This window comes from Rhinatrema bivittatum, chromosome 2, assembly GCF_901001135.1.
Source record: "Rhinatrema bivittatum chromosome 2, aRhiBiv1.1, whole genome shotgun sequence".
Taxonomy (NCBI): Eukaryota; Metazoa; Chordata; class Amphibia; order Gymnophiona; family Rhinatrematidae; genus Rhinatrema; species Rhinatrema bivittatum.
The window spans coordinates 547,117,026-547,261,204 of NC_042616.1; positions in this window are offsets into that span (position 1 = coordinate 547,117,026).

The following is a 144,179-nucleotide window of genomic DNA, read 5'->3' on the forward strand; positions in this document are numbered from 1 at the left end:
CACCATCCTCCCCCCCCCCTCACCCACACACCATTCACTAGCTGGGACATGGGGGAAGTCAGGAGTGAGGGTCAGGCAGCTCCCCCCTGTCTGTGAAGCCAGCCTCTCACTAGTAATGCAGGGAGGGAGTTGTCTCAGACTGGTATCAGGGATAGGGCACTGAGTGCAGGAAGTTCACAACACCCCTGGTATCAGGAATAGGGCACAGGTTCTAGTCATATTGACTGATCTCATTACTTTTTTTGTCAACTACCAACAGTTTTCATTTCCCATCCCCCCAACCATCACCTCAGTTGTAACCTTGGTAACATCAATAGATAAGAGGGCAGCCAGCCAATAGGAATACATATTCATTCCTAACTGACCTTTACTGACCTGGATAGTGTCAATAATTTGTATCATTTTCTGTTAGTGTTTCCTGAGTTTCCATTTCCATTTCCCATCCCCCCAACCATCACCTCAGTGGGAACCTGGTTAACATCAATAGATAAGAGGGCAGCCAGCCAATAGGAACACATATTCATTCCTAACTGACCTTTACTGACCTGGAAAGTGTCAATTTGTATCATTTTCAGTTAGTGCGCACTAACTCCCGTTAGTGCGCACTAACACGATTTAACGATTTTTAACGATAAATCGTTAGAATTTCTATTGTATCGTGTTCTATAACGATTTAAGACGATATTAAAATTATCGGACGATAATTTTAATCGTTAAAAAACGATTCACATCCCTAGAATTTAGAGATTTTTTTTTAATAGCCTTTTCCTGATTTGTAAGAGTAAATTATTTTCACTTTTAAATACACAGACAGCTCTTCTTTAGAGGAGTCCATACTAAATCACAAGTGAGAGGTTGGAATCAAGTGAGAGGTTGGAATCAATCATAGAATTGTCTTCACATGACTAATTGAAGGCCTAATGATTCAATCAATTTTTTGGCCTTAATATCTGTTTTAAAAAAATTAGTAATGAATCAGCTGGAAGGGTGACCAAATTTCTAAACATGCAGTACTTGGCTTTTATTATTTCAATCTGTTTAAATCAGCAAAGAAATAGTCATCTTGCATTAAAATTACAGAAAGATATCATATTCAACTTGGTACCATATAGAGATTATGTCAGTTTCTGTTCATTTAGAGAGTCATTGAAACATACAATTTGAGCAGGAGTGCCTCAACATTTGCATACAACTAGATGCTACTATATTTATTCTGTAACATAATAGGCTGAAATGTAATTAACATCTCAAACTCTATCTGGTATTCAAAACAATTCAGATAACTGTGTCATTTATTCACAAAAAATGACACACATGAAAAATGCAGTTACCCTTGAGAAGATGATGTTCATTACTATGGTTTTGTCTGTCAGTATTTTACTGTTATAACTGTAATAAACCATCATCTTTAATTTTAACATTTAAGGTTTTCTGTCTGAGGGTTCTTCTTTTGTGCTAACTTCAATTTATTTCCAGGCAATTTACAATTATACATCTGTGCATGTAGTCCTTCTTGGTGGAGGCAGGTAAGGTGACATTTTCCCTTTAGTCAAAAGCCATCTTATTGAGAAGTCTTAACTTCTTCTCCTATTCATCTGTAAAAATAAACCCAGCAATTTATTTACAAGACAGTATTATACATAGATCACGCAACAGAATAGGACTCCCAGCTTTGTAAAACACTGGGAGTGAGTGAGAGGGAATCAGTTGATCAGTTGAAAAATGTTTTTAAATTTTGGGAGGCAGGGGATTGGATCTTGGAGGAGGGGGGAATTTTTTGGGATGTTGGCTGACGGCAGGGAGGACATTGTTTTTGGGATGTTGGCTGTCATAAAGGAAAAGGAATTCTGTTTTTTTTTTTCCCTTAAAGTTAGCCAGCTAACAATGATTTTCACTGAGAGCTAGCTAAATTTAGATATCTAGTCTAAGAGTTTAAATACTAGCCAAATAGATTTAGACTGGGGTATAGCATTGCAGTGTAGATGGAAATATCTCTGGATAGACTGAATGGGTGAGCTAAATGCACCCCGTTTCATGTAAACCAGCAAGATATGTCCTCATGATTGCCGGTATATAAAAACCTTAAATAAAATAAATAAAATAAAATCTATTAATTCATAAATAAAGAGTATCTAAAAATTTTAAGAAATTCCAAAATAATAAACAGCTGAACTGGGTTCCAAAACACGGGGAGGAAAACTTAAAAAGAAATGTACACAAGCCCATATTCATGAATATATAGGCTCAGGTGTATATATGCTCGTATTTTATAATCTGCATGCACACATATGTGCAGAGTATAAATAACACATACCTTGTTGAGATAACATGAGTGAATGCACTCTATGGGGCAGATTTTCAAAGGGTTACGCGCGTAACCCCCGAAAAGCTGCCCCAAGCTGACCCTGCGTTCTGAGCCTATCTTGCATAGGCTCGGCGGAGTGCACAAGCCCCGGGACGCGCGTATGTCTCGGGGCTTCGAAAAAGGGGTGAGAAGGGGGTGGGTCCTAGGGCATGGCGGGGGTCCGGGGGCGGAACCGAGGCCTCCTTTGTTGCAGCCGTGCAGGGGAATGGCGCGCCAGCAGCCGGCCAGCGCATGCAAGTTACGCCTGCCCGGAGGCAGGCGTAACTTCTGCAGCAAAGGTCAGGATGGGGGTTTAGGTAGGGCTGGGGGGTGGGTTAGGTTGGGGAAAGGAGGGGAAGGTGGGGGGTGGCGGAAGGAAAGTTTCCTCCGAGGCCGCTCCGATTTTGGAGCAGCCTCGGAGGGAACTGGGAAAGCCATCGGGGCTCCCTTAGGGCTCGGCGCGCGCAAGGTGCACAAGCGTCCACCCCCTTGCGCGCATCAACCCCGGATTTTATAACATATGCGCGGCAGCATGCGCATGTTATAAAATCGGGCATAGATTTGTTCACGTCGGGTTCCACGAATAAATCTAAGCCCACGCGTATCTTTTAAGATCTGGCTCTATATATGCAAATATTCATGTGCATTTTTGTGTGCAAGTAACTACCTTATATGCAAACATAGGGCCTCATTTTCCAAGCACTTTACCGCGTGCGATAAATTCACGTTAACACAAATTAAGCATTTGGTATTCAGGGGGCGGAGCATATGTAAAGCGGGAACCTGTGTGGCGACACAGCCGCAGTGTTAGCGCGGCTGCTAACTACAACTCCAACCTCGCGTTATAGGCCTGAAAAGGATATATATATGAGAGAGAGAGAGAGAGAGAGAGAGAGAGAGAGAGAGAGAGAGAGAGAGAGAGAGAGAGAGAGAGAGAGAGAGAGAGAGAGAGAGAGAGAGAGAGAGAGAGAGAGAGAGCGCCTTACTATAGTGCCTATGCCCTACATAGGTATTTTAACCCCTATGGGAGGGCCACCTACTAACTCAGGGTGGGGATTAGGTATGAGCGTCGGGGGTTGGGGGCCACTTTCACATTCCACATGAGACCTACGGACTGAACAGTGGTCTCTAGTGCAGATTTGCTGGCCGTCGGAGTGAGGACGCTCACTCCAAGCGGAGATTTGGCCAACATTCTCTCCACCTAGCATGTTGTTGCCCAGGTAGAGTGTCCATCAAGCTAGGTAGAGAGAACGTTGCCCAAACCACTTCTTGGAGTGAGCGTCCTCACTCCGACAGCCAGCAAATCTGCACTAGAGACCACTGTTCTGTCCGTAGGTCTCATGTGGAATGCGAAAGTGGCCCCCAACCCCCGACGCTCATACCTAATCCCCACCCTGAGTTAGTAGGTGGCCCTCCCATAGGGGTTAAAATACCTATGTAGGGCATAGGCACTATAGTAAGGCGCTCTCTTTCTCTCTCTCTCTCTCTCTCTCTCTCTCTCTCTCAGCAGGCTGTCTGGGACTATCGAAATATCGTGCACCATGATAACAGAAACCGGCAATTATCGTGCACCGCGATAAAAGACTGAAAGAATCATTGTGCAGTGGGAAAACATCGCGTGCGGTGCTAATGTTTTCGCGAATGGCGAAAACATCGCCGCACACGATGTTTCCCCACTGCACGAAAGAAGCCTCATTTGCATTGGTAACGCCCCCTAATGCGTTACCAATGCGATATTGGAAAATAAGGCCCCTAGCCACACATACTGCACGTATCACACAAAGGAGGTAATTTTTAAAACTTTTACATGTATAAATGTAACTTACTATCATAGTAGTTTTCAAAAACCATTTACATGTATATAGTGTACTTACATGTGTGTGACATATGGAAAATTAAATGGCATGAATTTTAGCAATTTTCAAAAGCCCACTTATGCATTTAAAGTGCATTTACATGCTTTAAGTCCTTTGAAAATTATCCCTATTTTTTTGGAAACTTCCAGTTCCTTTGGGATAGGCTTATATCAAGATGGCCCCTCCCTGGCAAGAGAGTCAAACTTCACAACTAGATACATGGTACACCTGGCATCTCTGATGGTGAGATATGAGATGTTGCTATTCCCTATCACTGGGGGTCCACTGGAAATGTCAGCGCATGAGGCAATCCTGGGAGTGGGGGGGGGGGGCCTCCAGGCTGAATATAATTGTGATTCTTCCTACCCCTGTGGGGTAAGTACTTTCTGGGAAATAAGAAGGTAAGTGATGTGGGGGTGTTGGAATGGGTGTAGGTGGGCATGTTGAGGGAAATTGGGGGATTGAGACATGGCTTTGATGAGTGGCATGGGAGTGAGCCCTTAATGCTGTGTTGTGGTTTATACTGTCTCAGAGGATAATATATTGGGAGAATGCTGATAGCTGGCAAATGTAACCTGAAATGGGGCAGATTGGAGCTTCATCTATACTAGCTGTTTCCCCTGTAGATTGAGCTCTTGCATTCTGGTGGCCAGCAGGACTTAGATGAACAAGGATCAGATACATGGTGGAGTCAGGTCAGGCAGCAGATGGAAGATACCGGGAACAGGCCAATGGTTAGGGCAGGCAGCAAGCAAGCATAGTACGGTCCACAGTAATGGTCAGGTCTAGGTGGCAGCTGTTGTCAGGTCCTAAGCAATGGTCCCAGGAAACAAAACGGAAACTGATCCAAATTGGCACAGTAGCAACCAGGAAGCACAGATCGGTTGAAACAAGATTTGTTTATTAGTTAGTGGTCTAATAGCCCAACTCTGGCTGAGTTTCGCTCATTTGGATGAGCTGCCTCAGGGGCTACAATAATTTAAAATAAAAAACAAATACATAAACATGAATACATACATAAAAAGTGACTGACATATAAATCCATAAATTAAAATCATATTAACTTAAACTAGCGGATTAAAATAAAAGAATAATCGTCAATTTTGACTAAATAGGGATAGCATTTTAAAATAGATTAATTTTATTTGTTTGGCAACATATCCTGCATCAGATTAAAATCTGAAGATTTCTTACATACATTAGTTGCAGCATATTTTTGCAAAGCAAAGCAAAATGGCGCCGGCCGTATGGCCATATTGCCGTATTGCAAAATGGCGCCGGCTGTATGGACGTATGGCCGGCGCCATTTTTCATTACGGCAACACGATTCGAGTGCAGGAGGTCATTCCCGTACCCCTGCTGGACTTTTGGCAAGTCTTGTGGGGGTCAGGAGGCCCCCCCAAGCTGGCCAAAAGTCCCTGGGGGTCCAGCGGGGGTCCAGGAACGATCTCCTACGCTCGTGACGTCGGGGGACAGGAACCAAAATGGCGCCGGCGCTACCTTTGCCCTGTCATATGACAGGGTAAAGGTAGCGCCGGCACCATTTCTATCAACGCACCCGTGGCCCGAGAGTGGAAGATCACACCGGGACCCCCCCACTGGACCCCAGGTAATTTAAGACATTTTACGGGGGTTCGGGAGGGTGGGGGATTTATTTTAAAGGGTCGGGGTGGGTTTTAGGGTTGTTTAAGTGTGCCAGTTTTCCTGCCCTCCCCCTCCCCCTTCCCCCGATTTACGATTTTTGACGATAAATTGGGGAATTCCTATTATATATCGCCTCTAAAGATTTTTGACGATTTAAAATATATCGGACGATATTTTAAATCGTCAAAAAATGATTCACATCCCTAGCAAATACACGTTATATAATGGCTGAGTGTCTGAATGTGGGCCAACAAATGTATGCACATGTCCACCCGAATGACTGTTTAAAAGTTACCATTATAATCTGTGTTTTAAAAACTTGTAACATACTCGCTCATATAAGCCTTTGCATGTAAAATAACATGCTAGAAAAAGGGATGTGCTAGTGGTGTGGTGAGGCATTGCTAGCATGTATGCATCTAACAAGCTATTTTAAAATCTCCTGATTTTGGTACACGCTGGGCTTTTAAAATTCACCTTTATGTGGAGATGTAACTCCTATGCATGTATATGCAATTTTTTGCATGTGTAAGCTTTTAAAAATTCATCTAATAAGGTATGCTGGCTGATATCTATAAAGTAAAGTGCGGGCAGAAAAAATGACCTTGGATTCACCAATTACACATACAGTACGTAGCAAGAATTTTTCAGTGGAAGAATTTACTTCTAGAATTGTAGGTATTTATTGGAGGCTGGAATAAAGTATGAAAGCATTTCTTTACAGAAAGAGTGTTGGTACATAAAAATGCTTCTTAAAGGAGATGGCAGAGGCACAAACATAATTGGGAATTCATGAATAAATCTGAAAAAAAATATATATATATAAATGAATTTCCTAAAGAGATTCATTTGTAGAACTATCAAAAAGTTAAGACGATAAGCTTCAGTGAACTGTCTATACAGTATGGTTGTATTGATTAATTATTAATGCTGGGGAAAGTTTAGTTTTAAAAACTAATTGCATTCCAAATCATTGTGGGGCACATTATTAAATATTCATTATTAGACTTGGGCTAATTAAAAATAAGATGTTAACAAGCAAACGTGTACTTCACAGCTGAATCAAATTCATAATATAGACAATAAAATGTAAGTTTACAAGGTGTACAGTATTGTTAAAACTTCCATTCACACATTGGAAATTATGCTCAAATTCACAAAATGTTCCACATTTAAAATTAAAGACTTGGAGGAATCATATGCTTTAACCAACTAACATCTGCCTTTAAAAACTTTCACCGGCTGGGTAGCTATTTTTAGCAGGCTAAAATCATAAGGTTGAAGTAATGGAAAGCTCAGAGATATTCCAGAAGTGGACTTACAACATATTTGGTTACTGCAGATTTTTAGTGCTAGCCAGTCATCTTTAGGCAGACAATCCTAACCATACAAATAGCCATACAATTTTTGACTGGTTAGATTTAGGTGAATTATTAGCCAAAATTTGTTGTGATCAAACATGTACTTAAGTTCACTGGCTATTTTTTTAGCTCACAATCTTAGGTTCTTCTAGATCTAATGAAAATCTACCCTACAACAATACTTTACCTCATTGTGCCAGTATAGTACATTGGGGATTGTCAGGGAAAGCAGAACACTCTTACAAAATTGGTTTGCACCACCAGTACCTACATACAAAAACCAAAGAACAAAACGTCTAAGCTGAAAGCAGGTTATTTCTCTTAGCTTGTTTTAGTTTTCAGAAAAGAAGTATCACTTTTGCAGTCATTTCAGTCCTTATATAATACACTCCAGCTAATAACGCACCCACGGTGCCATACAACCAGTAGAAATAACGTTATTAATGTGATTGAAAAAAGTGAACGCCTAACTCCCCTCCTCTCCAATCAAAATGAAAAGTGGAAAAAGATAAAAACACTCACATATTATGAAGCTGCATACAATTTTCACCTATCCCCAACATACATTGCTTTCAGTAGACCGGATCATTTCATGAATGCCAAAAATGCATATAGATACCAGTCTTCAAACTCAACTACAAGCTGCTCTACATGTGCTTGTGCTTGTTTCCATAATGAAGGTCAGTATCATAGTCATCGAGCTATACATCAATGAGAGATTTATCCTGACAAGGAAAAAGAGCTTTGCATCTTCTCTTCTTGCATTTATTTATTTAAAAGTTCTTATATTCCACTAATATTGAAAATATATCATTCTAAGCAGATTACAAAAAAAACAGGAAAACATAATATTAAAACTAACACACAGCAATGTAATAATGCAATCAATAAAACCTACAGGACCTGATTTTGAAAAGCAATTACACATTTAAAGTTGGGTTTTACACATGTAAATGCACTTCCTGTGTAAGTGGTCTTTGAAAATTGCTGTAATATATGCCATTGAATTGTCTAAAAGATATCCATGTGTAAATGCACTTTAAAGATGTATAAATGGCTTTTTAAAATTGCTACAATTGTAGGTACATTTACATGTGTAACCTATTTTAAATTGACCTCCTTAAAATATAAATGCTCATATTAAAACCCACCTCCAAATATTAGGCAAATACATCTTGAAAATAAAAAGCCTTAAGTTGCTTCTTGAATACTTTATAATGAATCCACAGAATGTTAGGTAAAGAATTTCTATAATGGAGAAAGCCCAGCTATGAATGATATGTAGATGGATATTCTTGACAGTGGGCACATTTAAAAGATGTCTTTGAGCTGATTTCAATGCACATCTGGGCACATACTGCTCTGGGAAATCAACCAAATAGCTAGGCCACCATAATTCAGTCTTTTAACTACCAATGTTATAATTTTGAATTTTAATCTATACTCTACAGGTAACTAATGGGATTAAGTAACCCATTTGATATGTTAGATTTTACATGATGTGGTAGGATTTAGCAATTTACATAACTCAGATTTAAAGTGAATTGAACTATATGATAAATTGTATGTCAAGTAGAAATGTATTTCACTGTGAAGGAGCTACATTAAAATACTTTTTCTACTATCCTTAGATATTTTTAATGTTTCATAAATAATAGATAAGTGTAATAAATTTTGATTGGTAGATACATGCATTTATGAGTCATAATGAGGTGACAACAGTTCAAATTTTTAAAGAGCAAATATAAAGTAAATTTAAGTCTAGCTTCTGATAATTACAATCCTGTTTCATACTGAATATAATTATAGAACAATTAAATAATATAATAAAGCTAATTAACAGTTTCAAGTGATAGTTAAAAATGACAGCATATTCCAGAAAATAATATTATCCAAATTTGTATCTGGTTCCATGGTACATAAACAATAAGTGAAATTAAATTCAGTGCATGAAAAAGTAATGGATATTGTATTTCTTTCTTTGCAGTGAAACCAATATCCATCATAACATCACAATAATTAATAGTTCTCTCACTGCAGGAGTAGAAGTAAAGGGGCGGATTTTCAGAGCCCTGCTCGCCTAAATCCGGGCGGATTTAGGCGAGCAGGGCCCTGCGCGCCGGTGCACCTATGTTCAATAGGCCTACCGGCGCGCGCAGACCCCGGGACTCGCGTAAGTCCCGGGGTTTGGCGAGGGGGCGTGTCGGGGGCATGTCGGGGGGGCGGGCCCGGTCAGCGTGGCGTTTTGGGGGTGTGTCGGCAGCGTTTTGGGGGCGGGCCCGGGGGCGTGGTTACGGCTCGGGGCGGTCCGGGGGCATGGCCGCGCCCTCCGTACCCGCCCCCAGGTTGCGTCCCGGCGCGCTAGCGGCCCGCTGGCACGCGGGGATTTACGTCTCCCTCCAGGAGGCGTAAATCCCCCGACAAAGGTAAGGGGGGGTTTAGACAGGGCCGGGCGGGTGGCTTAGGTAGGGGAAGGGAGGGGGAGGGGGGGGGGAGGGCAAAAGAAAGTTCCCTCCGAGGCCGCTCCGATTTCGGAGCGGCCTCGGAGGGAACGGGGGTAGGCTGTGCGGCTCGGCGCGCGCCGGCTATACAGAATCAATAGCCTTGCGCGCGCCGATCCAGGATTTTAGCGGATACGTGCGGTTACGCGCGTATCTACTAAAATCCCGTGTACTTTTGCTGGCGCCTGATGCGCCAGCAAAAGTACGCCAATTCGCGTAGATTTTCAAACCGCGCGAATTGGCGTACTTTTGCTGGCGAGTAGGGGTGAATAAGGGGGAAATGTTGCCAGGGGGGATGTGAAGGGGGCTTACGCGCACCGGGCCTATTTTTAAAAGGCCCGGCGACGCGCATAAAGCCCCGGGATGCGTGTAAGTCCCGGGGCATGAAAAAAGGGGCAGGGCATGGGTGGGGCGAGGGCGGGGAGGGGCGGACGTGGAGCCTCCGGGCTCAGCGGCCATTTGGCACTGTGCCCGGGATCGCAGGCCGGCCGTTGGCCGTCACGCACAACCTACACCTGCCTGGAGGCAGGCATAACTTATACAATGAAGGTTAGGGGGGGTTAGGTAGGGCTGGGGGAGGGTTAGGTAGCGGAAGGGAGGGGAAGGTGGGGGAGGGCAGAAGGAAAGTTCCCTCCAAGGCTGCTCTGATTTTGGAGCGTCCTCGGAAGGAACGGAGAAAGCCATCAGGGCGCCCCTAAGGCTCGGCGCATGCAAGGTGCACTGGTGTGCACCCCGGATTTTATAACATGGGCACGGCTGCAAACTGGGGAGAGTTCAGAGTGCAGAACTAGGAGGGGTCTCGATGATCTAGGGAAGGACTGAGTGAAGTGGTAGAGATTTCAGCAAACTGCTGTTTTCAGTTACACACTTATTTTTAAAAATATTCTGACTTCCAGGTATAAACAGGGCTTTACCCGAGCAAGTTGCAATCTTTTTCATGCATAAAATTTACACACATAAGCGTAGATTTTGAAAGGGCCGCACATGTGCCCAACACTGCACATATCTCCCCACGCACAAAAATACATGCTATTTCATAACCTACATGCGAGGGTTAAAAGATACTCTTCATGCACATGTGTCTGCAACTATACTAACATATCTTACATGTGCTGCTTTTATACAGCCCCCTGTTAGGTGCAGGAGTCTGGTGACCATTGGGGTGGGGGGGGGGGGGGGGGGGAGAAAGAGAGATAGAGATAGAGAGACAGAGACTCTTTATAAGAGTCAATTTGATAATCTATATATGGATGATTGTAAGGGGTCATTTTGATTTGGGGTGAGTTTTTGGGAGGTGGGTTGGCATTGGGGGGGGGGGGGGGGGGGGGGGGGGGTTACAGACACAATGAGAGGTATCCATTGTAAAATTGACATCATTAAATAATTTTTGATCTTATAAGTGTTGAAAGGGAGTTGATTTGTACAATACAGCTAGCAGAGATTGCAGTGTACAAATCAACTCCTCTCTCCCTCCCTCCCCTCTCCCCCCTGCACCAGCATTTCGCTGTACATCCGTGCCCTTGACTCCCTACACTGTAAATAATTTTCATATGCTAAGTTCTTAAGTGCACATGCCTCTTTAACATTGTTTATAAGTTCATTTGCATATCTAATCCTAACTTGAATGCAAAAGTTGTAACTCTGCTCGTTGATTCTCTTCTATTGTACTTTTGTATATTATCCAGTTAACCCTGTCCTCGTTCATTGTAATTCCTTTCTCAGTTACTTGTAAACCGACGTGATGTGTCCTACGAACGCCGGTATAAAAAAAAGAGTTAAATAAATAAATAAATACATAAATAAATACATAAATCCCTCTTGAACCCTATTATCATATTTGAATCACACTGAGACACATCACCCTCTATATGATCAAAGCAGCTTCCATAGATAAAGATAACATAGTACATATTAATTTAGCTGATTCAGCCTAGAAATACATATAAGTATTAAAAATACTAAAACTGGAAAATTCTACCAAACTTGAAACATACAAAGTAATAAAAATAGCATCACTTCAGATGATATCATTAACTTGAACACCTAAGTACTGGCAAAGAATGAAAGAACCTAGATTCTGCACTCCCACAGAACGAAGAGAAAAGCAAAAATCAGGTATAAATTGTAAGCATTTCAGTCCATATAGTATGTAATAACTTCTGTGGCCAAGGATAGGATGATTTCTAAAATCAATGACATCAGATGTATGCAGCTTTCTCCTGCTGGGTGAATTCTAGACATCAAAGCACAGCCTCTTAAATCAGCATTAGATGTATATGTTATTAAAGCCTAGTAAGAACAAAACAAATTAAAATTAATCAATGAGACAAATCTGTCATGGGCTTAGCGCTCTACATCTATCCCTACATCTGCATAATAATCTCTTTATTATTAGGTAATATGCTATAGTCTCAGGAACACAGACAACTTAAATGCTCAGACATCACTCAGAAACATGCATTTCACTAAACTGACACACAAATTCATTCATTGCATTCTTCAGGTGTCATGACCCACACATAACTCAATAAAGACAAACAACAATTAACTTATTTGAGCTCAAAATGTATTTGGATCAATCCATAATAAAACAAAAATCAGGATTAAAATTAAAATAGATCTATTTAAAAATGGGAAAAAAAAATCAAACTGAGGAAAAATATAATCTTCAAGCTTTACAGCTCCAATGGCAAAGAGGTTTTCTTTTTTCAATCTGGAAAGATATAAAATCTGACATACAATAAAGTAAGATAATAGTTAAAATGCAATTGCAGCATGGTTGAATTAACATTCTGATATATCTTATTTCAGCAAATAGCAGTCAAACGAAGTTCTTGTTTTCTTTTGTCATGCAACTAGGAAGCACTACATAAGGTGTGGCGAGTGAGCTGTTCTCCATCTGGGATTTAAAACTGTTTGTGTTCCTTTTCTTAAGGGGATAATGGTAGTGCTTTTTTTTTTTTTATACTATGAACTCCTAACTCACTTTCTAACAGAGAAACTTGAAACAGACAACTTTGTACTTAATTAGAATTCATTTTATTTCCATCCTATACTCACATGCTCCATAGAGTTCATACTACCAAATCCTGTAAATACCCTAAATAAAAATATGGATCATTTCCAAAAGCACAGACATATCAACTAGGAGTCTGGAAGTCTGCAAAATAAAAAGAGGGCACATACTAATATGCATTAACCAAAATCTAAAACTATATATATATATATATATATATATATATATATATATTTATGAGGAAGTTGTTCTTGCTGGCACATAAATAGATAATAGGCATTGCTGCTTGACTCTCTGCTGTTCACCGTCTCACAATCTTTCTCCTTTAAATAGCGTCTAAACATTCCACAATACAAACGTTCAATACCTGAACTCCCATCAAAATAAACAACCTAATTCATTCCCTTTCTTCTAGCTCCTCACCCATCTCCAAACATACCAAAACCATGAAAACGATTTACTGTATCCACCCCCAGTGCAAGTCTCCTTTGAACTGCAACTGACTCACATTCTTTTTCTACTTCGAACAAAACATTGTAAATGTCCCACCACACGTCTGGGTATTTTTCTTCTCCATATTGGTTTGCTGTTCAGGCATACTCCTCAAGCCATATAAACACAGACTTGCAACAAAATGGCACCACCTAGCCCTGAATCCGGTACCATTTTGACATCACTATGGCACCAATATCAAGGCTGACCGAAGTCATTTTTAAAGAGATGCTAGTGAAGCAGGAGCTAAAATGCATCCCTCCTACCCCTTTCATGATCAAGGACCCCCAATGATATATAGTGTCAGGTATGTACCTATTTTTTTTTATTTCCTATGCCAAAGACTGTATGCTGCCACTTTTGTCAACTTGCGCTTTTTTACTGTTTTTAGTAAAGACTAATATTGGAACACCATACCTGTGCCAAGAGTTTTCAGGTTCCAACAAAATACCTTGGGCCCTGGAGTTTAATCTTCCACCTTTCAGATAATCCATGCCAGGGCTCAAGAACTGAATCAGAACTAAGACCTGCTACTAGGAAGGGGAGGAAGTTACATGCGACCAACCAATTCTGCCACCTAAGGCATTCAGGAATCGATTTGCAAAGGAGCGCCCACCTGTCCATGTGCATGCAGTTCCCGGTGCACGCACATGGACGCGGCTATTTTATAACACGTACACATCAGTGCATGTGTACTATAAAGTACGATATCTGCGCGCACATGCATGGTGGATTTTAACACCCGCATGCTCATGTGTGGGCGGAAGGCCTCCTCTGTGAGCAAGGTGGAAAAATTAAAATCCCACGCATGTTCGATGTAGTCAGGCCTCCCCCAGTTCCCTTCCAATCCCCTCCAATTAAGTGGGAAGGAACTTTCCTATGCCTAACCCTATCCTTCCTACCTCTTCCCCTCTCCTCCCCAACCCCTACCCCCTACCTAACTCTTAAATTTTTATGTTAGTTTTTACCTTGCTGCTCCTTTGGAGCAGCAGTAGATTCTGCATGCCTGCGGCTGGCCGGTGCGCAGTTCCCTGGGATAGCATCGAATGGCACTGTCCCAGCCCACCTTCTACCCCGCCCAGACCCCGGCTCCTGCCCGCCCCTTCTGAGAGGCCCGGCACTTGTGTGCATAACGTAACTGCTGGTATTTGCATGTGGGGGCCTTTGAAAATTTACTTATAAGTAAAGTACAAGGCAGCAGAAGCTGAGGCATCAATACCCCATGACACTGAGAGAGGAGCAGGACAGTGACAGCAGAAACAGCAATGCCCTATGGCAGTGAGAGAGGCAACTATACTCCAATGAAGCAAAAACCGAGGGAAGAACAGCCCACTGAGATAGGGGCAGAGAAGAAGCTTTTTTTTTTTTTTTTTGGGGGGGGGGGGGGGGTGGTGCAGCAGGGCAGGCAACATCCCTGGGTACAGAGACAGAGCAAGGCAGGAGGAGCAGTAATACTGAAATCCCAAAGCTCATAGTGAATGGGACAAGAAATCAGAAACATCTGTATAGATGTGGTAGACTACTCTTTGGCCATCAGACTAGCCAGGCCTTCCAGACCCTCCTCAGTTGCCAGTTGCTGCCATCAGCTGTGGTTTGTCTGGGCAATGAGTAGAAATAGTGGCAAAGCATCCCAAGATGCTTTTCCTGACAGCGGGACCAGCCATCTGGAATGCCATTCCTCTGGATCTCAGAATGGAACCCTGCCATTTGACATTCAGGAAAAATCTCAAGACCTGGCTGTTTCAACAAGCATTCCCTTAACTCAGCCACCCCCCTTCTAACCTCCCCCTCCCTCCTCCCTTCCCCCTTTCCCATCCCTGCCCTAGGGATGTGAATCGTTTTAGGACGATTAAAATTATCGTCCGATAATTTTAATATCGTCTTAAACCGTTATGGAACACAATACAATACAGATTCTAACGATTTATCGTTATAAATCGTTAGAATCGTGAGCCGGCACACTAAAACCCCCTAAAACCCACCCCCGACCCTTTAAATTAAATCCCCCACCCTCCCGAACCCCCCCCAAATAACTTAAATAACCTGCGGGTCCAGCGGCGGTCCGGAACGGCAGCGGTCCGGAACGGGCTCCTGCTCTGAATCTTGTCGTCTTCAGCCGGCGCCATTTTCCAAAATGGCGCCGAAAAATGGCGGCGGCCATAGACGAAAAAGATTGGACGGCAGGAGGTCCTTCCGGACCCCCGCTGGACTTTTGGCAAGTCTCGTGGGGGTCAGGAGGCCCCCCACAAGCTGGCCAAAAGTTCCTGGAGGTCCAGCGGGGGTCAGGGAGCGATTTCCCGCCGCAAATCGTTTTCGTACGGAAAATGGCGCCGGCAGGAGATCGACTGCAGGAGGTCGTTCAGCGAGGGTTCCGGCGCCTCGCTGAACGACCTCCTGCAGTCGATCTCCTGCCGGCGCCATTTTCCGTACGGAAAATGGCACCGGCCATACGCGTATGGCCGGCGCCATTTTCCGTACGAAAACGATTCGCGGCGGGAAATCGCTCCCTGACCCCCGCTGGACCTCCAGGAACTTTTGGCCAGCTTGTGGGGGGCCTCCTGACCCCCACGAGACTTGCCAAAAGTCCAGCGGGGGTCCGGAAGGACCTCCTGCCGTCCAATCTTTTTCGTCTATGGCCGCCGCCATTTTTCGGCGCCATTTTGGAAAATGGCGCCGGCTGAAGACGACAAGATTCAGAGCAGGAGCCCGTTCCGGACCGCTGCCGTTCCGGACCGCCGCTGGACCCGCAGGTTATTTAAATTATTTGGGGGGGGGTTCGGAGGGTGGGGGATTTAATTTTAAAGGGTCGGGGGTGGGTTTTAGGGGGTTTAATGTGCCGGTTTTTCGATTTTTCGATTTTTAACGATTTTTAACGATTTTTCACGATATTTTACCCCCCCAAACGGCAACAATACGATTCCCTCCCCCTCCCAGCCGAAATCGATCGTTAAGACGATCGAGGACACGATTCACATCCCTACCCTGCCCCTCCCTCCCTTTCCTACCCCCATCCCCTCCCTTTCCTACCCCCATCCCCTGCCATCAGGCTGTCTCATTTCAGCTATTCTATAGATAAACGCCAATAAGACAAGACAGAACTCGCCATACATGGCTCAAGGCGTCTTCTATACACCTTGGTTAAATTTTTGACAATTTCTCTTTCTCTTCCTCTAGCCGTAGCTTCTAGCTACGTCAGCTTCCAAGTTCACATGACCCTGTTTATTGTAACTTTGGTTTTTCTTTTATTGTTTACATTAATGTTCTTACCCCGTGTTCTTTGTAAACCGATTTGATATGATCGAGATCATGAAAGTCGGTATAGAAAAGAGTTAAATAAATAAATTAAATAAAGATACAAAGCGAAGAGCAGGGCAGGAAAATTTTTTAAAATTTTAATTTAGTCTTTTTTATTGGAAGAGGGGCAACAACATTCCCAGTGGACCTAAGAGGAGGCAGAGGGGGCCCTCTGAACATTCCAGAGCAATGAGAGAATGATAAACTGGGCAGAAGATGCAGAGGCAGCAACACCTCAAGGCACTGAGAGAGGAGCAGGACAGAATTATTTTATTTTACTTTTATTTTGGGGGCTAAAAACACCACAGTGGAATCAAGACAAGAGATGGAGAAGAGGCACCAATACCCCTGACACTGAGAGAAGGACAGGCCAGGCAGCAAGAACAGGAGCTACAATACTGCAAGGAGCCAAGGAGAGAAAGCTGGCCAACAGGAACACTGCTTTGTTTTGATTATTGGTGCAAACGTTGTGGGTAAAAACTATTTGTAGTGATTGCAACAGTGCTGGCAGTTAGGTATGAGCTATCTTTTATTTTTTGTTTTGATTACTGTGCGCTCACTTTTTAATCAATTTACAATGCACTAAATTGCAATGACATAAACAAAGCAAAATAATACCACATAAAAAAATGAATCAAAATGATATCAGGCTGCACACCCCCAGAATTGAAATATTGCCCCCATACTGTTTGTTTCTCAAGTAAAAAAAAAAAAAAAAAAAAAGAATAGGCAAGCTACAATATGCTGGTTGCAGAATGCTTCCTAGTGCTTACTCTCGGTTACTTTCTCCTTCTCCATAGCTGGCTCAGTCATAAAAAACAAACAAGCATGCATGCATTGTTTCTACCATAGTTTTCAAAAACAAAATGGCAATAAACATCATAAGTAAAATTTTATTAGCAGTTTTGTTTTATTTTGCTCAGCAGAAATGAAATAAAATAAAACAGCTTATGTCACTGAAGTTTTGGGGTTATTTATAAATGAGAGAACATCCCTTCCCTACTTTCCTCTGCTCCTTCATCCTGTGTCACTGAGTTCCTCTTGTATTTCCTTCCTGTTCTCCCTCAATTTATTTTCTCTATAGCTTAAGATCACCACCAGTGCAGTTGTCTCCTTCCTGCTGTAGGCTGGCTCTCTGGAAGTGGTCCCGTTAGAAAGACCCAGCAGCTGTGTACCAAAGCAGAAGTAGCCACCAGCTCAGGGACAGAATGGACCATATTGGCAGCAGGGGGCGATCATGCTCTAGAGCACCAGGGTAGGGGTGAAAGCAGATTGCCATGATTATTATATGACAGGGGAGCAATTTCTGTGACAGTTGCCACCAATTATGGCAAACGGAGGAGGGGGGGGCTCGTGTGCATGATAATGTGCATTTATTAGTAAGGGAGAGTACCAATACACACCCCTATCCCTCCCTACCTCAGGTCCAAAAAAGGACATTTCCACAGGACCCTTCTTCTTTTTAGGACAATAGGCTGGAAGTGGGAACTCTCTCTTCCAACTTATTTCTATTATAAAGAAGGTGAAGATAAAAGTTCCATGATCCCTGGATATTTTTCTTTATTTTCATGGATGGGGAAAGAATGAAGGAAGGAGCCTGGGTTGTAGGGCTATATATTTTTAACAATTTTTCAAGACATGGAGGGAGGGACAAAAGCCATTATGTTTACAATTTAAAGACATGGAAGGAGAGAGGGACAAAGGTAAACTGTACTGCCTGGAGGAACAATTGAAAGACCATGGGAGGGAGAAATGGGGGCTGCTGAGGAAACCATTATTTTTACAATTTAAAAAAAAAATATAGGTGGAGGGAGGGAAAGAATAAGGGTATCATGTTTTTTTTTAATTCTTTATTTATGCAATTTTAATATGATTTACAGAATAAATTACAATTTTTTACATCATTGGAAGAAATTGAAAACAGGATTCAAATAAGGAAATTAAGTATTTTACAATCACATTTTCCCTTTCATCATATTCCCCCCATTTATCATATTTAAACTATTAAGCGGTAATATGTGAGATCCAGGATATACAGGAACATTTACTTCAAAGTATATTTATAAACCAAAATATTGGGAGGATGCCGCTTCTTCACGTCATGCACGAGACTTAGGTTACACTCCCCACATTCTTATGGCTATCTATAAATGATCGTAAATGATCCGGTTCATAGACGATATAACGATTATTATTCAGACTTAACACACATTTGCAAGGATATCTAATAGTTACTTTAGCATCTATCAATCTTGCCTCCTGGCACATTTCAAGCATCTTTTTTCTCTGGATGTGCGTTCTTTTTGTAATGTCCGGAAAAATTCAAACCTTTTGCCCGTAGAATAGTTTCTCCCTATTTCGCAAGAATGATTTTAAAATCATATCTCTGTCCATCAAGAAAACAAAAGAGACAGAAACTGTTCCATACAACTCAACTTGCTCCTCCGCAGACAATTCAAGGAATGCTGTTAAATTACCACCAGGATTCACAGGTGGATTATCCAAATTTGTTTTTTTTATAAAGTAAATGTTTGCCAATGTTGGAAACAACTCAGGAGAAACTTGAAGGATTTCTACCAAATATTTCTTAAATTGGTCTCTCAATGGGATCATTCTCACTTGTGGAAAATTCAAAACCCTTAGGTTCAACTTCCTTTGCATATTTTCAAGGTTTTCAAGTTTCCTGGAGTTCTCCAAATCTGATTTCACCAGGTTTAATTGTACCTATTGTATCCCTTCAAATTTAGTTTCCAATTCTTGAAATGTAACTTCAAGCCTTGCTACCACTGGCTCAATCTTTTCAATGCTTTCCTGATTTTTCATCAAGGTCTGTGTTAACGATGAAATTACTTTTTCTAGCATTACCAGTGTGCTCCAAACTGTTTCTAATGTTATTACTGGTGGTTTAACCAATTTTGGAATGTGGCTTGTGCCTACCTTAATTTCTCGACAAACCTCTGAAATTTTCTCAATTTCGTTGGTTGAGTCCCCATCCCCCGTTGGATTGAAACCGGCAGCACTCTGTTCTCCATTTGCCTGTCTCTCGCTTCTGCTCAATGGGCTCTGCATTTCCTTCAGTGCTGCAGTGCTAGCCTCAATTGCACTCGCGGCAAACAATCCTCTCCCCGCCTCAGTAGCAGCGCCCTTCTCCAGCGACAGCTGATGGGTGGACCAGCCTGGGTCCTGGATATTGCCACAGGTCGGAGGAGAGGGCGTTTCGGGCGCTCCAGGACTCAACAACACTTGCATGTCCTGGGGTGAGTCTGCGTGCTCCCCGATCAGCACCCCCGCGGACCCGCCTGGAGTTGAAGCAGCTGCCAGAGCAAAGAAGCCCACAATTGTTGGTTGGGAGGGTGTCATCACTGCAGGCACCGAGGAATCCTGCCGGATCCTGCCCTTCCTCTTGGTGTGTGGCATGAATAATTTGTAGTAAGTATGCTAACTTGCAGCGCCTCTCTGTTGCGACCGCTCCCTAAGTCGCCATCTTGGATCTTCTGTAGGGTATCATGTTTTTTAATGTAAGACCCAGAGCTCAAAGAAGAAGACCAGAGTGGCTATCCATTGAAATGCAATGATTATTTAGAAAACCCCAGAAGTAGGCTTCTGGCTAAAACCAATGTCAGGATGAATATAAAGGTAAGTTTCATTTAAATGAAAGAAGTGTTTCTACATCTTTTCCGTATAAGATAAATAATTTGACTATGGTATATGGAAGCTGATTCATTGTGACTTTTAATAATCCCAAAGGATTGGTGAAGACCTGTGGCTCTACCATTTGAAGAAATTGTTGCTTATAACAGTAAGAAAAGGAAACTTTACAAAAAAAGAAATCTATCTAGAAACAGAATACATATATTCTGGGAAATGGTTATATGTCAGTCTAAGGCTTAGATTCATCAATAACGCACTGGTTATCAAACAAGGGGTGTTTATGGAAATTGTAACTTACCACAGGTATTACCCCATGGTGTGATAAACTTAGTGGAGAGTAGGGGTGTGCATCCATTTTCCACGTATTTGTAATCTGCAACTTATTTTGTCCTATCTGTTAAATACGTGGGGAGGCGAAACGCATCGCGCTTCCCCACGTATTTAACAGATTTCTGTTTTATTCGGCCTCCTAAATAAAAATTAAAAACCCCCACCCTCCTGACCCCCCCAAGACTTACCAAAACTCTCTGGTGGTCCAGCGGGGAGTCCAGAAGCCATTCCTGCATTCTCACACCCTCGTTTGCCGGTTTCATCATGGCGCCGATAGCCTGTGTCACAGGGGCTACTGGTGCCATTGGTCAGCCCCTGTGACATGGTCACCGGTGCCATCTTGTGCTCCTACCATGTGACAGGGGCTGACCAATGGCACCGGTAGCCCCTGTGACATAGTATGGGCAAAGGCTATCAGTGCCATTTTGAGTCCTGGCATCGGACGGCTGGCGTGCAGGAGGTCGCTCCGGGACCCCCGTTGGACCCACAGGGACTTTTGGCCAGCTTGGGGGGGCCTCCTGACCCCCACAAGACTTGCCAAAAGTCCAGCAGTGGTCCGGGAGCGAACTCCTGCACGCCGGCCATCCGATGCCAATACTCAAAATGGCGCCGATTGCCTTTGCCCTCACTATGTCACACATAATGAGGGCAAATGTGATTGGCGCCATTTTGAGATGCAAAGGCGATAGTGAGGGCAAAGGTGATCGGCGCCATTTTGAGTCTCAGGGCAAAGGCGATCGGCGCCATTTTGAGTATTGGCATCGGACGGCTGGCGTGCAGGAGGTTGCTCCCGGACCCCCGCTGGACTTTTGGCAAGTCTTGAGGGGGTCAGGAGGCCCCCCCCAAGCTGGCCAAAAGTCCCTGTGGGTCCAACGGGGGTCCCGGAACGACCTCCTGCATGCCAGCCGTCCGATGCCAGGACTCAAAATGGCGCCGATAGCCTTTGCCCATACTATGTCACAGGGGCTACTGGTGCCATTGGTCAGCCCCTGTCACATGGTAGGAGCACAAGATGGTGCCGGTGACCATGTGACAGGGGCTGACCAATGGCACCGGTAGCCCCCGTGACACAGGCTATCGGCGCCATGATGAAACCGGCAAACGAGGATGTGAGAATGCAGGGATGGCTTCTAGACTCCCAGCTGGACCACCAGGAGTTTTGGTAAGTCTTGGGGGGGGTCAGGAGGGTGGGGGGTTGTAGTTAATTTTAATTGGGACACGAATTTAACTCGCCGTATTAACGCATCGGGGCGCCATACTGCCGAATGTAACGCATTTGTGCCCCGACAAATCCAAATCACGAATGCAATGAAAACCTTTTGGCTGCACATCGCTATTGGAGAGAGGGAGAGGGAGAGAGAGAGAGAGAGAGAGAGAGAGAGAGAGAGAGAGAGAGAGAGAGAGACTATATACTAGGCCCTCATAGTAGTTAAATATTTATATCTCTAAAGGAGGGCCACCTGATAGTTCGAGGTGAGGGTGTTAGTGGTGGTTTAGGGTTACATAAGAACATAAGAAATTGCCATGCTGGGTCAGATCAAGTGTCCATCAAGCCCAGCATCCTGTTTACAACAGAGGCCAAACCAGGCCACAAGAACCTGGCAATTACCCAAACACCAAGAAGATACCATGCCACTGATGCTAGTAATAACAGTGGCTATTCCCTAAGTAAACTTAATTAATAGCAGTTAATGGACTTCTCCTCCAAGAACTTATCCAAACCTTTTTTAAACTCAGCTACACTAACTGCACTAACCACATCCTCTGGCAACAAATTCCAGAGCTTAACTGTGCGTTGAGTGATAAAGAATTTTCTCCTATTAGTCTTAAATGCGCTACTTGCTAACTTCATGGAATTCCCCCTAGTCCTTCTATTATCCGAAAGGGTAAATAACCGATTCACATCTACTCGTTCAAGACCTCTCATGGTCTTAAAGACCTCTATCATATCCCCCCTCAGCTGTCTCTTCTCCAAGCTGAACAGCTCTAACCTCTTCAGCCTTTCCCCATAAGTGAACTGTTCCATCCCCTTTATCATTTTGGTTACCCTTCTCTATACTTAAATGGCCTTGCATGCAAAATTGGCATTGGACATCTCAACCTGAGCACAATCCCGCATTCAAGGTTGTTTGGCTGTTACAACTGGGCACAGGTCTCATGTTGTGAACACCACTATGAGGAGTGTCTCGGGGTGGACAGAGATAGTAATGTCTAGTACTGGCTGGTGCAGGCAGGAATGAGAAAACCCTATGGTAATTCTGAAGGTGGAATAGACAGATGGAGTATAACACAGGCTGGCAATATCTGATACTAGATGCATGGAAGTATGGGTGAGCTTTAGTACTGGATCAACATGAAGGTATGTATGAGAGTGACTGCAAGTAAAAGTGAACAGGAACTGGAACTGGGTGCTGGTAAGGCTGAATACTGAAAGCATGCAGGTAAGGGTGAAACTGACTGGAGGTATATGTGATTAGACTGAGGGAACCTAAGGAGACAAGACAGACAGACAACCCAGCACAACTCTACACTGGACATGAAACACATAAGCCTGAAGACAACAAGGCAAGAAGGGGACCCGAAGGTCTAACACAAGGCCAGACAAGGCAGAGACCCTAAGGCCACACATACACACAGCGAGGAATGGCAGAAGGCCCCGAAGGCCACACACACACACCGCAAAGCAGAAGGCCCGTAGGCCACATGCACACAGTAATACTGAGGGCCCGAAGGCTACACACACACGGCAGGACTGAGGGCCCGAAGGCCACACACACACACAGGGCAGAACTGAGGGCCCGAAGGTCACACACACACAGCAGAACTGAGGGCCCGAAGGCCACACACACATACACAGCTGGACTGAGGGCCCGAAGGCCACACACACACAGCGGGCCTCAGGGCCCGAAAGCCACACCCAGCCGGCAGGGCAGAGGGCCCGAAGGCCACACACACACAGTGCAAGGCAGAAGACTCGTAGGCCACACACAGAAAGCAAAGGGCCTGTAGGCCACAGACAGCAGGCAGAAGGCCCGTAGGCCACACACAGCAGGCGGAGGGCCCATAGGCCACACACAGCAGGCAGAAGACCCGTAAGCCACACACAGAGTAAGCAAGGCAAGGCAATGCAGAGTAGAAGGCCCGAAGGCCAAACACAGAGCAAGCAAGGAAAGGCAAGGCAAGGCAACGCAGGGTAGAAGGCCCGAAGACCATACACAGAGTAGGCAAGGCATCGCAGGGTAGAAGACTCGAAGGCCACACGCAACAAAGCAAGGAAGGCTAGAGCAGGGAGCCCAGGTGAGCTCGATGCTGAAGCACCGATGGAACTGCTAGACAGGGTTATAAAGGAAAGTCTGGGGTATAGAGTAGACAGGAAGGAAGGAGTGGGCCAGCCAGAAGAACATGCTCGTGGGGGACCTCTGGTGGTGAGGCGGCTGTATAGCAGCCATAGCCGTAACATTGGCAAGGCATGACAAGTGAAGACAAAGGAAATTTTCTCTAGAGCAGACACCTTCAGCCAAAGTGCATGGACTTTGTCAATGTGTGTTCTGACTAGGACACAAAAGAGTGTAAACTGTTTAGCCATTGGTGCCCAAGCAAGAGAGCTTACCCATTCCATGTGTATGGCATACCTTGCTCAAATGGTCTTCATGTAAGAATATACCCAAGTAAAATGCAGTCTTGCAAGCAAGGTCATTGTTTCACAGTATCTGTTCATACTGTTTAGCTATGGATGCCCATTCCAGAGGTTGTGCTTCAATTTTACTTGCCATGCATTTCCACAATGGGGCAGGAGCCTACAGCTGAACAATATGTACCAATAATGCAGCACAATGACTTTTCATATAAGATTGTCACTGTGCATCAGGGAGAGGTATGGAATGTGTGTGCGCACACTCTCTCTCTCTCTCCATCTCTCCCTCTTACCTGTCCACTTTCTGGTCTCTGCCTCCAGTTTCTCATGTAGAGTGAGAAGTACGAACAGCACAGTACACCTTGGTGAAGATTTGACATCATTTGGAGTGAAAAAAGTCTTTCTCTCTCTTTCCCCCCCCCCCCCAGCCAGAAATGGACAAAATGCAATTCCAAAAATGTATTGCAAATTGTGTTATGGCCATATTGCACAGCCTAATACCAGGGAAAAACGTGTAGTTATTTCTTGTGTTAAAACCATGCAATAGCATGCGTTATGCTATTGCACGGCGTGATATGGCCCCTAATTTTACTAATTCCTGCCCAATACTCCTCCCAATCCTGCCCACCCCAAAAATTTGCATTCGCCCTGTATGCTACAGCATTTTTCGCATGCGAAAACGCCATAACATGCTTTCATGCATGACCCCCTAAATGAGCAAAGCAGTACACACAGCCTTTACCATGCAATAATACTGCAAAACAAGAGGTAAAAAACTCAGCATCTTTAAAGACTCTTACAAATGGTATGAGACAATTAAAGTGCTTATAAAGAAATCAGCTGTCTTTTGCTGGCAATGAGCTATAGACATTTTCATATTAAAGCACACAACATCAAATCATTTACCACTCAAAATACATTTTTTCTCAAATTTCTTGAATGTTGAAAGAAAAAATGTTCATTTGCAGATATAAACTAAACACTAGTGCTGATACTTTTCAAAATAAAAAGGAAAACATCAGTTCTGCATGTTTTGCCAAAAGTGTAAACTTGACCCAACTTTGTGATGTTTTGACACATTCTGCCTGCTCAGGGAACATAATAGAGTGACTATCTAGAAAAAATAAAGATAAAAATAAACATCATATACCAACCAATCAATGCATATCATACATGCTACAAACAAACCTTACACAATTCAGAATGGGCATGATGTCTTACAATCTTCCAAAAAATCATAGCAGATCAAGTAAACTATTATATATTCCCTAGAAATTGATCAACAAAGCTCTCAACCAGTCTTATTGAACAGAAAATTCCACAAAGTGGTAAACTAATCCATTCTCAATTTGCCAAAAATGTACCAGATTTAAATAAAATTAACTAAAATCCAACCAATCTATTTCATTTTTAATTCCGGCTGGATGTTTCTGGGCTAAAATATAAATCCGTTTTTGTTCATGACGTCACCACCAATACTTTAATCGAGTTTCTCTAATACAGAAAATGTAAAGTCTTCAAAATAGTGTCTTGCTGTCAGTGTTCAACTAAAGATGCCTCTGACCTATGTTATCTAATACAACTCTAATGTTTGATATTTTTCAATGTTAAGACATATTTAGTTTTTACCCATATATTTTAGAGAACAAAGACACCATATTACATTCTCATTATTCTGGTGACAAATGTGGTATAAGTCTTAATGGCCAGATTTTAATAGATACGCACGGGCGTAGATTTGTGCGTGCAACCTGGCATGCACAAATCTACGCCCAATTTTATAACATGTGTGCGCAGCCGCGCGCATGTTATAAAATCTGGGGTTGGCGTGCTCAAGGGGGTGCACACTTGTGCACCTTGCGCGCCGAGCCCTAGGGGAGCCCCAATGGCTTTCCCCATTCCCTCCGAGGCTGCTCCGAAATCAGAGCAGCCTCGGAGGAAACTTTCCTTCCACCCCCCACCTTCCCCTCCCTTCCCCTACCTAACCCACCCCCAGCCCTATCTAAACCCCCATTGACCTTTGTTTAGTAAGTTGCACCTGCCGCGATCCCCCGGCATGGCCACTGTGCCGGAGGCCTCAGTCCCACCCCCACCCACTCCCCACCCCTTTTTTCAAGCCCCGGGCCATACGCTCGTCCTGGGGCTTGCGCGCGTCGCCGGGCCCATGCAAAATAGGCTCGGTGCGCGAAGGAGCGGGTATTTGCAGTTACGCGCGTAATACTTTTAAAATCCGCCCCTAAGTACATAACTTTGTCAAACAGAAAAAGCTAGCTGCCAACAATGAATGCCTGTGGACACAGAGAGCAATGGCTAACAAAAAGTGATCATTCCGAAATTACTATTAATGTCAACATCTGACTGTGAAACAAACATAGAATGAATGACTTCATTAGGAATGTTATAATCCTTTTTTAAAACCAAAAGGTTTGAGACCTAAATATTAAATGCAGCTGCAATTATTGTTCAATGTTTCCAAATAATACATTGCATCAAATAAGAATGCAGAGAATACGACCAAATTCACAGTGGATATGTTTCAACTTGATGAGCTGTAATTACAAAAGCAAACCTCGATTCACTCATCTTCTAGCAGTAAGTTGAATTTGGTGAGAAAGAACATTTAAATCTTGAGAAAAAAAATTATTGGAGGGAGATACTATTATTGGCTGTTCATATTCTGTACTACTTTTAAGGATAGCAATCTATTGCCAGTATCAGATTTGGGTGTATACTAGGAAAATAAACTGATTTATTATGTGGGCTATAAAAGGCTAATATTTGTTAGGCAGTGTTAGAATTGTTTGTGTACTGGGAAATTAGACTGTGATGAATTCAGTTACATAGTAAAAGACAGTATTTGCCAGTGTTCCAATTGTGAGTTTGCAAAGGTCACTGACATGATTTGAGAAGATGAGAGTAAAGGTTCCTGAGCAATCAGTAGGGGAGAGAAGAAGCAACATTTTCATTTTGTTTTTCATTTAGTTTTTGGGGGTTTGATGTTCTATGGATTTCATTTTGTCAAAAGTGTATTTCATTTATTTCATTAAAACATAAAATAAACATTTAATCAAAGAAATAAACCCTCAAAACAAACAAAAAACCCCCAAACATGACCTCCTGAGGCCTCCAAAGCACCCCACCCATCTCTCCCATCCAAAAAAATTCCAGATAAAATGCCAAGGTCTAGGCGTAGGCTGAAGCCTGGGCCTTGCATATGGCATAGGCCAATATTACAGAGACCTACCATGGCTTAAGCCTATGTAAGGCCCAGGCTTCAGCCTGAGCTTAAGTCTAATCAGGCAGAAGCCTAGGACGTGCTCATGACTAGGCCATGGTAGGTCTCCATGACCTTGGCCTATACCCTATGCAAGGCCCAGACTTTAAGGCTGGATCCCAATGCCTGGGTCTGGGCCTCAGCCAGGGCCATGATCCAGGCCTGATGCTGTGATCTGATCTGGATACCAGGTCTTGATGCTGGGACCTCAGCCTAGACCAGGGCCTGAGCTAGGCCCAATACTGTGACCTGGTCAAGAGAACAGGTCTTGACACTGGGGCCTTGGCCCAGACCCAGGCTTGATGCTGGGGCTTGACCGGGAAGCCAGGTTCCGAAGTATGTGCCTTGGCATAAGCTGGGGCCCAGGCCCAAGCTCAACACTGCAACCTGACCGAGATGCCAGGTCCCAATACTGGGACCTCGACCCAGACCCAGGCATAATGCCACAACCCAACCTAGAGGCTGGGTCCCGACACTGGGGTCTCATCCTAGTCAGAGTTATGAGCTCCAGGCCTGATACAAGACCTAATCTGGAGACTGGGTCCCAATGCCGAGGCCTTGGCCCTAGCCTGGAACCAGGCCCAATGCTGGGACCTGCACCAAAGATGGGTCTTGACACCTGGCCCTCTGGCTAGGCTGGGATCAGACATAGGCCCCACACCATAACTCAATCTTGAATCCTGGTATCAATGCCCGCACCTAGACTTGGATTAAGGCACAAGGCCATGACCTGACATGGAGGCCAAGCCCCAAAGCTAGGGCCTCAGCCCAGATACATGCCCGGTTCTGGGGTCTTGGCCTGGAGGCTGAGTCTTGAACCTGGGCCTTGGCCCAAGGTCAGGACTAGGCCTCGGAGCTCAGGTTGAGGGCTCCTCTTCCTCTTCATTCTTCGGTGCTTGAAAACAAAATGTCGCCATGTGTTGGAGTTGTGCTGGAGTTAATTAACTCCTGATAAATCACCCAATAGATGGCTCCATTTTGAAGTACATTGCATTGCCATATATCAAACTGATGCCGTCTGCTGGGGTAAATGTGCTAGAGTTAATTAACTCTAGTGTGACCCCAGAGGATGGCATCAATTGGTTTTCAAGCTCTGAAAAAAGAAGAGGAGCTTCCAGGCCTGGGCTCTGAGGCCTAGGCCTGACCTTAGGCCAAGGCCTAGAAGTTGATACCTGCTGAGGCTATAGCATCAGAGCTGGATCTGGGACAATACCTCGGCCTCAGACGAGGCCCAGACATTGGTATCCAGCCTTCGGGTAAGGTCCCTGCATTGGGCCAGGGCCCAGGTCTATGTCCAGGTGTCAGACCTTCACCTAGACTACAATGCTAGCTCGTCAGAGCAGGTAAACATTTTATATTTTCAGGGTCTCATGTGAGCCCTGGCATTAGACCTAGGCCTTGGCTAAGAACCTGGCAATGGCTCATGCATCAGGCGTTTTGCTCTGGCCTAAGCCAAGGCCCTTGATTTGGGTCTGGCCTATTCCATAGGTGAGGCCCAAGCTTTTGACCTGGGTTTAGACTCGATGGATCAATTTTGTTTTGAAAATGAAATGTGAGAACCAACAAAATTTTGTCAGATTTTTCAGTCTTTTTGATTTGATAACAAAATGAAACCAAATAGGAAATTTCATCTAATTACCTATTTCAGTTCTCCCAAATGCCCTTTCCTAGCAATTTGTCACTAGTTTGATTCATACTCTGCTACCTACTCCAGTCACAGTTTTTTATATAAAGGTTATTTACTCTACTAGGAGAAAAACCTTCAAAATAAGAGACAGTGATTTAGAATAACATTCAATTAATCCTGCTTTTAGTGACTGATTAATATTAGTCCTGATATAGGTCTTTCACTAATATCAGTGGCCTAGTAATCAAATTTAAAAAAACAAACAAACATAGATTTAAAGGCAAAATAAATATAATTAAATTATCCAAGTCAAATGTAACAACCCTTAAACTGTGACAGACTCTCTCCTTAATCAGATTTTAAAACTTTAATAAGTACAACTCAACAAATTAAGATGCAGAGAGAAGACCAGCAGCAAGATTGGGGCTAATCAGTCTTTTGCAACAAGTGCCACATTTATGATTATATGGTATTGGTGAGAAGTTATATATATACACCCAGTACAAAGAGCTCCTCGCTCTTAGAAAATGAATCCAATCTCTGAAGGCCATAATGGCATATCTGGATGAACTGAGGCAGACAGAAGAGACTTGCAGGGACATAGTTGTATAATCCCATATCCAGTTTAGCAGTCCTTTTGCTGCTTTGGAGAATTAAAATCACCTGACAAGAGACCATCACCTTGGTGTGACAGAAAGTGATCCTGTAGCTAGGACCTGCTCTCCAGGTGATGCTATACACTTTTGCATCAACGTTTTGTCTTCAAGAGGAAAGGTTTAGGACAGCTGGTATAGTGAATGATTTGATCATTAGGAGATTAAGTATCTGGGTAGCTGGTAGGTACGAGGATCACTTGGTAAGTTGCCTGGCTGGTGCAAGAGTAGCAGACCCCCATATGTCACCTAGATAAGATTTTAGAGAGTGCTGGAGAGAAGCTTGGTGCCATGGTACATATATATATATCAATGATGTAGGCATGTACATATTTAGAATTTTAGGTAGGAAACTGAAATCTAGAACTTCAAAGGTTGCATTCTCAGAAATGTTCTCGAGTCTCAATCAGTGGATGAGACCATAGTAGGGGGAAGGGAGTTTTAAATTTATTAGGAATTGAAGAACTTTCAGGGGAAAGGAGAGACTATTCTGATGGTATGGGCTCCACTTTAACCAGAGAGGAATCAGGCTGCTGGTGCTAACCTTTAGAAAGGAGACAAAAGCAGTTTTTAAACTAGAAAATATGGTGGAAGCTGATGGTTCAGAGAGAGGTATCTTCAAAGGATATTGACAATCTATTTAAGTTGAAAGTTCTGATTGCAAAAGCTGAAATACTCCAGAAGTGTTTAAATACAGATTATGCAGATAACAATGACTCCAAACTGCCTTTATTATCTGGTAACAAGCAGATTGTGAGCAACATTGAAAAAAAAACAACAAATAAACTTACTTTAAAAGGTCTATATGCAAATGCCAGAAGTCTAAAAATAAGAGTGGAGAATTAGAAGCCCACTCCCGCTTCTTGTGACCTTAGGAAGTCACTTTATCCTCCGTTGCCTCAGATGAAAACTTAGGGCCTGATCGACTAAGGGGTAAATTTTAAGACCAGCAAGCGCACATGGATGCGGCAATTTTATAAGATTTGCGCGATATAAAATTAGCTATATGCACATACATGTGTGCACAATTTTATACTGACATGTGTATGTGTGCGCAAATGCCAACTTGTGCAAGTAAGTGGGGGTGTTTTTAGTAGCTACACTCACCGACTCAATAATCCTTTTCCCATTTCGCTCTCATTTCACCCCAGTAAAAGAGAGGACTTCCTAATCCACCTAACTTGCCTCCCTTTTACCCTATTACCACCGACCCTTAAAACTCCACTGACCAGACTATTTATTTTTATTGCATGACTTACATGCCATACATTGAAGAAGAAACGTTACGTGGTAGGGGTGTGGGATAGGAGTTCTGCTTTCCAGGCTCGCTGGAAAACCACGTCATGGAAAGAAAAAAACTCCATTGCCATCTCTAAATGGTTTTTCCTTAACACCTACTCTTAGTATAACGGAAACGTTTTGCTCCGACCGCAGCAAGCAAACAGATCTCCTGTCTGTAGCTAACAGGAAGTCTGCAAGGAACAAATCTAGGGCACAGCTTTACAGCACTAGCTTAGTCTATGACCTACTTGCATTTCTGTGGGTTTTCACACCTAGGTAGCTCAGTACCATTGCCTCATGACCAGCTAATGACCTCCCCCCTCCCTGCCTGAAGATTGACCGTTTGCACCTCTCTGCACCCACGTAGTAAAAGGTCAGCATAAACATTTATGTGGAAATATTGTAGCAGTAAATATGTGACGTATGTATCCGATGCAATGCTATGTAATGATTTTACAATAAAAGGGGGCTGCCCAAAATGCTGGGAGCACGCTTCACCCTGAAGACCGTCTGAGGTGTTTTCATTGCGACATGTGGTGAGCCCGACGTGGTCTAAGTCTTGTTCCAAGGAGGGACCCGAGACGTGACAACTCCCTGCTCATCCGGCTGGACAGAAAGCCTAGGTGCGCACCGTAAATCAGCAGACCTACTCCTGTAGGTGTAAGTATTTTTACATTTTTCTCAGTGGGTCTGTTTTCAAACATTCGTGAGTATGGGAGGGAAAAGTTCAGTTCAGCATCAAAGTCATGCGGAAGAACTAACAAAACTAATAAGGAATTATTATTTTGTCACCAAGGGAGAAGTAGTACAAGTTAAATTGAAAGACGTAGGACAATTGCTAGGAGAAATAGTTTCCCGTTGTCCTTGGTATCCAGAGGCTGGAACTCTGGATATTCAGGACTGGATTAACATAGGGAATAGTCTTCATATGTCTCCGAGAGCTCCCATAAGGCAGTTGTTACTGTGGCAAAAATGTACAGAGGCTCTGGAACACATAGGGACCAAAAAAAATCTCAAAACACCATCTTCAGTTCATGAGTCCTTAAAAACAGAAGATGAAAAAATAGACAGGCTACCTATCACTACCCCTGATCCGTATACTCTTCCCCCACCATACTTGCAAACTACTTCGGAAGCAGCAACTTCCCTGTATCCTCAGCTTCCCATGCCAGAACCCGTGACACAGACCAGTCAGACTTCCCAAATTTATTCAGAAAAACAGTCCTCAAACACAAATGAGGCACAATTTGACCCTTGTGGTGCGGTCCGTATGGGTTTTCAAGAGGAACAAAAAAAAGGTAACCTTACAGGAGAAGAACTTTTAGAAGGACTTCAAGCCTTTCCCATCACAGAAAGGATCAATGATATGGGCGGGAGAGAAATGAATTGGTCTGCCCTTCCTTATAGTGTTCTCAGAGAACTCCGCACAAGTATCAAGGAGACAGGGTTTCATTCATCTTATACCCGAGGGCTACTTGAAGCAATGTCTAACGGCTATAAATTAGTTCCCCAAGATTGGAAAGACTTGTCCCGTATGCTCCTCACCCCAGCTCAGTATGTGGTATGGGAATCTGAATATCAAAGAGAAGCACTGATAGCAGGAACCGCTTCAGGTGGTGCCTACTTACCAGAACAGTTATTTGGATCAGGTCAATTTGCCACCATAGAACAACAGGCACTTGGCATACCAGCGGTCGCCTATTCAGCAATTGTCCACTGCGTAAATAAAGCCTTTAAAAGGGTTCCCGAATCTGGAAAGGTCACAAAGTCATTTATAATGACTCGACAAACAGCGACAGAGCCCTACACACAATTTATTGATCGCTTACAGGAAGCCATTCGGCGACAGGTAGATAATTCAGAAGCGAGCGTAGAACTCCTATTAAAGCTAGCTTTTGAAAACGCAAATGCTGACTGTCGTAAGGTTTTGCAGTCCATAGTTGCCAGACCTGATTACAACCTAGCAGACATGCTTAAAGCTTGTGCAGATGTGGGCACCCACGCTTTTCAAATGGATGCCCTCGCTGTTGCCCTGCAGAAAGGTCAATTTCACACTCCGAAAGGCACATGTTTTAACTGTAAAAAATCCGGCCATTTTAAACAACAGTGTCGTGCCCCAGGTGGCGGGGCGTATAAGGGAACTGATTCTGCAGGGGTCTCTAGGTCACGACCAAAAACTGTGTGCCCAAAATGTAAGAAAGGGTTCCACTGGGCAAATCAATGCAGAAGTACTAATCAGGGAAACTAGATTCCGGGCCAGCGACAAGCCCCAGTCCAATTGTCGCAGTCCCTAAGATCCAAGCGCAATCAAGTGCTACAGATGTCATTGGCAGTTCTGGCATAAATCTTATTAATCAAGACACAAAATTTGTAGCATTCCCAGGGCAGGTCATTCTGATGCCCTCTCAGCTCACAGGCCCTCTGCCCGAACAAACTGTCGGGCTGATTCTACCCCGATCCACTGCAGGCAAGGCAGGGATCTATGTCATTCCAGGAGTTGTAGATTCTGATTATGAAGGTACTATTATGATCCAATTTGAAACTAAATCCTCCCTTACACTGCACAAAGGGGACTCCTGGGCACAGCTAGTCATGGTGCCCTGTGTCTTGCCCGTAGGAGGACAGCAGACTGTCAGAGGCTCCAGCGGTTTCGGATCCATCCGAGCCCCAACACTGCATCCTAGCATTTTAGCAGTGACTCAGGCAATCAGACAAGAGAAACCAAAGAGAACCTACTTACTAAACGGTAAGCCCTTTGAAGGCATTTTAGATTCAGGAGCTGATATCTCAGTTATTACCAGAGATAATTGGCCCACTGACTGGCCGACAGTAGACTCCCCCTCGGTGTGGGGGGTGGGAGGGAGACAGGTAGCCCGCCGTAGTGCTTGCTGGCTGACTGTAACAAGTTCCTCCGGTTCAGGCACTGCACATTTAAACCCAGTAATCCTTCCCATTCACATCAATTTATGGGGACGTGATTTACTGAGTCAGTTTCAAGCCCGAATTGTACTAGAAGATTAAGTATGTCTCATAGTAAACCCACTGCTCTTCCATTAAATTGGAAATCCACCACACCCATCTGGGTAGAGCAGTGGCCCCTGACTAATGATAAGCTTCAGGCCCTCCATGAATTGGTCCATGATCAATTAGATGCTGGTCACATTGAACCCACAGTCAGTCCGTTTAATACACCTGTTTTTGTGATAAAAAAGAAATCAGGGAAATGGAGACTTCTCCACGATCTCCGAGCCATTAATGCTATTCTGCAACCTATGGGTCCGCTTCAATGTGGCACTCCAAATCCGAACATGATTCCTAGGGATTATCAAATTTTAATAGTAGATTTGAAAGATTGCTTTTTCACCATACCATTATGTGAAAAAGACAAACAATTCTTTGCCTTTACGGTCCCTGTTTTAAACAACCAGAGACCAACTAAGCGCTATCAATGGACTGTTTTACCACAAGGAATGTTGAATAGTCCCACATTATGCCAAAACTTCGTAGACAAAGCATTGCAAGGGTTTCGACAGCGCTATCCACGAGCATTAGTGTATCATTATATGGATGATATTTTAGTGGCTGCCCCACGAATTCCAGATGACTGGCTATTCCATTTATCCTCTGAACTAGCCAAACATGGATTGAAAATTGCCCCCGAAAAGATTCAGAAACAGGAACCATTTCTGTATTTAGGTCACAAAGTGTTACAGACTTACTCTAGTCCTCAAATCCCACAGCTAAAAGTGAATGACGCATTTACATATGTACAATTACAACAATTACTGGGTTCAATCAATTGGCTACGTCCTTATGTGGGTTTGCCCACATATATGTTAAGTCCCTTATTTGATGCGTTAAGAAACAGAACGAGTCCAGCAGAATTAATTACCTTAACACCGCAACAGAAAAAGATTTTTCAACAGGTCAATGAAGCATTAAAATTAATATGGGTAGACAGATGTACTGAAAATGTTCCTTTCACTCTAATTCTGATCCCAACCGAAAAACAGCCCACAGCAATTTTAACACAGATAGTCGAAAAGCAGACAGGAAATAAAACATTAATCATTGAATGGCTCTATTTACCACACAGCCCTTCACATACCATTAGTACATTATCAAATATGCATGCAGAATTAATCTTTAAAGGACGAGAGCGTAGCAGAGTCTTACTGGGACTTGATGTGACCAATATAATTGTCCCTTTACCTTTAAGAGATTGGGAACGGATGTTAAGCCAATCTGCAGCACTACAAGGTGCGCTCACGGACTATGTGGGAAAGGTTTCCTACCACATTCCAGCAGACCCCCGTATCCTTGCATTCAATCAGGTTCCACTCACCGTTTATCCAGGCCTATCACCCGCCCCTTTACCACAGGCGCAGACTGTTTTTACTGACGGTGGCTCAAAATGGGGGGCAGTTGCCTGGCAAGTGCAGGGACGTTGGGTAACTAAAATTACGCCACCTCAACAGTCAGCGCAAAGGGCAGAACTAGCTGCTGTCATTCTCGCGTTGCAATGCTTTATGAATGCTGATTTAAACATTATTTCCGATAGCCAGTATGTTTGTAATGTTGCTTCTTCTCTTCCTGGAGCATATGTCACTCCTTCATTAGATGAGAACCTGCTATCCCTCTTTCTGACACTGCAGTCAACCCTCCAACACCGCACACACCAACTTCACATCGCTCATATTAGGAGCCATCAGCCTTTCCCTGGCTGGATTTCTGAAGGCAATGCCATTGCAGATGCAGCCACAAAACAGGCTGTGCTTACTGTGACACCATGGAATAGCCATAGTATGTTCCATCAAAATGCAAAGTCTATTGCAAAACAATTTAATATTCCATTAGAACAAGCCCGAGCAATAGTACAGCAATGCCCCCAATGTTCACAGATTACCTCTGCCCCTTCCATGGGCGTGAACCCACGGGGATTACATGCCAACGAAATCTGGCAGATGGATGTCACCCAATACCCCTCATTTGCCCCCTGGAAATTTCTACATGTAACCATTGATACTTTTTCCCATTTTCTCTGGGCGACGCCCCAGAAAGGGGAAACTACTAGACATGTCATTAATCACTGTATAAAAACTTTCTCTATAATGGGAATACCCTCTGTTCTAAAAACTGATAATGGCCCTGCTTATAGTAGTCATTCCTTTGCTGAATTTTGCCAACAATGGAACATTAAACACATATTTGGGATACCATATAATTCCACAGGACAAGCAATTGTGGAAAGAGCCAACCTCACCCTAAAAACAGCTCTGAATAGACACAAGCAAACAGCAGGGAACGCCATTGGTCTCCCCCCTAAACAAGACTGGTTAAACAAGGTCTTGTTCACGTTAAATCATTTAAATATATCAAGTTCAAATCAAACCACAGCTGTGGATAATCATTATGGGGCAAGGACCAGTCACCCCCAACCGTCAGTTTTGTATAGAGTACTGCCTAACCCTGTCTGGCATGGTCCTGCTCCTCTACTCACATGGGGACGCGGGCATGCTGCTGTTCTTTCTCCCACAGGTCCTATTTGGATTCCGGCTCGTTGCGTGAAACCTTGGAAACATGGCATGGCACCGGGGTCTACAGGATCCGATCCCCAACTTCTCCCTGAGCCTCCACAACCCTCAACAGGACCGACATCGGACACCCCACAAACAGCAACACCGGCTGACCTGGGGACAGATCAAGGCACTATCTGTTCAATCTGCACAGCTCCTGGAACGGCAAGGCTCTGAGAAAACTCCAGAGCACTTCTTACTGGCTGCCTTCTCTTGTCTAAATGCCAACTCCATAACAATTGTTTTCTGTACCCTCATATTTTGCTTTATCTCCCCAGCCATGGCCGTCGCTGAACAAGGACCTTGGCAAGATAACCTGTACATCCTTAATGCACAAAACTTCTCACTCCTGTTGAATCAAACAGACTGTTGGATCTGCACACACATGCCAACTCATACCAGTGGAGGACTAATGATGCACGCCGTACCATTTAATCTTACTGGATGGATGAATTTCCCATGGCCAGGAGGTTACCCCCTCAATTCTCCAGTTGGTAACACCATCATACCCATCGGCAGCCGAATTCAAGAGACTGCCGCTCTTTGTTGGGAGTATGATCCTGGAAATGGGGAAGGACTACAGGTGGGGAAATATCCATATTGTAACCGAACCATTGTATTAAAAGAGATCATGTTCAGATCGTATTCTAATGTAACAACACACCCAGACTTCTCACAAAATATCACAGAATATTTGCATAGTTTTACCCATTATATGTGTAATTGGCTAATCTCAGGATGTTCCGTAGGAAACGCAGAAAGATGTGAAAGAGGAGAAACATTCTCGGATGAGCAGTTTGGCTTGTGTGAATATGTATCTGCTATGGTTCAACAAGTCAAACAGCCCCGTGAATGGTTCACTAACCAGATAGGGAACATTTGGATGTTATGCGGGCGTAGGGCATATATGCACATTCTCCCGAATTGGAGAGGCAGATGCACTCTAGGCTACATCCTCCCCTCATACTATGCAGTCAAACATTTACCCAAAGCAAGGCTCCGTAACAAAAGGGAGACGATCAAGAGTCCCATAGAAAAATATGCAGAAACTCAGGTAGCTAGAAGCCTGTTTCCTCCAATGGGAACAGCTATGAATTATAGAGACTTGCACATCTTAGCTAATTGGACAACTGCTCTATTTAATCAAACAGTTCAAGCATTACAACTACTCACAACAGAAGTTTCTCAAATTAGAGAGATAGCATTACAGAACCGCTATGCCTTGGACACGATACTAGCCTCGAAAGGAGGTGTCTGTGCCTTAATCGGATCTCATTGCTGTGTATACATATCAGATTACAAAGCAAATCTCACACATACCATAGAGCAGATGGAGACCATGATTGCTGAGGCTCCGCTCTCAAAGGAGCCAACACTGATATCCTCCTGGGACTGGCTATGGTCCTGGTTTCCTAATATCGGTGGTATCACACGACTCATTCCTGTTGTATTCTTGATAATAGGTTTCCTTCTTTGTTTGGCTTGCTGCCTTCAGTGCATACCCCATCTCGTATCCATTCTAAAACCCCAATCTCGGCCTGGATACAGAGACGTTCTGTATGCTGCCTAAAAATAAAAAAGGAAAGACGAGATGTGGGATAGGAGTTCTGCTTTCCAGGCTCGCTGGAAAACCACGTCATGGAAAGAAAAAAACTCCATTGCCATCTCTAAATGGTTTTTCCTTAACACCTACTCTTAGTATAACGGAAACGTTTTGCTCCGACCGCAGCAAGCAAACAGATCTCCTGTCTGTAGCTAACAGGAAGTCTGCAAGGAACAAATCTAGGGCACAGCTTTACAGCACTAGCTTAGTCTATGACCTACTTGCATTTCTGTGGGTTTTCACACCTAGGTAGCTCAGTACCATTGCCTCATGACCAGCTAATGACCTCCCCCCTCCCTGCCTGAAGATTGACCGTTTGCACCTCTCTGCACCCACGTAGTAAAAGGTCAGCATAAACATTTATGTGGAAATATTGTAGCAGTAAATATGTGACGTATGTATCCGATGCAATGCTATGTAATGATTTTACAATAAAAGGGGGCTGCCCAAAATGCTGGGAGCACGCTTCACCCTGAAGACCGTCTGAGGTGTTTTCATTGCGACATAGGGGACCCTGGCACACTTGTGTACATAGCTACTTATGCGCTGACTTCACTTTACAGGCTCAGCCCACCAATGACCCACTCATGCCCTGCCCATTTTTTGCTCTTTATTATTTGTACGCACAGTGGGAGATACCCGCATACCGCGTGGGTTTTAAAATCTGTGTGGCGCGCCACCCCAAGTCATGCACATATCTCCCAGCTTTGACATGTATAGGAGCTTTAAAATCTACCACAAAGAATTTTTCCCCATTCTGTGTCGATGGGAAAAAAGCTTAGTAAAATCATGCCCTTAGATTGTAAGCCCTATGGGCCTGATTTTAAAAAGCAATTACTCACTTAAAACTGGATTTTACTCGAGTAAATGCACTTTACTCGTGTAAGTGGGTTTTGAAAATTGCTACAATAGCAGTTACATTTACACGTGTAAATCCTTATGAAAATTACCCCCTATGAGAATAGGGAAATACCTACAGTACTTGAATGTAATCCACTGTGCAGTGCCAAAAAGCAGAAATAAATAACAATAAATAATAGATTGTATGGTACTGAAAGGAAGATATAGTCCTAACAGGCATCTCAGAGACTTGATTGAAGGAGGATGACTAATGGGACTCTGTGATGCCAGATTATATCTACATGACAGAGCAGATAAAATTGGTGGAAGGTGGATGGCTTTGTTATTTGATGATTTAATTGGTTTTATGTATGTTCTTTTATTATGTACCCTGCTTCAAACATGCTAGGAGTGTGGCTTAGAAATTATTTTAAACAAATGAATACATAAATATTTGTTGTGGTTGAGGACCCAGCCAGGCTGGGGAATCCCCACAGGAATAGTCCAAAACTATAGGGCAAGACAGAATTGAACTAGAGAACATTTGGCCTATACTAGCCACCTTCCCCTAGGTTGAACTCTTGGGTTCTGTCAGCTGACAGGACTTAGACAGGGGCTAGTATTGAGGGTAGTGCTGGACTGGAACCCAGACTGGGCTGGAACTGGCACCAGCTAAGCTGATCAGGAATGAGGTGCAGGCTGCAGGATTGGAAGCTGAGGCCAGGCAGGGCTGGAGTCTGAGGCTGGGCAGCACTGAAAGCTGAGGTCAGACTGGAGATGCAGGCTGCAGGGCTGGAAGCTGCAATAAGACTAAGTTTAGGACAATGCCTAGGTACAGGAACAGGACAGGACCAGAAAGGACAAGACACAGACAAGACAAATACTAGACTATACAACTAACAGTGAAGGCCCAGAAGCCATATACAGAAGACCCAAGGTCACTTAGGCAAAAGGCCTGAGAAGGCCGCCGCAGAGCTAGGCTGAAGTCAAGAGGCCACAGGACAGAGCTAGAGCAGAAGGCTTGGAAAAGCCACAGCGCAAACTTCAGCAGAAGGCTTAGGAAAGCCGCAAAGCAAAACTAGAGCAGTAGACTTAGGAAAGCCACAGAACCAAACTAGAACAGAAGTCTTAGGAAAGCCACAGAGCAAGGCAAAAGCAGAAGGCCTAGGGAGGCCACTGAGCATACACAAACATGGGGCCAAGCAGGGAACTGAGTAGACTCAATGACATGGTCTTAAGCATATCCAGAGACAGGGTTAAATAGGCTGGGCCCTGCTGAGTCATGAGGTCATACAAACTATAACTGGAAAGAGGGTAGGAACAGCTCCCCGAAGACCTCCAGTGGTTAGGAGGCTGCATAACAGGCAGAATTATAACAATATATTAAAGATGACATAGAGTCAAACAGGATATAAATGTTGTAGGAAACAAGTCGCACTCTGGAATCCATACAGAGATAAATTCCAAGGGCAAAAGGGAAGAGTTAAAGTAGTGAGGATAGATTACTGTCTGCTTGGTCATAAAGAGGAAACAGAATATAAAATATACTAACAGAGATTAGTATATTTGGCTAGTAAAATGGGCAAAACAAAAATAATGGTAAACTTCAATTATCCAAATATTGAATGAGTAAATGACAAAGCTATCAGGCATAATTCTTTTTACTATTTTTGACTTATTGCTCATTTTATGTTGCTTTATTTTATCTTTATTTGTTATGTTTTAATGTTTACCATATTATGTATTTATTTATTTATTTATTTATTTATGTATAGATTCTTATATACCGCGGTACGTATAGTTCTACATCACCTCGGTTCACAGTGAACAATAACTTAGCAACAGGTTATTGTTTTATATCCTGTAAACCGTTTTATATCCTGTAAACCATTTTATATCCGTTTTATATTGTTTTATATCCTGTAAACCGTTTTGATTGACCTGTCTTGTAAAAGCGGTATACAAACATTTTTAAATAAATAAATAAATAAATAAATAAATAATTTGGGACAGGCAACGGAGGTACTTCTCCTAGATACCATCAATGACTGTGTCATGCAGCAGATGGTCATGGAACCAATTAGAAGGGGAACTACATTAGATTTAGTTCTCAGTGGAACAAAGACCTAGTTCAAGAGGTAAAGTTGGTGGATTTGCTTGGAAACATTGATCATAATAAAAGTGAATTTGACACAATCACTGGGCGTTAAATACTATAGAAAAATACATTTTTTCATTTCGTCATAGTCAATCTTTTTATAGTTAAAGGTTACTGCAATATTAAAAAAAAAACCAGTCAGATGGGCTGTTAGATGACCGAGAATAAAAGGGGTGCTCAAGAAGGAAAAGGAAATAGTAGAAAAAACAAATGAATTAATGGCCTCTGTCTTTACTGAAGAGGATGTTGGAGTCATATTCACACCAGGAACATTTTTTTGATTGTGATGACTCTTAGTGAATAAATGAAATCACTGTGAAACTGGTGGATGTAATAAATCAGATTGGCAGACTAAAGAATAATAAATCACTGGGACCGGATGTGATTGACCCTAGATTTCTGAAGGAACTCAAATATGAAACTACAGACTTGTTTCTGGTGATTTTCAACCTATCATTTAAAACAGCAATGGTACCAGACGACTGGAGGTTGGCCAATGCAATACCAGTTTTTAAACAGGGCTCAAATGGGCATCCAGAAATCTATACACCAGTCAGCCTACTCAGTACTGAGGAAAATGGCAGAAGCTATTCTTAAACTCAGATTGTGAGCCCTCTGGGAACAGGAAAATACCTATATTACCTGAAATGCTTGAAAAACAGAATATAAATCAAATAAATAATAAATCAAATAAAAATTATGGACCATACATATAGATGTGGTTTAATGAGGGAGAGACAACATGATTTTACGTTGGGCAGTCTTGCCTTACCAATGTATTAGAATTTTTTGAAGATGCAAGTAAACTTGCAGATAAAGGTGAGCTGGTCAATATAGCATATTTAGATTTTCAGAAGGAATTTGTCAAAGTCCCTCATGAGAGACTCCTCAGGAAATTGGAAGGTCATGGGATTACAGGCAATGTTTTATTGTGGATTGATAACTGGATAAAAGACAGGAAACAGCGGGTGGAACTAAATGCTTCGTTTTCCAAATGGAGGAAGTTCATTAGTGGAGAGCCACTGGGTTCTGGACTGAAACCTGTACTATTTAGCATAAACATAAATAATCAGGAGAAGGGAAAAATGGGTGATGTAACCAGATTTCAATATGACACAAAATTGTTTTCAGTCATTAAAACAGTAGAGGACTGTGAGGATCTGCAGAAGGTCTTTGTGAGACTAGGAGACTGAGCATCTAAATGGTAGATGCAATTTAATGTGGACAGTTGCAACGTAATGCACAAAGGGAAAAATAATCCCAACTACAAGTACACAATGCTAATTTCCATTTTAGGATCCCCAGCAAGGAAAAGAACTTCAGAGTCCTTTTTAACAATACTTTGAAAGCTTTGGCTCAGTTTTAAGCAGAAATTTAAAAGGCAAATAGAATGTTAGGAGTTATTTAGAAAGGAACTGTTAGTGTTTGTGGTAGTTGTGGGTGAATCCTTGGGCCGGTAGAAGATGACCACGCCCCCTGGGGAAGATCCCGAGAGGGACCACCGGTCAGGCTCAGAGTATGGAGACAGACACACACTAGTTCTTTTATTAAACAGTATATTGAACCACCAGAGGTGGCAGTAGTGAGCTGAAGTGCCCGGCTGGACTGTAGTCCCTCAGACACTGGAACAACAATCCTGGATAACTGAGCTGTAGAGAAACTGAATATAGTGAGTAGGCAGGGTATGCAGAGTTCAGGAACAGAACCTTGATGGCAACACTCACACAATAGTCTCTTAGAAGCAGCCCAGGAGCTGGAATGAAGTAGGCCCTCGAGGAACGAGTACCTAGTTCCAGGGAACGCTCTGAGAGAGTGATGGTAACTCACTGATGTTGTAGGGAGCGATGACTTCCTGGCAGAAGTGGTATTCAGTAGTAAGTCCGGGAACGAGGGCCCTCGAGGAGCAAGTACAGGTTCCAGACTGCGACCTGAAAAGCAAAAGAGAAAGCAAGGCCCCCGAGGAGCGGGTACCCCTGGTAATTCTGAGGAGGCAGAATAGCAAGGTATGCAGAGAGCGAATCCCATCTGCCGATACCTGGAGGAAAGCCCAGTAAACCTTTGCTAACTCGATTCGTTAGCGATTTCAGAGACCTTAAATACCCGGTGAGGTTCGCGCCACTGCTGGTACTTGAGTCAGGGCCATGCCGCGTGCTGGGAAACATGGCGGAGCGCAGCATCCAGCCAGTCCGGAGATGCCGTAGGGGAACAGCAAGATGATGCCACGGCGGCCAAACTTCCAACAGGCAAAGAGGGAGTCACCAAAGCGGTAAGGTGGGTGAGGTGGAGACGTCGGGCAGCGACGGTCACAACAGGAACAGAGAAGAAAATTGAGAATATCATAATGTTTTTGTATAGATCCATGGTATAACCACATCTTGATGACTATGCGCAGCTCTGGTTGGCCCACCTAAAAAAAAGACATAGTGGACATAGAAAAGGTACAGAGAAGGGTGACAAAAAATGAAAAAGGGGATGTAAGAGATCCTTTATGGAGAAAGGCAATACTGATTAAGGCTCTTTAACTTGGAAAAGAGATGACTGAGAAGAGATACGATTGAGATTTATAAAATCATGAGTGGGGAGGTACAAGTACATAAGGTTCAGTTATTTACCATTTTAAATAACACTAGGATTAGGGCCTCCAGATTGGGTTACTATGGCAGGCTTGGGTACAGGCTGAGGCCCCAGTATTGGTTTTCAGCCTTTGGAGCAGGTTGCGGCATCGGTCCTGGGTCTGGGCTTTGGCTTAGGCCGAGGACCAGGGATTAGGACCTGGCTTCCAGGTTGGGTTGCAGTGGTGGGCCTTGCTCCAGGCTCCAACCTAGGCCAATGCCCAGCTATAGGGACTGACCTCCAGGTTGGGTAGCAGCATCAGGCCTGGGTTCAGGCTTCAGCCTAGGCTGAGGCATTGGAACTCAGCCACTGGGTTGGGTTGCAGCATCGGACCTGTCTCCAAGCCTGTCTTGGCCTCTGTGTCAGGTTGCAGGTCAGGACCCGACCTCTGTCATCAGGCTTAGGATCAGCTTCAGCCTAGTCTGAGGTCCAGGCATCTGGAACCAAGGCCTGGCCTTGCCATCGGATACCCAACGAATCAAGTAAGAACTTATTTTTCATTTTGGGTCTTGGCCAAGGCCCCAGTATTGGGTCAGGCCTAGGCCTGGACCCCGGCATCATGCTCGGAGCTAGAACATGGCTTCTACCTTGTGCTGCTGCCTGTGCCATAGGTGAGGCCCCAGCTTCAGGCCTAGGCCTAGGTTAATGCGCCAGAATCATGCTAGGGCATAAGCCATGGCCCCTGATTTGGGCCTCAAACTATGCAATAAATAAGTTCTGTTTCATTCAGGGGGTCCCTATTTTTTTCGGGGTCCCCCAAATGAAACAAATTGCCCTTATTTGATACAGTTTTGAAATTCATTTAAAACAAATACATACCCTTATAAACTAATAACAAAACTATTCATTGAAAGTCCCTATCAAGGGAGATAGAAAAGAGGGAAAACAGTAAGAAAACAAAAGAAAAATAAGATAATAAAATAAATTAAGATTTACCTTAAGCCTTACTCCTCCTACACCCATCTAATTTGTCTTCCTAGCCTTATACAATGTAACTGTTCAAGATGCATAGGATTAGAAAAAATAAATTTAACCCGCTTAAAACCATCATACATTTACAAGGAAATTTCCAATAGAATTTTGCATCCAAATCAAGAATAACTGTTTGAACTGCAGAAATAGCTTTCTGCGAGCTTGAGAGGACTTGGATGCATCGGGGAAGATTTGAAATTTTTGGCCACAAAATAATTCATGTTTATGCTTAAAGTACTATCTCAAAACCACATCTTTATCAACTGCCTGTAGAAAAGAAAAAATTAAGGATGTTCTAGTAGAAATTATATCATTAGAGGAATAAAAGATGTCAGATACATCAGAACTTTCAAAGGAGACTAGAACGTCTCAGCTTCCATCCTTATCATTCACAACTTGTTTAGCCTCAGGAACATTTATTTATTTTATTGATATATACCAACATTTGATCTGAAATATCACATTGGTTTACATTCAGGTACTGTAGGGATTTCCCTATCCCTAGAGGGCTTATAATCTAAGTTTGTACCTGAGGCAATGGAGGGTAAAGTGACTTGCTCAAGGTAATTGAATCTCTTTTTCTCTTGTTATCTGTAAAGTCTCATACATATTTCTTTAAGAGTTCAAATGGGGCCAGGAGCCTAGTTTTAGGAAATTCTTACTTCAAACAGCATTCTCAAGTGATTCTATCATATCATGGAGAAACAAATTGTCTTTCACATTATACACTTGAGCAGTTTTTTAATACTGGTGCTTGATCTCTCAATGAATAAATATCTGGTTCCATAGCCTCTACATGTTGCTCTATCTCAGACAGTTTGGTTGAGACACAAACAGAAAATTCACATAGCTGGGTAATGGTCCACTAGACCTATTAGTAAAAATTTGTAACTTATCATTAAAATCATCCATTGTACTTGAAGACTGGAGGATAGCAAATGTAACCCCAATATTTAATAAGGGCTCCAGGGGCGATCCGGGAAACTACAGACCAGTTAGCCTGACTTCAGTGCCAGGAAAAATAGTGGAAAGTGTTCTAAACATCAAAATCACAGAACATATAGAAAGACATGGTTTAATGGAACAAAGTCAGCATGGCTTTACCCAGGGCAAGTCTTGCCTCACAAATCTGCTTTCCTTTTTTGAAGGAGTTAATAAACATGTGGATAAAGGTGAACCGGTAGATGTAGTATACTTGGATTTTCAGAAGGCGTTTGACAAAGTTCCTCATGAGAGGCTTCTAGGAAAAGTAAAAAATCATGGGATAGGTGGCAATGTCCTTTCATGGATTGCAAACTGGCTAAACGACAGGAAACAGAGAGTAGGATTAAATGGACAATTTTCTCAGTGGAAGGGAGTGGACAGTGGAGTGCCTCAGGGATCTGTATTGGGACCCTTACTTTTCAATATATTTATAAATGATCTGGAAAGAAATACGACGAGTGAGATAATCAAATTTTCAGATGACGCAAAATTGTTCAGACTAGTTAAATCACAAGCAGATTGTGATAAATTGCAGGAAGACCTTGTGAGACTGGAAAATTGGGCATCCAAATGGCAGATGAAATTTAATGTGGATAAGTGCAAGGTGATGCATATAGGGAAAAATAACCTATGCTATAATTACACAATGTTGGGTTCCATATTAGGTGCTACAACCCAAGAAAGAGATCTAGGTGTCATAGTGGATAACACATTGAAATCGTCGGTTCAGTGTGCTGCGGCAGTCAAAAAAGCAAACAGAATGTTGGGAATTATTAGAAAGGGAATGGTGAATAAAACGGAAAATGTCATAATGCCTCTGTATCGCTCCATGGTGAGACCGCATCTTGAATACTGTGTACAATTCTGGTTGCCGCATCTCAAAAAAGATATAATTGCGATGGAGCAGGTACAGAGAAGGGCTACCAAAATGATAAGGGGAATGGAACAACTCCCCTATGAGGAAAGACTAAAGAGGTTAGGACTTTTCAGCTTGGAGAAGAGACGACTGAGGGGGGATATGATAGAGATGTTTAAAATCATGAGACGTCTAGAACGGGTAGATGTGAATTGGTTATTTACTCTTTCGGATAGTAGAAAGACTAGGGGACACTCCATGAAGTTAGCATGGGGCACATTTAAAACTAATCAGAGAAAGTTCTTTTTTACTCAACGCACAATTAAACTCTGGAATTTGTTGCCAGAGAATGTGGTTAGTGCAGTTAGTATAGCTGTGTTTAAAAAAGGATTGGATAAGTTCTTGGAGGAGAAGTCCATTACCTGCTATTAAGTTCACCTAGAGAATAGTCACTGCCATTAGCAATGGTAATATGGAATAGACTTAGTCTTTGGGTACTTGCCAGGTTCTACAAGAACCTGGCAAGTACCTTCCAACAGTGGATTGGCCACTGTTGGAAGCAGGATGCTGGGCTTGATGGACCCTTGGTCTGACCCAGTATGGCATTTTCTTATGTTCTTATGATAAACAGTCTCGTCTACAATAATCCATCTCAGTGACTTGCGCCAATCGGCCATCTTGTTCTCAGTTGTCTTGTTCTTTTCCTATTTTTTGCAAATTAGATATCATATTGTAATCTTTCTTGATCACAGATTTATCCATACACAATTACACTGATGATTGATGTGGTTTAGTTAAATTTCAGCTATATTAAATTCTGAAACTTATAAATTTGAAGGAGTGGCACCAGAGCACCAGTGTATGTGACCCACTAGCTCACCACACCATGTGATTTCATAATCACTGCTCTTAATGATAAATTTAATACTCTTCAAAATGTAACTGAAGAAGTAAAACTGAGAAGGGCAAATCAAGTTATCACGGAAGAATTTTTGAAATGTATAAAGATCCTGGAGAAAAGAAATGAAACCTTGGTAGATTTGATTGATGAGCAGGAGAAAAATGTAAGAGCAACAACAGACTCTTAATAGGTATACTGCAGACAGTAAGGGAGAACTGGATAGTTAGGGAATTTGCAATTATAAATGGGGAAGAGAAGATTCCTTTTGAGTAAGTGGACTAGGAACATTGAGAAAGACCATGCCCAATAATGATAAGAGCTATCTGTGGTGTCATTAAAGCCTGAATCATGTCTCTGTATGGGTCAGTTAAGTCCCTCAAGTTTAGAGGGGAAAAATCTTGACATTTGAAAATGTTTGTGCAGAAAATAAGGAAGAAAGAAGTGGCACCATTCTGCATCTAACTTTGCTATAAAGACATAAAGGGGCAGATTTTCAAAGGGTTACGCACATATTTTTCGCGCGTAACCCAGAAAACCCGCTCCTGCGCATGCCGAGGCTATTTGGCATAGGCCCAGCGATGCGCGCAAGCCCCAGGCCTCTTGTATGTCCTGGGGCTTGAAAAAATGGGCAGGGAGTGGGCGAGCCGGGGGTGGGGCAGGGCGGGGACGGGACCAAGGCCTCCAGCACAGCAGTCGTGCCTGGGGCTCGCGCGCCGGCACTTGGCCAGCGCGCACAACCTACGCCTGCCCAGAGGCAGGCACAACTTCGCCAACAAAGGTGGGGGGGGTTAGATAGGGCTGGGGGGTGGGTTAGGTGGGGGAAGGGAGGGGAAGGTGGGGGAGCGGAGGGAACAGGGAAAGCCATCGGGGCTCCCCTAGGGCTCAGCGCATGCAAGGTGCACAAGTGTGCACCCCCTTGCGTGCACCGACCCCAGATTTTATAACATGCACACGGCTACACGCGTATGTTATAAAATCAGGCGTAGATTTCTGCGTGCCGGGTGCGTGCAGAAATCTACACCAGCGCGTAGTTTTAAAAATCTTGCCCAAAGTTATTTATTACTGTCATATCCAGCAAAACTGGAAGTACATCACAACAATCACATATTTTAAATTTACTGGGGGAGGCAAAGAATAGTGGACACCCTTGACTAAGGTCTCTTATAAGAGTAGCAGCAAGGAAAGAGTTTTGTTCTGTTTATTTTTTTTTTTTTCTATTTAAGACTTTTTATTGGAATCCTCTGAAATTTCTGAAGAAGTTCAATGCATTAAGATGAATCTTTTGCTGACTTTTTTTTTGAAACAGTAAATGAGTGGCCATGTAATAGCACATCAGGTTGGAAATGCCACATATTTTTAATATTTTTCTTTTTTTTTTCACTTCATTGTTTTCTTTGATAATGAGAAATTGGGCAGAGCGCATTGAGCAGAAGGAACAGCCAGAATATGCAGGACTGAAAGGAGAAGGACTTAATGTCTTGACAGTGCTTGTCTTATTTTTTTTTTTTTGTGTGAGTGGGTAACAAGTGTAACTAAAGGACTGAGTGGGAGTATGCTGAGTGCTGTTCGAGGCTGTGAATTAGTTCTGCTGAAGGTGAAATGGAAGAATTATATGTTGGAGATTTAGAAGGTTTTGCATAGAAGTGAAAGTAAAAGTTAAAAAATGCTTGGGAGGAGATGGATGTTATACCATGATAATATTAACTGTGAAAGGACCAGGGACATTCCATGAAACTAATTGGTAGCACCTTTAAAACCAAATTTAGGACTTTTTTTTTTCAGCCAATGTGGAATGCAGCAGAGGAATTTGTTACCAGAGGATATGCTTAACAGCAATAGTATAGCCAGGTTTAAAAAAAAACAAACTGGGACATTGTTCCCAGAGAACAGGGCCATAAACAAATATTAGCCAAGGCAGAAGGTGGAGGAATACCACCTCTTACTTCCAGGAATGAGCAGCAGGAATGGATAGTCCCATTAGGATCTTCTGGGTACTTCCAAGTGATATGGATTGGCAACTATCAGAAATAGGATATTGGGATCAATATACCTTTAGCCTGATCCAGCATGACATTTCCTATGTTCCTAAGCCCCAAAATGTAGAATGTGGTGCATCACAAAGGCATAAAATGGGAGTAATACAAACAGAATGGATACATAAAAACCCACAAGATGAAGAGTGCAGATAATTTCAAATAAAACAGAGGTATCAAAACCCCCAAGCATCCACACCTTTCTCCATTTCTAGAGACAGGTCATGAATGGGTGTCTGTTGCTCCACTAACCTCTGCAGCATTAGATAGGAGCATTGTGTCCAACATCTTGATTGAACCACTTATGAGGCATCCAAAATTCTTCCTGATTCTCATGGAGATGCTGTCCATCCTTCAAGCTACAATGAAAATGCCCCACTATTTTCTAGAGATGAGCTTCATTTTTCCGTGTTGGGTCAGGTTTCGGTTCGGGCACTTCGTGGGAAAATGTTGTTTTCCCGCGGGTCGTTTGTCGGCGGTACGGATCGGGAAAAACAAACCCGAAAAACAAATCGAAAAAAAAAAAACAAATCGAAAAAAACACCCCAACCCTTCAATTTTACTTTATTATAACCCGCCCCCCCCGCCATCCCGATACCTCCCCAAGACTTACTAAAAGCCCTGGTGGTCCAGCGGGGTCCTGCGAGCGATGTCTCCCTCTCAGGCTGTTGGGCTGTCGGGCCTACCACGAATCAAAATGGCACCGGTGCCCTTTGCCCATACATTTTCCAAGATGGCGCTGGCCGTCCATTGCTCCTACCATGTTACAGGGGCCGACCAATGGCACCGGTAGCCCCTGTCACATTGTAAGGGCAAAGGACCACTAGTGCCATTTTGATTCCTGGCAGGCCCGATGACCTGAGAGGGAGACATCGCTCGCAGGATACCCACTGGACCACCAGGGCTTTTAGTAAGTCTTGGGAAGGGATCGGGATGGTGGGGGGGTTTGTAATAAAGTAAAATTGAAGGGTTGGGGTGTTTTTTTGTTTTTTTTTTAAATAAAGGTGCCCCTCCACCCCGCACTAACCCAAAAAATGAATATTCCTCGAAAATTGAGGAAAATCCATTTTGGGGTTTGGGTCCCCCAAACCAGGACGAATTAGGCAATTTTATTGAAATTGACTAATTCGTGATAAAAGAATGCACATCTCTACTATTTTCCTGTATTTCTTTCAGCTCAGGAGTGCTCCTTGGGCCCCTCCCAGGGTATCCCTCTGTGCCAGCTGCAACAAATGTGCAAATCAACAAATTCAGATAGCCTCCATCTTCCACTGGCCTATCATATGTGCATCACTGTCTGTCACAAAAAAATATGAAATTATACTTCTGTCTCTCCAGTCTAACTGCCAGATCTTCAGCATCTTTCTTATGGCTGATAGGATATTGCATGATATATTAGTAGTATCCATCACCTGTGTGTACAGCATAGCCCGCTTGAATCCTGATATTTGGTCCCTGTTAGAACTGTTGCTGCCCCAGCCTCAGCTGTTATGGTTACGTGTGTTTTGGCGCATCCTTGGGTGCTGTGGAGATGACCACACCCACGGGGAGGAGCCCCGTGAGGAGCCACAGCACTGGGCTAGACTCGTACTACACAAAAACACATTAGTTCTTTATTAGTCAGCTTGAAGAGAGCCACCAAGTGGCAGTAGTGAGGCAATCTGTAGTTGCAGTCTCAGGGACCTTGGCAGAGGGAGCCCTTCTCTCCTAGATGATGTCAGGAGGTTCCGCAGCAGGTCTCCCAGTGAGGAAATACTGTGAATGAGATACACTAAAAGTTAGAGTACTCACTAGGTCTTTGCTGTAGATATGTGATTCCACCAGGTATGTTGTAGAAGGTACAGGCACCGAGGCAGGGAGAGCAGACCCTGTTCCCTGTAAAGCACCTGAAATAAAGCAGAGGGCCCCCGAGGAGCAGGTTAGCAGTTACCCCGAAGGGCAAAGAGAGAGCTTTCTGCGGCAGCACGGAAGCGGCAGAGTAGCGTAGACAAGAATGGATTTGAGTCCTTGCTAACTCAAAGAGCTAGCAAATTATTGAAGGTAATATACCCGGATGGCGTGATGTCAGAATGAAAGAACGCCATCGAGGTTCACGCCAAGGGTGGTCCAAAGACGTGGGTTGCGCACGTGCACATACCCTAGTAGATACCTGGGAGGAGCAATGGTGAGAGGTTGCACCATAGCCGTTCCGGGGACGCCAGAGAGGTCGGCTGTAGATGCGATGGTAGCCATCTTTCCCAGGTAAGCGGGAGGAGCCATGAATAAAGTGAGGCAAATGGGGCAAAGCCATCTAGGACCGATGGATGCAACAATACCCCCCTTCAAAGGGCATCTAGGCTGTTTCCTTCCATAGGAACATAAGAAAATGCCATACTGGGTCAGAGCAAGGGTCCATCAAGCCCAGCATCCTGCTTCCAACAGTGGCCAATCCAGGCCATACGAACCTGGCAAGTACCCAAAAACTAAGTCTATTCCATGTAACCATTGCTAATTGCAGTGGCTATTCTCTAAGTGAACTTAATAGCAGGTAATGGACTTCTCCTCTAAGAACTTATCCAATCTTTTTTAAGCACAGCTATACTAACTGCACTAACCACATCCTCTGGCAACAAATTCCAGAGTTTAATTGTGCGTTGAGTAAAAAATAACTTTCTCCGATTAGTTTTAAATGTGCCCCATGCTAACTTCATGGAGTGCCCCCTAGTCTTTCTACTATCCGAAAGAGTAAATAACCGATTCACATCTACCCATTCTAGACCTCTCATGATTTTAAACACCTCTATCATATCCCCCCTCAGTCGTCTCTTCTCCAAGCTGAAAAGTCCTAACCTCTTTAGTCTTTCCTCATAGGGGAGTTGTTCCATTCCCCTTATCATTTTGGTAGCCCTTCTCTGTACCTTCTCCATCACAATTATATCTTTTTTGAGATGCGGCGACCAGAATTGTACACAGTATTCAAGGTGCGGTCTCACCATGGAGCGATACAGAGGCATTATGACATTTTCCGTTTTATTCACCATTCCTTTTCTAATAATTCCCAACATTCTGTTTGCTTTTTTGACTGCCGCAGCATCCTGTACCAACGATTTCATTGTGTTATCCACTATGACACCTAGATCTCTTTCTTGGGTTGTAGCACCTAATATGGAACCCAACATTGTGTAATCATAGCTTGGGTTATTTTTCCCTATATGCATCACCTTGCACTTATCCACATTAAATTTCATCTGCCATTTGGATGCCCAATTTTCCAGTCTCACAAGGTCTTCCTGCAATTTATCACAATCTGCTTGTGATTTAACTACTCTGAACAATTTAGTGTCATCTGCAAATTTGATTATGTCACTCGTATTTCTTTCCAGATCATTTATAAATATATTGAAAAGTAAGGGTCCCAACACAGATCCCTGAGGCACTCCACTGTCCACTCCCTTCCACTGAGAAAATTTCCCATTTAATCCTACTCTCTGTTTCTTGTATTTTAGCCAGTTTGCAATCCACGAAAGGACATCGCCACCTATCCCAGGTCTTGGTTTTTGAGGATGCAAGTGATGAAAGTCCTGTAGCATCTCTTTATCCAGGATATTAGACATTGGTATCCAAGAGTTTTCTTCAGGGCTATACCCTTCCCATGGCAGGAGGTATTCCCATACTCTGCCTCGTCTTCTCACATCGAGAACTGCGTCAAAAAACTGCGTCTACTTTGTATTCAATGTCGTCTTTTGCATATATAGGTGTAGCTTCAGGTATCTTGTTGGAGAACTCACTAAGGATCAATGGCTTCAATAGTGAGACGTGGAATGCATTGTGGATCTTTAAAGTAGATGGTAGCTTCAGACTGTAAGTGAGATTGCCCAGTTGTCGGAGAATGGGAAATTGTCCAACGAAACGAGGAGCAAAGCTAGCTGAAGGAAGTTTAAGTCTTAAGTGCTTCATGGAAAGCCAGACTTTATCACCAGGCTTAAATTCTGGAGCCTTACAGTGATGAGCATCATATCCTTTCTTTGCTCGAAGTCCTGCTTTAATGAGCATCTCTTTTGTCTGAGTCCAGAGTTGTTGGATATCTTTGGCAGTAGACTGAGCTGCCAGGGACAACACTGATAGTGGAAGTGACAGTGGTGGCAGTAGCAGTCATCCGTAAACCACTTCAAATGGTTTTGATCCAGTGGATGTTGCTGGATGAGAATTTATGTCAAATTCTGCCCAAGGCAACAGTTCACTCCAATCATTCTGGCGAGTGTTCACGTAGGCACAAATGAACACTTGAGTGTCCTGTTCATCCTCTCTGTTTTGCCCGTTGGATTGAGGATGATATGCCGAGGTGAAGTCTAGGGAAATATCGAACTTCTTACATAGTGCCTTCCAGAAGTTAGCTGTGAATTGGGCTCCTTGATCGGAGACTATGTGCTTAGGCATGCCATGCAGGCGGAAGATTTGCGTAATGAATAGCTTGGTGAGCTCCATGGCGGTGAGTAAGCCTGGAAGAGCCATAAAATGAGCCATCTTCGAGAACTGATGTACGGTTACCCAAATGGTGTTGTTTCCTCCTGAAGATGGTAAGTCTACCACGAAGTCTGTGGCAATATGTGTCCATGGTTGTTCTGGCACTGGCAAGGGTTGGAGTAGACCCCATGTTTAGCGCAGTTTGAGCAGGAAGCGACGTAGGAAAATGTGTCTTCCTTCATGGTGGGCCACCAATAAAAGGTTTGAAGTTTAGACAGGGTTCTACGTTGACTAGGATGTCCTGAAAGTTTAGAGTCGTGGGGCCAAGGTTCTTGGGTATGATGTTTTTTCCTGCAGGTACTGAGTGGGTAGCTGCAAATATGACCTTCTCTGGGTCAATGATGTATTGTGGTTCTTTTGGAATGTCCTCGGAGAGGAATGAGCGAGATAGAGCGTCTGGTCTGATATTTTTATCTCCAGGGCGGTACTTGACCACAAAGTTGAATCTGTTGAAAAACAGAGACCATCTAACTTGTATATGATTCAGGAGCTGTGCATGATGGAGGTACTCCAGATTCTTATGGTCTGTGAAGACCGTTACTTGATGTTGTGCTCCTTTGAGCCAAGGGTGCCATTCTTTGAATGCCATCTTTATAGCCAGAAGCTCCTTATCTCCTATTCCATAATTTTTCTCTGCAGGAGAGAAGTGATGGGAGAAAAATGAGCATGGTTGTGGAACCTTTGAATCACCAGCCTGGCTTAATACGGCCCCAACGATAATGTCTGAGGCATCGACCTCCACGATAAAAGGCTTAGAGGAGTCAGAGTGTCAAAGACACGGCTTGCTTGAAAAGGCATCTTTTAGATTCTGGAATGCAGCTATAGCCTCCGGAGACCAATGATCAACATTGGCACCTTTCTTTATCATAGCTGTAAGTGGCACTGTAAGTGAAGAGTAATTCTTGATGAAGGTCCTGTAATAGTTGGTGAAACCTAAGAAGCATCTGAGAGCTTTTAACCCAGTGGGTTGCGCCCATTTTTGGATACTCTCCAGCTTCTGTGGATACGTTCAAAAGCCTTGATTGGAAACGATGTAGCCTAAGAAAGGCACTGACTCCTTGTGAAATTCACATTTGGATAGCTTAGCGTAGAGATGGTTCTCACGGAGACTCCGTAGTACTCTCTTAACATCCTCCAGATGAGTGGTCATGTCTTGAGAGAATATCAAGATGTCGTCCAAGTAAATAACAACACACTTATAGAGGAGATCCCGGAAAATGTCTGTTACGCTTAGGCAGTGATCCGGTGTAGTGAACACCACCTTCAAGAGTGACTCCAGGTGAAGAGAGACAGGGATAACTGGAAGGTCTCTGATGATGGCTGGGAGAGAAGTGTTGCGGCAGGAGTGTATGGAGCTGGGTGATGGCTGGTAAATGGAGCAGAGTACTTGCTGGGACAAAGTCCAAGTCCAGGCTGGGTCTAGGCAGGCGGCAGGCAAACAGCGTCAAGGTCCAGGTTGGGTCGGGGCTAGTGGCAGTCAAACAGTGTCAAAGTCCAGGTTGGGTCAGGGCAGGTGGCAGGCGAACAGTGTCAAAGTCCAGGCTGGGTCAGGGTAGGCGGCAGGCAAGCAGAGTCAGAGTCCAGGCAGGGTCAAGGCACCTAGTAGCAAGGCAGAGAGCCCAAAGGCCACACACACACGGCAAGGCAGAGACAAGAAACCTTATAGTAAGGCAGAGAGCCCGAAGGCCACACACACACACACACGGCAAGGCAGAGGGCCCGAAGGCCACACACACATGGCAGGGAAGAGGGCCCAAAGGCCACACACACACACACAAACACATGGCAGGGCAGAGTGCCCGAAGGCCACACACACACACACGGCAGGGCAGAGGGCCCGAAGGCCACACACACATGGCAAGGCAGAGGGCTCGATGGTCACACACACACGGCAGGGCAGAGGGCCCGAAGACCACACACACACACGGCAGGGCAGAAGGCCACACACTCATGGCAAGGCAGAGACAAGGCCGAAAGGCCCGAAGGCCACACGCACAGCAAGGCAAGGCAGGGCAGAAGGCCCGAAGGCCACATGCACAGCAAGGCAAGCCAAGGCAAGGCAAGACAGAAGGCCCAAAAGCCACACACATAGCAAGGCAAGGCAAGGCAAGGCAGAAGGCCCAAAGGCCACACGCACAGCAAGGCAAGGCAGAAGGCCACATACAGCAAGGCTAGGGCAGGGGGCCCAAGAAAGCTCGATGCCAAAGCCCTCGCGTTTAGGGTAGGCAGGGTTATAAGGGAACCTCCAGGACATAGAGCAGGTGGATTGGGCCAGCCAGGAGAGCCTGCTCTAGAAGAACCCCTGGTGGTGAGGCGGGATGCATAGCAACCAAAGCATTAACAGTAGCCTGCAATGCAGAGAGCTGAGCCGGATCCAAGGAGTTAGCAATCTGTTATAGTTACGTGTGTTTTGGTGGATCCTTGGGTGCTGTGGAGATGACCACACCCAAGGGGAGGAGCCCCGTGAGGAGCCACAGCACTGGGCTAGACTCGTACTGCACAAAAACACAATAGCTCTTTATTAGACAGCTTGAAGAGAGCCACCAGTTGGCAGTAGTGAGGCAGTCTGTAGTTGCAGTCTCATGGACCTCGGCAGAAGGAGCCCTTCTCTCCTAGATGACATCAGGAGGTTCTGCATCAGGTGTCCCAGCGAGGAGATACTGTGGATGAGATAGACTGAGAGTTAGAGCACTCACTTGGTATTTGCTGTAGATATGCGATTCCACCAGGTATGTTGTAGAAGGTACAGGCACCGAGGCAGGGAGAGCAGGCCCTCGAGAAGTGAGTACCTGTTCTCTATATGGCACCTGAGACAAAGCAGAGGGCCCCTGAGGAGCGGGTACCCAGGTTAGCAGTTACCCCGAAGGGCAAAGAGAGAGCTACCTGCAGCAGCATGGAAGCGGCAGAGTAGCATAGACAAGAATGGATTTGAGTCCTTGATAACTGAAAGAGCTAGCAAATTAGTGAAGGTAATATACCCGGATGGCGTGACGTCAGAATGAGGGATCGCCCTCGAGGTTCGCACCAAGGGTGGTACAAAGACGTGGGTTGCATGCGCGCACGCACCCTAGTAGGTACCTGGGAGGAGCAATGGCGGGAGGCTGCACCATAGCAGCTCCGGGGACGCCAGAGAGGTCGGCTTGTAGACGCGGTGGTAGCCATCTTTCCCAGGTAAGAGCGAAGAGCCGTGAATAAGGTGAGGCAAACGGGGTGAAGCCGTCTAGGACTGATGGACACAACATCAGCAAGCTCCCAGCAGTGTACACTCAGGGAGAAGTAGGCATGTGTTACATTCTGGCTGATCCAGGTATACCTGGTAACATGGATATTACTCACATTTGCCTTGACCAGCTGTGCCATCATATGACTATGTTACTGTTTATAGATGGTGGGAAATAACTTATCTACTGAATGTAGTCCTGGCGGGCACTTTGTAACTGGGAGCTAAGAGATGTAGCAGGGGCTTTAAGTCTAATTTCTCCACTATTGCAGTGGCTGATCATCCAGGGTAATCATTTCCATGATGCACCTCTTCGCTACTTTCGATGGTACCAGCTTCTTGCCCCAGGACAAAAAAAGCTATATGACAGAGAAAAAAACTGGCAAGGCTGCTCTTCTTTCTTTCTTTCTTTCTTTCTTTCTTTCTTTCTTTCTTTCTTTCTTTCTTTTTAACTTTTATATACCGATGTTCCTGCATAGGATACATATCGCACCGGTTTACATGAAACTGAACTGTCGCCGGATGGTGGATACAATGAAACATGGGTATATTGAACATGCGGAAACAATAACACATGTGAAACATTAGAAACATTAGAAATACACTATCATATAATGGTGTAATGATAATAATGATAAAATGATAAGATACTAACATAATATTAAAAAATAATAACTTTAATAATAAGAAGGAAATGAAGACGTATGCCTGGTGAGATATCGAGATGGGGAAGGGGGGAGTAATTGATGGGTAACAAGAAAGAACTAACTTAGCCAGCGGGAGAGTTAAGAGGAAAGAAATCCACAATGTGCATTAGGACGTTTAACTTGGATGGGTTCATAGAGGGAGTAAGTGCAAGGGAGAGGAGATTATCTGTCTGAAAAAGCCTGGCTGAAAAGCCAGGTTTTCAGTTTCTTTTTGAAGACCAAAGGGCAGGGTTCTTGGCGGAGGTCTGGTGGGAGCGAGTTCCAAAGTGGAGGCCCGGCTGTGGAAAGGGTGCGCTTCCTTAAAAGGTTTAGCAGGTGGGGTATATAGCATGTCTTTGTATGCTCTTCTAATGGGTCTGTTTGATATGTGTGGCCTTAGTTCAAAGGTTAGATTGGGGGGGAGATATTGTGCAAAGCCTTGTGGATCATCATGAGGGCTTTAAAGAGAATCCTGAATTTGATTGTTAACCAGTGCAGGTTCTGAAGGATGGGAGAGATGTGTTCTCTTTTGTTGGCATTTGTGAGGATCCTGGCTGTAGCATTCTGGACCATCTGTAGTGGTTTGATTGAGTTGGTGGGTAGACCCAGAAGGAGAGAGTTGCAGTAATCCACTTTGGATGAGATGATAGATTGTAGCACCAGATGAAAGTCTCGGAGGAGTAGTAGTGGTTTTAGTTTTCTTAGTACCTGCAATTTGAAGAAGCATTCTTTAGTGGTGTTGTTTATGAATTTTTTTAGGTTAAGTTGATTGTCGAGCAGAACCCCCAGGTCTCTCACATGTGATGAATGATTAATTGTTGTTTTGGCTAGTTGTGAGAAACTTGAGGAGTTGAGAAGAGTGTTGTTGTTGTCCTGAGCTATTAGAAGGATCTCAGTCTTGTTAGTATTGAGGACGAGATTGAGGCTAGTGAGAAGTCGGTTGATTGCTTGAAGGCAGCTATTCCAGTGGGACCAGGTTTTTTGAAGAGACTCAGTGATAGGGATGAGGATCTGGATGTCGTCTGCATAAAGGAAGTGAGTTAATTTTAGGTTAGTGAGTAAATGGCAAAGCGGGAGGAGGTAAATGTTGAATAGAGTGAGTGAGAGAAATGATCCTTGGGGAACTCCCATGTTAGCTCTGACTGGGTGTGATTCTTTGTTGTTGATTCTCACCTTGTAAAACCTGTTTTCAAGGAAGGATTTGAACTAGTTGAATGCAGATCCTTTGATGCCGAGGTCTGCAAGTCACTGTAGTAAGATCGTATGGTTCACGGTGTCAAAAGCCGCGGAAAGATCCAAAAGAGCAAGTAGGTATGGTTGTCCTTTTTCCAAGTTTAGGAGGATGGTGTCTGAGAGCATAGCTAGTAAAGATTCAGTGTTTAGTGCCTTGCGGAAGCCAAATTGTGTTGGGGCGAGAATATCATTTTCCTCCAGGTATTCCGATAGTTGTTTGTTAACGACTTTTTCCATGAGTTTGGCAATCATAGGCAGGTTCGCTATGGGGTGGAAGTTGGCTGGGCCAGATGGAGAAAGGTTGGGTTTTTTTAATAGCGGTTTGAGCATTGCAAGCTTGAGTTGGTCTGGTACATGACCCTGAGCAAGGGAGCAGTTTATAACGTCTGCTAAAGGCTTAGCAATGATATTCGGGATGGTACAGAGCAAGTTGGATGGTATGTGGTCTGATGGGTGCAAAGAGGGTTTAGTTTTCTTGAGGATGTTTTCTATTTCTAGCGAAGATGTCGATTCAAAGGAGACTAGAGATGTGTTTCGTTGATGGCTGGAGACTAGAGATGTGTTTCATTGATGGCTGGTGTAAAGTGTGGGAGAGGATGGTGGAAGGGGCGCGATGAGACTGGAGATTTTTTTCTCAAAGTAGTCAGCCAAATCATTGGCTTTACTGGTGGCTTGGTCATCTGGAATGAGCGGTGTGGACGTTTTGGTGAGGGCTGATACATAGGAGACCAATGCTCTGGAATCGAAAATGAAGTGATGGATCTTTTTTGAGAAGAATTCTTTCTTTGTTCTGTTGATAACATTCCTGTAAGCATTTAGGCAGGATTTGTAGGCAGCTAGGGTAGTTGTGGAGGGGTTTTTACACCAACTATGTTCTTTACTTCTGAGGTCCTGTTTGAGGGACTTCAGTTCCGGTGTAAACCAAGGTTTCCTGTTGTCCCTCTCCGGATGGAGTGTTTTGGTGATCTTTGGGCAAGTTCATTCAGCTACCTTGCTGGTGATGTTGATCCAAGACGAGGTTGCGGTGTTAACATCTGAAAGGTCGAGTTGATCTACTTTATTGGAGAGCTGTGAGCTTAGGAGGTCTCTGGGACAAGGTTTCCTGAATGTTACCGTGGTTGTAGGGGCTGCCTGGTGTAGGTGTTCCTTAATCTCTAGTACCGTGGAGATGATTTGGTGGTCCGACCATGGGACTGGTGAGCAAGTTGGGTTGGCGGCTGGTGAGATGCCCTCATTTATGAAGATGAGGTCTAAAGTGTGGCCCGCTTTGTGGGTTGGATTATTAACAATTTGTCTGAATCCCATATGGCTGAATGTGGTGAGTAGTGTTTCACAGTTCACAGAGAGTGGCGAGGCATCCACGTGCAGGTTAAAGTCTCCCATCAGGATGGCTGGTTTGTCCGCGTTGAAGTGTTTCGCGATGATTTCGATAAAAGGAGAAGGGTCGGATTCAAGAGATCCTGGCGGAGCGTAGATTAAGTCGATTTGAAGGAACTTTGATTTGAAGAAGGCAAATTCAATATTCGTTGTGGCATATGAGAGATGTAGGGTTAGGCCTAACCCTTTTTTTGCTGCTAAAAGCAGTCTTCCTCCTCTTTTTTTTGGGCCTGGGAATTGAGAGGAGGTCGTAAGTTTGGATGGGGAGCTGATTTATTAACACTGTGTCGGTGGGTCTTTGTCAGTCAAACAGTATATTATGCAGTCAAAGACAAAAATCACTGCTGTTTGTTCACTACTACTGCTTATCTAACTCTCCGGTACCCTTTGGCCTTCTCCAATGGACAAACAGAATGCACTGCAGCAGAGTTTCACTGAAACTCTCTGTTTCAGTGAAAGCACTGTGACTGCTAGAATTCTTATATGACATTTCTTAATTGGCGACAATGGAGGACCCTCAAATGAGATTTCCACGTTGTAGCCAGCCTTCCAAACATTGGGGTGGATTTTAAAAAGCATTTACTCGAGCAAAACTGGTTTTTGCTCGAGTAAATACACTTTACTCTAGTAAGTGGGCTTTTCAAAATTGCTACAATATATGCCATTGAATTGTCCATAGGATTTACTCAAGTAAGTGCACTTTACTCGAGTAAATAGCTTTTGAAAATTGCTACGATAGTATGTCACATTTACATGCGTAACTCCTTGGAAAATGACCCCCATTATGCATGCTATCAATTATACACATTGGGGCGGATTTTCAAAGGGTTACGCATGTAAGTTACGCGCGTAACCCCAAGAATCTGCTCCTGCGCGCGCCAAGCTTATTTTGTATAGGTCCAGTGACGCGTGCAATTCCTGGGACACGCATATGTCTCGGGGCTTGAAAAAGGGGTCAGGGAGTGGGCAGGGAAGGGCAGTCCGGGGGGGAGGCAGGGTGGGGGCGGGGACGGAGCCTCCAGGCACAGCAGCCATTTGCCGCTGTGCCCGGGATCGCAGGCCGGCCAGAGGCAGGCACAACTTATCAGATAAAGGTAAAGGGGAGGTTTTAGGTAGGGCTGGGGGGCGGGTTAGGTAGGGGAAGGGAGGGTAAGGTGGGGGGGGCGGAAGGAAAGTTCCCTCCAAGGTCGCTCCAATTTCGGAGCAGCCTCTGAGGGAACAGAGGAAGGCTGCGCAACTCAGCGCGCACAAGGTGTACAAGTGTGCACCCCCTTGCGCGCTCCAACCCCAGATTTTATAACATGCATGTGGCTGTGCACGCATGTTATAAAATTGAGTGTAAATCTTAAAATCTTACCCATATTGTACTGATACTAAGGATGTGCATTCATTTTGAACAAATGCATAATCTTCAACGTATAGGTCCCTATTCGTTGCATTCGTGGATCCGCGAAACGTATTGCGCTCCCCCACGAATGCAACATATCATAGGTTTCCATTCTTTTGGTTTGCGCCGCGGTGTTTGAGAAATAGAAGGCCATGTGATAAAGTAGGGGTGGATTGGCCTATCGGGGGATTAGGCTTCCCCCGGTGGGCTGGACTAGTGGATCACATGGCCTCCTCTGCTCTGGGCCATTGAGGGTGCCGGGCCAAAGAAATGAAGAGACCAGGCCGGCAGGGCAGAAGAAAATAAAATGGTCGCTGCAAGCCACCGCCGGAGAAATGAAGACCGATGCAGTCAGCCGCTGACGGAGAGCAGGCCAGCAGGGCTGAAGAAAACAAGATCGGCACAGCCCGAGACTAGGCTGAAGAAAAGAAGATGGCTGCCACCATCCGCCGCTGGAGAAATGAAGACCGGTGCAGCCCGAGACTAGGCTGAAAAAATGAATATGGCCGCTGACAGCCACCACCGGAAACGAGCTGTTCAGTTGGGGGCCTTTGTGTGTATATGTATTTGAGATTGGAAGGGTGCTTCTCTGTATGTGTATGTGAGAAAGGAATGGTGCTTCTGTGTGTGTGTGTATGTGTGTGTATGTGAGAAAGGAATGGTGCTTTTGTGTGTGTGTGTATGTGAGAAAGGAATGGTGCTTCTGTGCATGAGACAGGGAAGGTGCTTCATGTATGTGAGATAGGGAGGGTACTTCTGTGTTTGTGTATGTGGTGTGTATATGAGAAAGGAATGGTGCTTCTGTGTGTGAGACAGGGAAGGTGCTTCTTCTATGTAAGATAGGGAGGGTGCTTCTGTATGTGTATGGTGTATATGTGAGTCAGGGAGGGTGCTTGTGTGTATCAATGTGTATGTGCAAGAGAGAGATGGAGCATGTTTTTGGCTGGCTTGTGGCTGTGAGAGAGGGCATGTGTGTGATTGAGCCTGTAAGTGAGATAGAACATGTGTGTGATTGAGAGCTTATGTGTAAGTGAAATAGAGATAGCCTGTGTGTGATTGAAAGCCTGTGTGTAAGAGAGAGCGAGAGCATTGTGTGATTGAGAGAGTCTGGCCAGAGAGGTGATGTGTGTATGTGTAAGAAAGACTGATCAGGGAGATGACTGGTGTGTATGTGAGAGAGAGAGAGAGACTGGTTGGGGAGATAATTGGTGTGCGAGAGACAGAAATTGGTCCTGAGGTTGTGTCTGGTGTGTGTGTGTGTGAGAGAGACAAAAGAGACTGGTTGTAGTCCCTAAGGAAGAGGACAGTGAGGACAGCTTTGTCAGCTACTGCTGCTTCTGGTGTGGCCTGCAAGGGAAAGGAGTAGGAGAACTGCTGGAGAGGGAAAGTAAAGGTGGCTTTTTAAGTTCGTTTTTCTTGATTGACTACCATTTTAATTATTGGGAAGTATGTGATGTGTCTGCTGTTTGTTTTATTGGTGTTTGGTAAAGCTTTCAAAATTTGCATGAGTCTTTAATTATTGGATATTCTATTCATCAGCTGTTTTGAAATTATTTTATTTGTATGATTTTATAATTATGATTAATGATTTATATATTGTGATTTTATTGATTTGTTTCACGAGGAATGGTGACATTTTTGTTTTTCCATTGTTACACTGTATAGAGTCTGGTGTGATGTGTTTTACAGTTCAGTTTTTTTCTGTACATTTCTATTTATACTTTATGTGGCTTTATTCTGTATTCGGTGAGGGTTTGTGTTCTACATGCAAAGACTGAGATGAAGCATTCTTTTAGCATGTGGTTTCTCTGTAGGAATCTGTAGTACCTTGGCCTGTTCGGTTTTCCTGTTAGGAGGTGTATTGATATTTTAGATTCTGATGTAATATTTGTGGTATTCTTTTTCATAGATAAGGTTGTTATTCTTTGAGTGTTGGCAGATAGTACTGTTTTGATACGGGAGGACCATGCTGAAATATATCACAATAGGTATGATGCCATATGAATTCCAAGATGCAAAGTTTTCTTGTTGGCATCACAGCAGTGCATGAAATTATCACAATAACGTATATATTAATTTTACCTCAGAATGTCACTTTCCATGTAAAATATGTGTTAAATGCATAATTTAAAATTGTGTATGGGGAGGTGCAGGTAGGGCACCAGGCTGTAAGGTTTGTCTAGGGTGCCTAATACCCTTGCACCGGCCCTGTACACAGCAGTAACGCTCCACCCCACCCAAGCATAGTTCATCATGTTTTAGGTCCTAGCACGCGTGTTAGACTCCTTGGTCCATGTTTCAAGATGGGTCGGGTGGACAGTACGCCCCGGTTGACAGTCACGCCACATGCTGAGCCTCGTCTTGTCTTGCCTCCTTGTCTTTCCCCTATCAACACAACAGCAACCTGAGTAACTCAGCTCTGCCAGCCTGTCTAGCCCCCTATCAACTTTCCGCCACTCTGCCTTGCTGCCATACACCAGATGACTCACTCAACTCCTTGTGGTGTTCTTGCCACTATCATGGTTCCTCAGTGTGTTGGTGCTGGTCTTTCTGCTTGCTATGTTCCCCCTTCATTGTGCTGTAGGATGTTGATGCCACTTGTCTTGCCACTTTGCCTGTCGTGCTGCCTTCGAGGGTTCATGCATCTGCTATCGGTGCTCTCTTTTGAAGCTGTGGTGTGTTTTTGATACTCTCGCTGCTGCTTTGCACCTCTGTTAAAGCACTCTTGCCACTCCTGGTACCCCTTTGCTCCTTTAAAATGCCTTAGGCTATTCATGCCACTTTGGTGCCACTTTGCCACTTTGCCACAGTCTAAGTATCTTGGAGCTCTTTTCTCGTTCTGATGATTGCTCCCCAGAAGTTTCATCAGAATTGATAAGAAAACCCCAATTCTGTAGCCAAAAATATGCTGCAAATACTTCCCTCATTGACTTTAATGGCAAACAAATCAAACAAATCAAATGAAACAAATGAATCGGGATTTTTCCCAGGAAAACGAATGAAATGAATTTGGGTCTTGGCGAAATGAATAAGAATCAAAACAATTGTTTTTACTTCTGCACATCCCTAACTGATACCCCCTTGTGAAAGGGAAATGATCTTCCATAACAGAAAGTATTATCACTACCTGAATGTGCAGGTGGTATGTGATGTGTACATGGAACTTCAAATTGTGGTTGCCAGCTAACCAGAATCCTTCCCCAATTCCTTTGACTCTCATCATGCTGTTTTCTTCCCACGGTTTCAGGAGGGCTTTTATGGTAGTGGCTGGCCATTGAATGAATACTCCTCTAGTTGCCCAACAACGCCAACTCACTTCATCTCACAATTGCAAGGGATACATTTACATATGCTCACCAAGAAAACACACAAAAGAAAACCTGCCTAGTAGAGCAGGAAGTAAGAAAATTGCTTTGAGTATACATGGCCCATTATGTCAACAAAATCGCAGAGCATAAAGCTGAAAATGCCTGACTTCTATCTCAACTCCACCTAATTTGCATTCTTTCTGAAATACAACAGCTTCAAAGGAAAGAATGGATAAAACATAAGCACTGATAACACATATGAAAAAAAAAATCTTATTACATAAAGAAAAGAAACATCCATAACATTAGCAAGCCTCAGGGTAAAAGGAATTGCTGGTAAACAAGGTCAGCATATGCAGAAAACTTAACAAATACCCTTGTTTTCATTCACACAATCTTTATTCTACATTTTATGGCACAGTACTCCATTCTAAGAAGTTACAGCCTTCACTGATACTTGGCATACAGATTTCCTATATGCACACCAAGCTATCGCCAACCCTGCATTACTGCCATATTCTCAAAATCTTTAAACTCCCTTCCAATCTAACCAGCATTGTTAGGGGCATCACACAAGGGTTGCATAATTTAACTTGCATCCTTCAGCACACATGTTAGAATACATGCTACTTTCATTCATTCTACTCCTGCAAACACCCCCACACCTTCTACAATACAGCCAGCATGCAGATTGGTTGGCAAAGTGCCATCCAAGCCAAGATGTCAAGCATACCAACTGTTGGCAGTGCATACATGCAGGCCAAATGAAGGCTGTTGACTTTGCCTCTTCCTTTCTATTCTCACAAAACTGGTGTTTACAGTTCCAAAACAGCACATCATGCCTTCCATCTGTGCTTAAGCAACACAAAATTGCCTGTCTCTTTTAAGAGCTGTAAAGGACACAGTATAGGAAGGCTGATGGCATGTGAATGTGCTGACTGGCCCAGTAAGAATGGCCATGATTCTACTGCTGCTGCCACTACTAATGCCCAGCATGCACTAACCGACTTCAATTGGTCCTCTGGACTAGTTTTGGGATGAGTACAAGTACCCTTGGACAGTTCTGCAACCAATTCTGCTATGTCTGGGATTTCTCGTCTTTTATTTTTCTGTCTGAAAAGCATAGACCTTGCATAATAGGGATGTGCGTAGAATTTTTTTTTGTGTGTGTGTCGTTTTTGTTGCAGGTCATTTTTTAAATGGTTTGGGGGCTGCTTATTTCAGGTTTTCCTAATTTTGGAGGTAGTATACACTAACTGAAAATGTTACCGATAAGTTAAAAAGTGTCAATTGGAGAGCAATTCATTAGCTAGAGTTATGGATCTGCATTTTCCCTGGCAGTCTCATTAGTTACTTGATTGTGCTGCCAAGATTAAAAGGTGGTGTTTGTGAGGGGATGGCCAGTGCCTGGCAACAAATGTAAACAACTGATGTAATAATAGCATCAAGTTCTAGTCAGCAAAAGCATGTAATGCAACTGCATATTTTGAATTTGCCAATCCCTTTGTGTTTTAGGAAAGGAGCCCTGGCATTTTGGGGTATGCATACTTTGAATTCCTCTGCTATGTGTCTCTGTGTTGGGGGAGTGGATGTGACTGGTGAGAGGGGATGTGCCTGGGGTGATAGGTGGGAGAGAGACTCATTGGGGTGATGACTAATGAGAGATAGGCAGCCAGATGTGTGTGTAGGGTAGCCTGTCACCCCATACAATTACCCCAGTCACTCCCTCACACACCAGGCTGCCTCTCTCTCACCAGTCACCAGTTACCTCGCCAACCAGTCTTTCTCCCACCTGTCACCTGTTACCCCCCCCACACCTGTCACCTGTTACCCCCCCCCACACACACACACACACACGCACACATACACCAGGCTGCCTCTTTATCACCAGTTACTACTCACTACTCTAACCAGCTCTCTCCTACCTGTTACCCCATACAGTCACCCCAGTCACTCACCCTCTCTCCAGTCACCCCATACCCACCAGGGGAATTAAAAGTATACATATCCCAAAATGCCAGGGCCCCTTTTCTAAAATACAAATGAATTGGCAAATTCAAAATATGTTGTATTACATGATTTTGCTTTTACTGACTAGAACTTGGTGGTATTATTATATCACTCTTTTGACAACATTTGTTACCAGTCACTGGCCATCCCCCCACAAACATCACCTTGCAACCTTCGCAACACAAACAAGTAACTAAGGTGCAGCCAATAGAAATGCAGAACCATACTTCTAGCTAACAAATTGCTCCCCCTGTTGACACTTTTTAACTGATTGTTAATATTTTAGATTTAGTGTGCACTAAGTTATGTTAGTGCGCACTAAATCTAAATACAAATTTTAACAACATTTCATCATTATTTCTTTCATTTCATGGTGCGCCCAAAACAAGATGAAATAGACAATTTTGTTGCCATTGTCTATTTCATTTAAAACAAATGCACATTCCTACTGCAAAGCTTGTTGATATGTCTGTCAGGATTTGTTGGTATGTGGGCCCTGGGCCGAGGTGAGAGATGATACCACCCACAGTGGACATCAGACACAGCTGTGGAATAGAGTCTTTATTAGAGAGTGAGAAAGGCACTGCCCGAGGAGTGGGGAGTGCAGGAGAAATCACAAAGTCTGTGTGGTGGGGTATACCCAGAGGGAATACCTTGGTAGAGGAGATCCGGTAATGGTCCACATAGCGGAGTACACCGATGAGGTTCCTCTGTTGCGATGATTTGCTGGTGACCTGCAGCACAGGGTACATCGAAGGGATTCGATACTTGGAGATGATACAGTAGTGGCCCACAGCACGGGGTATGCCAGAGAGGGTCTCCCACTAGAGATGGTACAGTAGAGGTCCACAGTGTAAGGTACACCGAAGAGGTCTCCTACCAGAAATGGTATGCTACTGGCCCGCAGCGCGGGGTACACCGGAGAGAATTCCACTCCAGAGAAGGTATGGTAGTGGCCCGCAGCATGGGATACACAGGAGAGAATTCCACATCAGAGATGGTACAGTAGTGGTCAGTAGAGTCAAGGTACTCACAGTAATGAATATTCCAGCAGAATCCCCATGGAACGGGGTAGGCAGTAATCCAAGGTAAGAAGGCCCTCTGAAGAGCAGATAGCCAGAGACAAAGAAGGGGCCCCCAAAGAGCAGGTACCCAGAGTGTCTCACACCAAGAGTGAAGGAGCTGGAAAGGGAAGTCCGTAGTGAGCGAAGCGGATTCAGAAATGAGGGAACTTATTTATTTATTTATTTATTTATTTATTTATTTATTTATTTAAAAGTATTTATATACCGTTTTTTAAAAATAAATTTTTGTCAAAACGGTTTACACGACTAAAATAAACATAAAAATAATCAAAATAAAAACAAGGTTTCAAATATACATAAAATAAACAATAACTAGTCAGAATGCTAGGATTAAAGATTTTTTATAAAATAAAAGATTTGATGCCATAGGCTTAGTTATCTAGGGAGTCGAGTGGGGAGTTGATGATAGAAAAAATGGAGATTGTATTAATATTGCAGGGGGAGGGAAGGGTAGGGAGAAATGTAGGATTGAAAAATGTAGGGAATGAGGTTTGTAAAAGGTGCGAGTGACTATGCAGGTATGGATTGATATATGAGTAATCGTTTAATTAGATGAAGTATTGAATACAAGCTGAAAAAGGTGGGTTTTGAGAGATTTTTTTAAAGTGAGAGGAGTTAGATATTGAGTATAGGGGGTTTGGTAATGAATTCCAAAGTATTGGTCCGGCTATTAAAAAGGCCCTTTTTCTAGTGAGGTCTAGTCTGGCTTGTTTAGGTGAGGGGATATCTAGGAGATTTTGGTTAAGTGATCTTAGATGTCGTGTTGGTTTATAAATCCAAAGTAATGAGCAAAGCCAGGTGGATGTATGATAATGAATTAAACTGTGGATAATGGAGAGAATTTTGTATTTTATTCTGTACTTTATGGGTAGCCAATGTAAAGATTGTAAAATAGGGGAGATATGATGACGTGGAGAGGTTCTAGTTAGTATCCGGTCAGCAGTATTCTGAATCAGTTGAAGTGGATAGAGTGTGGAGTCTGGTAGTCCTAAATAAAGAGTGTTACAGTAGTCTAGACCAGAAAAGATTAAAGATTGAAGAATAGTTCTGTAATCTCGGTAGAAAAGTAACGGACGGAGATGTTTTAGAAGTCGTAGCTTGTAGAAAGATTTTTTTGTGAGTGAAGAGATGTGTTCTTTTAAGGAAAGGTCTGAGTTTATGTTTACGCCAAGACTTGTGGCAGAACGTGCTATGGGAATGGAAGTATTATTAATTAACAAATGTGATGGTGGACCTAATCAAGAATCGGAGATGGAGGTTAGATGTATAAGTTCGGTTTTTGAAGGGTTTAATTTTAATCGGTTATGGGAAAACCAAGAGTTAATAGTGGATAGATAGAGAGAGACCAGGGATAGAGTGGCTGACCATGATGTTTTATATGGGAGAAAAAATTGGATGTCGTCTGCATATATTTTGAATTGTAAATTGAGAGAAGATAAAATATTGCCAAGTCATCAATAGGCAGGACCAGCCGGCTTAAGTATCATGGAGAGAAGACGTCATCCAGAGGGGACGCCCTGAGGTTCCCGCCATGTGTGCCTCTGTGCACACCTAAGTGATCCCGAAGGCAAGATTGCGGTTGGCAGCGCCCACGCCATCCCGGGAACACCAGGCAGGTTGGTGGTAGCTGGCAGAAGCCGACACTTTCCCCAAAGGTGTTAATGCAGCAAAGAAAGAGTTGAGCATTATTGGTCGCAGCTGTCTGTGACCGACGGGCGTAACAATGTCATTATGTGCTTCTATATAGTAATTATGTGTTGAACCTAGATTCATATTTTGCATCATACTTGGTGAATTTGATCCATTTTTGAGTGTCTTCTTGTTTTTTGTTGTTTTGGGTTTTTTTCTGGCATTTTGTATACATACTCAGAACTAGAGATGTGAATTGGAACCGGAACCGGAATCGGTTCGGATTCCGGTTCCGATTCACATGTAGGTTTTTTTTCATCAGGCCCGATCGCGGTTTTGTTTATTGGCTGTGCCCGAGCCGATAAACAAAAATCACCCCGACCCTTTAAAACTAATCCCTTTGTTTCCCTCATCCTCCTGACCCCACCAAAAACATTTTACAGGTACCTGGTGGTCCAGTGGGGGTTTCGGGAGCGATCTCCCGCTCTCAGGCCGTTGGCTGCCACTAATCAAAATGGCGCCGATGGCCTTTGCCCTTACCATGTGACAGGGTATCCGTGCCATTGGCCGGCCCCTGTCACATGGAGGGAGCACTGGATGTTTTGGGGGGGGGGGGTCGGGAGGGTGGGGGAAGCAAAGGGATTAGTTTTAAAGGGTTGGGGTGAGTTTAGGGGTTATTTTTGTGTGCCGTTTTTCCCGCCCTCCCCCAAAATGATAAGAGAACCCCCACGATCAATATCGTGGGGTTTTCCTATCATTTCGGGGGAGCCCCCCATTTCTGACGATTTTGAAAATATCGACAATATTTTCAATCGTCCGAAGCCCGATTCACATCCCTACCCAGAATCTGTCTCTGAGTTGCACCAGGTTGGAGCAAGACACCGTACAAGAGACTCATCCAGGATCTATGGTGGTGGTAGTAGTAATGGTGGGGGATGGAGATAAGGTACCAGCTTTTATTGGGTAAGCTGATCTAGCCACTGAGAATTTTCCTACTTGTATCTGTTATCCATCATGGAATCAAGTGTATATGACTGCAAGTGTCTTTTCATGTAGTTATCTTGTTCAAGCATTCATCCTTTTATAATGAGTACCTACTGAAATCCATAACATATTTGAAAAGTGAAGAATAAAAGAAAAAAAAGGATGGACTTATACCTATTCAAGCTTGGTTCACATTGTGTGATACATGTGACATTCTGCTTAATGGAGCAAAGCAATCAGAACCAACTTTATATAAATAGCATGTTTCCATTCCCTGGAAATTTTGGAAGGGACCGTAATATGTTTAGATGCAAAGCAGTTACTGTAGCCTTTGTTCAAAATTAATTAAAGTAAGAATTCCAGTTTACAAAAGACACTCATTCAAACACTCTTCATCTTATGAGCCAGTTGCATTGTTTAGTTCAATAGTGGAAACATTACTGAGAAGCCAAAGATAACGAAGAAAAAATTGTCTTCATCTTCCGAGACTATGACTGACACAACAGACAACCTCTGCAGACAAGTGTCATTCACATGATGAAAATCCACTTTGATTAGCAGAAAACTGTGAATGCCAGCTGACAGAAGATTTTATAACATTCTCTCTAACAGTTATACTTTCAGAATACATAGTATGAGGACTGGAAAATGTCTGTTCATAGACCACCACAAGGTTATAGCTATTTTCTAATATATAGAACAACTTATATATTTTATGGATCTTAAGATCATTTCATTTCTGAACATAAAGATTATAAATAAAAATGCTAAGGTGGATAATGTTATAACTGTTCAGCTTGGAGTAAAGTCTACAAGTAATTTTTACATGCTGATTTTATCCCACATTTTCCAAACAGACTCATGGGCATAAGATAGCTTTAAAATGCTCGGGTCAGTGCACTTTGCTGAACACAAAATAACCTGCACAAAGTCACAGCTGCTCTTCACAGGGCATAACTTGTGCAGTTAACTTATACACATTCTTTTGAAAATAGAAAGTATAGGTGCAAGTCTCTGCTCTGTCCCACTATAAGGTCTAACACCAGTGCAAAATAAAGTACATGCAAAATCATTAAAAGTTCATACTTTTGTGTGCATTCAGTCCTGGAATATTTTATAATATGCATGTACACGGCTTTGAAAATCAAGCCCTTAAAGCACAATAGAAGATAATGAAAAGTGAAGTGATGAACCTGGGAAACTCTCAAAAACATAGGCCTCAGTTAATGATTTTTTTTTCATATTTTGCCTATAGCAAAACTATTTTGAGCAAAGAAAGAATCTTTAGTGTTTTCAAAATGGAAACATATTATGTGGTTGTCTTTCAATTATACATAGTCTTGTTCTTTTCTTTTTCTGTGGCTTTTATTGATAAATATAAAGATGCATACACACTTGGCCCCGCCCCCTAGGCGCACACACGTGCGGGGGCTTGAACTTTTAAAGGGGACAGCGTGGGAAGAGGGAGGACAGCCCTTGGATGACGTCAGATGCTGCAGGTTATTTAAACCCTGTAGTAGGGATGTGCAGAGGGACACCATACGTTGCATTCGGGATTCGTATTCGTGGGGGGCAGATACGTTGCATTCGGCAAGGAGGGCCCCCGATATGTACATGTGTTAATTCTTATTCATTTCCCGGCTAAAATTGAATTAAGGGTACAACCCCCCACCCTCCTGACCCCCCAAGACTTACCAAAACTCCCTGGTGGTCCAGCGGGGGGTCCGGGAGCCATCTCCTGCACTCACACCCTCGGCTGCCAGTATTCAAAATGGTGCCAATAGCCTTTGACCTTCTATGTCACAGGGGCTACTGGAGTCATTGGTCAGCCCCTGTCACATGGTAGGAGCAATGGATGGCCGGCGCCATCTTGTGCTTCTACCATGTGACAGGGGCTGACCAATGGCACTGGTAGCCCCTGTGACATAGTGAGGGCAAAGGCTATCGGCGCCATTTTGATTACTGGCAGCCGACGGCTAGAGTGCAGGAGATCACTCCTGGACCCCTGCTGGACCACCAGGGAGTTTTGGTAAGTTTTTGGGCGGTCAGGAGGGTGGGGGGTTTGTTTAAATTTGCCTCTTTAGATGGCCGAATAATTCGGCGAAGATTTGTTGTATTCATGGGGAATCGCAATACGTTTCGCTTCCCCACGAATCCAACGAATATGGCCCTATATGTTGCAGATTACAAATACATAGGAAACGATTGCACACCCTTACCCTGCAGCTTGGCCTAAACCTTGCCTTGCAACGAGGTTCATTCTTGTTAAGAATTACTAGTTGCTGCATCAGGATCCCTGTTCGTCTCTTCGGCCTCTGTCTTCTGGTTTGTGACTCTGGCTCTGTTCCTGGACTTCCAATTCAGCTTCTGTTCTTGGCTTTGTCTTTGGCTTCTGACTCCCGGCTTCTGACCTTAGCTCATCCACTGACTTCTGGCTTCAGCTTCCGCCCTTGACTGGACCTCTGGCTTCTCTTCATCCTCAGGTATCCGGTTCTTCGCCCACCAGGGGGCCTCGCCTAAGTCCCAGCAGCTCGGGTCCTCACGGGCTCCTCCAGGGGGGTCGCGGGCTTCCAAGGGTGAAGTCTTCATCAACCTCGTGGTGTTGGCTGCTTCCCTGGTCTATCGCCGCTGGTCCTCGGTCGCAGAGGAGCTCACCTAAGTCCCAGCGGTCTGGGTCCTCATGGGCTCCTCCTGGGGAGACCGCAGGCTTCCAAGAGTGAAGCCTTCCAGAACCACCTCCTCAGCACCATCTCCCGGCTGCGGCGTCCACTGTGGTCCCCCACAGTGCATCACCATCCGTCTCAGCCAACTCAAGGGTCCACCCTCCTAACAACATTTGGATGCTATGTGCTGGACTAGCTCTGGTTTAAGGATTTAGCGACATGCACATTCCCTCAAATCTGAGGGAAAATATTTACTTTAAATATCTTTTATTAAAATGGCAAGACTTGAGCTAACAAGGTTCAGAGCTTTTTTGCTAGTTGGCCCATTTTCAAGGAATTCTCTGTCATACTGTATTAGGATTATCTGCAATGTCAATCTGTTTAAAAAGGTGATAAAGACCTACCTATTTGAAAATGCATATAGTTTAAAAGGTTAATACCATTCTAAACTGAAGAGTATTCTACTTTAATTTCAAAGTTTGAGCATGGCATTTTGAATGTACATTTATTCTTGCTGTCTCTGGATGCTTTGTTTTTATGAATGATTTTATGTAAATCACCTTGCAATGGTTCTCTAGTGAAAGTGTGGAATATAAGTTTTTAATACATTCAAATTCCAATTTAATGATTTTTGGGGTTTGGGAAATGATGAACTGAGCTGAAAAAAACCCCACATTAAACTAACCAAATAAAAATGAAAAAAATAAACAAAAAAAAGAATAAATCAACTGAACCAAAAATTTTGCAGCTGCACATCACTGCTGCACATTCTTTGTAGTTATTTTTCAAAGAGAAACTACCCAGGTAGGTTTGAAATGCTCTACAAAATTCATGCATGGATTTTTACTACCTTGGCAGGCTCTGCTGGTGTCTACTCTGGACACAGATCAGTCAGCTGTTTACAAGTATATAATCATTTTCACAATACCAATTAAAAATAAGAAGTAGAATGACAGGAAGAGTAGAAAGAAGCAATGGGAAATACAGTAAATATTCTTCACATTTTCAGCATTTGAACTGAGATGCCTGCTCTTACAGTGCAAATACTGAACTACTGTACGTGACTGACTCTTTTCCAGATAACACATTCCTATATTGAAAGTGTGGACCGAGATGAATGAGTCCTCAGATTTAAGTACGAGCCACTAAATAAAGGTCATGAAGGCAGGGGAGCCTAACTCTTGCATCTTGTAAAGCCCAACATGAAAATACCCTCAGAAATATTTCTCTTTTCTGCTTTAGAGTAGGTTTACAAAAAATAAAAAATAAATCTGTAATCATCTGGTTCAAAGCTGTTTTCAAGCAAAGAAAGGTTAGATTTTCAGATTTTTATTTTTAGACTGAAGTAGTCCAGAATGTTAACATTTCTCATTTGTGCGGATGAGTCAGATTGTCAGACATTCCTAAATTATGCTCACCATGACCTTTAGGAGTTGAATATTCATCTCAGAAATACTAAAGACATTAACAGTAATATTTCAGGGCATGGCACAAAAAATAGCCACGTAATGGACTCTTGAGATGTAGATACATCAATAATAGTGGCATGTTTGCTTTCTGTGGGAAACATACCCACAATAGACTTCCTGTTTCCTCCAATAATAATTTAACAAGCTTTGAGTTCTCTCTCCTCAGTCCTCATACTGATCAACACATCAAATACCATCGTATTCTCTTGTCTCTGCTTCTAGATCCAAGGTCAGCATGCAAGCAGATAGGTTACAAAGAATGGGCATTTAATCAGCTATTTAGCATCAGAAGTCAAAGGAAAGAAAAAAAATGTGTATTTTGTGATACCAATTATAAAAGAGACCAAGAATGTTACACTGGATTATAGTCTTTTTTTTTTTTTTTTTTGGTAATGCAGACCAGGTTTTCCACTATACAGCTAGGAGTTTACAAAGCTGTTGTGGACAATCTTAGCTCTAAGGAGCCCTAAAGGCTAAAGGTACTCTTGTTGCATACTTCATGCTCAGACCTCTGCCTTCCCCTAACAATTGGCTAGGGCCATGTAAAAGTACTGGAGCTACTTGGACAACTTGAAAAGGTTTTCTGATTCCTAGATAACCAAAGATGCTATGTGAGTTTGCTGCATAATTCATTGCAAGAGTTTCTGAGGTTCTAAACCAGAGACTGAGACCAGAATGTTTAAGACCCTGAACCATAGGCCGGCACCTGAAAATGCAGAGATTTTAGATACTGAGGGAGATTTTCTGAGCAACTCTCTATCTGTGCATAGATCTCCCAGCCAGAATCCACTATTCCCTGGGAGGCTGGAGAGGGAATGCAGAACCTGAGACTATAATGCTTACAGATTTGTTGCTAAACCTCTGTTCCCAGAGCCTGATCCTTCAATTCAGGATAAACCTTTGTTCCCTTGATTTCTTATAATGTGAAGCTGATATATGTTTTCTCTTATTTCCATTTGCTCTGAGCAGTTAGATTTTGAAGTTGGATGAGAGCTGTGGTAGTGCTGGGAAAGAGAAGATGGCTTCAGCAAGCATGCAAAACAACTTTTGCCTCCTGCTCCAGGCAGTTCTGTGGCAATGGGTACAGCCAAGCTGGAGGCTGGTCATGGCCAGGCCTTCTTATTCAGTGAAGATTTCCCCAAAAGTGGGACAAGCGGTGATGCCAGAGAGTTCTCCTGGGCTGACCAGATGGAGACCCTGGAGTTAAAAGAAATAGAGACATCCATGATTTTTCAGTAGTTGGGTGAGGTCAGGGGTTACCTAAATCCACCTTATCGGAAACCCTGCGGCTTCCTCTGGGTTAGCTTACCACATCATCAGCCCCTTGTATGGGTCAGGGCAGAACATCATCTGTGAATCTTCTTCATTGAGTTTTGGATCATTGGGCCTATTGCAACCTGCAACAAATTACCATTTCTCAGACAGAAAGGATTGGAGCATTGCTATCATAGTAGAAAAGATGAAGAACTGTATGAGGTAATCACCCCAATGTTCAACCTAATGGTGCAGGCCCCTAAGACATTTGGAGAATATTTATGGATGGCCATGGAAGTGTCAGTGTTGCCAACCAGCTCGGTGATCTCGTCAGAAGGAGCTTCTGCACTGACAGGTAAGAACATAATTAAGAATATGCCATACTGGGTCAGACCAAGGGTCCATCTAGCCCAGAAACCTGTTTCCAACAGTGGCCAATCCAGGCCATAAGAACCTGGCAAGTACCCAAAAACTAAGTCTATTCCATATTACTGTTGCTAGTAATAGCAGTGGCTATTTTCTAAGTCAACTTAATAGCAGGTAATGGACTTCTCCTCCAAGAACTTATCCAATTCTTTTTTAAACACAGCTGCACTAACTGCAGTAACCACATTCTCTGGCAACAAATTCCAGAGCTTAATTGTCTGTTGAGTGAAAAAGAACTTTCTCCGATTAGTTTTAAATGTGCCACATGCTAACTTCATGGAGTGCCCCCTAGTCTTTCTATTATCCGAAAGAGTAAATAACCAATTCACATTTACCCATTCTAGACTTCTCATGATTTTAAACACCTCTATCATATCCACCCTCAACTGTCTCTTCTCCAAGCTGAAAATTCCTAACATCTTTAGTCTTTCCTCATAGCAGAGCTGTCCTATCCCCTTTATCATTTTGGTCGCCCTTCTTTGTACCTTCTCCATCTCAACTATATCTTTTTTGAGATGTGGCGACCAGAATTGTACACAGTATTCACGGTGCGGTCTCATCATGGAGCAATACAGAAGCATTATGACATTTTACGTTTTATTCACCATTCCCTTTCTAATAATTCCCAATATTCTGTTTGCTATTTTGACTGCCACAGCACACTGAACTGACAATTTCAATGTGTTATCCACTATGATGCCTAGATCTCTTTCTTGGATGGTAGCTCCTAATATGGAACCCAACATCGTGTAATTATAGCATGGGTTATTTTTCCCTATATGCATCACCTTGCACTTATCCACATTAAATTTCATCTGCCATTTGGATGCCAAATTTTCCAGTCTCACAAGGTCTTTCTGCAATTTATCACAATCTGCTTGTGATTTAACTACTCTGAATAATTTTGTATCATATGCAAATTTGATTACCTCACTCGTTGTATTTATTTCCAGATCATTTATAAATAGATTGAAAAGTAAGGGTCCCAATACAGATACCTGAGGCTCTCCATTGCCCACTCACTGAGAAAATCGTCCATTTAATCCTACTCTCTGTTTCCTGTCTTTTAGCCAGTTTGTAATCCACGAAAGGACATCACTACCTATCCCATCACATTTTACTTTTCCTAGAAGCCTCTCATGAAGATCTTTATCAAATGCCTTTTGGAATTCCAAATACACAACATCTACCAGTTCACCTTTATCTACGTGTTTATTAACGCCTTCAAAAAAGTGAAGCAGATTTGTGAGGCAAGAATGCCTTGGATAAAGCCATGCTGTCTTTGTTCCATTAAACCATGTCTTTCTATATGTTCTGTTATTTTGATATTTAGAACACTTTCCAATATTTTTCCTGACACTAAAGTCAGGCTAACTGGTCTGTAGTTTCCCTGATCGCCCCTGGAGCCCTTGGAGCCCTTTATAAATATTGGGATTACATTAGTCACCTTCCAGTCTTCAGGTACAATGGGTGATTTAATGATAGGTTACATTTTTTGATTAATTCAGTATAAGGATCCGGGAGTTTTTTTAGCACTATACCATTTGTTATTGTGGCTTATACCAATTGTGTATACTAGGGATGTGAATCGTTTTTTGACGATTTAAAATATCGTCCGATATATTTTAAATCGTCAAAAATCGTTAGAGCCACGATACAATAACAATTCCCCCGATTTATCATCAAAAAATCGTAAATCGGGGGAAGGGGGAGGGGAAGGGGGAGGGCGGGAAAACCGGCACACTAAAACACCCTAAAACCCACCCCGACCCTTTAAAATAAATCCCCCACCCTCCCGAACCCCCCCAAAATGCCTTAAATTACCTGGGGGTCCAGCGGGGGTCCGGAACGACCTCCTGCAATCGAATCGTGTTGTCTTCAGCCAGCGCCATTTTGCCCGAGAGCGGGAGATCGCGCCGGGCCCCCCCCCAACTGGACCACCAGGTAATTTAACATTTTGGGGGGGTTTGGGAGGGTGGGGGAGGGTAAGGAATTGGTTTTAAAGGATCAGGGTGGGTTTAGGGGTTGTTTTGGTGTGCCGATTTTCCCGCCCTCCCCCAAATAATTCCCGTGCCCTATTTAACGATACAATACAAATGCCCCTGACGATAAATCGGGGGCATTTGTATTGTATCGTGCACTCTAACGATTTAGGACGATTTTAAAATTATATGACGATAATTTTAATCGTTCAAAAACGATTCACATCCCTAATAATCATTCACCCAAAGTATGTAACAGAATCCTCACATCTGTAAAAGTATTTCTTCTGCTGGCAGCACTCTAGAGTATGTTATATGCATGCTGGAGAAGGTGCTCTTTCAATGACTGTCTGAACTTTTTTACATCATCCAAAGACCTGAGCTCAAATGGAATAAGATTCCATTGAGTTGGCGCAGCAATGAAAAAAGAGGTCTCACGAGTACTATATAAGTGAGCTTGTTGAACAGAAGAAACTTCTAGCAGATTCAATTGAGAAGAACGTAAGCATCTTATATCTAACCAGTTCTCTGTCTAGTTCTTCTGTTTAGGTTGGAGGCCTGTAGACCACACCAGTTTAAATGGAAGCACCATCTTCTTTTTTTTAAGACAACCCATAATGCTTCTTCCCTACCCCATGACTTTTTCAATTCAGTTGCTTGGATATTGTTCTTGACATAAAGAGCTACACCTCCCCCTTTTTTGCCCTAACTGTCCTTCCTTAACAAATTATAGCCTGGGATGCTTGTATCTCAATCATGAGACTCATTGATCTATGTCTCTGTAATAGCAACAATGTCCAAATCTGCCTGCACCATTAGGGTCTGCAGGTCTGGAATTTTATAGCCCAGAGTATGAGAATTTGTGGTCATAGCTTTCCAATTATCCCTTGGTTTGCTGCTCTTCCTAGTCATCTTTTCTGCTCCCTTAGTTAAGGGAGGAATATTGAGTTGATTGACTCTATTTTCTCCTTTTAATTCTTGTATTGCTTGGGGGTGACATTCCAAGTTTGTCAGCTATCGTCAGCCACCTCCATCCTCTATCTTAATTATCTGATGCTGTCTGACTGAAATTTGTTGCTTAGGATGTTTTTGTTTCCTACCACTGACAAATAGTTGCCATCCTTACAGTATAGTCTTTTACTGCTCCATAAAACAGCCCCAGATTCTGATGTATCCAAATCTACTTTCTTTACACCATGTTTTGAGATTACAAGCTTTTATTTTTTTTTTTTATTTCCCTTAAACACATAAATTTAAAAAAAAAAGGGCTAAGAAAAGATTTTTATGTTCTAATTAGATAGAGGAAAAGGTGACTTCAACAAAAACCCAGTAGTACATTTTAAGCAGAATATCAGTTAGAGAAAGACGAGCTAAAACTTTGGAAAAGTTAAATAATTGGCTAGCAAAATGTTAAGTTCTTAAAACAAAAAGAAAAAAAAGATTTTCCAAACCCCAAAGCAACACTAACTAGGCAGATCAGTAAAAGCCAGTAGGCATTATAGGGAAAGTTGAAATAATTTAAATTCCAGATTCTTAGCTGAAGTGCAGTCAACCTGCAGGATCTCTCAACCACCATGTACCCAGAATCCTCCTTTGAATAAGATTAAGATTCACGGGGACATATAGACCAGCAAGAATGCTACATATGCCCTGATGGATCGTGGCACATTTGTGGCAGCTGGATGATTCAGGGTCAGGCAGAAGCTCTAGTCAGGGTGCACCAGAGCTACACTTCAGCCCCTATCTTAGAGGCAATCAAGGGTATAATGGATGGCTGGCTTAGCTGCAGACGCAGGAATATTTCTTGTTGCTTAGCTACAGACAGTGACAGCAATATGATCATGGCAGTAAATGATGGGAGCTATCAGAGGATCTAAAGCTTTGCACACTTGCTGCACCTGACAGTAAGGGACATCCTTGGATGGGCTGGGGGGGGGGGGGGGGGGGGGGGGAGGGAGAGAGAAAGGTGGTGGCTGCGACATGCAGGATCTGATAGAAAGGTGCAAGAAAATAGTATTATAGTGCTTTAACCATAGCAAAATGGATGGACTGCAGCTATGGCAGAAGTAGGAAGCAGTGGGGAGTCTCTGAAATACTTTATTCAGGATGATACCAGGGAGAATTCCACCTATCTGTTAATGCAGAGGTTAGTGGAGCTGTAGGCAGTATAAGGGTAAACGTAGCCAGCAGGAGACTGCCTACTCCCCTCCCCTTCCCTCCCTGGGGGATACTGGCCATGGTATGGGAGTTTTCCACTTATTATCTTATATGTGATCCAAAAAGTCTAAGAAAGGACCCCTGTTTGTCTCAGAATCCAATTGCTATATTTTCATATACTTCAGGTTTAGCAATTAGAATAAAATAGACACATGCTTCTAATGTCCTTAGCACAGCATAGGTTTATACTGAGTAAACCTCTACATCATTAGTAAACATAGCATATCAGAGACCTCGACTTGCTTTAGGTATATTAATTAATAAACTTAACTAGCTAGCCCTTATAGAGATTCAGTTTGCAGATCCGTGGAAGACACTGTGGCTCTTGGATGATATCCCTAAGCTGCTGGCACAGGTTGAAGTCTGTTGTTGTCCCAGCCATGGTGTAGCAAGCAGGACCTTCTTTTACATGGGGAGAAGTGGATCGGTTGGCTGTAGGGAGGGGCAGCCAGCAATGACTCAGGCATTGTCTTCAGATGGTAATTAGTTTCTCTCTGCTGGCCACTATGTAGATTTTAACAGTTAGGCTATGAATATGAAACAATTCATGCATAGTTAATCAGAGCATGAAAAGGGTTCATCTCTTTATTTCAGAGTGCTGCCTCCCTCTCCCATTGGAGGAGGGTGGTTACTGCTCCTGTTATGTGATGATTCCAGAGCAGGTTCTGGTGTGGTCAGGTAATCTCTTGACCAGAGAGCTATCTTGCTGAGTCAACAGAGCTGACCTGTCTGATAAATTGCCCTTTGGAATGTTGTTTTTGTTTCTGTGACCTGCCCCTGTTTAATGGAAAAAAATCAGATCTTAGAGGGGCTTTGGTATTAGGGATGTGAATCGTTTTAGGACGATTAAAATTATCGTCCGATAATTTTAATATCGTCTTAAACCGTTATGGAACACAATACAATAGAGATTCTAACGATTTATCGTTATAAATCATTAGAATCGTGAGCCGGCACACTAAAACCCCCTAAAACCCACCCCCGACCCTTTAAATTAAATCCCCCACCCTCCCGAACCCCCCCCCCAAATGACTTAAATAACCTGCGGGTCCAGCGGCGGTCCGGAACGGCAGCGGTCCGGAACGGGCTCCTGCTACTGAATCTTGTTGTCTTCGGCCGGCGCCATTTTCCAAAATGGCGCCGAAAAATGGCGGCGGCCATAGACGAACACGATTGGACGGCAGGAGGTCCTTCCGGACCCCCGCTGGACTTTTGGCAAGTCTTGTGGGGGTCAGGAGGCCCCCCCCAAGCTGGCCAAAAGTTCCTGGAGGTCCAGCGGGGGTCAGGGAGCGATTTCCCGCCGCGAATAATTTTCGTACGGAAAATGGCGCCGGCAGGAGATCGACTGCAGGAGGTCGTTCAGCGAGGGTTCCGGCGCCTCGCTGAACGACCTCCTGCAGTCGATCTCCTGCCGGCGCCATTTTCCGTACGAAAACGATTCGCGGCGGGAAATCGCTCCCTGACCCCCGCTGGACCTCCAGGAACTTTTGGCCAGCTTGGCGGGGGCCTCCTGACCCCCACAAGACTTGCCAAAAGTCCAGCGGGGGTCCGGAAGGACCTCCTGCCGTCCAATCGTGTTCGTCTATGGCCGCCGCCATTTTTCGGCGCCATTTTGGAAAATGGCGCCGGCCGAAGACAGCAAGATTCAGTAGCAGGAGCCTGTTCCGGACCGCTGCCGTTCCGGACCGCCGCTGGACCCGCAGGTTATTTAAGTCATTTGGGGGGGGGTTCGGGAGGGTGGGGGATTTAATTTAAAGGGTCGGGGGTGGGTTTTAGTGGGTTTTAATGTGCCGGTTTTGCGATTTTACGTTTTTTCGATTTTTTACGATTTTTTACGATTTTTCACGATATTTTACCCCCCCAAACGGCAACAATACGATTCCCTCCCCCTCCCAGCCGAAATCGATCGTTAAGACGATCGAGGACACGATTCACATCTCTATTTGGTATACAGTTTGCTGGCAGAACAAATAACTCAGCTAAGAATTGCTTCTCCAGGTCAATGTTCATCATTTTTGTATCCCTTAGCTGAAATTTAGGTCCGTTTCCATATTGTAATCAGAATTCATATTTTGTAGCATACAGTAGTGGAAATGTCTGGTATCTCCTACAGAGGAACAGACACCCCATCATGAGTTGACTGTGGACATTCACAAAGTTTGGTTTGCCTTCTGGGGCATCAGACTGGTTATTCATGATGCAGATGGTGCACATTTTGAATTCCTTCAAAGGTACCCCAGAGGCCATGAGTTCAACAATAGCCACTCTCAGTGAGGTCCTTCCTATTGTCAATCTCCTAAAGGAGAAGTTACATGGTTTATGACAGGAACAGAAAGTGGAAACAGAAGGGCTGGTGCTAATGGACTGCTTGCAGCTGCAGCTGAAAAATTGGATCAAACTCCTCACCCAACAGGTGTAAGGAAGTATTTCCCTCTAGACTTAAATGTGTTTTACTATTTAATCAATTGCTCTCTGCTTATTTTACATTACCCTCTAGTTGAATTCGTTTAAACTACTTCTTTCTCTTCTAATGGCCATGTTTTACACTCCCTGTTTATTGTAACTTTGTCTTTCTCTATCCGTGTTAATTGGTTTTCCCCTAGTTCTATTGTAAACCGGTAAGATAAGACTTTGTCTTGAGCATAGGTATATAAAAGAAAGAATTTAAATAAATAAAAAAACAAACAAATAAACAAATAGATAAATAAATAAATAAATAGACTTACTGGAAGGAGAAGCTGGTGGTTAGAGTACAAAAAATGAGTGTAAGAAGAAGAGGAGCACAGAGGTTGCAGCAGAGGAAAGAGTTGGCTCCTTTTGCATTATTGCCGGGATTAGCAACACCCTTTCAGTTTTCACTTCCTTCCTGACCTTTTTTATCTGCCATCTCTCTGTCTTTTCTATTTTTTAACTGAATTTCTGTTCTTTCAGCATGCCAGTTAGGTCTTCCAGAAGAATAAGGGGCCAAAACCCACCTACCAAATTCTCCCATGTTAAGAGGGGAGGCAAAAATACAAAAATTAAGGAATGAAATCCCTTCAAAGATATTTACTGTTACACAACTGCTAAGAAAACATATAATGTTCACATAGTTTTACCGTTGCTCAACTGCTAAGATAAATACATAATCTGTAAACCGTTATGATGGCTCTACCGAATGACGGTATATAAAACTCAATAAATAAATAAAGAAAGAAAGAAAGAAAGAAATTAAAAAATGGAACAGTGTTTATTTAAAACAATATCTAATAAACAATACTTTGGTTACTATAACAATGTAATATGCATATAACAAATAAATCTTTATCTATATTTTTCTTATTTCAAGGCTGCAGCTCAAGAATACAATATCAAAGTGTTATGTGCCCCGCCCACGGCCATCCCACACATGGGCCTGCTCACCTTCATGGTTCCACAGCGGGTTCCGGGACGACCTCCCTTGCGGTAGTTGCCAGTGCTGCCCGGCCCCAGTGTCCCGCGGCAGTGGTCTCCGGGCCTTCTACTGTGTGCCAGGCCTCACGCTCAGGCTCGGCATTCACGGCCATGTTAGCCATGCCCCTACGCATTTGTGAGGACCACCCGGACTCATGTAGGGCCAAGGACGGGTCCTAGTTCCGCGGCGCGCCCTGATTGATCCCTTGATATAAGGAAGTTCCTGTCATTGCTTCCTTGCCTTGGCAATCGGGTTGGTTTGCTCTAAGATTGCCTCTGCGTTTGTTCATGTTCCTACTTGTTCCTAGTCACGTTCCAGGATCCTTCTGTTCCAGTTCTGTTCCTGACCTGTTCCTGCATCCTAATTCCTGTGTCCTGCTTGTTCCTGTGTCTACCCAGGTAGTACCCTCAGACTGTCTTACTGGTACTGACCTTAGCTTGCTTTTGACCTGCCTGCCTGTCTGCCACCTGCTTCAAAGACCTCAGCTTGTTCCTGACCTGCCTGCCTGCCTGCCACCTGCCTCAAGACCTCTGCCTGCCTCCGACCTCATCTGACCTCCGGTACCTGACCCCTGCTTTGCTGACTACTCCTCAGACTGAACTCTAGATCTTGACCTTTGCCTGCCTAACCTTGTTTCCAGATTCTGGATCTGTTCCTTGCCTTATCATCTTTAACTCTGTTCTGGTTCTCCTGGTTCCAACCAGCCTCCACCTTTGAACCTGATCGCGCTCCACTTGTGTCCGTGGGCACGCCGGACTGTGACTCTCTCAGGAGAGCCTTTGTGTTGTGCTCGGGGGTGGACCCTTGTCCTGGGACAGTGATGAGAGACCTCCTGAAAGGGAACAGAAGGTAACTGCCCCCAGGGGACGGAGCACTGGAGGAGACAGAGGCAGTGAAGAGCTTTAACACTGGAAGCCCAAGGTCCTCGCTGGAGGAGCCAGAGTTGCATTGGGAAACATAGTGGCCGAGAGGTCCACCGGGTTGGCCATTGCGGTATCTTGTAATTGAGAGCGCACTTCTTCCACCAAAGAGGCCAGCTCTCTAAAGCTTGATGATGTTGCTTTACCATGGCAGCCAGTCCTGGTAGGGCCCTGGAGGTGGGAGAGTCCGACGAGTCCATGGCCTTGGCAACCTGTTGCACTTGGGGGTGGACCCTTGTCCTGGGACAATGATGGGAGACCTCCTGAAAGGGAACAGGAGGTAACTGCCCCCAGGGGGTGGAGCACTGGAGGAGACAGAGGCAGTATGATCTTCAGATACACTCATCATAAGCCCAGTATGTCCCAGTATGTCAGAGTTAACCCCAATATTAGCCTGTCTATCCCTGTTACACACACTCAATCCCCCCAATATGGCCCAGAATGTTTCACCTGCACTCACTCACATGCCCCTCTATGGCCCAGTATGTTCTAGTTACTCCTCAGTATGCACCTGCTATTCCTGTTGAACTCACTCATAAACACCAGTATAGCCCAGTATGTCAAAGTTACCCCCTATATTTATTTTATTTATTTATTTATTTATTTATTTATTTATTTAGTTGTTTAGGGTTTTTCTATACCGGCATTCATGATAAAATCATATCATGCTGGTTTACATTCAACAAGGGGTGTGTATGAACATGAACAAGGAACAAGTGAGAGAAATAGTGAAGTTACAATAAAACAAGGAGAGGAAGGAGAAGATAGAACAACAACATTTAACGGAACAAGGCTTAATTATTTACAATAATCGAAAATGATTGACTAAAGTTGAAAATGGATTATGATTCAGATGGGGTCTGGAAAGGCTTGTTTAAACAGCCAAGTCTTGAGCCTTTTTCTGAAAGTTGGGAGACATGGCTCCTGTCGAAGATCCAGTGGAATGGAGTTCCATATCGATGGTCCTGCTGTAGAAAAGGCCCGGTCTCTGAATGTTAGATGCTGTGTGGTTTTGGTATGTGGTACATGAAGTGATCCTCTGTAGGCTTCTCTAATGTGTCTGGTAGAAGAATGTCGTCTGAGAGGGATTTGTAAGTTATATGGGCCAGTCTGTACCAGTCACCCTCACTCCCACCCCTCTACATGGCTCAGTTACTCCCTAATATGGGCAGTTACTTCCCCCCCCCCCCCCCAAATAGCTTGTCTGTCTCAGGGGCAATCACTCCCATCCACTAGCCTGCTGCTATATTGAATCACTTAGAGAATACAGCCTGTGAAGCACCAAGTTTCAAATCACCATGAAAGTTTGACAGTCTATGCACACCTGAGCAGTAGAAAACTGTCTCATGCAGTGTTGATGATGTTTGCACTTAAGTCACTTTTAAAATAGCTCATTACATGTGTATATATAAGCTATGCCCACACACCCCAACGCACACATATTTTTTACACATACATTTATTTTGAAACATGCATAAATGCATGTATGTAAAATACACAAATGCTTCAAGTATTTGCAATGTTTTCCATGCACAAGCATTTGAAAATTCACCTATCAGAGTTTTTAAAAAGTTTAGTAACTTTAGGATTTTGTTACATATCCTGTCTGCACCCGGCCCTTGCATGGGCCTGCTCACCTTCATGATTCTACGGCAGGTCCTGGGTCGGCCTCCCTATTGGCTGCTGCTAGCGCTTCCAGGCCCCGGCATCCCGCGGCGGCGATCGCCAGGCCTTCCATTGCTCAACAGGCCTCACGCCAGAGCTCGGCATCCTCGGCTGTGTCGGCCACGCCCCTACGTGCACGTACGCGGACCGCCCAACCTCTTGTAGAGCCTAGGGTGGATCCTAGCACTGTGGCGCGTCCTGATTGATTCCCCGTTATAAGGAAGTCATTGCTTGAATTTCCTTGCCTTGGCAATCGGGTCGGTGTTTGTGCTAGATTGTCACTGCGTTTGTTGCTTGCTCCTGTCTTGTTCCAAGTCTCGTTCCAGGATCCTTCTGTTCCAGTTCTGTTCCTGCCTTGTTCCTGCTTCCTAGTACTCCAGCATCCTCCTGTTCCTGTTCGTCTGTTCGTCTACCCAGGTAGTACCCCGGACTGTCACTCTGGTACTGACCTCAGCTTGTTCCTTGACCTGCCTGCCTGTCTGCTGCCTGCCTCCTGACTTCATTCCGTCCCTCTACTCGCCTGCCTGCTGCCTGCCTCTGACCTCAGACCATTCCTCCGCTGCCTGCTGCCTGCCTCCTGTCTGTTCATCAACCTGCCTGTCTGCTGCCTGCCTTCTGACCTCGGCCTGCCTGTGACCTCGTCTGACCTCCGGTACCTGACCTCTGCTTGCTGACCACTCCTTGGACTGACTCCTGGACCTTGACCTCTGCCTGTCTGACCACGTTCCTAGATTTTGGTTCTGTTCCTCACCTTGTCATCACCCATGCTCTTCTGGTCCTCCTTGTTACATCGGACATCCTACTTTGAACCTGACCGCGCTCCCCTTCTGCCTGTGGGCACGCCGGACTTCCACCCTCCCAGGAGACCCTGCGAGGCCCACCTAAGTCCAAGTGGCCCGGGTCCCTTCGGGCTCCTCCCGGGGGGACCTCGGGCTTCCAGTGGTGAAGCTCTTCCTAGCCTCTGTCTCCTCCTATGCTCTGCCCCCTGGGGGCAGGTGCTTCCTGGTCCCAACCAGGAGGCAGTTCTCCACTGCCTCAGGACAAGGGTCCACCCCGGAGCGCATCAGATTTTTGCAGTGGTAAAGGGCTGCTTCTGTTCTCTGTGCTGCAGGGATATCACACATTCACTATTCTAGAAAAAGAGGCAGTGCACTACAGCTGATTGTGATTTTTGTCTTCACTGGGAAGGATCAGGGTGTAACATAGTAATGATGGCAGAAAAGGGCAAAATGGTCCATCCAGTCTGCCCAGCAAGCTTCTTAAGGTAGTAAATGCCACTCTGTGCAGACCACTCCCACATTTCTTAAGGCCACTCTGTGCTGTTATCCCCAAGCCTTATGGTAACCCATAAAGATTTCTGCTAGCAACAATTTTTACTGCGTGATGGGTTTTCTTGAAAATTCAGACAGTGCTGCTTCATGTGCTTTGCATATGGACTTGGCCATAGAAGCAGTCCTGAGAAATCAGGGAAGCTAACCAATTTGGCAGTGCAATAATAATGGGAGATTTCAATTACCAAAGTACACTGGTGCAGGATAAATTGTATCACCACCGAATATTCCAAAAGAACTTTTATTGCAGTTCAAAGCAGAATCAGGTGAAACAATGTTGAAATGGCAACTCCATAAATTAAAGAACACATAGTTTAGAGCGATCCCCCGACACGGACCGCGTTTCGCTAGGCTGCATCGGGAGGGACCAGCATGTACATTAAAGTCTAGAATATAAACAAAATAATATACAGTCATTTCATAAGGTGGTGAGAAATGGCCAAACAATTTCCAAGAGCAAACATACATACCTTCTCAGATATACAATGGAGCGCAAGCGCCCTCAAAACTGACAGCCATTTAAAGCTAAGGAAAGGCGCGAAAGCTGACACTCTCGCGAGAGCTGTCAGAGTTGGTTGCTGACACTCTCGCGAGAGCTGTCAAAATTGAATGCTGCAGCCAAATTTGTTACTTGCGTATGTGCAAGGCTTTTGCTTCGGTTTCTCTTAGATTTCAATTACCCCAATATTGACTGGGTAAATGTAACATCAGGACTTGCTAGAGACATAAAGTTCCTGGATGTAATAAATGACTGCTTCATGGAGCAATTGGTTCAGGAACCAACAAGAGAGGGAGCTATTTTAGATTTAATTCTTAGTGGAATGCAGGATTTGGTGAGAGAGGTAATGGTGGTGGGGCCACTTAGCAACAGTGATCATAACATGATCAAATTTAAACTAATAACTGGAAGGGGGACAATAAGTAAATCTATAGTTCTAATACTAAACTAACAAAAGGGAAACTGAGGGGAGATATGATAGAAGTCTTTAAGATCATGAGAGGTCTTGAATGAGTAGATGTGAATCGGTTATTTCCACTTTCGGATAACAGAAGTTCTAGGGGGGCATTCCATGAAGTTAGCAAGTAGCACATTTAAGACTAATTGGAGAAAATTCTTTTTCATTCAATGCACAATTAAGCTCTGGAATTTGTTGCAGGAGATGTGGTTAGTGCAGTTAGTTTAGCTGGGTTAAAAAAAGATTTGGATAAGTTATTGGAGAAGTCCATTAACTGCTATTAATCAAGTTTACTTAGGGAATAGCCACTGCTATTAATTGCATCAGTAGCATGGGATCTTCTTGGTGTTTGGGTAATTATCAGGTTCTTGTGGCCTGGTTTCGCCTCTGTTGTAAACAGGATGCTGGGCTTGATGGACACTTAGTCTGACCCAGCATGGCAATTTCTTATGTTCTTAGGTTTCTGAAAGAACTCAAAAATGAAATTTCAAGACACTAAAGTAAGCTATCAATAAAATCATCCATTGTACCTGAAGACTGGAGGGTGGCCAATGTAATCCCGATTTTTAAAAAGGGCTCCAGGAGTGATCCAGGAAACTATAGATTAGTGAGTCTGATTTCAGTGCAGGGAAAAATAGTAGAAACTATTCTAAAAAAACAAAATTGCAGAACATATAGATAGACATGGTTTAATGGGATACAGCCTGCATGGATTTACCCAAGGGAAGTCTTGCCTCACAAATCTGCTACATTTTTTGAAGAGATTAATAAACATATGGATACAGGTGAATTGGTAGATGTAGTATATTTGGATATTCAGAGGGCGTTTGACAAAGTCCCTCATGAGAGGATTCTAAGAAAACTAAAATGTCATGGGATAGGAAGCAATGTCTTTTCATATATTGCACTTTGGTTTAAAGATAGGAAATAGAGAGAAAGATTAAAAGGGCAGTTTTATTGTGGAAAAAGGTAAACAGTATAGTGTCTCAGGCATCTGCAATTGGACTGGTACTTTTCAATATATTTATAAATGTACTGGAAAAGATACGATGAGTGAGGTGGTCACATTTGCAGATGACAAAATTATTCAGAGTAGTTAAATCACATGTGGACTGAGATAAATGGCAGATGAAATTTAACATGGACAAGTGCAACGTGATGCATTTAGTGAAAAATAACCCATGATATAGTTACACACTGTTAGATTCTAAAGAGTTATCACCCAGGAAAAGATCTAGGAATCATAGTAGTTCATGCATTGAAATCATCAGCTTGGTGTGCTGGGGCAGTAAATATTTTAAATTATTGGGAAGGGAATGGTGAATAAAATGGAGAAAATATAATGCTTTTTTTTCACTCCATGGTGAGTCTGCACCTTGAATACTGTTTGCAATTTTGGTCACCGCATCTCAAAAAAGATATGGTTGCACTGGAAAATGTACAAAGAAGTATGACCAAAATGATAAAAGGGAATAAAACGGCTCCCCTGTGTGGAAAGGCTAAAGAGGTTAGAGCTATCCAGCTTGGAGAACAGATGGCTGATAGGTATATAATAGATGTCTATAAAATAATGAAGAGATTAGAATGGGTAAATGTGAAATGGTTATTTAATGTTTGAGATAATAGATGGACTATGGGACACTTCATGAAGTGAGCAAGTAGCAAATTTAAAACAAATTGGAGAAAATTATTTTTCACTCCATGCACAATTAAGCTCTGTAATTTGTTGCCAGAGGATGTGTTTAGAGCTGTTATTGTAGTTGGGTTTAACAAAAGTTTGATAAGTTCCTGAAGGATAAGTCCATAAACCACTAACTATTAATCAAGTTGACGAAGAGAATAGCCACTGCTATTACTGGCATCGGTAGCATGGGATCTATTTAATGTTTGAGTACTTGTCAAGTACTTGTAACCTGGATTGGCCACTGTTGGAATGGCTGTGCTTGATGGATGCTGGGCTTGATGAACCCTTGGTCTGACCCAGTATGGCAATTTATTAGGTTCTTATGCTTTTCTCAGTGTATTCACAGCAGGAAGAATATCTGTTGAGGGAATTAAGTGTGACATCTGCAGGAGGAGCACTCACTAGCATTGGCATCAGGGGAGTGTGGCAGTACTAGCCTGGGGATCCCTTCTGCAACTCCAAGTAAAAGCAAGAGGAAAGGGGGTGAAAAGGGGAAGACTTTTTCCCCAAGCTGATTCTACAGCCCTTTGCACTGGTCACGTGTCAGGCTGGCAGTCCTCAGTCATGCACCTGAAGCAATAACCCACCATAGAGATAATGGGGTAGTGTTCTGTAGCACTGTCCAGGGGCGAGAGATGGGAAGCATCTAAAAGAGTAATGAGGAGCATCAGGGAAGTATGATAGCCCTTGCATACCAGCCCCTGAAGATAGTAGAAAAGGTGAGCTTTAAGTGCTATATGTCTTAGCGACCAGTTACAAAATGCATTCCAGAACTACATTAGTGGGAACTTCATCCCCACTGGTACAACATGCAAGTGCAACTGGTTAAGGCAAAGAACATTAGCGTGCATTTCAAAAGTGATATCTGCCCTAGAATTAACACTATGTATGCTTACCTTTCCTTGACAGCACACTGTGTGACCTGGCTGAGGCAGAGGCTGACAGCAGCTGTAGCATGGACTGAGAACCAAGGTGCAGGTAGGCTTTGTGGCAAACCCAATTAATGAATAGCCCCTATACCTCTTGCAATATCATATCAGCCATAAAAAAAAAATGCGGGAGAGTTGGCAGCTAGACTGGAGAGGGAAAGTCTCACACAGGTTTCTTTGTGACAGACAATGGTGCAAGTACAGTAAAGGCAATAGAACATGGGGTCTTTTAGGGTATCTATCGCTTTGCATATTTGCTGCACCTGGTAGTGAAGATTGCCCTGAGGCTGGGGTCCAGTGATGAAAGGAATTGTTTTGTGAAGTTCCTGATAGAGAGGTGCAGGGAAATAGCAGGAAATTTCCATCAAAGCATGAGGGCAGAACAGCTTCTTCACGAGAACCAGCAAAAAGTTGGGATAAGCATCTGATTCAAGATAAGAACATAAGAACATGCCATACTGGTCAGACCAAGGGTCCATCAAGCCCAGCATCCTGCTTCCAACAGTGACCAATCCAGGCCACAAGAACCTGGCAAGTACCCAAAAACTAAGTCTATTCCATGTTACCATTGCTAATGGCAGTGGCTATTCTCTAAGTGAACTTAATAGCAGGTAATGGACTTCTCCAAGAACTTATCCAATCCTTTTTTAAACACAGCTATACTAACTGCACTAACCACATCCTCTGGCAACAAATTCCAGAGTTTAATTGTGTGTTGAGTAAAAAAGAACTTTCTCCGATTAGTTTTAAATGTGCCACATGCTAACTTCATGGAGCGCCCCCAGTCATTCTATTATCTGAAAGAGTAAATAACCAATTCACATCTACCCGTTCTAGACCTCTCATGATTTTAAACACCTCTATCATATCCCCCCTCAGCCGTCTCTTCTCCAAGCTGAAAAGTCCTAACCTCTTTAGTCTTTCCTCATAGGGGAGCTGTTCCATTCCCCTTATCATTTTGGTCACCCTTCTCTGTACCTTCTCCTTCGCAATTATATCTTTTTTGAGATGTTAGCACCACTGGAATTCTAATTATATGATGCTACAGAGGTTAGTGGAGCAGCAGACATCCCTTTATGATTTGTCTCTGGAAATATCATCCCTATAGAAAATACTCTGGAGGAAAAGCTAGAGGGTTTCCATGAGCAAGACTGAATGGCAGTAGAGGTGTTGCAGTTTCTGGACTCCTTTCAGCAGTAGGTGGAAGCAGGGCTGGCGCGTCCATTAGGTGAATTTCAGAGGTTGCCTAGGGCGCCGAGTTGTAGGGGGCGCCGAAGAGCAGCCATGTGGTGCAGCAAGGGAGGGGGCCTATCCCGATCGCGGCAAAGAGAAATAGTCGGCGCCGAAACAGGTAGGGGGGCGCAACCGGAGGAGGGGGCGTGACCGGGGGGGGGGGCAGCGCAAGGGTTGCCTAGGGCGCCCAATACCCTTGCACCGGCCCTGGGTAGAAGATAGATTGAAACCTTTCACTGAAAACAACACACAAATGCTTGCTACACTTTATGATCTATGGATGAAAGAGAGTCTTGCCCTCCAGTTGCAGCATCTCACATTCATGAAGGAGATGCTAGCAACAAGGGTGTGTGCTCCAGAGGCAGAGGCACAGTTGGGATGTAGCACAGGAAAGGGAGGCCATCTCATGGAAGCTGAAGCAGCATCTCCTCAGCTCCACTTCTTTTCCCACCTCAATGCAACAAAGGCACATTGCCTTCAAAGAAGCATTCCTTCACACCCAGCCATAGCTAAAGCATCTGGCAAGAGAGAGACCCTCAGTCCACCACAGCAAAGGAAACCACAGCAGATATTTCCGTGAAAATCTATCTCACAAAGTCTATTGAGGGCATGGACACAGATACACTGACATATTGGGCACACAAGACCACAGCCCTGCCAGTGCTAGCCAATGTAGCTCAACACTATCAGGACCATGGCAGGCTGGCAGAGCAGTAGCAACAAGAAACCTAAGGTGGTACATCAAGAGCACAGCAGATAGGCATGTGGCGGAAGACCATTACTGTTGTAAATCAGGAGCATGGCAGGTAGGCAAAGAAATAGCAGCAATTCCTCTGGGGCATAGCTGGTAGACAGAGTGGCAGCAAGGCTTTAAAGGTACTTTCAGTCATTTTACCATTTGGAACAAAATTCCAGAAATCTAAGTAAAGGCAAATTGATTTTAAAAAAGACCAACTTTTCCATAAATTCTGGTGCCAGCTTTGATTGTTGAGGTCTCACTATGTCCCCTGCCATTGTTACTGGGTATGCTGGCTGGTGGGTAGCAAAGATAGCTTTGAGTTACCTTGGTTACATTTGGCTAGCAGCAGCTCTTGAGAGAACTGATACTAATGACAGCAATATACATGTAGGGCCTAATTTTATAAAGCATTTACATGCTTAGGGCCTGCTTTTCTAAAGCAGTTACATGTTTAAACTTGGGTTTACATGTGTAAATGAACTTTACCTGTGTGCTTTTGAAAATTGCAAAAATATATGCCATTGAATTGTCCATGGGATTTACCCACATAAGTGCACTTTACCTGGGTAAATGGCTTTCGAAAATTGCTTCAATAGTTTCATTTACACATGTAAATCCTTTTGATAATTACTCCCAAAGGGTAAGCGAAGAAATCTGAAGATGGAAATCACTTGAAGTATTCTACTACACAGCCCCGAAGAACCGTGAATGGCGAAGGTTCTGAGTTTGGCATTATGAGTAGAGATGTGCATTTGTTTTTGCCAAATTGGACAATTTCAATGAAATTGTCCAATTCGGCATGTTTCGGGGAGCCCGAAAAACGATCGGGATTTTTCCATTTTTTCATTAAAATTCATTTTTTTGGATTAGCGCGCGCTAACTGGAGTTAGCACTCGCTAACAAAAACTAACAAAAAGTAACAAAAAATAACAAAATCTAACGGTTTTTGTTAGTGCGCACTAACAGGGAGTTAGCGCGCACTAATGGGAGTTAGCGCGCACTAACTCAAAAAATGATTTTTCGCGAAAAAAAAGACCCAAACCGCAAAAAAAACGACATTTCCCATGGTGGCCGAAAAACAAAGAATGACATGAACACAAAAAACGATTTGCATCTCTAATTATGAGTGCTCTTGTGCCTGCATTATGTGATGGACTAACTTGACTGACCTGTGCTGTCAAGATAAATAATTGTGGTCCTTTTATAAAGCACCAAAATATGAAATGGAATAAGCTGGAATAATCTCATTAAAAAGTTGAAGAATATTGGGAAATCATTTTGGAGTCAAAGCTTTCTAAGTGAGGCTTTGTAATTATAAAATTCCACAGAAAGGGTTTTTTTCCCCCCCAAGATGGCAGCTTGCTTGCAAGCTTGATGCTAAAAGCCATGGTAGTTCAAGTTTTCTACGGCTGCTGTCTGAAGATTTCCCTTTATAAAAAAGAATATTTTTTTGTTATAAAATCACTGGTGCTTTAGAACTACAAAATAATTAGTAAAAGAAAAAGCATTGTTTTAAGTATAAATATTTTGAAAAAATAAACAAATGTTTTCTATGGAAAATATTTAATTATATACCAGTGTGTTACACATTTCTATCTGTAGAATAATTAAAATACATTTATCCATTTTTTTCTGTTCTCTGCTTAGAGAAAAACTTTAACTGGAATTCAGCCCAGACTTCTCTATCTCCAAGCAAGGACATTCAAAGAACACAAAGTATAAACATGCATCTTAGTCTTCTCTTTCCAGATGCATTTCATTCAATGCACATAGAAAGAAAAGAAACAGTTTAGTTTTTCCTTAGTGTTTAAACCAGGGCAAAGAATCATTCTTGAAAGAAGGAAAATGTCTTACCATTCGGCTAATCATGAAATAAGAATAGGTTTGAATATCAGTAAACAGCCATCGCAGATGCAACTGCCTCATCTCGCCCATCTATAATTAACTCCACCCTTTTCCCAAGCTGTCATATATTCAAGAAACCAATGTCAGTCCATTATTTGAAAGAAGATCTTTATGTTATGGATATGGCCACAGCATAGGTCATAGCATACAACTATTATATTACAAAACAATTACTGACATTCATTCAATTTACAAAACATTGATTACTAAAATATTCTCAATCTCCAGGGGTGACCATGTCCTCACCTGCAGCCTGTGCAAGCCTTAATAGACACCGGCACTAATCAGGCATTGCTCTCCCAGAGAACAGCTTTAGCGCTAGGAGTAAAGATGCCCCAAACTCACAAAGGGGAGGTGATGATAAGGTGTGTAGACGGTATAGCAGTTAGACACCCGGTACATAAGGTGACCATTTGCTGGGGACCCCATGAGGACATAGTCTACATAGCTATAGTGGAGGGATTACCCGTGCCCCTCATTTTAGGGTGAGACTGGAAACACCTCACTGAGGCACTGAGGGGTAAACAAACATTCATAACTACAAGGTCACAAGCCCTGGCACAAGACGTACAGGAGCGCGACCCCCCCAATTGGCAAGATTTTTCCCTTTGAGGAAGGGGGGGTAGTGGAGGCTCCTGGAGTAAGTCGGAAACCACGAGTGGAGAGAAAAAGGGAGAAACGACAACAGGTATACCGATGGGAAGATAAGGAAGAGGGGTCCACTAAAGAAATAGTGGGAACCTTGTTAGCCAAGTACCCCAAATTTAGGGATGAACAGAGTAAGGACCCTGCTCTGAAGGGGGCTTGGGAAAAAGCTAAACTATCCAGCCGACAGGTCACCAATAAAGAATCTGTGTTATATCCTTATTTTATGGTCCAGAACGGTTTCCTTTACAGGGTCGAAGAAAGGCTGACAGGTCAGGGTTCGCATAAGCAACTACTAGTACCCATATGCTTTCAACAAGAGGTTCTGGCTTTAGCACACGACCATCCCCTGGCGAGGCACCTAGGGCTACATAGTACTTTAGCCTGAGTCAAGCAGAGATTCTTCTGGCCTGGAATCTATAGCATGGTTAAGAAATTTTGCCGATCCTGCCCCAGTTGCCAGTTGGTCTCACTCAGAGTTCCCTCTGGTACCCTTGGTACACTTGCCGGTAATGCAAGAACCTATGGACCGTGTGGCTGTGGACATAACCGGCCCATTAGAAAGAAGTAAGAGGGGCCATCATTACATCTTAGTGATAGTAGATTACGCCACAAGATTCCCCTGGGCGGTGCCCTTGAGGTCTACAGGGGCAAAGGTAGTGGCCCCAGAGTTGATAAAGATTTTTTGCCAGTTTGGTTTTCCTCGTGAGATATTAACAGATAGCGGGACCAAGTTTAAGTCCAGAGACTTGGCGGGTCTCTGGGCCCAATTCGGAATTAAACATGTGCGGACAGCGGCATATCACCCCCAGACAGATGGGTTAGTAGAGCGCTACAACCAAACCTTAAAGGCCATGATGCGAAGTTGCTTAGAAAAGGAGGCCAGTAATTGGGATCGGCTCATCCCATTTTTGTTGTTTGCCTCCAGGGAAGTGCCACAAGCTTCCACGGGATTCTCCCCCTTTGAACTTATTTTTGGGTGGCAACCAAGAGGCTTGCTAGATGTCATCCGCGATCAGTGGAGTGAGGTAGAGGCAGATTCCCAAAACCTAATAAGTTATGTTGTGGGCCTATGAGAGCATGCAGAGGCTGCATTGGGAATGGCTCGGGAGCGGCAGAGGACTTATTATGACCAAGGGGCTATAGACAGGGAATTTCAGGAGGGAGACCTAGTCCTGATACTGGTGCCCACATCACCTAACAAACCTTTAGCTAAGTGGAAAGGTCTGGGGAAAATAGTAAAGTGCCTAGGACCCCTAAATTACCAGGTTAAGGTAGGTCTCAAGTGACCTCAGGTATATCACGTAAACTTGTTAAAACCTTGGATAGAGAGGCAGGGTATGGTCGTGGGTACAGTACCTGAAGAAGAGGTGGACTTAGGTCCACAAGTGCAGGAATTACGCCAAAAAGAAGGGGTACAGATAGGAGAGGAGCTAACCCCGAGGCAACGAGTTCAGAAAAAAAGAGTGGTCAAACAGGCAGGAGACGTGTTCTGTCCAATACCGGGGCGAACCATGCTAATCACACATGATATAATAACACCACCAGGTCAAGTGGTTAGAAGGAGGCCATATCACCTGCCAGAGGCCATGCAAGCTGAAGTTAAGAGACAGGTGGAAGAAATACTACAGTTGGGTGTCATTGAAGAATCCAGTAGTGCCTGGTGTAGTCCCATTGTCCTAGTACCTAAGCCGGATGGGACCCTATGCTTCTGTATAGATTTTAGGTTAGTAAATGATATTTCCACCTTTGACGCCTACCCCAAGCCCCGGGTGGATGAATTGGTGGAGAAACTGGGTACAGCCCAGTATTTAACCACGTTAGACCTGACCAAGGGGTATTGGCAGATTCCCCTGGGAAGGCTATCATGGGAAAAAACAGCATTTTCCACTCTGGCGGGATTATACCACTTCGTTCGCATGCCATTTGGCTTACAAGGGACGGACGCCACCTGCCAGCACCTCCTGAATGTGGTATTGCGCCCCCATATAGAGTATGTAGCAGCCTATATGGATGACATCATTATATACTCCACTGACTGGGAATCTCATCTTACAAAAGTTAAGGGGGTATTGAAGTCCCTAAGGGAAGCAGGGTTAACAGACAACCCGGCTAAATGCCGGATTTCCCAACATGAAGTCAAGTACCTGGGGCATTTGGTGGGCCGAGGGCTGGTAAAACCTCTGATTGATAAGGTTAAGTGCATCAGAGACTACTCACAACCTGAAACCCAGAAGTATCTGTGAGCCTTCTTGTTTGATCGGCTATTATAGACGCTTCATACCACATTTTGCAGATCTAGCTACCCCTTTGAATGACATGCTAAAAAAAGGGGCACAAAACAAGTTGGGGTGGGACCCCTAGTGGTAGAGTGGTTTAAGCAGCTTAAACGAGCCTTATGCCAAGATCTGGTGCTGAAGGCAGTTGACTTCACACAGCCCTTTTTGCTACAAACTGATGCCTATGGGAAGGGGTTGGGGGCAGTTCTCTCCCAGATTTATTGGGGTCAGAAGCATCCAGTCTTGTATCTAAGCCGTAGGCTCCATCCACATGAGGAGAAATATGCCAATATCGAAAAAGAATGTTTGGCGGTCAAGTGGGCTATAGATTCTCTGAAATATTACCTGACAGGGCACCTCTTTGTGTTGGTTATGGACCATGCACCTCTGAGGTGGCTTCACGTTATGAAAGAGTCCAATGCCCTCTTAACTAGGTGGTATCTCACACTCCAGACGTACCACTTTGAGGTTCGTCACAGAGCTGGTAGGGACCATGTTAATGCGGACTTTCTTTCCCGGTTGGGGGATGAGCCTGGAACTCTTGGGGCAAGGAGTTCCAGGGTTTTTAAAAGGGGGGGGGGGGTGTGATGTAGTACTAACCAGCCAGGGGCAAAAGCAGACTAGATATAAAAACACCAAGGCAAGCAGTACTAAAAACACACACCAGAGGGCGAGCAGGAAGGCAGCAAGAACTACAGCTCCCAGGTTCCCAGAACTGTCACCTGACTCCTGGGTTGAGGGAGAGCAGGAACAGGTGTGGGAAGTAGAGAGTAATGATTATGACTCAGCAGAGTCTATGGAACTGGAAGAAGAGGGTGTGCTGGCTTGGTGGCGTTGGACTCAAAAGCTTAGTTCCTCAGAATCAGAGGAGGAGGACATGGAGTGTCGGGTGCTAGCCCTGGCACTCTGATTAAATGAACTTGCGAGTCTCACGAGGCGGTGCAAAGTGCCGGAAAAGGTGGACTGCAAGAGGTGGCAGGTCTGAGCAGCTCCCAGGAACTAGGCCGAGCGTCAGAGGGGAGCCGTGGTACTGACGTATTCGTGACACTATTCAACTCCTAATCAACTCAACTACACGACTTCTGTCCGATGCAAAATGTTCAGTCCATATTACACCAACTCTACTTCATCTACATTGGCTACCCATATCCGAATGCATTAAAAATAAACTGGGTATGATTATATTCAAACTTCTGAATAATGATTCTTATCCATGGGCCAATTCCCTACTTAAATTCTATCAACCGAGACCAAGATGGCCACCAACTTTAAGGACGCACAGGCTGAAGCTCCTGGTTGCCTACAATTTTTTCCTCTGAGCTAATTTTATTGAATTGTTGCTTTTGTCAGAAAATACCTCACACAAAGAGAAAAGCCCAGGTAAGAGAAGTTACCTTTACACCCGAACAGGATCCGTGACAACCGAGGATAGAGGCAGCCTTTGCCAAGAGGCCGACGAGTAACCCGGAAGCTGTGGTCACTGGAGCAGGCAAGGAGCAACTACCGAGCCCCTTGACACTGGAAACATCTCTAAGCCCGGGATTTCCAACAGTTCCCGATCCACCAACGAGGAAGTCTAGTATCTTTGAATTACCTGAACTTTATGTTAATAATGCTCCAGTAATGAGTGGTGACGAGAGAAGAGAAGGGGAACTCTCTTTGGTGAATCCATTAGAAACAGATTCCAGGAGCCACGAAACTTCAGCACAACACCGCCCAGAACAGCTGGGGAAGAGTGGTGAAGGTGTTTTGGAAGTAGGAAGAGTAATGATGAACAATATATCCCCGTTCAGTTCTACCTCTCCTCTTGTTCCTTCTTTAGAAGAAATTAGAAATATTTTGATTGCAATGCAGAAATCCATAAATACACTAACGGTAACTGTTCAGGAAGCAATGACTAAAACTTACAAAGAAGAAGAGAAAACGCAACTATGGAAAGACAAATGGAAACTATGGAAGGAAAAGTAAAAGAAATTGAGGAGGTACAAATGAACCTGTTAAAATCAGAGAAAATGGTTGAGAATAAAATGGAGCTTTTTGAAAATCAGTTGAAGAGGGCAAATTTGAGATTTTTAAATTTCCCTAAGACTTAATTGCTGACTCCGATGGAATTATTGAAAAGCTACTTAATAGGGATGTGCAGAGGGACACCATATGTTGCATTCAGGATTTGTATTTGTCGGGGGGCAGATACATTGCATTCGGCAAGGGGGGCCCCTGAAATGTTCATGCGTTAATTTTTATTCGTTTCCTGGCTAAAATTGAATTAACTACAACCCTCTACCCTCCTGATCCCCCCAAGACTTACCAAAACTCCTTGGTGGTCCAGCGGAGGGGTCCGGGAACCATCTCCTGCACTCACACCTTCGGCTGCCGGTATTCAAAATGGTACCAATAGCCTTTGACCTTACTATGTCACAGGGGCTACAGGTGCCATTGGTCAGCCCCTGTCACATGATAGGAGCAATGGATGGCTGGCACCATCTTGTGGGGGTCAGGAGGATCCCCCAAGACTTGCCAAAAGTCCCTTGTGATCTAGCGGGGGTCCGGGAGTGATCTCCTGCACGCGGGCTGTCGGCTGCCAGTAATCAAAATGGCGCCAATAGCCTTTGCCCTTGCTATGTCACTGGGGCTACCGGTTCCATTGGTCAGCCCCTGCCACATGGTACGAACATGTCACATGGTAGGTGCACAAGATGGCACATGTTGTGCACTCCGGGTCATGGTCAACCCCCGCCACAAGTCCATGGTAGTGACACCTCACTTGCCTTGGGCATCCCACCAACCCAGCTGTGGCCATATCTTACAACCACTGATACTGCCTAGAGATTTAACAACTCTTTATGCTCTTGTTCAAAATCTTACTCAAAATTCCTACTGCTTCAGAAATAGCACCATCCCTCCAGAATCCATAGGAGGATACAGCATATTGTCACCCACGCCATATCTTACAACCCACTGATGCAGCATAGAGCTCTACCAACTCTTGATGATCTTGTACAATAATATTACCTGAAATGCATACTGCTCTGGAGCTAGCACCATGCCTCTAAACATTCATAGGAGGATACTGCATATCGAAACCAACTATGTAATTGCCCCCATTCTGGAATGTGCTGAATATCACCATGTGCCATTGAGCCCTCTATCCTGAAACCTATGTGGTTTATTATGCAGTAAAATTGAATGAGAATATGGTAGCCCTGTATCACCCCAACTTCCAGGGGTCCACTAAGCTCATTTCTTGAGCATAGACAGATCGCACTAAATTGATTATTGTTTGGTCTGGAGACTTTGCTGTAAGAGATGTAAACTAGTGTATAGTGCGAGATTGCAAGAGCTAGAAAATCAAACAGAAGAACTTATAAGCAATAAATTGGGTTATTTACTAAAGGTTTATCACATGCCATACGGCCGCATCGCATGTGATAAGCCTCTATCGCACGTGAAAAGACCCTTTTCGCATGCGATAGCATGCAAATTCGAGTCGGGGCAGAGTCGGGGTGGCGAGGGGAGGAGTCGAGGTGGTGAGAGGGCAGACTCAGCAGTGTCTTCACTGGCGGTGATAAGGTTAGTAACGTTATCTCGCCAGTAGCACGCCGAATAGCATCACCTTTCACGGTGGCACTATTTGGTGCAAAAGCCAGCAGTGTAGACACCGCGGTGGTGCGAAGGCTGTGGGCTTTCGCAGGCCCACCCCCTGTTTTTGCTGGATTCTAGAGATGTGAATCGTGTCCTCGATCGTCTTAACGATCGATTTCGGCTGGGAGGGGGAGGGAATCGTATTGTTGCCGTTTGGGTGTGTAAACTATCGTGAAAAATCGTTAAAATCGTGAGCCGGCACACTAAACCCCCCTAAAACCCACTCCGACCCTTTAAATTAAATCCCCCACCCTCCCGAACCCCCCCAAATGCTTTAAATTACCTGGGGATCCGGCGGTGGTCCAGAACGGCGGCGGTCCAGAACGGTCCCCTCAATAGAATCGTGTTGTCTTCAGCCGGCGCCATTTTTCAAAATGGCCGCCGCAAAATGGCGGCGGCCATAGACAAAAACAATTCGACGGAGGAGGTCGTTCCGGACCCCCGCTGGACTTTTGGCAAGTCTTGTGGGGGTCAGGAGGCCCCCCCAAGCTGGCCAAAAGTTTCCTGGGAGTCCAGTGGGGTTCCGGGAGCGATTTCTTGCCGCGAATCGTTTTCGTACGGAAAATGGCGCCGGCAGGAGATCGAGTGCAGGAGGTCGTTCAGTGGCGGTCCGGAACCCCCGCTGAACGACCTCCTGCAGTCGATCTCCTGCCGGCGCCATTTTCCATACGAAAACGATTCGCGGCAAGAAATCGCTCCCGGAACCCCGCTGGACTCCCAGGAAACTTTTGGCCAGCTTGGGGGGGCCTCCTGACCCCCACAAGACTTGCCAAAAGTCCAGCGGGGGTCCGGAACGACCTCCTCCGTCGAATCGTTTTTGTCTATGGCCGCCGCCATTTTGCGGCGGCCATTTTGAAAAATGGCGCCGGCTGAAGACAACACGATTCTATTGAGAGGGCCGTTCCGGACCGCCGCCGTTCTGGACCACCGCCGGATCCCCAGGTAATTTAAAGCATTGGGGGGGGGGTTCGGGAGGGTGGGGGATTTAATTTAAAGGGTCGGGGTGGGTTTTAGGGGGTTTTAGTGTGCCGGTTTTCCTGCCCTCCCCCTTCCCCCGATTTACGATTTTTTAACGATAAATCGGGGGAATTGGTATTGTATCGTGGCCCTAACGATTTTTTGACGATTTAAAATATATCGGACGATATTTTAAATCGTCAAAAAACGATTCACATCCCTACTGGATTCATCATTAGGCGATGAATGATGAATCCAGGCCAAAGTTAGCAAATATATTAGCGAATCCTGGGTGATTACCAGCCTGTAACATTTCAGGGTTACTTTTCAGGGTCCTTCAAACACTATCATATATTTTCTAGAGATTCAATTATAGGCATGAATAAATTGCCCTTCCATTCACTTGCAGTAATGAGGAAATTTACTTTGAATAGCCTCAATGCTGTCCAAGCTATGATGCCGCCTCATGATGAAATATCCTACTTGGACAACAACAGGTCATTCACAGGGGTGACTCCTCCTGGAAGAGAAAGAAAAATCCAGCATGTAAAGGCAACTATCGCTATGGGCCTTCACAAATTCACTTTATAAGAAATGTATTACTACACTCTGGTCTTGAAAAATTCTGACATGCAAATGCTGGAGCATGGAAGGCATCAGGGATAGTGAGTATCCTTTATACCAAGCTACTCAGATTGTGAAGCCTATATTGATGCAAGGATGCTGAGCAAGGTATCTGTCTGCAAATGTATGACTATCCAAACCAAGAAGATGATGGCTGATTTATAATCCTGCTTACCTATCTAAATGGCAAAATTACCTGTTGTACCTCTGGCTATGGTTCCAAAATTTTAACAGGCTGATGACGAGGGAATATTACCTTTGCTTGATGGCCATCTTTCTGACCCTCATCCTGTGAGATTCATTGAAGTAATCTGCTGAACCAGTCAATGGAAACCAATAGTGGCCCTTTGTTTATTGAGCCCTGGATGCATTCCATGGCCTCTCCATGAAATGGAAGCCAAGTACCATGGGAACAATACCTATTTGGTCACAACAAAACCAAAGATATATTCTGGTCACAACAAAGCACTAAAAGAAGATAGTTCATAGGAAAATTGGCTAAAATTATGATAATAAGCAAAAAGATCCTTATTTACAGCTTAGATGTGTAAACATCTTGCTTGGCACCAAGAACGGCTGAGTCACAGCTGCCCCAATACTGTGCCCTCTGAAATAACATTTTCTTACCCATCTCCTACAGTCTAAAGGTCTTTCTCAGTGGGCCTGATTGACAAGCGTTGCCGAGCACACAAAGCTATATTTCTACACATTATATCACAATGGTTCCAAGGAATATTAACAAGGACACTGCTAGCAGGAAAAGGCTGCCAACCACTGGATGCTCATTCCACCCCAGCATGATAATCTGCAAGATTGTAGCCAAGCAAAGTCCTTCAATGAAGGATGTTAAAACATCTTAGTCTGACTAAAAGAAGGCTGCCCATTCCGAAAATGTTGCTAGCCATGGTTTCTGTAATGGGTTTTGCAGAAGCTTGAATTTGAATGTGATTCATATTACTTTTAGCATAAGGTAATCCCATCCTCTCTGTGGGAGAACTGAGAGAAGAGGATCACCTTGTTGCTGGCTGGAAAGAATCAGTAAGTACTGCTTGGAAATTTTTAAAATTTAAAAGTACTGTGTTCATGTGTTTTGTTTTAAATAAGTAGTCAGAAAGGCAAACGACAAACAGAAGTTTGTGTGTTTTGTTTTAAATTGGTAGTCAGCAAGGCAGGCAACATACAGAAGTTTGAGTGTTTGTGTTTCCCAACCCTCCTACTCCTCTCCCACCCACCCCAGCTCATCCTTTAATATATAGGCAGGTATCACTTTCACACTTACAAAAAATTAAAAAAAAAAATCTGTCTTTTAACTTGAGCTCAGAAATTCCCCACACCTTATCAAGAGTTTGATCATTCCCTTGGAGGTCACTACCAGATATATAGTGAATACACTAAAACATTTAAAGGACCCTAATTGTACACATTCCTACTCCCATACAAAGCTAAAATTTAACTAGAAACTGAACAAGAGGGGGACCTCTCAGTCTTTTGCATCGTGTCACAAGTTTGATTTTTTTACCCACTGCTGGGAAATTGTACATGTGCATCCAATATAAAGAACTCCCAATCTCTGGAGGCTAGAGTGGCAGATCTGGAGATGCTGAGGCAGATAGAGAGGTATATAGATGAAACCTTCATGGACATATTAACCAAGTCCGATCTCAAGTCTGGTAGCCCTGGTGCTGCCTTGGAGGATGAAGGTCTCATGATTGAAGTGCTTCAACCTATTGCGTCTGTCGGTCCTAGATGGCTTTGCCTTGTTTGCCTAACCTTATTCACGGCTCCTCCCGCTTACCTGGGAAAGATGGCTACCACCGCGTCTACAAGCCGACCTCTCTGGCGTCCCCAGAATGGCTATGGTGCAGCCGATAGCCTTTGCCCTTACTATGTCACAGGGGCTACCGATGCCATTGGTCAGCCCCTGTCACATGGTAGGAGCACAAGATGGCACCGATGGCCATGTGACAGAGGCTGACCAATGGCACCGGTAACCCTTGTGACATAGTCGGTCAAAGGCTATAGATGCCATTTTGATCGAGGCAGGCCAGACAGCCCAATAGCATGGAGGGAGAAATCCGTCGCGGGACTCCGCTGGACCACCAGGGATGTTAGTAAGTCTTGGGGGGGGGGGGATCGGGATGGTTGGGGGGGTTGTATTACAGTAAATTTTAATGCTTGGGGTGGTTTTTTATTTAAAAAAATAAAATGTACCCCTCCCCCCGTACAAACCCGAAAAACAAATTTTCCTCGTAGTTCGGGGAAAATCAGTTTCAAAGATCGGGGCCCCCGACCCATGACGAATTAGGCAATTTCGTTGAAATTGCCTAATTCGTGATAAACGAACCACATCTCTAGCAGCCGATGGCCTGAGTGCAGGGTATGGCTCCCGGACCCCCGCTGGACCACCAGGGACTTTTGGCAAGTTTTGGTGGACCCTCCTGACCCCCACAAGATTTGCCAAAAGTCCCTAATGGCCGAGTGGGAGTCTGGGAGTGACCTCCTGCACTCGGGCCGTCGGCTGCCAGCACTCATTATGTTCTTTCGGTCCCAGCAGACAGCGAAGAAGAACCTATGCAATTAGGCAGCAGCCATCTGACATTAAAAGAGAGAAGAATGCGGAAGAAATTGGGGCTGTGTACGTACTGTGGACAAGCTGATCATGCTGTCCAAACTTGTCCTATATGTCCGGGAAACTGGTAGACCTAAGTCCTGCGGGAGGACTCTTCTTAGGTCACACCACTCCTTCTCCTCCACTCTCTCTTCCTATATCCTTGGTCTGTGGACTCTTAGGGTACCAGACACTTACCCTAGTGGACTCCAGGGCAGGAGGAAATTTCATTCTACAATGATTAGTGGAGTACCTATGGATCCCCACTTCCACTATGAAGCCTCCACCACTTCTTTCATCCATCCATGTAAAACCCTTACCGGGTGAAGTAACACTACTCACCAAACCAGTCTGTCTATGGACCGGTGCCCTCCATTCGGAGACCATCTCCATCTTTGTTTTAGAGAAGGCCATGCACCCTATAGTACTGGGATTACCTTGGCTGCAGCAGCATATGCCTCAATTCAATTGGGCTACACTGGAACTGTCAAGATGGGGTCCAGACTGCCATAATAAATGCCTGATGGAAGTAGCTCCATTAACCTGTATGCCTACCACCCCAGTAATGCCGGGGTTGCCGCCTCAATATGCATCTTTCCAAGATGTCTTTTCAAAAGAAGCTGCAGATGTACTTCCACTTCACAGACCTTATGACTGAGCTATTAATCTGAAACCTAATACGGAGCCACCCAAAGGTAGGGTGTACCCCCTTTCCGTGGTAGAAAATAAAGCCATGTCCGAATATATTCAGAAAAACCTCCAAAAAGGCTTCATAAGACCAGCCAAGTCCCCTGCTGGTGCAGGCTTTTTCTTTGTGGGCAAAAAGGATGGAACATTAAAGGCAGGGGATAACAATAAAGGATTGTTATCCCCTGCCTCTGATTTCAAAGCTATTCAACAGACTACAAGGAGCTCAAATCTTTTCCAAACTGGATTTGAAAGGAGCCTACAATTTACTTCACATTCAAGCTGACGATGAGTGGAAGACGGCCTTCAACACTCGAGATGGTCACTTTGAATATCTAGTCACTCGAGGTGAAGTTTAGGTATTAGTGTAGGGGGTTAGGAGCCACTTTGACATTCAACGTGAGACATACGAACAGAACAGTGGTCTCTTGTGAAGATTTGATGACTTTCGGAGTGAGGAAACTCACTGCAAGATGAGATTTGGGCAATGTTCTCTCCTCCTAGCTTGGTGGTCTCTCTATCTGAGTAACATCAAGCTAGGTGGAGAGATCATTGCCCAAATCTCATCTTGGAGTGAGTTTCCTCATTCCGAAGGCCATAAAATCTTCACAAGAGACCACTGTTCTGTTCGTATGTCTCACGTTGAATGTCAAAGTGGCCCCTAACCCCCTACACTAATACCTAAACCTTACCTCGAGTGACTAGGTGGGCCTATCATAGGGATACAAATACCTATCTAGGGAGAGGGCATTATGGCTAGTCTCTCTCTCTCTCTCTCTCTCTCTCTCTCTCTCTCTCTCTCTCTCTCCTTCCTTCAATTCACCTAAAATAGGCTTTGCAGGAGACATCACAAAAGGCAATAAAACCTTACATCACAGCAGCTTAACGCTCTCAAAAGAGGTGTTGTTAAAATTGGTGTTAAGTCTGTGCAATAGCTTTTCGCAGACAGGCTAACCCAGCCCACTCCCCACCCCTAACTCCTCCTAGTTTCCAAATTTGCATTGCACCATATGATATGGTGTGATCGCATGCGTTAACGGGGCTTTTCGCATGCGATAAGCCCTTAACGCATGCAAAAACGCCTTACCGCGATTTGATGAATGACCAACTATGTTAGGAGCTACTCCCAGGAAAGGATCCCAGATTCATAGATGTGAAAACCTAAATAGTCAGCAAATGGAATGTTAGTAACCTTTTGCTGACAGTGTGAAAGGACAATTAAGCAGGAAAGCAGATGCATAGAACTAGCAGTAAATGTACTTAAGTGTCTGTATTTGAATACTAACAATCTAAGACCAAGAATATAGGGGCAGATTTTCAAAGAGTTACGCGCGTAAGATACGCACGTATGTCCCAGGGCTTGCAAAAAGGGGGCAGGGCGTGGGGGGTCTGGGGCAGTCCGGGGCGGGGGCATGGCCTGAGCCTCCAGGCAGCACAGCGGCCATTTGCTGCTGTGCCCGGGATCGCGGGCCGGCCATCGGCCGGCGCACGTAACTTCTTCAATAAAGGTATGGGGGGGGTTAGATAGGGCTGGGGGGTGGGTTAGGTAGGGGAAGGGAGGGAAAGGGAGGGGAAGGGAGGGGAAGGTGCGGGGGATGGAAGGAAAGTTTCCTCCGAGGCCACCCCTGCATGCAGTGCAGGAAGATCACAACACCCCCGGTATCAGGGATAGGGCACTGCGTGCAGGAAGATCACAACACTCCCGGTATCAGGGTTAGGGAACTGTGTGCAGGAAGATCACAACACTCCCGGTATCAGGGATAGGCACAAGTTCTAGTCACATTGACTGATCACATTAATTTTTTTGTCAAGCTACCAACCATTTCCATTTCCCATCCCCCCAACCCTCACCTCAGTGGGAACCTTGGTAACATCAATAAATAAGAGGGCAGCCAGCCAATAGGAATACATATTCATTCCTAACTGACCTGCAAAGTGTCAATTTGTATCATTTTCTGTTAGTGCGCACTAACTCCCGGTTAGTGTGCACTAACCCGATTAACGATTTTTTAACGATAAATCGTTAGAATTCCTATTGTATCGTGTTCTTTAACGATTTAAGACGATTTTAAAATTATCGGACGATAATTTTAATAATTGAAAAACGATTCACATCCCTAGTTTAAAATATTTGAACATAATGAAACATGCATGCTTATGTTGAGGATGGATTTACACATATTTTATAATTTGCGCAGACCAGATGCACGCAGATTATAAAATACTATAGTAGATCTCTCCATGCCTCTATATGCATGTATCTGGGGCTGCACAGAGATCTTTAAAACATATCCTTTATTTCTAAATTGCAAACACTATTTCCAAATAGTGCACACCATTTCTGAATATTATATGCTATTTGCAAATAGTACACACTATTCAGAAACAGCGTGCATTAAAAATTAAAGAAAAATGAAATCTTGTGGGTTTTAATGTTTCATTGTAAAACAGGATGAAACTATATAGACTAAGTTACTGATACTGTATATTTCATTTGAAGTGAAAGCACGTCTCTATTTTGCAGTATGTTTACAACATTGTCAACAAAAATGGAAAACTGCTATTGTAGATTGCTGTCAAGTAAATAAATTACAAAAAACAGAATAAATACCAACCTTTGAGACACCACTTGTGACATTTTCATACTCAAATATGGCCCATGATAATCTGCTGTGTCTCTCAGTTAATCAATTATCCACTAGAAATTTATATCTCTAAATCCAATCCTTCACATAAAAATATCTCTCCCTACATTGGGGTGTTAGAACCTTCTCCATAGTCCCCTTCAGCCAGAGCATAGATGGTAAAATCCTGGGTAGTGTCAGGTTTCAGGAGTGGTATGTGGGGAGTTCTGTGAGAGGAATGCTACCGGAAAGAGCCAGGGCCCTCTGCTCTCATTCAATATTTATCTCTGATTTGATCTCATCCATACCTATCATCTAGGGTTGAGGTAATTCTGGTGTTTTATCTTATACTACTTCAAGGTGTCTTCCAGGGTGGCCATTTTGACTACTTTACATTTCATGCAACCAGCCTTCTCTTGAAATTATATCTCAATCCATTTCTTGTGTGCTCTTAAATTGTCAGTCTATTAAGAACCAATGCATTTCTCTATATGATCTGATATTTGTAAAAAAAAAAACAACAACACTTTTTGCTGTTTAACTGAAACTTGGTTACTAGAGTCTTATAAAGTTGCTCTGAATCACCTTTGCCTTACTGGTTTTGCAATTACTTTTCAACCCAGAAAGAGAGGACATAGTAGGGGATTAGCAAACATTTTTAAAGAATACTGGAAAATTTCCCTTGAAATCTTAAGTAGTGATTCTCCTTATGAGATGCTGGCTCTAAATTTGAATACATTCAGCATCTGTCTTGTGTTTTGTTCACCTACTATATTGCAGACTAATCCTACACCTTTCTTTGAACAACTATTTTCTTCAACAGCAAACATGCATACAATGTTTCTATTAGGAGATTTTGATTTACACGTGGATACAATTCCTCCTCCTCTCTGCCCTCTCTTTTTGGTCATTCTTAAATCCCTAGGATGGTTCCAGATTGTACATCAGCCTACCCAAAAAGTCGGGCATACCCTGGACTTTGTTTTTGTTAACTCATACATATTCCCTGATTGCCAAGATAGACTTGTTATAACACCCATCCCTTGGTCTGATAATTATTTAATCTATTTTGATTGTTCTATTGATGCTTCATAGATAACTTTAAATTCTTCCAATGACTATTTTCTGAAAAGTGGCTATATTGACAGGGATTTTCTGATTCAGAATCTGCAGAATTAAGTAATTTTAATCCAACAAACAGCATTGATGCAGTGGATGGATGGGAATCTATTATAACATCTGTTGCAGACAAATTGGCCTCTAAGAAACGTGCTTCCTGGTGTCATAATGTGGGAGTCAACTGGTTGACTCCCACTTCAGGGACTTGTGACACCTGCTACACATACTTGAACACATGTGGCACAGGCTTTTGACTAGTGATTCATTGGCTGAGTTCAAGGCAACATTGACCCAATATACATCACAAGTTTTTGAGGCAAAAGAAATCCATCTACTCAAAGAGAATTTGCACCATTGGATATAATCCTAAAGAATGTTTAGTACTGCAAAAAAGTGGACAATCAATCTTCCTCCACTATATCTGATATATCTTCTTTGCTTAGTTGTGATGGCTTTTTGAAACTTTTTCATCTAAGAACTCTAATATTGTTGCATCGTTTTCTTTCTTCTATCACTAAATGGTACAATGTGTCACTGCAACCACAGTCAAATCACTGGGAGTCATTTGATCTGGATTCAGTTACCAAAGTGAATGAAGCAATTCTTTTTGTGCCTTAACATGTTCTGTTCATGTTTTGATAGCATGTAGAGACCATATTGCACCAATTTTAGCCAATATTATCTATCTTTCCCTGAAACAGAGTATTGTCCCTTCCTCACTTGAGGGTTTTTGTCAGACCTCTTCTGAAAAAAGATGGACTTACTCCACTTGATATTGCCAACTAATATAGCCCTATCACTTATTTACCATTTTTGACTAAACTCTTATAATATATGTTATTTCAATATTTCATCAAGTAACCAAGCCATAGATTCATCAAAATGCTATAAATATAGCAGAAATAACACCCACAATAAAAAAAAAGGGGCATGGTTACACTAATTTCCCTGCTACCACATAGGTATTTTCTACAACACACTTATCAAACCTGCCATAAGAGAGAGAAAGAGAGAGCACTTCTATAGTGAGCCATATGTCACTCTACTTAGTATTTATACCACTGTAAGAAGGGGCACTATTAAGTATTAACTCGGGGTGAGGTTTGGGCAGAGGGGTAAGTTTTGGGGGGCACTTTTACAAATACAATCAAAGGTACAAACAGCAAAGGTGCATCAGTGAAGATTTGCTGTCATTTGGAGTGACGAAAGGAAAAATAGAAGTTGATTTGAACAATATACTCTCTCTCTCTCCTCTGCCTTGAGATAAATCCTTTTCAGTTGCTAATGTGAGCACAATGCACAGAAAAAAAGGTATATTTATTTCTGGGGTTAAAACCCATGTTGCTGTTAGGTACTGCTCATTTTTATTAACTCCACCCAAACTCCTCCCACCAGATGTCACATTTGCATACTAATGTGCATTGCACTATTTACCGTGTGCGTTACAGTGGTATTGCATGTGTTAGGGCTTTAATGCTAATGTTAAGGCGCTAACGTGAAATGATAAATGACCCTCCAATTTTGTAGACCAACACCAAATTTTAGTTTCATGCCAATTCAGCTTCAGGAAATCTCTAAGCACAGAGACTCTCCTAGGCTCTTTAATAGATACCTTTCAAAGAAGACTTGACAGTTGGAATAGCGATATTTATATATTACTTGACACATCAACAATGGACACACAAGACCATGACATTCACTTGTTTTGTTAAGAGAGTGCAGTGTCTCTAGTGTTGTCTTTTCCTGATTTCAGTCTAATCTATCTGAACATTTGTATGAAGTAAGGATCGGGCAGTGATATTCTCATTGGTCATCTGTCTCCATTGGTGTTTCACAAGGCTTGGCCCTGTTGACTTTACTGTTTAATGTATACATTACTCCAATTAGTAAGATCTTGGTGCACCTCTGCGATGGTTATCAGATTTATACTGACAATCTCTAATTTTTTATTCATACTTGATCAAGCTGATCTGAGACAGTTGAAATGGTTCAGATTTGTATTTCCACCATCAAAAATGGTTGTCATAATAAATTGGCACTGAATATTGCAAAGTCATAATTTATCATCATTTATCACCATATTGATAATACTTTTCCAACATCTTTAACCATTGTGGGTCTTGAATTGCCTATTCTTCCTCAGGTCAAAAGTCTGGGAATATGGAATTATTCACACCTATCTTTTTCCTATCAGATAAAGTCTGTTACTAAAGCAGGATTTTTTAAACTACATGTTTTTCATGGTTTATTAATATCACTGCATGACCCTTATGATTTCAGAACAGTTATTCAGGCTTCTATTTTGCCTCTCCTAGACTATTGCATTGCACTCTATATCAGAGACCCAAGAAACAAATTGAGGGCCTTGCAAATTTTGCAAAATGCAGTCACTCATTTAATAAACGTTAAACGGCGCCATAACACCAGGCGTCGCGAGCTGAAGGGGCACAACAAAGGGGCACTCCCCTTTGTGCATCCCTTCATGCATCCCGTAGTGTTAGCCATTCCCCATGTTCTTTTATATCCCTTGTTAACAATCCCCATATTTAAATGTTTAATGTATTTGACAAAGGTAACACATAGGGGTAGATTTTCAAACAAGGCGCGTTGGCGTACTTTTGTTGGCGCTCCAGGCGCAAACAAAAGTACGCGGGATTTTAGTAGATACGTGCGGAGCTGCGCGTATCCACTAAAATCCTGGATCGGCGCGCGCAAGGCTATGAATTCTGTATAGCCGGCGCGCGCCGAGCCGTGCTGCCTACCCCCGTTCCCTCCAAGGCCGCTCCGAAATCGGAGCGGCCTTGGAGGGAATCCTCTAACGCCCTCCCCTCATCTTCCCCTCCCTTCCTCTATCTAACCCACCCGCCCGGCCCTGTCTACACCCCCCCCCCCCCTTACCTTTCTCCGGGGATTTACGCCTCCCGGAGGGAGAAGTAAATCCCCGCACGCCAGCGGGCCTCCTGCGCGCCGGGCCGTGACCTGGGGGCGGGTACGGAGGGCGCGGCCACGCCCCTGGACCGCCCTGGGCCGTAGCCACGCCCCCGTACCCGCCCCCAAAACGCTGCCAATACGCCCCCGAAACGCCGCGATGACCGGGCCCGCCCCCGACACGCCCCCCTCGGAGAACCCAGGGACTTACGCGAGTCCCGGGGCTCTGCGCGCGCCGGTAGGCCTATGTAAAATAGGCTCACCGGCGAGCAGGGCTCTTAAAATCCGCCCCATAAGTTCCTGCAAATTTTGTTTAAATGTTAACCGATGTGATATGTAAAATCGAACACCGGTATATAAAAGTAAGTAAGTAAGTAAATAGATAGATAGATAGATAGATAGATAGATAGATAGATAGATAGATAGATAGATATCGGGTAGAAGTAGAAGCGAGAGAGAGACCATATTACTCCAGTCCTAATAGACTTGCATTGGTTGAGTGTGTCTCATCAGATTATCTTTAAAATTGCTATGATGGTCCACAAACTCTTGAAAATAGACTCACTTCCTTGGGCTAATGCTCTATTGAGAATCTAGGATCCAACCTGATCTCTTAGATCAGTGGTCCCCAAACCTGTCCTGGAGGGCCACCAGCCAGTCGGGTTTTTGGGATATCCTCATTGAATATGCATGAGAGAAAATTTGCATGCACTGCCTCCATAACATGCAAATTTTCTCTCATGCATTTTCATTGTGGATATCCCAAAAACCCGACTGGCTGGTGGCCCTCCAGGACAGGTTTGGGGACCACTGTCTTAGATCATCATAGAAAGGCCTCTTGGATAGCCCTTCAGTAAGACAGGCCCAGCTGACTAAGGCCAGATACTGTCTTTTTGGTAGCAGCTCCTAATATTTGGAACTCTTTTCCAGAAAGTCTCTGTTTTACAGAAGATTCAAAGGCCTTCAAATCAAGGTTAAAGACCCATCTTTTCAAACAAACCTTTGATTAAGTGTCTGCTCTGATTCCTTTGATTACTGAGTGATCTTTTCTTTGTTTTAGTTTCATGTTTGTTTATTTTTATTGTGTATGTTATTTGTAAATCGCTTAGGTATCTGTAGGTGATTAATACATATTATTTTCTCTCATGGTGGTAGTCAGGAGTGTTTCTAGCCATAGGCACACAGAGCTTTGTCCCTGAAATTTATTGACCAGTACCCTGAATCTCAGGTGGCAAGCAGTTGAAAATAACTGTTTTATTTACTGTTCCTGCCCCCTCTTCTCCAGACATGCTGAAAGGAATAGGAGAGAAGGGGCTGAAGAAGAGAGTAGAACAATTGCTTTCTTCTTTGCGATGTCTGCTTCAACCTCACCACCTCCCCCCTCCTGCACCCACAGGGGCAGGGATGAGACTAGGACAGGCAATGTGGGCAACATGTGGTAAGGAGGAGGAGAAGAGGAGGAGTTGGAGAAGGAAACAAAATAATTGATATCTGTTACATAAGAAACATAAGAAAATGCCATACTGGGTCAGACCAAGGGTCTATCAAGCCCAGCATCCTGTTTCCAACAGTGGCCAATCCAGGCCATAAGAACCTGGCAAGTACCCAAAAACTAAGTCTATTCCATGTTACCATTGCTAATGGCAGTGGCTATTCTCTAAGTGAACTTAATAGCAGGTAATGGACTTCTCCTCCAAGAACTTATCCAATCCTTTTTTAAACACAGCTATACTAACTGCACTAACCACATCCTCTGGCAACAAATTCCAGAGTTTAATAGTGCGTTGAGTAAAAAAGAACTTTCTCCGATTAGTTTTAAATGTGCCCCATGCTAACTTCATGGATTGCCCCCTAGTCTTTCTATTATCCGAAAGAGTAAATATGTCCCCTACCATTTCATTCCCTCCCAACCTTTCCCCTTGTTTTAACATTCAGCAATGTGGGAAAGAACAGGAGGGGAGGGACTGGAGTAGATAGATACAGACACAGTTTGTGATCCCAGAAGCCTGGACTCAGCTGAGGCCAGAGTGGGGGAAGGATGAAAGAGTCACACAGGAGCACAGTCATGGAGCTGTAAGTGATTTATCTAGAGGAAGAGGGATTCAATGCTGAAAGGAGATGAGATGAAGATATTGCAATTGGGGTGGTGGTTTGAGAGGGAATGAATGTTAAAAAAGATGAGGAGGGCTGAATGCTTGAGGGATGGTGCAATTAAGCAGTTCAAGTTGGGGCTAAAAATTTGGGGCAGGTAAAGACAGCGTGGCACAAAAGGGAGGAATGTTGGGGGGGGGGGGGTAAGGAGGAGGGTTGGTTACTAAGGAACACGTGAGGAAGAGTAACTGCTAGAGGGACAGCATGAATGAGAGGTGAATGTGGTTTCTTTCCACCCCAACTCCCTAAAATAAGCAATTCAAATTTGGGCAGTCTGGGGTGATGAGAGAAAGCCTGAGTAAAGGGGTACATGGAAACCTTATGGAAGGAAGGGTTGTGTGGGGAAGAGTACAAGAGCACAAGATCAGGGGAGGAGGTGCAAAAGAGCTGGTAGAAATGGAATGGGTGTGTGAGACAGAACTAGAGGGGGAAAGTATGTTTTAAACAAAGACCGAGTTGGTGATGTGGATATAGGAAACAGAGATGGTGGTATGGGTTGGGTCAGAGGTGGTAATGGGAGGTATGTGTGAAATAAATCCCTATATGGTGAAGGGGGATGAAGGGTAATAGAACCAGAAATGGTGGAGGACGGTACAAGAAAGCTAGAGTTAGTGATAGGGATGATGGAGTTGAGAGACATCCAGAAATAGTGATTGGGAAAAGGAAAGTTTAGAGAGAGTGAATAGTGAAAGGGATGGGTATGTGAGAGCCAGAAGGTAGCTGGGGAGGGTGTATTATTGAAAGGCAGATAAAATATTGGGGGAAGGGAGGACATAGCATTCAAGGTGCTGCAGCACTCCTGATGCTCTGAGCCTTTGTAATTTAATTGAGCAAACTGGCAATGATCCCTTTCTTTAAGATGATTAATCAATTTTAGCCTTTCAGAACTTTGTAGCTGGTGCTTCAACAAATCATTTAGACCTGAATCACACTGTATTTGCTTCTCAGCTGTAAATAATATCTTGATAAATGTGGTAAACTTGTTTATCCTTTGGAAAAAATCTTCCTCACTTTAGCAAAAAAAAAAAAAAAATTAGCCAAAAAATCCTCTTATAGGGGATGCATGAATATGTTGGGCTGGCACGCGCCGAGCAGATTTTAAAAGCTGTCATGATACAAGGGTACAACCTGCTGTGCCAGAAAGGAAAAGTTTCCAAAAAAGGGTGGGGCATGGGCATGATCTGGGTGGGGCGTCGGTGTTCCAGGATTTTAGCATGAAATTTGCATAGAAATACTTATGCACACTGGCACGTGCCAGGGTTCCCGGCTACATAACTTTACTTCTGCTAAAAATGACGGGTAACTTATAAAACAAAACAATCTAGGCAGATAAGCAGGGTTTTAAAGGTCACGGCTAACAGGAGGGAAGGAAGGCTATTAAACAAAGGGGCGGTTCCCTGAATTGGGCGAACTGGGAATGAACTGGTAAAATGGGCAATGGCATCAGTGAGTGTGCCTTTTAAAATCCCCCAATTACACGGTAGAAGCAGCATTTGTTCGCACAGGCATGCACCCACTTAAAATTGAGTGCTCACACATGTGTGAGTGGTCAGGATATTTTATAATATATTATAATATATTATATTTTATATTTGTGCGTATGTTATAAATTAGCCATGTCCCTCGGCATGGGTCGACAAATGCACACACATGGGCGCCTGCGCACCACTTTGAAAGTTACCATCCCTATGTTTATGATCCATGTAGATCTGTTTGCTAGCTTGCAAGCACTCTCCACTCTCATCCCAACTGCAGCACCCTCTACCCCCTCCAGCACACCCATAGCATTCTCCACCAAAGCCCAACTCCAGCACTCTCTTCACCCCCGTGCAACTATCTACTTTATGGCATTTGTGGGAATGTCAGTTACTTGTGACCCTGACTAGCCACTGGCGGAGGCAGGATGCTAGCCTCAATGGACTTTGATCTGACACAGCGTGGCATATCTCTAATCTTATACTCTTAGGCCCAGATTTTAAAAGGCCTACATGCACCGGGCCTATTTTAGAATGGCCCGGCCACACGCGTAAAGCCCTGGGATGAGTGTATGTCCCGGGGCTTTGAAAAAGGGGTGGAGAGGAGGTGGTCTAGGGACGGGGTGGGGTCAGAGGCTCCCGGCACAGCGGTTATTTGCCTCTGTGTTGGTGGATTGCGTGCCAGCAGGCTGCCGGCGCACACAACCTAGAAGGTAAAACAAAGGTCAAGGGAATGGTTAAGGATAGGGCTGGGGGGGGGGGGGGGTTATAGCAAAATTATCTCTCAAGCCGATCATGACAAATCTCACGATTTTGCGGTGAAGACACTGGAATTACCCAACAAAATGGCTGACTAAAATGTCCTCCCCCGTAATTTTCCCACATTCTCTCACCTTAGATGAATCCAGCACTCTCTTCATCTCAATAATAATGCATAGGGAATCTATCTTACATCAGGACTGCTACATACCTTGGGCCGGATTTTAAATGCCCTGCGCGCGTAAATCCGGCCGGATTTACGCGCGCAGGGCCCTCGCGTGCCAGCGCGCCTATTTTGCATAGGCCGCCGGCTCGCGCACAGCCCCGGGATGCGCGTAAGTCCCGGGGCTTCGTAAAAGAGGCAGGGAGGGGGCGTGTCCAGGGCGTATCCGGGGTCAGGGGGTGGTTTGGGGCGGGACCGAGGGCGTGGCAGCGGCCCGGGGACGTGGACGAGGCCTCCGGACCAGCCCCGGGTTGGGTGATGGCCAGATTTGTTGGCAGATTTACGCCTGCTGAAGCAGGCGTAAATCTGCCAACAAAGGTAGGGGGGGTTTAGATAGGGCTGGGCGGGTGGTTAGGTAGGGGAAGGGAGGGGAAGGTGCAGGGGGGTGGAAAGAAAGTTCCCTCTGAGGCCGCTCTGATTTCGGAGTGGCCTCGGAGGGAACAGGCAGCGCGCAAGTTGCACAAATGTGCACCCCCTTGCGTGCGCCGACCCCGGATTTTATAAGATACGCGCGGCTACGCGCATATCTTATAAAATCCAGCGTACTTTTGTTCGCGCCTGGTGCGCGAACAAAAGTACGCGCTCGCACAAAATTATAAAATCTACCCCCTTGTGTTTTGCCTTCTCATGCCTGTCCATGCCGCTTTTACTGTCTTATCAGTGTTTTGGTGTATTTGCTGCCCCTTTTGGTGCTTTATTCCCTTTCTCATGATGCCTTGGGCTGTTCATGCCAATGTCGGTGCTGCTTTGCACTTCTTTTAGTGCATGAGGTATCAAGTCATTGTTGATGGTGTGCTTTATCCCTTTTTTCAGTACTTTGGGGTATGCTATCTAGAGATGTGAATTGGAACCGGAATCGGTTCGGATTCCGGTTACAATTCACATTGTGTGGTTTTTTTCGTCCTGCCCGATTGCAGTTTTGTTTATCGGCTGCACCCGAGCCGATAAACAAAAAACCCACCCGACCCTTTTCACATGGAGGGAGCACTGGATGGCCAGCGCCATCTTTAAAAATGGCGCGGGCCATCCAGTGCTCCTACCGTGTGACAGGGACCGGCCAATGGCACGGATACCCTGTCACATGGTAAGGGCAAAGGTCCATCGGCACCATTTTGATTAGTGGTAGCCGAGGGCCCGGGAGTGGGAAATCACTCACGGGACCCCCACTGGACCACCAGGTGCCTGTAAAAAGTTTTTTGGGGGGTCGGGAGGGTGGGGGAAGCTAAGGGATTAGTTTTAAAGGGTCGGGGTGGGTTTAGGGGTTATTTTTGTGTGCCGTTTTTCCCACCCTCCCCCAAAACGATAAGAGAACCCCCACGAACAATATCGTGGGGTTTTCCTATCATTTTGGGGGAGCCCCTGATTTCTGACAATTTTGAAAATATCGACGATATTTTCAATCGTCCGAAGTTCGATTCACATCCCTAATGCTATCTACTCCTCGTGTTGCATTGCTCCTCTCATATTGCCTCTGTTAAGAACATAAGAACATAAGAAAATGCCATACTGGGTCAGACCAAGGGTCCATCAAGCCCAGCATCCTGCTTCCAACAGTAGCCAATCCAGGCCATACAAACCTGGCAAGTACCCAAAAACTAAGTCTATTCCATGTAACCATTGCTAATGGCAGTGGCTATTCTCTAAGTGAACTTAATAGCAGGTAATGGACTTCTCCTCCAAGAACTTATCCAATCCTTTTTTAAACTGCACTAACCACATTCTCTGGCAACAAATTCCAGAGTTTGATTGTGCGTTGAGTAAAAAAGAACTTTCTCCGATTAGTTTTAAATGTGCCCCATGCTAACTTCATGGCATATCCGAAAGAGTAAATAACCGATTCACATCTACCCGTTCTAGACCTCTCATGATTTTAAACACCTCTATCATATCCCCCCTCAATCATCTCTTCTCCAAGCTGAAAAGTCCTAACCTCTTTAGTTTTTCCTCATAGGTGAGCTGTTCCATTCCCCTTATCATTTTGGTAGCCCTTCTCTGTACCTTCTCCGTCGCAATTATATCTTTTTTGAGATGCGGCGACCAGAATTGTACACAGTATTCACGGTGCGGTCTCACCATGGAGCGATACTTTGCCCTGTAATCATGCCTTGTGCTTTCCATGTTACTTTTGGTGCCACTTTGACACAGTCTTGGTGTCAGGGAGTATTCCCTTCTGATGGTGTCCACCTGAATAGAAAACCTCCCAATGTTGGAGCCTCAAATAGGATGATTGTTTTACCCATTGATTTTTTAAAGGGAAACAAATGACATGAATAAACAATTTGTTTTATTTTGAAATGAAAGAAATCAATTACAGAGGCATAGAAAACAAATTAACAAACCACAATTAATATTTTTCAGCGCATATCCCTAGCCTCTGCTCTCCCCTCACTCAGAGCCTACCATCACCCTGATTCTCTCACTCCAATTCCCTTACGCAGTGTCACTATTTTCTTGTCCCCATCCCTTTACTGACTCTTCTTGTCTCCTGCCCCCTCTGATCCCCTTAACTCTCTTGTCCCCCATTCCATCAGTTACAGCCTTGCCCCCATCCCTCTTACCCTCCCATCCTGTCTCAGAACTAGAATAACAGCAGCAGTAGGGTACCACAAGCCACATACTCCCCCTCTGCTGCCCAGGGCTGCAGTCATGCTTTTACACATCTGGGACTTTGTAGTTCTGTGGTTCAAAACAAGATATTTAGGGCAGGCAGCAAAGCAGAAGGATGTGGCTTGAGGTACTGCACTGCCATTGTCTTCCATATAAATCAGGATCATGCCGGTGGGGACAGAGATACTAGGAATAGTGCTACTGTCACAAACGTTCCTGCTGATGCTCTTGCCTCGGTCTTCCGTGGTGATTCTTCTTTCTGTAATTATCTGAACTGATTTGGTATATTTTATTATTTATTAATATGTGTTCAATTCTCAGGCTCTATTATCTTGCATATAAGGCAATTATTTTGTTATTTTTGCAAGGCTTAAGAGGTGGATGTTTTATTCACAAATGTAAACAAATTCCTCTGCTCCCTGTTAAGAGTCTTTGATCAATAATTTAAACTTCTTATTAATATGTACACACAGACTGTTACAAAAAACATGAACATATAAATTAATCAAAGACTAGATGATTCTGTACTCAAAAAAAATCAAATAATGGCCCTTAAAAATATGTTAATTTCCCTGATCCCTTTACAATCTTCAGCTCTACAAAGTTTTTGAGATTTATAAAAAAAAACCCCCAAAAACAAAACATTTCTTTGTAGCTGTGATGGGATGTAAGTCCCATATAAGCAGGGAACAAAATCTGGTAGTGCAGGAAAGACATAGAGGACCCTCCGAGCAAAATAAATAAATTGAGATTACAAATCCCAGCAACTTTTGCCAGCAAGACAGGAAGTTAAGTGTTAACTTAGGGAGCTCTGAGGGGAGACTCCCTGCGCACTTGAAAAGATCACAGGTGTTTTGTCTTCTTGGGAGTAGGAGGAAGGCACTAAGAAGAAGAGACAAAGCTGCAGAGGCTGAAAGCATAAGTTAAATGCTCAATTGTTTTTCTCTGGTTCATTGAACAGGTGGGAGAAACTGCAGCAGCCCTTTTTTGTTGAATTATGGAATATCAGACCCTGGAATACTTTCCTTGTGCACTCAGACAGAAGAAGCAAGTGAGAAACTTCACCTTCTGGAGGGGAGGGGACTGGAGAATTCAGTGGCTGAGTTAATGCTCCTCGAAACACTGAGGGGCTGATGCAAAAAAAAGCGCGGAAAGCGGACGCTGGAAAGTCAGCACCCGCTTTCTTAATGTGCGTATGGCACCCGCAAGGGAGGGCACCATGCTATATGGAAATTAGGGGGGCTAACACAAACCCACGGTGGCTGCCGGTTACGAAAACCGACTCCGGTAAACTCTGCATCGGTTTTCATAACCGGCCGTCTGCCAATAATGAAAATGGATGCCGATAAACTGGCAGACGGCCGGTTATGAAAACCGATGCCGAGTTTACAGGCGTCGGTCTTCATAACTCGGCGGTCTGCCAAATTTTGGGGGATTTTTTTGTCTTTTTTTTTACTTAAGTACAACTGTACTTCTTTTACGCGCGTTAAATAGGTGCTAATCCCCCTATTGCATTAGGGGGTGGATTAGCGCCTATTTAACCCGCGTCCGACTGCGGGTTATACAGTGCACTCGGCTGAGCGCACTGTATTGCATCGGCCCCTGAGTGGGAGAAGCAGGACTAGTGAGTATAGGTTTCATTTACTATCCTGAAGGATACCAGACATATCTGGGATTAGGAAGGAAGGATTTGACTCCAGAATAAGTCATGGTATTGTTAAACTACTGCTAATTGGAACTGTAACACTATGTGAAGACAGTGTTCTGAGCTATTAGTTCAATATTACCCCAAGGTATCGCACTACATTAACCAATTTCACATTCTAGCACATACAGAACAAAGTTCTGTCCTGAAAACCATGATTTGTGTACTGTTAAACCATATCTTTTTTCCATCAGAATGCATAAAGAATTTTTTTTTATTTCTGAAAAACAGAACTCACTGCAAATATCAGATTAATTAATTTGAATAGATTACAATTTAAACAATGTTATTTAGAATCATAAGGTTTCAATATTTACAAAGTACAGCTCATGTACAGAACTCACATCTGGATAACATCCAAATTATATAGTAGCCTGACCTTCCAACCCCTTCTCCTAACCTTCCCCCCCCCAGCACTACTCTAACCCCCCCGACCTTTGTCTTAATTTTTGTACCTGCCTCCGGGCAGGCGCAAGTTGCACGCGCTGGCAGCCTGCCGGCACGCGATCCTCTGACACAGCGGCAATGGGGCTTTATGCACATCGCCAGACTTTTTAAAAATAGACCCGGCATGTGTAACCCCCCCCCTACGCGCGTAAAACCTCTGGATTTACGCGTGTAGGGTATTGCGGTCCAGTCCGTGAGGCTGACATACCGGCCCTTACCTTGAGGGTCTTTTCTAGCGGGGAACGAAGCGGAGTTGGAACCTGGGCATCCCCGCGGGGGAGACACCATTGCTGGGCTGCCTCTAGGCACGCGTGCGCGGCTGCCCTGCGCTTTTCTAGGCAGTTTTCAACCCGAGGGTGTCTCCACCCCTGGTCTGATGTCAGACGCCGCGGCCTACTTAGGGTCACCACGGACACCTGTTCAGTGCCTTGCAACAGGGTTTCCTCAGTCCCCCGTTGCCCTGTGCCCCGGAGTCCGCCAGTGCTCTGGCTACTCCATTCCTGCCTGCCTGCCTGCCATACTGGTACTCGCCTTGCTCTCTTGTACGGGTTCCTGCCTGCCTACCGCCCAAGCCGGGTTCCTGCCTGCCTCGTCCAAGCCAAGCTCCGAGCCTCGCCTAAGTCCCAGCAGTCAGGCCCCTACGGGCTCCTCCCGGGGGGGCTCCAACTTCCAGGGTGAATCTCCTAAGTCCCAGCGGCTGGACTCCCAAGGGCTCCTCCCGGGGGAGTACCAGCTTCCAGGGTGAAACCCTCTCCACCTGTCCGCCAGAGGTCTGCCTCCCGGCCTGTTCAGTCGAGACCAGTGAAGTCCTTCCCAAGTCTCCTGTAGGCCGTCCCAAGGGTCCACTAGTCCATTGATCACAACAGATTGCAAGGCCATGGACTCGGCAGAATCCTCAGGAGTCCGTAACCTTTCAGGAATGGCTCAACAGATACATCATCAGATGTACGAGCAACAGCAAGACATTGACCTCCTGATAGATTCCATAGGACAGCTAGCAGGCCACCTGAACAGTGGTGCCAAGCACCCTCCGTTAACTACGGACTCAGTACCCGATGGATGGGTTTCTCAACAACTGCAATTGCAATAGCAACACCTAGATGCCCTCGCTGGTTCTGTTGAGCAGCTCGCTGTCAGATTAGAGGCTATGAGTACCCAACCCTTGCCTGCGGTAGCCTGTATATCCCAGGTGTTAGCTCCGTCTACGACGCATCTTCCCACACCCTCACGTTATGCCTGAGATGTCAGAACCTGTCACGGGTTCCTCCACCAATGTCTCAGCAGGTTCGCTTTATTGCCCCAGCAATTTCCTATGGACTCCGTTAAAGTTGCCTATATCCTGTCGCTGCTTGATGGGAGAGCTCTAATATGGGCCTCTTCTCTTTGGGAGAACAACAACCCCTCTCTGAACGACCTCCAGTGGTTCATTGTGTTATTCAAGTAGGCTTTTGACGAACCAGCCCGCCGGGCCACTGCCACTTTGGACCTATTATGACTCCACCAGGGGGCTCGCCCTCTGGCCGAATACATCCTGGAGTTTCAGACCCTGGCCCAAGAAGTATGGTGGCAGGACAGGAGTGTCAGGGCAATCTTCATGGAGAGACTCTCCGGACACATAAAGGACGAGATCGCGGCCCGGGAACTTCCAGAAGACCTCAACGCCTTAATGGAGTTGACTGCTTGAATTGACTATCGCCTACAGCAGAAGGCGCGTGAATCACGAGCGAGGAGACCTAGTCCTGAACCTGGCCCGCTACGATCACAGCCTTCATTGAGGGTCTTCCGCCTAGACGCCTCCACGCCTGAGCCTATGCATTTGGGACATACCTCCCTCACCCCTGAGGAGAGACTACGTCGAAGGTTGTTGGGCCTGTGCCTATACTGTGGGCAGAGAGGCCATTTTCTGGTACATTGCTGGGAGCGAGTGGAGAACTCTAAAAATCTAGGATGTCGGGAGGAGCTCCTCCTGGGTAGTGCTTCCATGCCTCACTGCACCCTGCCTATCACGCTGGAGTACCCCGGAGGATCCTTAGAGACCCTCGCCTTCCTGGACTCGGGGGCGGAGGGCAATTTCATTCAGCAACATCTGGTTTCCCGACTAGACGTTCCAACGCAGATCCGAGGAGTCCCGCTGCAGATCACGTCCATCGAGGGTATGCTACTACCTGGGCGAATCGTGACATCCACGGCCCCTGTTACTGTCCGCACTGGGGCGTTCAATACGGAGGAGATCGTCTTCCTGATCTTGGAGAAGGCCATCCACCCCGTGGTGCTCAGACTACCGTGGCTCCAGAAACATTCACCGGTGATCCAGTGGGACACTATGCAGATCACAAAATGGAGTCCTTTCTGCATTTCTCACTGCATGAAGGTGCCAAAGTCTCCCGCCTGCTCGCTTCTGCACTCTGCTCTTGACCTTCCGGCGCCTTATGAAGAATTCGCTGATGTCTTCTCCAAGTCCAAGGCAGAGATCCTTCCACAGCATCGCCCATACGATTGCGCCATAGACCTCCTGCCGGGTACAACGCCCCCTCGAGGTTGTGTGTACCCTTTGTCCCTGCCTGAAACAAAGGCTATGTTGGAGTACATAGCAGAGAATCTCGCTAAAGGTTTTATCCAGCCATCGAAGTCCCCCGTCGGGGCGAGGTTCTTCTTTGTCGGAAAAAAGGACGGCACCCTGAGGCTGTGTATTGACTACCGTGGCCTCAACACCATCACTAAGCGGGATCGCTACCCGCTCCCTCTGATTCCTGAATTACTCGATAGGCTCCAAGGAGCCAAAGTGTTTACCAAGTTGGACCTATGCGGGGTCTATAACCTTGTACGGATTTGCCCCGGCGATGAATGGATGACCGCATTTAACACCAGGGACGGGCATTACGAATACCTCGTAATGCCCTTTGGTCTTTGTAATGCCCCTGCGGTCTTCCAGAATTTAATGAATGATGTGTTACATGACCTGCTGCACAGCTGTGTTGTAGTCTACCTCGATGATGTCTTGATGTTTTCGCGAGACCTGCCACCGCACCGACAACATGTCCGCCAAGTTCTGCAGATCCTGCGGCAGCATCACCTCTACGCAAAATTGGAAAAATGCTCTTTCAAGCAGTCATCCCTGCCCTTTCTGGGGTACATCGTATCGGCCGATAGATTTCTAATGGATTTCGATAAAGTTTCAGCAATTCTAAACTGGCTATGCCCGAAGGGCCTGAAGGCATTACAGCGCTTTTTAGGATTCGCAAACTTCTACCAACACTTCATTCCCAACTATTCACACATTGTGGCCCCACTAACTATCCTTACCCACAGAGGGGCCAATGCGACGGACTGGCCTTCTTCTGCCTGCCAAGCCTTCGAGGAGCTTAAACAGGCATTCCTTCAAGACACTTGCCTTTGCCACCCTGATCTGAACCGGCGATTTATCGTGAAAGTGGACGCCTCCAATATCGCAGCCGGGGCTGTTTTGAGTCAACATACGGATACGGGACAACTTCTTCCCTGTTCGTATTCTCTCGGAAGTTCACTCCGGCAGAATGTAATTACAGCATAAGTGATAAGGAACTGTTGGCGGTGAAACTAGCCCTAGAAGAATGGAGGCAGTGGTTGGAGGGAGCCAACCACCCTATCACTATTTATACCAACCACAAGAATCTCGCCTATCTCAGTCAGGCTCAGCGCCTAAATCCCAGGCAGGCCCGTTGGTCCCTGTTTTTTGACCGATTTAATTTCACATTACGATACCGCCCCGGCTCCAAGAACGTCCGGGCTGACGCATTGTCTTGAGCCGCCGAGGTCGAAGAGATATCTGAGAAGCCCCGGTACATCCTAGATCCACAGAAGGTGTGCCTTGCCTCCTCCACAGTGGCCCCTGAGGAGAGAACCTGGGAACCAGCTCGAACATCTTGGACAAGGAGCTGATTAAAATCTTTCACCCGGACCACCCAGGTAAACCCTAAGAGGGGGCATAAAGGAGGGGGTACTGTTGCGGTCCGGTCCGCGAGGCTCGCAACCCGGCCCTTACCTCGAGGATCTTTTCCAACGGGGAACGAAGCAGAGTTGGAACCTGGGCATCCCCACGGGGGAGACGCCATTGCTGGCCTGCCTCTAGACGTGCGCCTGCGGCTGCCCCTTGCTTTTCTAGGCAGCTTCCCGCCTGAGGGTGGCTCTGCCCCTGGTCTGACTTATTTATTTATTTATTTATTTAATAAATAAAGGCTTTTATATACTGACTTTCTTGATACAAATCAAATCAGCTCAGTTTACATCGAACTAAGCACTAGCAGTAACTATAACTAACCAATCAACAAGAGACTTCTTGTTGATAGTTCTTAGTAACTATATCTTAGTATAAGTAGTTCTATAACTATAACTTATAACTATAACTATAACTATAACTTAGTATAAGATAGTTCTTAGTAACTATAACTTGATTGTTCTTAGTAACTATAACTAACCAATCAACAAGAGACTTCAGATGCCGCGGCCTATTTAGGTTCACCGCAGACACCTGTTCAGCACCTTGCAACAGGGTTCCCTCGGTCCCCCAGTGCCCTGTGCCCCGGAGTCCGCCAGCACTCTGGCTACTCCGTTCCTGCCTGCCTGCCTGCTGTACTGGTACTCGCCTTGCTCTCTTGTACGGGTTCCTGCCTGCCTATAGCCCAAGCCAGGTTCCTGCCTGCCTCGTCCAAGCCTGGTACTCGCCTGCTTCCACTCCATTGGCTGTCATACCTATCCTAGTCCAGCTCCGAGCCTCGCCTAAGGTCCCAGCGGTCGGGCACTTACAGGCTCCTCCCGGGGCGGACCAACTTCCAGGGTGAATCTCCTAAGTCCCAGCGACTGGACTCCCAAGGGCTCCTCCCGGGGTAGTACCAGTTTCCAGGGTGAAACCTTCTCCACTTGTCTGCCAGAGGTCTGCTTCCCGGCCTGTTCAGTCGAGAACAGTGAAGTCCTTCCCAAGTCTCCTGTAGGCCAGCCCAAGGGTCCACTAGTCCATTGATCACAACATAGGGCTTTTAAAATCCAGCCCTAGATTTTGAAAAGACCTGACCAAACTAACTCCTAGATTCATCAAAATACTATAAATTTTGTATGAATAATGCTTGCGATAAGAAAAAGGGTGGTTAGCGTAATTTTTTAGCTACTGTACCATTTTAGCACTTGGCATAGGTATTTTATTGCAATGTGTGTTAAATTGCAGGAAGACCTTGTGAGACTGGAAAATTGGGCATCGAAATGGCAGATAAAATTTAATGTGGATAAGTGCAAGGTGATGCATATAGGGAAAAATAACCAATGCTATAGTTACACAATCTTAGGTTCCATATTAGGTGCTACCACCCAAGAAAGAGATCTAGGCATCATAGTGGATAACACATTGAAATTGTCGGTTCAGTGTGCTGCGGCAGTCAAAAAAGCAAACAGAATTTGGGGAATTATAAGGAAGGAAATGGTGAATAAAACTGAAAATGTCATAATGCCTCTGTATTGCTCCATGGTGAGACCCCACCTTGAATACTGTGTACAATTCTGGTCGCCACATCTCAAAAAAGATATAATTGCGATGGAGAAGGTACAGAGAAGGGCGAACAAAATGATAAGAGGAATGGAACAGCTCCCCTATGAGGAAAGACTAAAGAGGTTAGGACTTTTCAGCTTGGAGAAGAGACGACTGAGGTGGGATATGATAGAGGTGTTTAAAATTATGAGAGATCTAGAACGGGTAGATGTGAATTGGTTATTTAGTCTTTCAGATAATAGAAAGACTAGGGGGCACTCCATGAAGTTAGCATGTGGCACATTTTAAACTAATCAGGGAAGGTTCTTCTTCACTCAACACACAATTAAATTCTGGAATTTGTTGCCAGAAGACGTGGTTAGTGCAGTTAGTATAGCTGTGTTTAATAAAGGATTGGATAAGTCCTTGGAGGAAAAGTCCATTACCTGCTATTAATTAAGTTGACTTAGAAAATAGCAACTGCTATTACTAGCAATGGTAACATGACATAGACTTATGGCCGGATTTTAAATGCCCTGCGCGTGTAAATCCGGCCAGATTTACGCGCACAGGGCCCTCGTGCGCTGGCGTTCCTATTTTGCATAGGCCGCCGGCGTGCGCAGTGCCCCGGGATGTGCGTAAGTCCCGGGGCTTCATAAAAGGGGCGTGTCGGGGACATGTCGGGGGCATTCCGCAAATGACGCGGCATTTCGGGGGCGTGACGCAGCATTTCGGGGGCAGGCCCGGGGATGTGATGCCGGCCCGGGGGCGTGGTCGAGGCCTCCAGACCAGCCGCTGGGTTGGGTGATGGTGCGCCAGCAGCCCGCTGGCGCGCGCATTTTACGTCTGCTTTCAGCAGGCGTAAATCTGCCAACAAAGGTAAGGGGGGGGGGGGTTTAGATAGGGCCGGGGGGTGGGTTAGGTAGGGAAAGGGAGGGGAAGGTGGGGGGAGGGTGAAGGAAGGTGGGGGGAGGGTGGGGGGAGGGTGAAGGAAAAACAGACAGCGCGCGCCGGGCTCGGCGCATGCAGGTTGCACAAATGTGCACCCCCTTGCGCGCGCCGACCCCGGATTTTATAAGATACACGCGGCTACGCGCGTATCTTATAAATCCAGCGTACTTTTGTTCGCGCCTGGTGCGCGAACAAAAGTACGCGCTCGCTCAAAATTATAAAATCTACCCCTTAGTTTTTGGGTACTTGCTAGGTTCTTATGGCCTGGATTGGCCACTGTTGGAAACAGGATGCTGGGCTTGATGGACCCTTGGTCTGACCAGTATGGCATGTTCTTATGTACTTATTTATTGCAATATTTTCACTTTGCAAAGTTCCCAGGCGGGCATTTCCTTATTTTGGGGAGAAAAAAAGAGAGATAAGGTTCCATGCAGGGATTGTCATATATTTTAAGCCTGTATTTTTACTTGTTTCACTTCAATGTGTTATTCTTTTGAAGTTTATCTTATGGCTACCTCATCCAAATTGGAGCCACAAGAATCTACATTCCAGGGATATGAAATTATTCAGATCCCAGGTCCCTTTTATATTCTAATCCATGAAGGACAGAGTGAGGAAAATGTGTTACTTCTTCTGCTATGTTGGCTTCTTATCCAACCAAATCTGTGTTGTAATTAAATAAGTTGCTGATGTGGAGATTAAACAAAAATATGTTTCTGAAAATGGTCCTGTTTATAGCATAACTTATACTTGCGAGACTGCAGGATACAACTGCAAGTCTATGGACTTAAACACTGCTTACTATCATAGAATATATGACCTATTTCTTTTAGAATCCTGTTGTTCCAATGATTCATGTTTAGCAGAAATTAAATAATTATTTTAAGCGTTACCATGATTATTTTCTGTCTGATGTTTTACACTCTTCAAGAACAACAAGGTTTGATTATCCCAGAGTCCTTCCAGTGGATAGCACCACATTCTAAACTAATTTCACTACAGCAGAAGTGAATCCTGCAGTGGAGGGGGAGACCGTCCACAATGGATATCAGAGCGATTTGCCTTTTCCTTCTGTAACAAATGATAACGTTGACAATCTACTTGACAAAATCATCACAGAGTTCAGCTTCAATTCTTCCCAAACCCTTATGATGGATTATATTTTAATTAGTTTTACAAAAAGGAGAATTTAAATAATGTTGTTTTCTAATAATTGTTTTGGATTGTACTGTGATATCTTTGTTGAGGTAATTAATATTGTTTTTGATTCCAGCTCATAAAAAGAGACCGGAACAATTCAGAAAAAACCCATGTATATAGAAAGCACATAGATTTAAGATAGAAACTGATGGCTACTAGGGATGTGAATCATGTGCCCGATCGTTTTAATGATCGGGTTCGGCTGGAGGGAGAAAAAAATCTGATCGGTAGAGACGTGATCATATCGCAAATTTTTTTTAGTGAGGCCCAAGCCGATAAAAAAAAAACCCACCCCAACCCTTTAAAATTGACCCCTTAGCTTCCCCCACCCTCCCGAACCCCCCCAAAACTTTTTACAAATACCTGGTGATCTAGCAGAAGTCCCGGGAGCGACCTCCCGTTCTCGGGCCGTTGGCTGCACTAATAAAAATGGCGTCGATGGCCCTTTGCCCTTATCTTGTGACAGGGTATCCGTGCCATTGGCCGGCCCCTGTCACATGGCAGGAGCACTGGATGGCCGGTGCCATCTTTAAAAATGGCGCTGTTGGCGCTGTTGTTGTTGTTGAGCAGCCTAAAGCACCCACTATCCCACTACTAGTATACTTCCTTCTAACATTGTAGCTTTAGAAAGACAGGGCAGGTAAAAAAAAAGTTGTTTATTATTGGGCCAGCAAGACTGTGTAGATGTTTCTGAGAGAAGGCCTCTTTCTATCACAAGTGATAATAGTCACGATCTGCAATCATGACCACTATAGTGCAATAAAACTTTTCTTCCACTCTACCACAAAAAAATGTGTTGTTATTTCCCATGTTAAATTCCACTTTATTATGTATTATTATACTACTAATTGTGGTAGACTTCCCTCATTTGCATAATTTTCCTTGCTTTGCATACTCACTATCACATTTACATGCTAACGTAAGATGTGATAAATATCATTCATTTATCACACATTAGACCTTATTTATTGTGCCATAAGGCCCTAACGTGGCTAGATAAATGACCCAGTTAGCTACCTAAGATAAGACAATCAATAGCAAACCTAAATTTAAGAATTTTATTTGTAGGCACTTATAATTTTATTTAGTTGGTTCTTAAATTAGGAATATAACTTAGGTCCCTAAATTTTGGCACCAAAAGTACTCTGAATTTTGGACTTTTCACTTCAAGGATTACATTACACTCTTTTGTGAGTGTAGCCTTGGCTGCTTTAGTGATATCAATTATTAAGGGTGTGCATTCGGTCCCTATGTATTGGCAATCTACAACGGATGTGGTCATATTCGTTGTATTTGTGGGGAAGCGAAACTTATCGCGATTCCCCACGAATACACGAATCTTCACCGAATTATTTGGCCGCCTAAAGAAAACAATTTAAACAACCCCCCCCCCACCCTTCTGACTCCCCCAAGACTTACCAAACCTCCCTGGTGGTCCAGCGGGGGGTCCGGGAGCCATCCCCTGCACTCACACCCTCGATGACAGTTTCAAAATGGCACCAATAGCCTTTGACCTACTATGTCACAGGGTCTACCGGTGCCATTGGTCAACCCCTGTCACATGGCCATCAGCACCATCTTGTGCTCCTACCATGTGACAGGGGCTGACCAATGGCACCGGTAGCCCCTGTGACATAGTAGGTCAAAGGCTATCGGCGCCATTTTGAAACCAGACCGAGGGTGTGAGTGCAGGGGATGGCTCCCAGACCCTCCAGGGAGTTTTGGTGTCAGGAGGGTGGGGGGTTGTAGTTAATTTAATTTAAGCGGGGAACGAATTGAAATGGATGTATTAACGAATCGGGGCACCATACGGCCGAATGCAACGTATCCGCCCCCTGACGAATCCGAATCCTGAATGCAACGTATGGCGTCCCTCTGCACATCCCTATCAATTATTAACATCATTGGGCCTGATATTCAATGTTGTCCAGATAAGAAACTTATCTGAATATGACTTATCTGGCTAAGGTACAAGGGATATTCAACAGCATGGTTATGTGCTACCTAGCCAGATAAGTTAAATCCTGCTAAGTTAGATCAGTTAAGTTAACTGGATAAGTAGCGATATGCAAATCCATCCACTGCCTGCCCACAAATTACACACAGCTAAAAGATAGGCAGATAAGTGACCTATCCAGCTATCTAGTAGTTGCTTATCTAGCTATCCAGTGCTAAAAGCACTTTCAATACAGGGCCCATTAAGTCCAATGAGCAGATATTCCAAATAGATGTCCAAGTTTTATCAAAATTTAAATCTTACTTCTTGAGGTTTTCTTAACCCTTGAAATCTCTTTTGTTTTTTGTTTTTTTTATAGTATTTTAACATTGTTATTGAATGTACATTAATTCTAGATTGCTATCTGGAGAATGGGATATTGCCATGAAATGGGATAAAAACTCTAGCTAAAAATCCCTTTGTTTCAGATATGACCACTTAAAAAGAATCAAGTGAAACTGCATCATGTAATGCATTATATTTTAAGGTAGTTGAAAAGATAATTCAAGCACTGAACTGAAGCAGTATTGAAAATTTCCTAACAAATAAATAAAATCCTTTCACATTACAAAGCAGGGACAAAAATGATTACAGGCAGAAAAATGTTAATGTATTAGAAAAAAAGAATTTTGAAAATGGAAGAATTAAAAGCTAATCAAAAAGATATAATGTAAAATATATTTTGCAAATGCATTTTATGAAAGTGAATAATATGAATGCCCTCAGCAAAACCTGTATATGAGCTGCATGCAGAATGGCTGCACAATCAATGAATGATATTTAGCAAATAATCAGCTTACCTCAGATATCTAAACCAAGATTGAACAGATGCTAAATTACCAAACGTGAATTGCCAAGTCAGGAACAAACAGATGCAATGCAAGATTTTAGTAAACATTAAAAAAGACAATGAGAGTCTTTATGGAAAACAAATAAATCAAGACTATGAAGAAACACTTTATTAAATAATGTACATGCAGTCTTTACTATTATGCAGGCTGTCTGAAAACTATCCTTCCTATGGACAAGTTGAAAAAGGAGAGAAGAGGTGGTGAGATGCTACTTCCAAATATAGGCCTGGATTTATCAAAATACACTAAATATCACATGCAATAGAAAAAAAGGGCATGTTTTATGGTAATAGGTAGTTTATCACAATTTGTGCTAATACCTATGCAAAGCACAAAGTTACCGCAAATTGCGATAACCTTTTTGCACTTTGAGATAAGTGCCAGAATTGTGTGTGGGGGGGGGGGGGGGGAGAAAGGGCATACAGAAAAAAAACAAAAAACCCCACCCTGCCCCTTTAGATTTAATTATTTAGAATCTCCCACCCTCCCGACCCCCCAAAAAAACTTTCCTAAAGTATCTGGTGGTCCAGCGGGGGTCCCAGGAGCGATCTCCCACTCTCGGGCCATTGGCTGCCAGTAAACAAAATGCCGCCGATGGCCTTTTGCCCTTACCATGTGACAGGGGCTATCGGTGCCATTGGCTGGCTCCTGTCATATGGTAGGAGTAATGGATGGCCGGCTGGGTTTAAAAAAGGTTTGGATAAATTCATAGAGAAGTCAATAAGTTGCAATTAATCAATAGGAAATAGCCACTGCCAGCATTAGTAGCATGGGATCTTTTTCATGTTTGGTACTTGCCAGGTACTTGAGTCTTAGATTGGCCACTGTTGGAAACAGGATACTAGGCTTCATGGACCCTTGGTATGACCCAGTATGACATATCTTATGTTCTTATAAAATGTATCCAGCAAACTTTAGCTGGATAACTTTAAATCTTATTGGCCAGATTTTGAATATTACTGGCTCTAAAGTTATTCAGCTATCATAAGCTGGGTAACTTTAGGCTTAACCAACTATATTCAAAATAATATAGCCAGTTAAGTGGTGAATCAAGGAACAAAAAAAAAAATCTTGCAGGTCTACTGGACCTAGCATGTCTCCCCTCCTCTATCCCACTTGAAATCCAAGTGCTTGGCCTTGCTAGGCCAAGCCTACAATACTCTCCAAAAACCCTCCATCTTACAGTAAAATACTTTAACCACAGCTGGTCCCAGTATCATGCCCCTCCCCTCCTTTAAATGAAATATTAAAATAATAGGATCCAAGTCTTCTGTCCTTCCCCCCATGCAAACCCATACCCTCCCACCCTCCTGGAACCTAAAAATTCTTCATTCTCAATAGCAGCTTAGTTCAACAGGCCTGCTGCTTCTGAAGTTGCTAAGAACATACATTAGAATGATATGCTATAGGTTGGCTCCCTAGCAATGTTATGGTACAACATAGGTTCTTAGCATCCCCATAAGCTTCATGGGTTGACCACGAGTTAAGCAGGACATCTGACAGGGCTCAACCCCCACCAGGAAATTTCCAAGGTGTCCAAATCGATATGTTGTTGGTGCTGCCTCAACCATGGCAGACCTAGTATAACATCATTGATAACTCCAAGTAGAACATAGAAACAGTTTTTCTATGGTGGAGCACTCCAACTCACAGGAGCAAGGGTCTAATATGTAGAGTGACCCTTCCTGATAGAGAATCTCCAGTGACAGAAGTGACAAAAAGTGCAGTTTCCAAAGTTCAGTGGGAATCTCATGCCGAATAATAATGTCCTGCGCAATAAAGTTCCTGGCAGCTCTAGAAGGCAGGAATGCTTACCCATGGATTCTAGTCTCTTCCCAAGTCTCACCATCCCTATGTCCCAGAGTTTTCCCACCTTGGCGGGGTAACTTGTGGCACAGTAGAGGCACAAATTTAGGAGTATTCTCTGTTTCTCCTCCAGCGAGATCTGGCAATGGTCCAGTTGCATTGGCTCATCCAATGAGGCTGCAACCCCCTATGTCTCAATGGGTTAGGTAGATCTTGTCAGCAGATAACCATCATGGCATGATGGACTACGCCCCTCTCCTTAGCCTGCTCTTAAAACCAGAGATCTAGGTGGATGGACAAGCTGATTTAACCCTCTAGGGTAAGTGGGAGGTCACATTTAGCAAGCTCATCTTTAATGGATTCAGAAAGTCCCTGCTGAAAGATGGCAATTAAGCTGTCCTCCCTCCACAGTAATCGAAATCCAAGGTTCAGAATTGCACTGCATACTCCCCTATTGAGGAAAAGCCCTGGTAAATCTGGAGGAAGTTGGAGGAAGTTAGAGGCTGCAGAGGCAGTGCATCCAGGCTTGTTGAAAATCAGCCAGAACTCCTGAGGAAATGGGTCCAAGTTTGAAAGGAGAGGATTATCCCTCTCGCAAAGGGGGGGAGGCCCAAGCCAGTACTGAGCCTCCTAGCTGAGATATGATATAAGTCATTTTGGCCTTGTCTGTGAGAAAAAGACCCATCTGGGGATCAAAGTGCATGCGACATAAATATAGAAAGCCCCTACATTCCAAGGGCTTCCCATAGAACTGAGGTGGAGGTGGCAACTGCAGCATCACAAGGAACAAGAGCAAGTGAGTGAACCGATAAAGCATCTAAGCTAGCTACTAATCGGTACAAAACCAACATGACCTGGTTTATGATATTTTGCTACTGTTGGATACTTTGGGCCATGCTGGGAAAGGCCTATAGAGTGGCCATCTCCACTGGGTCCATGGCCTCAGCAACCTGTAACATCTGCAGGAATGGCGGATCATTGGTACTGTGGTGTGAATGGCGCAGCCTAGTGAGCAAGACTACTAGGCCCACACTGGCAGCTGACAAAGGGGTCCTGTGGTGGGACCAGCTGGAGCTTCGCCTATACCAGCTATCTTCCCCGCAGGTTGATCTCTTGGGTTCTTGCATCTGGCAGGTATTAGGGTAATCCAGAGATGAGAGTCCAAGGCCAGGCGAAAGTCAGGGCAGGGGGCTAACAGCAGAGTCGAATAACTATCCAGAGGTCAGGGCAGGTAGCAGACAGCATAGACTAAGAACAAGCCAGAGATTGGGGCAGGAGCAGGCTGAGCAAAATCAGGTTAAAATCAGAGAGTCAAGTCCAGGCAGCGATCATGGAAGGTCAGGGTCCAAGCCAGAGTCAGAATCCAGAAAGTCAAGCCAAGGGGAACAAGACAGACTAAGGAACAAGACAAGGCAAGGTAACAGGCAAGTCAGGCAAGGACAAGGACAAACAAGGCAAAGGCAGGGCACAAACAAGACAAGGAGACAATGCAGGAAGCACCATGCACTGGGACACAAGGCACACCAGGAGACCTGTTGCTGAGGCACTAGCTGGTTGCAAAGGATTTCCTTATATACTATGGAGGATATGATATAATCAGCCATTGCCACAGGAAGTCCCAGCTAGGGGATCTTTAAAGGGGGTCCAAAGTTACAGGAAATTCTATCTCAGGTCCTAGGAACAGCATACTTCCAGAGACTATGCCGGAGTCGCTAAAGATCAGAGGTGAGGGGCATAACAGAAACCAATTAATGTCTATCTCATCATTCACTACTATACGCTCTAACTCTCCCATCTTACTTCTTAGCCTTCTGGCATTGGCATACAGTAATTTCAAAGTGTGTTTTTTGTTTGTAATAACAACTTGCTTTTCAGCTGACAAGAATAATTTGGAATATTTTGGCTCAGGTGATTCTTTACTGATAGGCACATGGATTACTTTTGCTCATATTGGAAGTTCTCTGGTTCATTAATCTCCTTTGAAGATACTTTCCTCCAAACCATACCCTGCTGAGCCACTGCCAGCTTTCCCCTTTGTTCTAGTTTAAAAGCTGCTCTATCTCCTTTTTAAAGGTTAGCTGCAGCAGCCTGGTTCCACCCTGGTTAAAATGGAGCCTGTCCCTTCGGAAAAGACTCCCCCTTCCCCAAAATGTTGCCCAGTTCTTTACAAAACTAAATCCCTCTTCTTGTCGGGGGTGTTTATCCCACCGAATATCCGGAACAAGTTATTCAGTTAACTGGCAGCCTGATCACTTATCTGTTCACCATCTTACTGAATATTGGGCCTAATGAGCTTGCACAGATCATAACATTAGTACAAAAAACTAAAGGCAGTTAGTCAGAAACAACTATTCACACTTCAGTTACTACACTGCCTCATTTGTATACTTACTGAAACACAGATGTTCACCTTGGCTCCAAAGAAATCAAAGGGGAAAACCACAGCACTCGCATCGCAAAAAAGGGATCTGCAGCAATGTCAGTGATTAATCATTTCTTTGCATTTCTGAGGGGGAGAAAATTAACTACATTTCTCTCACCCATTCCAGCTAAGTACCTTCATGGGTTGACTTCACAGTAAAATATTTATACCAAATCTTAGCAAGACAGCTACTGCTATTAAAATATGAAAGGAAGGTAAAAAGAAAACTTCATACTTCTTGTGTGTCACCCAGGTTAAAAAACATGCCCAATCTTAGCTTCAGCACTATGGCTAATGATGGAGGTAGCGATAGTACAGACCCTTGAGATGAAAACACCACTTGTACAACTATAAATCATGGATACCCTGTTCATGTACCGACTGTAGCAGAAGACAGACCACAGAATCTCATAAGAAAAGTCTGAGAAAGATATATGGACCCCTGAAGATAAAAAAGGAGATAATGTACTGCTATTTAATGTCACAAACCCTATATTTTAATGATGAGGGTATACAATGAGAGCATGCAAAAACTGGAAGGAAGAAGAAAAAATGCTTATTAGAGTCACAAATTGTATTGCCAGTAAATACAAACAGCAGTACATGTGGAATTGCCACCATGCAAAGACAACCTTTCTCCAAATGCAAAGAAAATGAAATCAGTTTTCATGATTATGGTTTTTTTTAATTTGTAATTTTAAATGTTCACAAAATGAAATAAATATTTTTTACAGAAAAAGTAAAACATTGACAGAAATTTCAAATAGCATCCAAATTCTAAAGAAATACTCAATTTTAACCAGTCCACAATTACAGGAAAATTTTAAAAGGAGCATGCCTGCGCCCTAAGATACACTTCATTTTATATTGTGTGTGAAAGTACATGCTTATCATTTAAGATATCCCTGACATGCATGTGCAGTCTTTATGTGCATATTTTAATAACATGCTCACACAAATATCAGAGAAAGAGAGACTCTGTTACAGATACAATTTGATACTCTGTACATCTCCCACTGTAAGAGGAGTGCTTTCAACTCAGGGTGGGTTTTGGGGGGTGGGCAGATTTGCAAGGGTCTACAGACACTTGTGCCCTAGGCAGATGAATGTAATACTGCCCCCCAAAAAACTCACCCTGAGTTGAAAGCACTCCTCTTACAGTGGGAGATATAGTGAGTGTCATATTGTCTTTCTCTCTCTCACATCCTGTTCCCCCCACTCCCCTCTGTGTTCAGGATCCCTCTGGCTTAAAATCTCCAGACGTGCTCCTTTATCAGAACCAGCTGTAAAGTTATGCAGGTAACATGGCAACGCGTGCCATGATCAGTTTTTGCAAAATTCAGGGCTACGCATGTAAGTCTTGGTCCTGCCCCAGAATGCCGTTGCCCTGCACCTTTTCTGCCTTACTCTTGACACAGATCAGAATATTCTTATATTCACGGCCATTTGACTTATGCTGATATTGGTAAGACTGCTGCGTGGATTTTATTGTAATTTAATGCCAAACATATTTTGAGTTTCGGATGCATAGAGTGTGGTAGTTATCTGTAGATAGAGCATGGTATAGGTTTAAACACGTAGCCGGTTGATATGATTATGAATGCATTTCATTGGTAGACATTTCTATGTTTTGTGTTATGGTTACAATATAGGAGGATAAGTTTGAAGATTACAACCACGGCTGATTTTGTTCATGACTGGCGGCGGAGCGGAACCACTTGAAAGGTTTCCATTGAAGTCCTGGAAGTTTTTAAATTGAATATGATTATGCATATAAATAAAGTTAATGGAATGGTTGGTACCGTTTTAAAGGTGGTGGTGCACAGGGTGTACGCACCCGGTTATAAAGCATTAATTATTTAAAATAGGCGCTGTTGTTTGTTATTTTTTACAGATATAGAGACCGGAATCATGTGCAATTGATAAATTTGGGATGGGGTGCCATCAATGTTATAAAGTGTCTACATCATGCAAGTGACAATCAAGAGATGACAGCACAGCCCTGTTGAATTAACATATATTTTTCTCCCTGAGGAAGCCCTAATTTTGGGCGAAACAGGTATCCTGTTGGGTGTATAACAACGATCAATCACAATTACATATAGTATATGATTGCATAATTAATGATACCCTGTATGTAGGCTATTTTAATAATATATATTGGCTCAAAAAAACCTCAAATCTATAATAACAAAAAAACAAAAAGTTACAACTTGAGGTACTGCAAAATAGCAGATATATCCTTCTGTTCCTTTTAATGTATAATTAAAAAGACTCACCTGAGAGAGTGGTATCAGAAAGGTGTAAGTGTATTTGCAGTCTCATGAGCTCTTGCCCTTACAGGGCTACAGCCCCTCTCTTGACTTCACCACTATTAATCACGTCATTTACCTACTCTCTTCAGGTTTGTCAATTAATTTTATGTTTTTTAAAGTGCAAATATGCCTCCCTTAAAATCCCTAAAACCACCCGTATTTCCCATATAACATGCAATAACTACTCGTTAAAACATTGTTTGCTTCAATTGTGTGCTTCAATTGTGCTTATCTCTCGACTGTATTTCTTCTATATTTCTTCACTGCTTCAGGTAAATCGCCCGACATTGGCCATGTTTCGGCGCGCTCCTCGCGCCTGCTTCAGGGGCTACCGTTCCTTCACAAACACTATTACAAAAAACATAAATCCATAAATGCCTTTAAAACAATGTTTGTATATATTTCTCACTCTACTAACGCATTGCTACTTACGGTTCAGTGTGGCACAGATTATTCTTACAGCTTTGTCATTCAAAAATGGCGCTCAAACGCTACTCTTCCGTCTCTACCGGATATCAGCTGTTTTATACTCTAGCCTTGAATCTGAAACTCACCTATCAACTACAAAAAGACCGCCCAGTCAACCTCCTTATTAAGCCCAGCAGGAGCAATTGTGTTCAATTTAAAGATCCAGCGTTGTTCGCGCTGTAGTAAACAGAGGTTTAAATCCCCTCCCCGCTCATCCTGCTCGATACAGTCCAAAACCGTGCTATATAAACTCTCAAAAACATGGGATTGTTCAGCGCAGTGCTGCACTAATGGAGCTTCCATCCTTCCTCGTTTCAGGGCACTCTTGTGCTCAATCAAACGTGTTTTTAATGCTCTCGTGGTTTTGCCCACATAAATGAGCCCACAAGGGCACCAGATGGCATATATTACATTTTGGGAAACACAAGTAGTTGCTCTAATTGGTTTAAATTTTTTTAATTTATCCAAAGGAATGTTTATATTGGAATGAGCAAGTGGGCACATTGCACACGACCCGCACGGGAAATGTCCCTTCTCTTCTTCGGATCTATTTACTGAAACTTTAAAATGTGACCTAACCACCTGATCTTTAATGCTCATTCCTCTTTTAAACGCTATTAGAGGCTGAGTTGCAAACACGTTATGGACCTGTAATACGTTCCAATGACGTCTAATGCTCTGCACTATCCCATTCACTCCCAAAGAGTACGGTAACACGCATGTCAACCTATTGCTTGTTAATTTTTGCCTCGGTTGCAATAGATATTCTCTATGATTCCATCTTGCTCGCTTACAGGCTTTTCGTATTACCCCCAATGGGTAACCCCTATCTATGAATCTCTGGCTCATCTCTCTTGCTTTTAATTTATATTCCTGAACTGTTGAGCATAGTTTCCTCAGCCTCAAAAATTGGCTGAAAGGAATACTATTGCGCAAGGTTATGGGATGACAACTAGAATATTCTAGTATTGTATTTCGATCCGTTGGCTTCTGAAAAATCGTGAAGCAAAATTTATTGCCATCCAAAGAGATCCTTATGTCCAAAAAAGGAACTGAAACATGATCATAATTATATGTAAACTGCAGTGCCTGCTTGCAGGAATTTAACCAAACCATGAATTCTTGAAAAAGGACCTCAGTCCCATGCCACACTATGAAAATATCGTCGATGAAACGGCGCCACACTATAATGTTGTTTTTATATGGAGAAATCTCTAACCAGCATGCCTCAAAATGTCCCACATACAGGTTTGCGACACTGGGGGCCATAGTGGCCCCCATTGCTGTGCCACCAACCTGTTGATAATAGCTTTGCTCAAATAGAAAAAAGTTTTTTTTCAACGCCAAAGTGGCTAATTCTATAATAAAAGCTATAGGAGGACGAATAGGTGTTACCTGTGCTAATAAACTATCACGAAGCACCTCTAATGCCGCATCCTGCGGTATATTCGTGTACAAAGACACGATGTCTATTGTAGCTAGAAGCACGCCGTCTGAAGGAACATTTAAAGTCTCCAAAAAGTGAATTAGATGTCCTGAATCCCGAACATAGGATGGCAAAGATGGTACAAGCGGTCTCAAAAACGTGTCGACATATTGGGAGAGTGGTTCCAGAAGTGAGCCTCTGGAAGAAATGATCGGACGCCCTGGTGGGTGTACCAGATTTTTATGGATTTTGGAAGATGATAAAAGGTTGGTGCCCTAGGATGTTCTACCTTTAAAAAACGGAATTCTCTCTTAGTTATCCATCCTTGCAGGAGGGCATCTTCCAACAATTCATCAATTGATTCTTTCAACTGTTTGGTAGGATCTTCTTCCAGTTTTTTATAAAACTTATGGTCCGCCAACTGTCTCAAAGCTTCCTCTCTATAAAAATCCTGATTCATTACTACCACTGCTCCACCCTTGTCGCCACTTTTGACCACCAGAGATGAATCTCTTTTTATTTCTTGCAACGCCCTCTGTTCTTGTGTCGATAAATTCCATTGACCCTTTTTAATTTTTCTTTGCGTGTTATCTATATCCTTTTGCACTAACCTTGCAAAGGTATGTATAATAGGGTCTATGTTACCAGGAGGGCACCATGTGGATTTTGGATGTACTACCGACTCATCAACCACAGTTCCTGGTGGCTGTTGATCAAAAAATAATCTCAATCTGAGATTTCTCAAGAATTTTTGGAAAAATTTATTTATTTCAAAATGATCAAATTGCACCGTAGGTACATAAGTTAGACCTTTTTGCAGTACTTGGATCTGTATTTGGGTAAGAGAGCGTGAGGAAAGGTTGATCACTGTGGAGTCGCTGACCTCCCTTTCCCTTGAGAACGAGTCCATCGTTTCTGTGATCTCTGTCCTGTTGGTGGATCTTGGGTGTGTGGATGAAATCTGACTTTGCGGTCTTGCTTTGCCTCGGTAAAAGGAGCAGTTGGTTGCCCGCTTGTTGTTACCACATTTTGTCCCCGTGGTATCTCTTCCCCAGAAGAGTCATCCGAGCTTAAGTCAAAGGTTTTTTTCTGACCATATGATCTTTTGACTTGTGGATTCATCCAATAATAAATGGAGCCTTTCTTATAATCTTGTTCATCTCGAATAAATTTGTTCACTTTGAACTGTTTTAATTCTTCTGTAAAATTATTGATCGTCTCTTGGAATTCCTTCCATTTATCATCAAAAGTTTCCACATTTTGACTTTTAATTTTTTCAACCATCTCCTCATGTTCTTTCTACAGGGATTCCGCTAGTGTTTTAGCTCTTTCTATGACTAGCAACATCAAATCTAGAGAACATTTATTGAGGATTTGATTCCATTTAATCAAAAAATCGCTCCCTAACCCCCGCTGGACCTCCAGGAACTTTTGGCCAGCTTGTGGGGGGCCTCCTGACCCCCCGAGACTTGCCAAAAGTCCAGCGGGGGTCCGGAAGGACCTCCTGCCGTCCAATCTTTTTCGTCTATGGCCGCCGCCATTTTCGGCGCCATTTTGGAAAATGGCGCCGGCTGAAGACGACAAGATTCAGAGCAGGAGCCCGTTCCGGACCGCTGCCGTTCCGGACCGCCGCTGGACCCGCAGGTTATTTAAGTTATTTGGGGGGGGTTCGGGAGGGTGGGGGATTTAATTTAAAGGGTCGGGGGTGGGTTTTAGGGGGTTTTAGTGTGCCGGCTCACGATTCTAACGATTTATAACGATAAATCGTTAGAATCTGTATTGTATTGTGTTCCATAACGGTTTAAGACGATATTAAAATTATCGGACGATAATTTTAATCGTCCTAAAACGATTCACATCCCTACCATATACGCCACTGCCACTCTGGGTTGTTTCCCCAAAATTTATATGGAAATAGATGCACAGATTTATGTGGCTGGGAGAGGAACTACTCCAGAATCACCTGGGGTAGGATACTTACACATAAGGACCTTATTATCACAGGGTGAAAGGTGAACAGAGCACCCAGAAACACATTATAATTAAGG